General features: G+C 39.8%; 1 protein-coding gene and 1 pseudogene across 1 annotated transcript; one reads left to right on the top strand and one right to left on the bottom strand.

The window, feature by feature from the left end:
- Positions 1-3,644: 3,644 nt before the first annotated feature.
- On the bottom strand, positions 3,645-61,318 carry NEIL3 (nei like DNA glycosylase 3). The gene is made up of 10 exons (XM_075555780.1): positions 61,104-61,318; positions 42,217-42,344; positions 29,521-29,655; positions 29,042-29,255; positions 25,875-25,949; positions 21,533-21,699; positions 13,976-14,142; positions 12,236-12,641; positions 5,804-5,978; positions 3,645-4,203 (listed from the first exon to the last, which is right to left on the bottom strand). The coding sequence occupies exons 1-10, from the start codon at positions 61,251-61,253 to the stop codon at positions 4,021-4,023; spliced, it is 1,800 nt and encodes a 599-aa protein (XP_075411895.1). The 5' UTR covers positions 61,254-61,318; the 3' UTR covers positions 3,645-4,020.
- A 51,097-nt stretch (positions 61,319-112,415) lies between these two features.
- On the top strand, positions 112,416-112,853 carry LOC142454486 (protein S100-A11 pseudogene; annotated as a pseudogene).
- Positions 112,854-144,179: the final 31,326 nt, after the last annotated feature.

The following is a 144,179-nucleotide window of genomic DNA, read 5'->3' on the forward strand; positions in this document are numbered from 1 at the left end:
TTTCCACCTATGTATACTGTGAATCTTTGAAGTGCTTTTCCTATAGATAGAAATAGTTTGGCCATTTTATTTGTACTTTAAAACATTGTTTAACTAGAAGCGATATGAGGCCTTGGTGGCGTAGTGGTTAAACGTTGGGCTGTGATCTGCATGGTCTGTAGTTCTAAACCACCAGCAGCTCCTCGGGGAGTGGGGTGGGGGGGTCAGACTGGGCTTTCTGCTCCTGTAAATGACTGTAGTCTGAGAAACCCGCAGGGCGTGAAAATGAGTCAGCATTGACTCCGTGGCACTGAGTATCTCACAGTTTGATGGTTTGATGCCATCTAGAAGTATCTCAGGAGACAGGCTGAAAACCTTCTCCCGAAAGGTCACAGCCATGATAACACCATGGGACAGTCTTCTTGGTGAAAATGGGGTCATCATGAGAATCAACTCCAGGACAACCAGTCACTTTTTAAGCATACTCATTTGACACATTTCATTTATATGCATTAAACACTCTTTCAGATGATGTTATACTTTTGCTTCAAATTTTTTAAAATGTGACTTAAATTTTTATATGGTAAAGGACAGTCTATTAGTGCTACTTCAATTTTCACCCATCCTGTCGTTCTCTCTGTTCATTTTATTTCAGTTGGGTTTCCTTTAGACACACTACCCTTTAAGAGTACATCTCTTAGCAACAAATTACTTTAATTTCCCTTCACCTGAGAATGTTTTTATTTTTTGTTCCCTAAGTTTCTTGGCTTTTTATTTCAGCACTTAAAAAACACTGTGCCACCCCCTCTGCCTTCCATAGTTCCAGTCCAGAAATTCACTGTCATTTGAATTACCGGTAGTTAGATTATAATGAATGTGGTATTTTTTTCCTTTTTGCTGGACTTTAAAGGTTTTTGTTTGTTTGTTAAACCTCATTTCTTTAGTTTTCAGAAATTTAATTATTGTGTGTTGTTTTAATTAGTGCTATTTTACCTCATTGGGTTCTAATATCCATTACAATGATTACACAGAACTCACCGGCAAAATTATGATTAAAAGGGTTTATTAAGGAAGTTAATAAGTTGTAACACCAGAGAGAAATGCTCAGGCTAGTTATTTAGAAGGACATGTAACAAAGTTCCTTCAGGTCTGCTAATAAATGCTTATAGGGGTATATCACTCCCCTGGAAGCCTCAACCTGAAGGCATTCAGCTCATGTGCCATGGGTCAGCAAACCCAGCCCCCTGTATTAAACACCTAGAGGCAGCCCACTCTTATAAGCCTCAGCCTGAAGAAACTCAGCTCCACTTCCATGGGTCAGCAAGCCCAGTTTGCTAATTAAGTGCCCAGAGAAACCCCACTCCACAAGCCAGCCTCCTGCACAAAAGCACGCGGCTTTACTTGCTCCACCGGTTGGAAAGGCCATACCTCAGGTCCATGCTCTGGTTCCTGGTTCCGTTGCTGTTCCTCTGACATAACAGCTGTCCCCTGGATCCAGGACGCTCACTTTGCAGACATCTCAGGTCCCAAGGACACACACCACCCCTGACTTTTGCTAGTAATGAGATCCCACCTCCTGCTTCTCAGAAGGCTCACTTTATTCCACAGTAGAATGGCATTCCAGGGAATCCTGTTCACAATTACTCACAGACAGAAGCCCATCAACGTCTTCCCCTACCTCTTACCAGACCCATTCAGGAAAACGTTTGGCAGGAATTAGAGACTTTGGCCAGAAGAGCCACATTAATGTCACTGCCCTGCACTATGTCATGACAAAACCGTCTTTGAGCGTATTCTATTCGGGGTTCATTTAGCTTTTTGAACCTGCAGATGTGCCCTACACCACATTTGGAAAGCTTGCATCCTTTACCTTCTTAATACATCTTCACCTTAACACTTTCCTCTCCTTTTGGGACCCCAATGCTAGAACGTTATTGTTCTCCAGATTGCTGATGATCCACTCATTTTCTTTCTTTCTTTTTTTTTTGGTTATTCAATCACTTTATTGGGGGCTCTTACAGCTTTATCACAATACATGAATATATATGTTGTGTCAAACACATTTTTTGCCATCATCATTTTCAAAATGTTTTCTTTATACTTGAGCCCTTGATATCAGCTCCTCTACCCCCCTTTGTCCCCCACAAACCCTTAATAATTTATCATTATTTTTTCATGTCTTGCACTGTCCAATGTCTCCCTTCACCCACTTTTCTGTTGTATGTCCCCCAGGGAGGGGGTTATATATCGATCATTGTGATTGGATCCCCTTTCTCCCCCCACCTTCTCCTTCCCCTCCTGGGATCACTACACTCATTAATGATCCTGAGGTTTTCTTTTCTGCCCTGGATTCCGTGTTCCAGCTCTTATCTGTACTTGTGTACATGCTCTGGTCCAGCTGGATTTGCAATGTAGAATTGGGATCTTGATAGTGGGGCAGGGGTTGGGGGGAGGAGCATTACAGAACTAGAGGAAAGTTGTATGTTTCATCGGTGCTATACTGCCCCTGGCTGGCCTATCTCTTCCTTGTGACCCTTTTGTAAGGGGGTGTCAGATGGGCTTTGGGTCTACACTCCACTCATTTTATTATCCTTTTACCAGTGTAATTTCATCATTATTCAGAAGGAATCAATTTTTGAACGTTTTCACATTGAGTAATTCTGTTTGCCACATCTACACTGCTTTTGAGACACTAGCAAGTTTTTAAATTTAATTTTGGTTATTTTTCAGTTCTATATTTTTCACTCCCTGCCTTTTAAAAAAACCTATGCATTTCTTCACTGAAATTTTCTACAGAGAAGTCATAATTGATCCTTGAACTACTTTATGAGGACAACTTATTAATTACACATAGAGTTGTGAGTTTTATAGTATATGTCAATATACATCCACTGGCAAGTTTGCCATATTTTGTGTGATGTGGTTATAGACCATCATAGATCACACACATATATGTCCACGAAAGTACAGCTCCAGCAGCAAGCTCGCTGCCCTTGAGTCCTTCCCAACTCACAGCAACCCTGAAACACAAGACAGGCCTGCCCCGGTGAGCTCTTGCGATTGTACCTGTTTATAGGAGTAGAAAGCCCTGTCTTTCTCCTGAGGAGTGGTTGGTAGTTTTGAACTGCTGACCTTGGAGTTACCAGGGCAAAGCATAACATTATCCCACCAGAGCAATGTATACAGCAGTTGTTCCTAAATGTTACTTTTAAAGTCTAACTCCCTGTAGCTGGTCACCAGCATGTACTTGACGTTATACAAATGCTCAGCGTGCATGTACCTGCCATTTATCAGGAATTCTTTTAAATGATCTCATTGTTAAAATTTCGTTTAAGAAAATAAGAAATTCCTTTAGTCTTAGCTCAAAAGAAACATGGCATTACTTTAGAAAGGTATACAATTTTTTTTCTTTTGGAAAGGTATACTTATAGACAGAATAATCTTTTGCCATTGGGTTGATTCCAACTCCTGCCCACCCCCATGACAGAGAGACAGCTCCTCAGGGTGCTCTGCAATGGAAGGCCTTACGGAGGCAGCACCCAGGCCTCTTTCTCACCGCACCGCCAGATGTTTCCGAGCTGCCAACCTTTAGGCAAGTGGAGGGGTAGCTGTTTGTACCATTCATGGATCAGACAGACTATGACTTCATTACTTGTTTAATCCTCTATAAAAACCCCACAGACCCCAAAACCAAACAAATGAAAATCCTTCTTTCCCTGAAAACTCTGTGAATAAAAGCATATTAGAAATAACTTTATTGCCATTGTTATAAGCATAAACTATACGTTCTAAGTGGAATATGCTATATAATTGGTGAAACCCACAGTGCATTCACAAGATTAAAAGGATAATGGAGATCAAAACAGAAAAGATGGCAGGCATAAAAATTTTAAGAACGAAAAAGATTCCCAAAGATTGCAGTAACATCACAATCAACTATATATATTCTATAACATGTCTCTCAAACAAAAAGGGACTAAATATTATACACAGCCTAAAAAGATTAAATGCCAGATTTTTATAGAACCAAAATAATATATATCAGCACCCTGGAATAATTTTTATTCCTGGCCCATTTTCTGCCCACTGAAAAAAATTACACTGTTTTTCCTTCCCAAGAGGACACACAAAAAAATTCCTTCCATTATTAGGTCCCATCTTCAGCACTGTTCTCATGATGGACCGCTTGCCGTGGCTGCAGAACGGGAAGGACAAATCTGCCCACTAGGGAGAAAAGCGAGAAGACAAGATGGGTGAGCTTCTGTGCAAGTTAGCATGAGGTGTAACCTGAGCCCAGGTTCTTTTGATTAGTGCCACTGTGTCTCCATTGCTGTGACTATTCATTTGGCATTGTAAAATAGACATAAACATTAGCTGCTGCCCTTAAAAAAAGCGTATATTCTGTAAGCATTCTTTACCAATCTGTTTGAATCACACAGAAAATTACCCTAATTCTGAGCTTCCTTTGGTCTTCCAAGCAGAGGCATACATACAGGTCCTTTCCCTTCACTTAGAATAACGGAAAACTACTGGAAGCCTGATGTACTGCAGTCACTAGAGCCCCTGAGTAGCTATGGTTTAGTTAAAACTGGAAGAACAAAGATGTGCCATGACCTTAATACTAAACTCCCCTCGTCTCTTAGGAAAATGAATAGTCCAATATAGACTTCTCCAGATCAAATTGGGGAGATTCTGTTGCATTAGTCTTATTAATTTGGGCCAGAAGAGGGATCTGTAGAGGCTATGAGTATCAGTAGTGCTCTTAACACAATTTCCATTCCAGCGAAACTGCTCAACGCAGTAGGGTGGATTCACCACTTGTCCAGGGGTTAAGATCTAAAACCATCATCTAATTTTCTCAAGGAAATTCCTTCGAAAAGCACCAGATTAACAAGATGTTATCTCTCAATAAGCCTAACTAGAAAATTTTGCTCCAGCATTGGATCATTGGAGATTATATATATATATATATATATATATATATATATATATATATATATTTTTTTTTTTTTCAGTTAAGCAACAGATGTAACCAGTGGCTAATACTCATTTTTAAACACTGGGATGACATTTCAACTCCGAGAAATACAGGAAGCTGATTAAATGGACCCAAATTCCTTCTCCTGTCCCACATTCATTTTCAAGATTATAACCACATATTGTGAAGGCATAAGGAATTGCCTGTAATGGAATGCTACTGTGCCACTTCTTTATTTATATCAGACACAGGTAATAGGGCTCACTATGTTTATTGTAAGTCTGAGGCGTCAATTATTTTTCTCTTCTATCCAATACATGGATGGAGGACTTGGATGTCGTATTGATACCAGAAAAAAAACAAACAAACCAAGATCTTCTCTGGAATTATTAATCAAATGGATAAGTTGGTTCAGTATCTTGCTAAACCCAGGGTGACACACCTACATTTGTGTAGAAGCATTTTAATTAATTTATTTATTCATTCACTTAGCTGAGTCACTTTGAATTTTAAATTATTCAGGTTTTGGACTAAATATCAAAATATGGGAATTTAAAATTTACAGGTAAAAACTGAAAACAGAACAGCCATATGTTCCATTTTAGCAAAAGAATTCAATGGCATTGTAATAAGGTGGCACATTTGGTTAAGCACGCAGCTGCTAACCAAAAGGTCTTTGGTTCAAACCCACTCACCTGTCCTTCGGAGAAAGAGCTGGCCTCTGATTCTATAAAGATTACAGCCTTGGACACCCTGTGGGCCAGTTTCCTCTCCTCTGTAGTGCTGCTACAAGTCAGAATGTACTAGCAACGGTGAGTTTTTAAGGTTGAAAAATATTATACTTACTTCAAAAAATCCACACTGTGCTTCTCTAGGTAGAGGACATGCGTAAAAGTGCCTGCCCTTGTTTTCTCCATCCTTCCTCACCACGCGGAGAACGCAGAGGCGGCTGTGTTTACTGCAGCGAGGACTGCCAGTGTTTAATACACAAGTACCATCTGTCACATTCATTGGAAGTTCACTGTAATGACAGGTTACAAAATAACTACTGCATAATAGTGCCTCAGGGACCGTTCACACCACCCCACCCCCACACATCAGCATTCTGGTTACACAGAGAGACTGGAGCAAAGAGTGGACCACGGTCAACGTTAGGCAGACACACAAAGCTTTATGGTCTTTGAATTATTTGTTTTGCCCAGGTAATTCTAATTTACTTCCAAGGAATCCTATATGCCTAAAGCACATCATGTAGGAGTGTAAAGAATAAAAACAACTGGGTTGTTGTCCATCCAGTGCATCAAGTGGTTGCCATGACTCTGTTCTTCATTTGAAATTGAGATCGTCGGGTCGTCTTCTGATCAACATCACCCTGTGGTCACTTTTAGTTCTTTTCAAACGTTTTCAAATCCAGCTGCCTCTCCAAATGTGACTACAGCCACAATCTTCTCTAATTATTATCTCACAGGTAGTAAGCGCTCATCAATGGCCCTGACACTTTCTCCTGTCCACTTTAGAGACAATCTTCTATGCTTTTCTTTGATCAAGGCCACTATAATAGTAGCAATCACATTTCAGCCAGATGCAGGCTGGCTGCCAGAGCAGAAATGTGTGTTTTGTACAGCTAGGTGGGAAGCTTTATGCCGGCCCACGACTCGGATCAAGAGGAGCTGGAGGTCACTGCTGTGCACAGTGTGCAAAGGCCAGGCGCCGCTCTTCCGCCACAGCTGTAGAAGCTGGATTTTTTTCTTTGGGGAAAGAAGAAACAAAACAAAATCCTTCTTTGTATATTTAATTTGTAATATTTCATATATTTAAATACCATTACTCGAGCAGTTTATCTTTTAGTGAACTCATGGAAAAGCTGCAAATATTTAAAAAATCACATATCTAATATGCCTATTTTTAAGATTTCAATGATTGAACAAGTTCATCCTTTCTCAATTTGAGGGGGAAATTTCTAAGAAACAAAGTAACATTCTCAAAAAATTAAAAATAGTAAAAAATCACATATTTTCTATTTTTCTTGCTTTCTAAACTAATTTTTCATGTACTTGTTCCCATAACTATGCCTGAGAGCATCATAACCAATTGAAATGTTCAGAATATAAGATTTTTTATTTGTGCTGAATGAGTTTAACAATTCATTAATAGAGCAAAATTTAAATATATGGCTTTCAAAATGATGGATTTAAATATTGTGAGGCCACAGGTAGCCATTTATAAGAAGAAAGCAATGCTAAGGAAATTCTTAATAGTGAAATATACCACCAGCCACTGTTCAGTTGGTCCCCTTTCCCCAGTCAGATGCAGCTGGAGTGGCTATATTTTAAACTGTTAGAAATGTCAAGCCAGAAATAGAGAACCTGAGAGGCAGTGGGCTCTTCTTTTCTAGGACCATCCCTCCCTTTGACAACCTCTCTCCATTCTTCCATAAGACTAACTTCAAGAGGAAACCACCTGTCTGCCAGGGCATTGCACTATGGCAGCTTTACATGTTACTATGAGGGTGGCAGCAACGCCATCAAGGGTCAGCAGGGCCACCCATGGTATGCCAGTTTCAGCAAAGCTCTTGGACTAAGACACGTGAGGCTGAAACGTCTGGTGTTTAATTCCAGGCTGAAAGTCCAGTGCATCACAAGAGAGCGTTATGTCCCACACAGTGAGGAAGGTGATCTGCTGCTGGAAGGCCCACAAACACATTAGCCACCAGGGGCTCGAGCACACCAGTCACCAAGACCATGGCTCTCTCCCTGCCACAGAAAGTAGAAAGCGTCATCTTTCTCCCAAGGAGTGGCTGGGAGGTTTGAACTGCCAACCTTGTGGCTAGTAGCCCAATTTAAAGTAAATCTGTCATTGGCCCAGGACTGGCAATATTCCATCTGCCATACTTGGGTTTGACATTAGATGGAGCCAACTGGATGGCAACTAACCCCAAGGGAACTTAATAGACTGACGACAGGGAAAGATTTCAGCTCACCGGATTTCATTTTATTCAAAAATAGGTTTTAAAGGACATTAACTAAAATGGACACACTTTCTTATTAGCGCCTGCGCACGCACGTGCGTGCACACACACACTCAAGCATGGATTTATGTATATTTTCAGCGGTAGCTGTCATTTTCGAATCCACCTGCTTCAAGATAGAGATTTCCAGGGCTCCACATATCCAGCGAAATTTTTAGCTTCCCTTTCACCTACAGCATCTCTGGCATAGCTTAGGATTCAAGTGGGAAAGAAACGCCCATGCCTTCCTGTTTCGTCATCTTTCCTCCATTCCAGTTCATCCCTGATAAGAACAAAACAAATATCTGAAGGACATACAATAAGCTTGGGGGAAATTTCCACTATCTTTGACTTCTATGTAAAAGATAGAAGCCTTTTTTTGGACTTTAAGCCACCTCGTATATTTTGGTGTGCCATTGAGTCAGTTCTGCCTCAGAGTGACATGTACGTGGACAACAGAGTGGAACCGCCCCGTGGGCTTCCCTTGGCTGCCATCTTTCACCTGCTCTTTTCTCCTGCCAAGGGGTTGGAACTCCATCTTTTGGTTCACACGCCAGTCACTGCCCATCGTGCCGCCCACACTTGCTTTCTCTCTCTTGATAGAGTTACACAAGGGAGCCTTCAGCAAGTTTGTGGGGGGAAACCCCTTCGTCTTCTCCACGTGGCTTTCTTGTATAGACATTGCGATTTCTGGCCACTCTATCTGAGCACCAAGGGTAAGATACTACATCATTAACTTATTATGTTATTTTCCCTTTGACATGCAGAGTGTGATCCACTGACCAGAAACATAAGAATCACCAGGGAACATGTTAGAACTATAGAATTACCCAGCAGATTGCCTACAGAAATAGAATCCGCATGCTAACTAGATTCCCAGATGATTCATATGCACATTAACATTACAAAGCTCCGAGTGGTTAATGTAACCACGATATTGATGCCACCTGTGATCACAGCCTTTCTAAATATGCACAACTAATCTTAATTTTATGATAGAAAACATTAACCAGGATAATTACATGTTCTGATTAATTGAAGATATCTTGGTTCCTCTTTGTTTCAGTCATTACTCAAAAACTCTCGAAAATGTAGCAGAGGATTCTCCTTAAGTGAATTTAGTATACAAAAGAGTTTGAAAGACTGATAGTGATGACCATCCTTTTGAGGATCCTGACATTCTATATAGTGAACTAATACAGGAGGGTTCACCAACTTTTGTCAGAGAGTAAAAGTCTAAACTTGCCAGTACTCTGTTGAAGCATGAAAATAAGCCATAAAAATTCATAAATGAATGAATGGCTATGGATGTGTCAATGAGGCTGGATTTGGTGTGGATTGCTCTAGGTTACTAACCAAGAACCATGCTTGAAGCACAGTAGGTTCTCAATAAATCCTTATAAATTTACGAATTTAAAACAATAAAACAGCGATCAAATAAAATGTATTGTCAGGAAGGAAGACATGACCAAGGGCAGGTTTATATTTTAAAATAAATATTATTTTCCAATGATTATTTTGATTTAATTTATTTGGCAAACAAGATGACTCATTACAATAAAAACTTTGCCTGACAGTTTTGCATCGATTGCTTTTATAGAAAGATTTTTACAGCCCAGCAAAAATTCAGGGGCCAAAATCAACAAAGGTAAATTAATTCATCCTGGATGGTCTCGGGGGATTCTGCCAGATTGACTGAAAATTCAAAGTGGCAATTACAAGGCGTCAAGTGTGACTGTACGTGAACTTTTAGCACCTTCAATGGCCGCTGACCGAAGACAATGTTAGTGAATTTGTTGCTTTCAAATGTATCACTGATATTTGTCCTCAGTGATTGCAGTCATTTTATCAAGGACTTAAAACAGCTTCCAGGACTGTGGTTCTTCACTGCTGAAACATCTGTACAGCGATCCCTCGATAATCCAGTGGCTGCAGAAAGCTCAGGAACCTGAAGACCAGTCGTACAGATGCCTCATCAATACGTAGAAGGGAGGGCTGGCGTATCTTTGGGTGATGTGATCAGTAATTTAGAGAACAAAAGTCAAATCAATTACCATATAATTATTAAAGGAAAAAAATAAACTGGCTATAAATCCCATACATGGAGCACCTGCTATAATGGTATTATGTTGTGAGCTTCTGCTAGGCATCTTGTCCATAAGATGAACTCCATAGCTGCCAGACATGGAGAAAAATGAAATAAATGACAGTAATTTGCAATTTATTCCTTGTAAAGTAGCTGGGTGCAGAAGGGTTGCTGGGTGAATTTATTTCTTCACTTGACATTTATTCTGCTCGTTGATCTTGATTGATTGCAGAGTCTCCATCCTGGTGCGTGTATAGTCCACACACAAACACACACTGCAGCATTTCTAAGCTATGTTGTGCACTGTGATTAATCATATGGTCCATCACTAATGGCTTATGAAGAAATCATTTAAATTGAAGGTTACATTAATGTTTTCTTAAATCCCTAATTCATTAGTTAAATTGTCTGAGATTTTCAACAAAGCACGAAGGAAATAAAAAATATGCTAAGATATTTCATCTGAGTAAAATAAATGCCACAATATTTTTAAATGATCACTTGCAAGCCCGTACACACATGCATGCGCGCACACACGCACACACACACACACACACATGGCTGTTCAAAGCTGATTTTCTACACTAGGCTAGCTTTCAAACTCAACTCTCTTAACTCCTTCAAGAACTTTCATCATGAGGCATTAGGGAAGGTTAGATTCACTTAGTCAATCAAAAGTTTGCCACTAACAGTTTAATTAAACCTCTATCATTTCTGAGTATACACATGATTGTAGATGATCATGACCAAATATATATATATATATTTAAATCGATCAAGGGTAAAAAGTAATCAAGATGAGCAGAGGGGTAATTTAGAGTCAGGATGGGAAATTTGAGATAAATGTCTCCCCTGGGAAGAAACCACCCAGCAGTCAAGGACTAAACTGGAGAAATCCAGAGGTCAGTCAAGGCGCGCACAGGAGCTAGCCTCTCAGTCCACCGCTAGAGGGCGCTTCTCGCTACAGGCAGAGAGAAGCACAGCCCACAGAGGAAGAACAAGCCATTGGATTCCAGGTGAGGTTACAGCAAACACCATTCTTAGTAACGACTTTCCCAAAAAAGATATCCACGCATTGGAAGTAGACTCTTTCTCCACACACTCCGTTATATAGTGGAAGCTGCATACCACTGCCTTTTGAAGGAATGAAAAATCAACTACACAAAAAAAATCTAGTAGCTCAGAAAAGGAAACAGTGGGGAAAGTAGTCTTTCTCCGATGGTATAATATTAAGCTGTGACACTTATGAAGCCAAAATTGTCGCCCAAACAAGTGGGCGAGGGGTGCAGGGAGTGGGTGGTAGAGGAATGTCCACAGATGATTGGTTCGCAGGCTGACAACTGGTCTGTCAGGCACAGAGCAGGGCGTGAAGATCTGTCGTTCCAGCAGCAACCCCTGGAGATCTTCACCTCGACACAGCACTTGACATACCTCATAAAACTGACCTGCTCAGATAGTATTTATTAATTGGGAAGGCGATGTTTTAATTTCACATATGCACACCATGGAAGCTCCGTGCACCTTTCAAGTTGACATAGAAAACACCATTCCCTATGTCATTCGTGTCTAAGGTCATTCAGCTCCCTCTCGATGATAATCAGCTGCCACTGAGTAGATTCTAACTCATGGTGACATGAGTGGGTCACAGCCTCACTGCTCCTTGTGGGTTTAAATAGCTGATTTTTTTTTCCCCAGAAGGAGAACCATGGTTTATCTTCCCTGGTGCCTTCCGATGGACTCAGCACCCGACAGTGTTAATCATGTGCACTATGCTCTTCAGCATAGATGGAGCCTTAGTTATCTTCATAAATGACAGTTGTCCTTTTGGAAGAATAATTTTTAATTGGAAGGAAACAAAACAATCCTCACAGTGGTTATTGATCATTAGTATGCTTACTGGAGATTTAAATTGTATCTTTATACTTTTTTGTACTTTTGCATCATTTCAAAATATTATGTATTGAGCATATACATGGCTATAGTAAGGAAAGAATAGCTTTTTGTAGGTTGCATGGAATTTGTTTTGGGGAAGGGAAGGAGGAAAAGGCACTATAACACTAAGTCTTTTGAAGTTTGATATGCATTATAAAAATCAATTCAAATTCCTAATTAATAACAGGTGATTTTTACCCTCTTCTTAAAATGTCAGGTAAATACCTTAAAGACCGAGGTTAGAGACACATACCTGTTTGACAAGCCAGGCACACAACTTTTGAGATCCGGTGAAGAGTGGGTTGTTTTCAATTTTTTATGCACTGGACTAAATAATTTGGCCTGAGAGCTGCCCACAGGTGATCGGTTTTCTTTGTCCGATGGTTGAGTCATATGGGCTGTGCTCTCCTTGGAGGGGTGCCGGGCACCCCTCAAACAAGCCTGAGAGGGAGAAGAGGGTTGTAATATCTGGTTTCGGCTTTTCTGTCCTTCCAAAGTACTGGATTTATGGCTCAAATCGGTCAAGACCAGGGTGGTAGTCCCAAAGGCAGTTTGCCTATTGAGTTTCACTTCTGTGTTTGGTTTTCCAAAGTTATTACAAGGATACTTCACTAGGCTGTTAAAGGCAATAGAATTTTCTTCATTCTTAGGTACTGAATCTGAAAGGAGAGAAAAGCAATTCTGAACTAGCCTTGTAAATATAATGTATTGGCTGCTTAGAACATCTCTTTATTTAACACATTTATTTCACTTATTATACTATGCCAAGTTAGCTAGGGGAATTCAGAATTAATCACCTTCCCGTAGGAATTTACAGGGATCCAGTGATGGGTTTAATGAAGATTTATATTTGCTTTGTATTATGTCTAAGCATTTAAAGATTATTCCTTTATTGGTTTTGCTAACATAAGACAACATATTAAAACAGTGGTGATTAAGAGATGATACCACAGAAAAACATTTAGGTTGGCAATCAGAGTCCTGTAGCTGCAAAGAGAAATTACAAGGACATTTATTAAATATAATGCTTTAACCAAGTATTATAAAATTTTGGTATCTATTATAAGCTATTCTAATTTATAATTGCAAAGTCATTCATACACAGAAAAATATTATGAACAAAGATCAAATAAGATGTGCAAAGACATTTGAGAGTGTTGAAATTAAGGAGGCAGGCCAAGGTTGTGGTTTCCTTCCAAGAGCTGTCTCTGCTGAAAGATGTCGGAGGAGGAGGGAGAGAATAGCAGGCGCCATCCTTTCGGCTCCCAGCAAAGCGCGCAAGGGGCGATGCCCGCCTCCCTGGCCCAGGGAACAAAACACAAGATGACAGCTCACACAATACATGGGTCCACAAGTCAAGAATGAACTTTCTCATCTCTAATTGAAGAAAGAAAGAACACTTTGAGAATACAATAGAAGCAGCATCAATGCGATGGTTCTTAATCACAGGTTTCCTCTGAGGTTTTACATTCTCTGAACGCATGAAATTGTGAGCTGTAAAGAGTTATTTTGAAGGATTTCAATGAAATCAGTACAATTGTCTGGGTAAAGATTTTAATAACAAGGGGTAGAAAGGATAAAGAAGAGAAACAATTCAGCATTTTTCTATTCCACCTGCAAAGATATTCTTACAGAAAGGCTCCCTTTCAATTTATGAAACACTTGGACTGCATAACAAACTTGAAACTTGCTGAAATCTGCATAAAACAAAGCTTTATTGAATAATTCATTAGAAACAGTAGAGAACAGATGCGATCGTCTCAGTTTTTTGAGATACAAAGGCGCGTTCTGTTTCAGCACACGCATGTTTTCCCTCCCCGGTAAAAAAAGTACTCACCAAGACAGCAGCATGGTTTACATGCAGAGGCTGGCAGTTTCTTCAAAGTAAGTGTGTTACTTCGTTGACTGTCAGGATGGAGCATACAGGTAGCTGGCTTCGTACAGTTAACCCTCTTTGAAATGGAAGGAATTCAAAAACAAAACTCAGTCTTACCATCAGGCCTTGGGGTCAAGCAAGCATCACACGCTTGCGAAGAAGGCTTATTGATTAGCGTGCAGAGCTCACAGGACCACTGCTCTTCCGATTTCCGTGCGACCAAGCCCATCACGTCCGTCCGGCAACGTGTCCAGCTGATGATGGTATTTCTAGTTGGCAGCTTGCTGTACAGGAATTCAACAGCTTTTACTTTCTCAGACTCACACACTTTTTGGTTGTTTTAGAAATGATCACAAGCTACTGATATTCAAATGCTATGCATTCTTTATTGCTTAGAAGTTTTAACTATATATTAGCAGCATAAGAACTTTTCAAAGGGACTGTCCCAAGTGCTAATGAGGTCAGGAATACCGAAAGGTCTATTTTAGAGTTAGAGTTCATGTTTTTTTAAGTCCACTATGAAATATTTTATATAACCCTTAAGAAGCGCATCACAAGTAATCATGTAAGCAAATAATACCTGTCTGAGAGCAAAAACAGGGTATCTTTTTTCAACAGAAAGTAAAAAAAATTAGAAGAAACTCAAGTGGAAATCAGAGCATGGACATTCAACGGTCAGAAATTCTACTTTTGTTTTGTGTGCCCTGAAGGATGATGAACACCAGGATTTCTCAACCATCCCCGGTAAGCGCTCGATCGACTACTTGATCTACAATGATTTAAAGAAAGATAGCCCGGGTTCTTTCCCTCCAGTAATAGAAGCTTCCTATTGAATTGATTAATAAATGAGTTAGAAATCTATTTCGTATTTAACCAAGTAAACAAGCCATAAAGCCACCCGCTTTGGAATCACAAACATAGAGCGTGGTTCTCTCTCTGGAATTCCGAGTTGATCATTAGGATGACACAAAACACCTTGACTGAGTTGTGCTAGAAGCCTGCTCTCTAACGCACAGCTGGTTGGTGTGGGGACCGTGGGGAAGTGTCCAGTCCCTGCTTATGCCAATGACTGATGGCTCCAGCTATTCCTTGACTCGAGGTCCCATCACCTCCTTCTTCGTCTCACCCGGGGCTCACCAACCACGGGACTCTCAGGGATTCCTTTCGTGATTCCAAACATTAATAACGAAAAATGTCTTCCAGACAAAGGCTATGCACCTTACATTGCAGAACATAAGTTCTTTGACTTTCAAAGGTAGTGTTGTCTTTGGTAAGACTTTGCTCCTTAGACGTGATTATCTCCATTCTGAAATGCAAACTTGCCTGGTAAAATAATAAATAGCACATGGAAATCTGAAGGGAAGATACATCCCATTATGATTCTCTTATCTGTGCTTAGCTCGACTTTTAATGCCACTTAGTATTTCTTATTCCTGTAGATCAGACCGTGTTTATCTGACCCAACCCTGCCCTCTACTAACTTACTCTGAAATGCAATATGCATTCATTCATTATTAAATAAACACAATTTAAATGACCTTCAGATTTTCAATTGGCTCTAGTTTTCCACTATTTTCATTTTTTCCTGGTGTTCAGAATTCATTAATCACAAGGGGGAAATTCATTTTTCTATATGGAAGCAGGGTTTTTTTTTCCATTATTGTTCGAATTCTCAATCACCCACAAATAAATCTTATCCAATCTCTACTTAGATATATAGCAGGAATCTCAAAATTAATCTATCTGTGGCAGGCTGAATAGTGGCCAACCTACAGTCACTCTCACTCACTGCCATTGAGTCCGTCGGACTCAGAGACCCTACAGGACAGAGTGGCACTGCCCCTGCGGCTTCTGAAACTGTACCTCCTTATGGGAGTGAAAAACCTCATCTTTCATTGGTGAAGAGGCAGGTAGTTTTGAACTGCTGATATGTGATTAGCAACCCAACATCTATATAACCCAGTACGCAGCCAGGGCTCCTTTTTTCAACCCATGCTAGCAGGCCCCAATGCTGGGAACCTCTAGATGCTATCACTGAGAAGAATCGCCGAGAAGAAGCATCTTTGTAGCAGTAATGAGTGAAGGGTTTTGACTTGTGATGAGTTCTCTGATTATCCAGGTGGCCTCCAATCCAATCATACTTTCCTTTATCAGGAGGAGGCACGGGGACAATTGGCACATGCTGAAGAGAAGTCTGTGTGACAAGGACACTGTGATTGCAGTGAGGAGAGTGTGAGTCAAGGACTAGCTGGAGCCATCAGAAGTCCGAATGAGCGGGGACTGGATTCTTTCCAGTGCAGGGCTGAAGTCCAGTAATGTAGATGTTGAGCTGCTGGCCTCAAAAACAGATAGAATACTTTTATGCTGTTTGAAGCCATCAAGTTTGTGGCAATTTGTTAGGTCAGCCACCGAAAACTAAAAAAAAAAAAAAAAAAGTCACTTTCACATCTCACCCACCTGTATCTCTGCTGCTTTTGTCTCATCTCAAGATAGGGCATCACCACACATTCAATTTGTCAAACCACACACCCAGGAGGTACCTTTTATAGCTCACAGCCTTAAACCTGCACAGCTTGCATCTGATCCTATAACTCCTGCAGAGGAAAATTCACGAGGCCTTTAGTGAAATTTCAGGTGCCCTGGTTGTGGAGTGGCTACACATTGAGCTGTGATCCACATGGTTGGCAGTTCAAAACCCCCAGCAGCCCCAAGGGAGAAAGATTGGGCTTTCTATTCCCGTGAACACTAGAGTCTCAGACACGCACGGGGGTCGCTAGGGGCCAGCATGGAGCCCATGGTAGTGAGTTTGGTTTTGTTTGTTTGTGTCAGTGAAACTTAAGCTGAGACAGGCATCTTCCTTGGCTTGGTGGGCTCCTCTAGGGCTGGGCGCAGCATGGGTCGAATGAAAGCACAGCTCCAGCCACGGCCGCAACCAATCCTGGGGTTTAACAAACCCTGTCGGCTGTCAGCACCAACGCATGTCTGTTTGGTCCCCAGGGGCGATGAGCACCGATGACATCACTGGGCATGTGGGCTCTGTCTTTAACTTCCGGAAGATGATCTGTTTTGTTGTTGTTTGTGTGTGATTTAAGAGTTCGGATGTGTAACACAAAAGGAATCCTGGTGCTGGAGTAGGTTACGTGTTGAACTGGTAACCGCAAGGCCAGAGGTTTGAAACCACCAGCTAGTCCTCAGGAGAAAAATGAAGCTTTTGGCTCCTGGAACGATTTAGAGCCTCGGAAACCGCCACGAGCTAGTCTACCCCTTTCTAAGGGTCACTGAATCAGAATCAGCTCGGTGGTCGTTTCTGAGTTAAGCTACACACTGGATGGCTTGGCTGTAATCGTATTTCCTTTTTATACTGTGAATCGGCCGCAGGCTTACCAAGCAGACTGTTGCATTCCACGACGTACACACGCTATTTCATCCCATTCACTGCGCGCTCCTCGGTGCAGCGCCCCTCCTCCCCTGCGGACCGCCAGGCCCTTTCTTCCACGGAGCCATTGGGTGTGTTTGAACTGATAACGTCTTAGTTGCCAACAGAGCACGTACTCTGTGCCCTTCAGAAATGCGAGAGTAGAGGATGCGAACGAGAGATCTAGCTCCACTCCTTGCTCATAGTGACCCGGCTTGGAGGCCGCTCGAGCCATGCTGCGCCCCACCCTGCAGTCCAGAAACTGTAAAGGTGGGAAGGCAGAGGCAGCTGAGGGAGACAAGAGGGCCGGGCGCTCTCACGCACAGTCACTCACAGGATGGTCCGTGAGATTGAGAGCACCCGGCTGCCAAAAGAACCAAGAAATCTGTCTTGGAATAAGATAACCCAGAATGCTTCTTAGAGGCAGGGGTGGTGAGATTTGGCTCACATACTTTGGACATGACGTCCAGAGACCTGTCCCTAGAGAAGGACAGCATGCTTGGTCGAGGGACAGTGTACGAGAGGAAGGCTCCCAACAAGATGGGTAGACACAGTGGCTGCAACAATGGGCTCAAACATAGTAATTATGAAGATGGATCCGGGCTGGGCAGTGGTTCGTTTTGGTTTATTTATGGTCTCCATGAGTTAGCACGGTCTGGGTGTCACAACAACAAAATACATAGAGGTTCAAGGTAACAAAACAAGCCCAGCTGCCCCAGTGGTTAAGCAGGGGTCCTCAAACTTTTTAAACAGGGGCCAGTTCACTGTCCCACAGAACGTTAGAGGGCCGGACTATAGTTAAAAAAAAAAAAACAACAAAAAACTATGAACACATTCTTATGTACAAATCTTATTTGGAAGTAAAACAACATAAGAGGCAAAAACAGCAGGCGGGCTGGATAAATGTCCTCGGTGGGCCGCATGCGGCCCGCGGGCCACAGTTTGAGGCCCCTGGGTTAAGGCTTAAGGTGAAGCTAATTCCAGCCATATCTTATATGCAAGTATAAGTGGGAAGCCTGAAGAAGTTATGCATTTGATAAAGCCCACATAGAAGAAGCACACCAATCCGTGTGATCACAAGGTATCGATGGGATCAAGTATCAGGCCTCAGAAGACCCCAAACAAATAATCATTTCAATGTGAATGAGAGGGGTCAGAATGGAGACCCAAAGCCCATCTGTAGACAATTGGACATCCCTTCACAGAATGGTCACAAGTAAGGGACGAGCCAGCCAGGGTGCAGGACAGCACAGACAAATCACAAAACATTGCTCTAGTTCTTGAATGCTTCCTCCCCACTACTCTCATGGCTGCAGTTCTATCTTACAAATCCGGCCACACTAGAGCATGTGCACAGTACAGATAAGAGCTCTCCACACATGGAATCCAGGATCCATAAACCCCTCAGGACCAATAATGAGAGTAGTGATACCAGGAGGGAAGGGAGAAGGGATAGAAAGTGGGAACCAACCACAATGATCAATGCACATCCCCTTTCCTCCCCTCCCCCCACCAGGGGGATGAACTACAGAAACGTGGGTGAAGGGAGACATCGGACATGGTAAAATAGGAAAATAAAAATAATTGATAAATTATCAAGGTTTCACGAAGGTGAGGAATGTAGGGGAGAAAAATGGTGCTGGTGACAAGGGCTCAAGTAGAAAGAAAATGTTTTGGAAATGATGATGGCAACATATGTACAAATGTGCTTGACACAATTGATGGATGGATTGTTATAAGAGCTGTAAGAGCCCCCAGTGAAATAGTTTATTAAATTTTTTTAAAAGAATGTATGCATTTGAATTACGGTGTTGCCAAAGAATACTGGCAGCAGCTCGACCCTCCAGCAAAACAAACCAGCGTCTCTTCCGAGAAGCACAGCCAGGACCCTCCTTGGGAAGGAGGATGGACAGACCTCATCTCATGTGGTCCAGAGACCAGTCCCTACGACAGTCCCTACGACATGCTTGGAAAAGGAGCAGGTCAGTGACCAAGAAGAAGCCCTCTGATGAGACGCACTGACACAATGGCTGCACCGTGGCCTAACACGGCGAGTGTGAGGATGGCACCGGACCTGGGAGTGTCTGACCCAAACGTTCACGAGTCAGAACCAACCTGAGGGCCGCAAAACAAACTCCAAGATCATCTTGACGTTCAGTCGTCGAAGAGTTAGCCTCTGCTCAAGCCTAGAGGTGAGGGGTGTGTTGGTGTTTTAATGCTCAGGTTATAATCCATCCTTACCTCACCAGTAAGGGCTTCGCGTTTTCTTTACTTTTCAGCGAGCAAGAATCATTTAACGGCATTTTTTACAGGCTGTTACTAAATACAGATTGAAGAAGTAGGGTGAACACATACAACTCTGATTCACACCTTGCCAGGTTCTAAACCATGTGGCATTCCCTTGTTTGGCTTAAACTATAACCTCCTGGTTGAGGTACTGTGACTTGGGTCAGGCACACCATATACCCCAAAGTGACATCTTAGCTTAACACTATAAAACAATTACGGGTATACTTTAAAAACAAACAAACAGTTTTTTGGGTTTTTTTTTTTTTTGCTTTTTAAACCTATACTTTACAAAATATGCTCCTTAGAGGCAAGGAGGCAAAGATGACAAGGCTTTGTCTCACATCATTTGGGCACATTGTCGGGAGAGGCGAGTCCCTGGAGAAGGACACCATGCTTGGTAAAATAAAGGGCAGTGAACAAGAAGAAGGTCCAGGATGAGATAGATTGACACAGTCGTTAGCTGCAATAAATAGCTCAAACATAAGAACAGCTCTGAGGATGGGGCGGGAGAAGGTCATGCTCTTTTCTATTGTACATACGGTCGCTGGCACCTAACATATCATGAAAAAATAATTCTTATCTATGAGGAATAGAATCACCTTAAAATTGCACAACAGAATTGATGATCTACACATATTTCAGACCTCTGGGAATGAAAGATCAGTGGCTTGAACCAAACAATAGCTTTGTAGAAGAAAAGACCTAGTTATTTCTGCCCTGGATTCCAGCCGACGGAATCCTATGGAAGCGTTTCTGCTGTCCTAGCAGGTTACTATGAGTCGAACAAGCTCACTGACACAGAGTAAAAGTGAGAGCAAAATGGGAGGAAGGAGCTGACAGGAACGGGAGGAAGGATGGCTCACTGAAAAGTAAGTTGTGGCAGTTCCTATCCTGCCTGTAAAACTCTGGTTTACTATTTAACAACTTGAACCTTTCCTGTGGATCAACCAGGTTTATCATCATCCCTCCAACATACCATGTTTACCAATGACTCAAGCCTTGTGTCTAGTGCATTCTTTTCAATTAAATAACAATGCTTTCTATTTAACCAACCTTCTAAAACCCTTCAAAAAGTGCATTTCAAACTTCTCGTGTGCATATGAACTTCCACCATCCCTGAGAGTCCTTGAATGGTGCAGATTTATAGTGTTCATAGCTATTAGCCAAAAGTTCGGAGGTCTGAAGAACAACCTTGTGAACTATCTGAGAAAAGTCAACCACTGAAAACCACGGGAGCACCCTGAACATACTGAGGGAGCTCAGTTCTACTCCAAGTGAGAATCACCTCAACTGCAGGTGGCTTGGTTTAACATCATTGATCTCTCCTAGGATTTGATGTCCTTCATGCCTGTACTGGATATTGTGGTTAATAGTCACATATACTTTATGAGGTTACTTATGTTTTTAATAAGAAATGTGCTGCTTCACCAAAAAGATACACATTCTATAAAATGCTGACATTGATAGTATCGTTTGTAACAATACTTCTGAATGAAGCAAGTTTTTAGAAGATAGTCGTGCTGTTTCAATCTTTAACATGTCTACACCTCCTGAAACATATGCACTTGGTTCTTTGGTGATGGTATTTCTTATTTCTTTCCAAGGGTTCAAATAACTATAGCTATGTTTACTTATTAATAGTTATGTTCACTTATTGCTTGATAGAGAACTTGGGGCAAATAATCCCTCTTAAAACCTGATACATATCCACTTGGTTCTTTGGTGATGTTATTTCTTTCCAAGGGCTCAAACAGTTTTTATAGTTATGTTCACTTATTGATGCTTGATAGAGAACTTGAGGCAAATGATCTCTCTTAAAACCTGATACCAGAAGAAAGGTCTAGTGATTTTCTTCTGAAAAATCACCCGGGAAAGAACTCTAAAACTTAGTTCTATTTTGATGTCCATGGGGGGTCCCCCTGAATTCGATTCAACTAGAGCAAATGGGTCAGGAACAAAAGTGAACTTACCTCACATCAACAAGCTGAGGGTTCTCTTTTTGACACTGAGGGCAGATATATGTCATCCTGTTACTCTCCCCTAAACGACACACAGTGACTTTGCAGCTGCACTGACCACAGTTAAGACGCTTATAAACCTTGTAGTGTTTAGATACAGCAGATCCTGTTTTATTGCACTAAAGCAAGACAAAACAAAACAAAATCTTCAGAAATCAGCATATTATATACTGGACGGTTATTGGTAAGGAGCCAAACATATATTATTGAGAGCCATCTCTGAACGTAATCTGTTAAAAATGTGCATATGTTTGTACTTATGTGCACATAATCTCTTCTTTTAACTGAGAAAATGTATTGATAAGAATCAGCAATCAGCAATACTGGAAAAATAAGATTTGTGTGAAATAATTAACTCATTATTTTATAACTTAACAGTATTTAAAATTGTTCTTTGTATAGCTTTACCCTCTTATCTAAATGTGATATAAAGGTTCTATAATTTAAAATGTCTTTCATGCTTTAAGGTTTTTGTAATTACACATAATTATGTGGTTATAAAAAAGACTAGATTAGCTTTAAATCTAATTATTTTTGAAAACTTAAGCTGCTCATGGTCAATTCTGACTGCCTAAAATTTTATTTCTAAGGACAAAATTTAATAAGATAATCTTCTTTGTTGACCTGACAAAGGACAAGTTTTAATTTTTAATTTTGCAGATTCACTAAAAAAAGAAAATAAGAATTCAAATGCTACTATAGCAGAAAACATGCCACTTTTAATTCAAAAGACATTTTGATATTTCCTGTCAAAGTTTTATTTTACTTGTACATCTTTGAAGCTCTGAATGAAAGGATATTTGGGGTTTGCTTCAGCAACGGGAAAATCTAAAGGCCGAGAAACATGAATCACCTTATATATCCTGAAAATGACAAAAATGACTTCTTTTATTTTAAGTAAAATGTTTAAATGCCTAACCTAATATGGGAAATAACTGGATAGTTGTTCTGAAAGAACAAATGAGCATACAACATCTAAAAGCAGTCCCAGTTACCACATCAGGCATTTAAGGTAGAACTCAACACTATCTACTTTGTAAACATAATAAAACTAAACATGGTGAATATCGAAAATGGACTGAAGAAAAAGAATATTTGAGACTTTGTTAAAAAGATGAAATGCATTTATTGACCTCTCTGTATAAGAATTTTATCAAAATATGATTGAGGAACAGCTGCCTTCTAAAAGTAGAATTGGGCATAAGGACTTGATAAAGCAACACCCTTGGGACCTTCATTTGCGAATGGGTTTGACTCAAAATGAGATAAACTAGGCTGCAAACATCTATTAATAATTGGTATTTGGAATGTATGAGGTTTGAAGCTAAGTAAATTGGAATTCATCAAAAATGAAATGGAACTCGTAAACATAGACATTCTAGGCATCAGTGAGCTGAACTGAGGTGGACATTTTGAATCAGCTAGTCATATGACTTATTATGCCAAGAATGACCACTTCAAGATGAATGGTATCACATTCATCGTCAGACAGGACACTTCAAGATCTATCTTGAAGTGCAATGCTGTGAGAGGATAGTCTCTAGGGACACACAAGAAATCCAGTCAATACAAATATTATTCACATTTTTGCACCCACCACTAAAGCTAGTGAAGAAGAATTTATCCATGTCTTCAGCCTGAAATTGATAAAATATGCAATAAAGTTTCATCCGCATTCTTGGTAACTGGGACGCACAAGTTGGAAACAAAGAGAAAGAAACAGTAGTTGGAAAAAATGGCCTTAGTTGTAGAAAACTGAAGCTAGAGGTTACATGATAGAATTTTTCAAGACGAACAACTTGTTGATAGTAAAACCCTCTTTTCAACAACACAAATGGGTGATTAGACATGTGTACTTTTCTGGATAAACTACACAGAAATCAAATGGACAACATCTGTGGGAAGGGACAATGGAGTAGCTCAATATCAGCAGTTACTACATGACCAGGGGCTGATAGTTTAACAGACCATCAATTGTGCATGTGCAAATTCAGAATGAAGCTCAACAAAATTAAAACAAGTCTACAAGAGCACAAACAGGACTTGAGTCTATCCCACCTGCATTTCCAGAGCGTCTCAAGAACAGATTTGACTCATGGAACGTTAGAGGAGGAGGACCTGGAGAAGCGTGGGATGACATGAGGAACACCATTCTTGAAGAGAGCCAAAGGTTATTATCCAAGAGCTGGAAAGAAAGGACCGATCATGGTGCATGTCAGAAGAGACTGAATCTTTTTCTTAATTGTCAAGTAGCTAAAGCAAATAAAAGAAACAATGAAGTCAAACAGCCAAACCCAGAATTTCATAGGGCAGTTCAAGAAGAAAAATAAAATATTATAACAAGATGTGCAAAAACCTACAGTAAGAAAACAAAAATGGCAGAGCATGCTCAGTGTAGCTAAAGCTGAAAGAACTGAAGAGAAAATGTAAGCTTTGGTTGCAATATTCAGATATTCTATAGACAATATACTGAACTGTGCAGGAAGCATGTAAAGGAGTGGAAAGCATACAGTCACTAAACCAACAAGAACTAGACCATTTCAAGAGTAGCATATGATCAAGAACAAATGACATTGAAAGATAATGCTTATGCTGTAATGCAGGTATTTGATAAAAAAGGCTCCAGGAATTGATGGGATCCCAATTGAAATTTCAACAAGCTGATGAAGCCCTGAGTCATCTATGCCAGGAAATTCCGAAGACAGCTAATGGTTAAGCAACAGGGTGAGATCCATATTTGTACCCATGCCGAAGACAGGTGACCCAACAGAATGCTCATCATAAAACAATATCGCTGATATCACATGCAAGTAAAATTCTGCTGAAGATCATCCAACTTCGGTTGGGCAGTATCTTGAAAGGGAGTTGCCAGCAATTCAGGCTGGATTCAGAAGGGGATATGGAGCATAGGATATCATTGCCGATGTCAGGTAGATCTTGGCTGAAAGCAAATTATCCCAGAAACATGCTTACGTGTGTGCTATTGACAATGCAAAGGCATTCTATTGTGTGGATCTGAACACACTGTGGGACAAACTGAAAGGAATTCCAGACCATCTCATTGAGCTCATGTGGAACCTGTACACGGATCAAGGCAGTTGTGCAAAGAGAAAAAGCGAGTACCACAAGATTAAAATCAAGAAAGGTGATCATCCCACCATATTAATTCAATATATATGCTGGGAAGATAATCAGAGAAGCTGGATTCTATGAAGAACAGCACGGCACCAGGTTGTAGGAAGGCCTCTCAACCTTGAATATGCAGATGACCCAACCTGGAGGAGGACTAGAAACACTTTCTGACGAAGAGCCTGCAATACGGAGTACAACTTAATGCAAAGAAAACAACAATCATCATAAATGGACCAACACATAACATCATGCTAAATGGAAAAAGAACAAAATTGTGAAGGATTTCATTTTGTTTGAATTCAGAATCAATGGAAGCAACAGTTAAGACATCAAAATGCAAGAAGGTTGCTTTGAAGACTAAGGTATTGAATTCTGGTGCCAGCAAAGACTCTTGAAAGTGCCGTAGACTGCCAGAAGAACAAACCGATCTGTCCCGGAAGTACATCCAGGGGACTCCTTAGAAGCCAGGATTGCAAGACTTTGCCTTTTACACCACACTTGAGAGATGGTGACAAAGAGGAAAGTCCTTGACAAGATAGATTGACAGAGTGGCTGCCACCGAGGCTCCGCAGAATGAACGAGCGGAGGCAGAGCCCCCTTCCTGCCACACATTGGGTCACTGTGATTTGGAAGTGACTAGATGGCTCCCCATTGACACCATCACCACCACCCGTATATGCACTGAAACAAAATTTAAAATTCACATTTTAGCATGCACTGACTTGATTCACATCTAGAGAAATATTGCTATCTCACTTTAGAGATGAGGAAACTAAACCTAAGTAAACTGATGCAAACACCAGAAAGCACATAGAAAGTGATGAGCCTGGGCTTACACTAACATTGGGCTTATCTTCGTATTTACCCCCAGTCATGGTTCTATCTCAATACGCTTTCTGTAGAACAAGAGTCTAAGTAAAATACGAATATAATTTCTCCCTAATTCAAGTGAAGATAATTTTTAAAAATTATTGTTAGACTAGTTTAAACTGACCTACAATGTAAAGAATTAGAAGGAGTTCATTATGCCCATACAATGCCATTCTCTTTCATTGTACTTCCAGACTTCTACCAGTAGGTGGCTAGATATAGCATTGACATTTCTGGTGCCGTAAAAGGGTTCTCACTGACACAGTACATAGATGAAGAACTCGGTGCTTACCCTGTAAAACAGAATGCTGAAATCGCGTATCATTTTCACAAGGTGAACGATCTGCTCGTCTGTTAACTGACAAACCTTAAAGTAGGAAAATGAAGGGATTTTCATGAATTGTTCATTACTAAAAACAAAACAAACAAAAGCAAGTAAAGCAAAACAGTTGCCAGTTATGTTCGCAATTGTAGATTTAAAATAACTTTATACCTCCTAGAACTCTATCTCCCATATTTCTATGCAGTGTAATTAAAAATTGTTGTGACAGTAGTACTACAGAAACAAATTATTAATAATTTTAGTTAATTCAAAAATTTATTGAACATCTATTCTGTATAAGGCACCCACATATTTTCACTATTTTCTTTCAGTCGTCTTGAAAACTCAAATTGCAGTAAAAAAATGAGAAATCAAAAAGGAAAGGTATAGAGATAGAGTAAATGGCCAAAAAGGTCACAGTCAAGATTTTTAAATATATGAATTTGTATATATTCATTAATATCAAAGTCTTTGTTAACACATGGAAGAACAGACATTATTGAAGTTTTTTGGGGGGAAGTTAGGAGGAGGAGGTGACTAAAACCTGGCATAAATCTCAATTTTAGTTATCACTGCTAGAGAATTATCATTCGACACACATGCTTCCAACAGCAATTCCATGACATTCTGCCTGTTGCAGTCATATTGTATATGAAAATAAAAGGGTTTCAAAAGATTCATGGGAAAAAATGGAAAATAATGAATTTTTTTCATGAATGGTTTAGAGCCTTCTTGTATGTATCCATAGTGATATATAGTAGAAAATAGTGTATCAGTGATTATAAAAGTGGTTAGGTCTAAGACTGCAATCCGCAAGGTCTGCAGTTCAAAACCACCCGCTGCTCAGTGGGAGAATGACAGGGCTTTCTACTGTGGTAAAGAGTCACACTCTTGTAAATTCACAAGGGCAGTCCCACCCTGTCCTTTACAGTCACTGTGAGTCAGCATTGACTCTATGGCAGTGAGCTTGATTTGTTTTTTTAAATAAGATCCAGAATCATCTAACCAACCTACCCAGTCAAAACACATTATATACATACCTCAGTTATTTACTGTCATATATTAAAATTAAATATAAGCCTAAAACATATACCTCTAAAACACATTTACTTCTTACTGTGTCTTATATGGTACATTAAGTCATACTGTGGAATCTTAAACTGCAGTTTTCAAGAATGTGTGTGCTTTAGGCAATAGTAGCTAACTTTGAGAAATATTACTTTTATACGCGCCAAGCACTCTGGGTGGTGCGAACGTAAGAGCAATAGTGAGAATGGCACCGGGCGGGCAGTGTTTCATTGTCTTGTACATAGGGTTGCTGTGGGTCAGCACTGATCCCACGGCACATAATGCCAACAGAGCACGGTGACTAAACATGGCACACAATGCCAACAGAGCACGGTGACTAAACATGGCACACAATGCCAACAGAGCACGGTAACTAAACATGGCACACAATGCCAACAGGGCACGATGACTAAACACTATTTTGCTGAAGGAGAGTCTACATCGAGAGAAGAAACAGATAAAAGGTAAAGTCAGCTTATCTAACATAAGGAGACTCTCCTATTTTTAAAAGCATTTCCAAAAGCGGATCAAGTGAATTCTTTAAAAATTGCCTCATTATTGCCACATTATAGAAATTTGTAAAAATGTAAAAAGCAGAACTAAAGAGCAAGGAGCCCTAGTAATGAGGTGGGTTATGTGTTGGGCTACTAATCCCAAGGTCAGCAGTTCAAAACCACCAACTGTTCTGTGAGAGAACGAGGAGGCCTTCTACTCCACTAAGGAGCGACCGTCTTGGAAACCACAGGGAGTCTATGGCCTACAGCAGTCAGTAAGGGTCAGAAACACCCCACAACCGTGAGTCTGTTTGTTTTGGTTTTATCTAGAACTAGCATTGACTGTTTTATTTAAATATTCATTTCTACGGACTTAGGTTTTAGGAAGACTACCAATGAAATGTCTTCCTATTGATGAGAGCCTGGCACCGTCCAGTCTCTTATCCCCGAGGTATCCACAGTCAAAGTCAAAGTCAAAGTGATGGCACTAAGGTCAGCATGAGCCAAGATGTGACTTGACGGCAGATTTGTGTTTGTTTGTTTGTGGTTTCTTTTCTTTTCCTTTCTTTTTTCTTTTTTGGTGTTACAACAACCTCAAAGAAGTAGCCATATAGAATAAAGAAGGTGACATTAGATTGATGGGTGGGACAAATTTAGTCAATAGAGGCTATTCAGATCGAGATAAAATCTTGTGTTTATTTATTTTAAGCTAAAATATATGCCTACTCTCTCTTGGCTTCTAAACTCTTGAGCTTCTCGACATGTTTTATCCTAGTAATCATTAGCTTCTTTTCTACAACTTCAAGCTCTTCCTCTCTATCAATTTACTTTCCCTTCACAAAATATAAATAAGTTGAAGCTCCTTCAGTTTAAAAACAAGAAGCTAACATAGAAAACAAAAATCCATTCCTTGTCCTGACATCACCCTCTAGCTGTCTATTATTCTCCTTTCACTCTACTCCAAGCTGTTTGTACAAGTGCACACAATTCTGTTTCTGTCCGCGCTGATCATTTATTTCACATTCCCTGTTACCTGGCTTCTAGTCTTATTGGTCCACTGAAATGGCACTCTGTAATGCCATCAATAGCTGTAACAAGGAAAACATACGTGTTCAGGTATATTCAGTATGCCAGATAGGAAAAGAACATGTGACCTCAGCTCATTTATATGTTCAACAAATACCTATTTCATGCCTACCATGTGCTAGGCATGGTGCTCTACATGCTTGGAATACATCAGTGAGCAAAACAGACAGTGTGAAGATTGCACTGTAGCAGGAAAAAGGTTTCCATGGAGAAGAATGCTTACTGTGCTCTATTTGATGGTGGTAAGTGTTAGAAAGAAAACAAAAGGCAAAGCAGCGTGGGGAAGATTGGGAGCGGGCAGTGGAGGAGGGGTGTACAGCGCAATGTGAAGCAGGGGCTTTAAAGTTGGCATTATTGAGTTGCTGAATCAGTGAAGACTCGCAGTCTCTTTGGGAAGAATGTTTTATTACTATCAACAGATGTAAAAGCTCCATGTTGTTCCCCTCCCTCTATTAATAAAAATAAATCAATAAAACCCGTGGAACCTACTTTCACAGCTGGGTGAAGACCAGAGTCAAAGAGAGCTTCATTCTTGATGATGTTCCCCACCCCGGGCAGCACTCTCTGATCCATCAACGCATCACATAGCATCCGACCTTGTTGCTTTTTAACTTGACTTTGTGCTCTTGAAAAACTAAATTTAGGTGAACATACATCTAATCCCTCCATCATTCTTATTCTCTGTTGGCTCTCCATTGAGTTTCTGTAGAAAGGAACAGAAAGCATGGAAATCCTAACTCTCTCACAAAGTGACATTTAGCTTAATCAGAGCCTGGCATTCTGTAGGCCATAGAAGACCGTAACACATGAGATTATCTGAGGCTTTATTAATTGAGGTCGTATGCCTGTAAGCCACCTTTTTTATTTAGTTAGTTTTTAACATGTGTGGCAAACCAAACCAAGCTGATAGATTCTACCCACTGTTAGAGTTTTGCTGTGGAAGGAATTTTATATTATTTTATTGTTACCTGAGTTCTACAGATGAATCAAAGAAACAAATCAAATCTTTGGTGAGCTGTACTTCAAAAACAAGAGAAAGACCTTTTGTATTTCTGGACCCACGTGGATTAACCATGACAGAGCCTTTCATTCCAAAATGAATTCTGAAAGAAAATCAAACCCATTTAGGGTGGTTAAATTTGGCTTTATTGTGACATTGACAGTGGATATTTAGGATCAAAATTTTGCTCTTTTACATAGATATTTTTAAAAGAAAGTTATTTTAAGCAAACATTAATGAAGAGAGCACCTTTCAACAGAAAAATAATAGTTAATATTATTATATATCTTTCTCTTACAGATTCTGTAGGCTTATGAAACAAGATGATGTGACGATCAGTTTTCCAACCTATAAAAAAAGAAGTCGTAAAGTACTAACAAGGTTCCAACAATAAGCACAAGAGAACACTGCTTTTCTTCTGTCTGTCAGATAAAGCACCTTGTACTCACAGAACAGTCTAGTATCTCTTAGCTTTCTTTGGATTCAAAGGCTGGGGATGAGATTAAGGCTAAATTCAAATTGCCTATAGTTTATGTTTTTTTTATAAATTCAACAGAGCCACTAGGCATTAACATTCTTCATTTCAAGCCACTTTGACTTGAAAAGGTTTACCTATCCTAAAATAATGTCTGCAGTTCAAAGCCCGTACTCTCTTGGGCTAAGGAACACAACTCCTTTCCTTCTGAATCACGCAAATCAAACGGCAGAGAACAAGGCAAAATGCTATTGTCTTCAATTCTTTTCATTTTTGTTTACCTTTATATGTATTGGGAAGAAGGGATTTATAAATATTTACGGCTAACTTTGAGGCCACAATGCAGTGATAAAAAATTCATAACCTTTCAATTTGTGTGGGATTGATTAGCATGTCCAGTAACAACCACCACCACCCAAGTCCAGGGTTCTGTGAGGCATCTGATGATGAAGATCAGAAATGATTTTCAAGATGAAAAACTGTGTTCTGGCTTTTAAATCCTTCGCCTTATAGCTTTGTTGAGTTCATAAATATGGCCCTTTTGGCAGCAAATGCTACTACTCTGCGCTTCTAATTCCAAAGCACCACGCTATAGTATTGTACAAGGTTAACCAGTCTTAACTTTAAAAATGTGGGTTTTAAACTCTATGTGCCCTGCTATCAATCAGAAATGAATTTTACATGCCCCACAGTTCTTGACAGGAAAGCCGTGTGCCTGTAAGAACACCATAATTTAGCTCGCGAAGGGTCAACCCGAGATAGGTGCACACTGTCATGCCCAGGAGCTGTCGCATCTAACATCTTCTCAGCTGCATGGCTCATAAATGGATTCTAAATCACTCTCTATAATGAAATCCCATCCATGTCAAAAATCTCAAAGGTTAAGACCCACTTCAAATGCAAGAGTAGTCCCAATAAAATCCTCAAATCCAATCGAATGCCTATTGTTTGGTTTAAAGTAGATGTTTAATTTAGGAAAAATACACATAAACCAGAAACCCTCCAAACCTGAGTCATAGTGGTAACAACTTTTATTAAATACCCAAATTAACAGGGCTTTGATAAATGATTGAGTCTATATACTTATTGTGAAGTACCTTTTATCTTAAACTAAGAATAATGTAACAGCATCATGAAAATGTTTGATATATTGTACATTCTTGTATCTTAAAGTAAAATCCTATTGATACTATTTTTTTATAGATAGGGCATAGACCTATATTACACTGATATTCAAAAGGACATTTGCAGGGAACTTTGTAAGGCACTTTATATATATATGGCACTTCTGGACATTATCTTAAAATTCCCACAAAATGATTCATTAAGACTGGGTAAATAAGGTGGCAGTAGAGTCCTAGTAGCACAGCAGGGTATACATCCAACTGCTAATCACAAGAACAATGGTTCAAACCTACCAGTCAGTCCAAGCAAGAAAGCTGAGGCTGGATACTTCCTTAAAGATTTAAAGTCTCAGAAAAACCTAAGAAGCAGTTCTATTCTGTCCTTTAGGGTCACTATGAATTGGAATCAACTTGATGGCATTCAGTTGAGGATTAATCAGTTTTGTCATCTTGCTAAGCTTGAAAAGAGCTATCTCACAGTTTGAGGGGTGGAGAGGCCTCCCTAGCCTTAACAAACATCAGGTGTGGAGCTTGTCGATTGGGCCCAGAGTTCCTATGCAGAGAACTCCTTAGATTCCAGAAGGCAGCATGAAAGGACAGAGACAAGGAACCAGCAGAGAGCTGCAGCTGGCTTGTGGACCCATCAATAAGAGCACTGAGTGCCCTTGGTCAGGAGACTTCCTGGTGGAGTAGGAAGTCCACTTACCAGCAAATCTAAGGACCTGTAACACTTGCCCCAGCAGGGCAGAGGCCTGAGTGCTGCATATATTTGGATTCGATGGAGAAGGAGTTAGGAATTCTTGGTTGGAAGCTGTCCTGATTGATGAACTGTAGCCTATCTCTTGAGTAATTCTGATTACTTACAAGTTTATTTCGATCCTGAATTTTAACCTGCTTCTTCCCTAATAGTAAAGCCCCTAAGTGTGAGTATGGTCTGAGTGTGTTGTGTGGCAGTGCATTATCAGAACCAGCAGAGAAGCGTAGAGTGTGCCAAATGGGACAGCTAGTGTCAGATTTGTCTCCGGCTGGAGAATGGAAGTGTATTTTCCTATCGGATCATCTCCTCATAGGAATTGGCATTAGGCTAATCTTGGTCTTTGATGCTACCACATTCACAGTGTCACAATATTTTATTTGGTTTGCATTCCAAGGTTCTTCATTACAATCAACCAGTTTTATCAAAGCTTTTGTAAAACCTTGATTTCTTCTCTTGATCATCTCCAGGTCCCTCCACAACCAATCTAACCAGCCACGTGAAAGCATTCACTCTGCACAACATGACTCTATGCCAGCTTTGTCTTGTGCCAGGGCAGATATTAGGCCCAATGTGCACTAGTCTCCATCCATGTTGCCTTTGACACAGAGATTCAGGAAAGGATACTTGACACAAACTGGATTAATCAGTATTTTGGGAAAATTATCAAAGTTCTCTGCAAAATACATAGGGGGCTTCAAAGAAGTCATGGAAGAACAGAATTAAAAGATACAGAAAAATCAACAAGAAGTTGATGATTTGAAAGGACTAATAAATTTGACAAATTACTGTCAAATTTAAAAAATGAAAATAAAGAAGCAAATATTAAAACAAGAAATAGGCAGTATCACAACAAAACCAAAAGAGATCTACGTAAATGGAAGAATGTTCCATGTTCATGGATTGAAAGATTTACTATTATTAAAAAATGTCAATATTACTTAAAGTAATCAATAAATATAATTCCAAACAAAACTCTAGCACTATTGTGTTAGGCAGGGTTCTGTGGAGAAAGAAGACCAGGACACTTATGAATATATATATATATATATATATATATATATATATATATATATATATATATATATATATATATATATATATATATGTGTGTGTGTGTTTATGCAGCAATAATTAGTCTACAAAGCAGTACAGAGAGCTCAGTTCAACTCACTTTCAGTTAATATACTGAAAGTCTTTCAACTCAAGCAGGCTGCCAGCCTAAGGTCAAATAAGCAGGAAAAGGGAGTCTGCCTGAAACATCAGGGTGGGGGCAGCAGCAATCAGTAGCTTCTGGAGCTTAGCAAAGCAGGTGCCAATGGAGTCTTGAATGCAAGCAATGTACACACAGCAACACGATCGATCCAATAGCTTCAAACTCAAGAGATGTGCTCACCAGGAGTATGGTGAGGCAGGTCCTGAAGCAGCCTTATGGGTTGGCTTGGCCCACAGGCAGTGAAGGACACGTTTGAAGCAAAGATCTAGCTTAAGCTGCAGCACACTGGTCAAATCACCAGGTAGCAAAAGGTTGCTGACCAGGGAAAGTATTTATCTCAGTCACCTTCCAATCCAGCTGCATGCTGATTAAACTCCACCCACATGTTATTATGGAGGTCTAAGTAGAACAATAAACCTAACTATTCTTCAAAGAATAGTTTGATATATATATATATAATAGTTATAACTATTCTTCAAAGAAATGGAAAAATGAATTCCCAACTTTATATTGAAAGGAAAGAAACCTAGCATAAGAAAAGGACTGCTAAAAACAAAAACAAAACCCAACAAAATAAAAGACCTCTCCCTCCCTTATTTTCACCTATTACATATCCAGGGTAACCAAACCAGTTTGGTATTTTTATAATGGTCGATATATAGACCAATGGATCAGAATAGAGAACTCAGAAATAAAACCAAGCACCCACAGAAACCTGGTTTATGATAAAGAACTGAAACACGGTAAATGAAGAAGAGGCAGTCTTTTCAATAAACAGTGCTGGAAAACACATATCAAAAGTGAACTCAAGATGGATTAAAGACATAAATATAAGCCCTGGACATATAAATTGTATCAATGAAAAAGGGCAGGTTGAAGGGCCCTAATACAAGCCATAAACATACCACCAAACATAATGAAGACACAAAATATAGAAGACCAAAAAAAAAAGGAATGGAACTTCCTAAATATATGACATGGATGTGCATCAAAAGACTATCAAATGACTGCAAGAAAAAAATAAAATGTTCTAAAATTGACTGTGGTGTTGATCACACAACTTTTTAATGTGATTAAACCACTGAATTGGATGATATGTAAATTACACAAGGGGGGAATCCCCCCAGAAGGGAATTTTCCCCTAAAGCTATGTATTTAAATATTTTTACAAAGCAACATTATAACCTTCAAAGTACTCTCCATTATACTTAATACATTTATCAAATCTGTGATTCCATTATTGGAAATATTTGTCAAACTTGTCTATTTGGAAGGCTGACAGCACGTCCCTCATTTTTCTTTACCTCCTCTATGTTGTCAAATCGCTGTCCTTTCATGTCCCATTTCATTTGCAGAAACAAAAAGAAGTCGCACGGAGTGAGGTCAGGTGAATCAGGTGTGTGGGGCAAGAGAGGCATGCTGTTTTCTTGCCAAAAACTGGCACTGAGATGGCTGCATGAACAGATGCATTGTCATGGTGGGAAAGCAAGCCCCCCATCTGCCACAAATCAGGTCTTATTTGTCACACTGTTATGCAGTCGTTTCAGATCCTCTAATAGATCCTTAGTCTAATAGACTGCTGAGCTTGATTAAAGGTCTGACCTGGTGGAACAAACTCCAAATGCACTGAGTCAACATTTTCGTCTGTTCAGGAAGTTGATGGAGGTCCAGAATGAGGCTTGTCATCGATGACAAATCACCTTTTTCAAAGGAGAAAACCCTTTGTACACTTGAGTTTTTCTTATATCGCTGTCCTTGTAAGCGGTGTTCAACATCACAACAGTTTCTGTGGCATTTTTCCCTAACAGGAAACAACATTTCACAGCCATTCTTCTGTTAGAGAGAAACTGCTTTTACAAAAAAATCTCACTGTGACTAGAACCTTCCCAGGTGACACCACTAGGTGCACTAATCGGGGTGAGTTGCTCAGTGCTCACCTAGTGGGAAAAATGAGTGCTAGGGAAGCTCCACTCTACCCAGCAACATTCTGTTTGTTTTTGTTTGGTTCTTTTTTTTGGGGGGGTGCCCCTCATATGTTAACAAAACTGTTAACAAAAAGAATAAAATGGGAACTCACAGATAGGGAAAATATTTTTGGCAATGATGTATTAGGTAAAGCGCTAGTTTCAAAAACTATGGAACACTAATACCTCAAGAAGAAAAACACAAATAATTCAATTAAAAAATGGGCAGAAGATACGGAATGTTGTTATATTTGTGCCAATTGTGGCAGGCACTTTGCCAGTTCATTCTGTCACGGGTCTTCCTCTGTTTCTTTGGTCTTTTACTTCACCAAGCATGTGCTATGCTCCAGCAACCAGCTTTTCCCGATAGCACGTCCACAGTAAGTGAGATGAATTCTTGCTACCCTTGCTCCTAAGAAGCACCCTGACTGCACTTTTTCCAAGATTGATTTTTCATTCCTTTGGCAGTGCATGGTACTTTCAATATACTTCATCAGCAATATAATTCAAATGTATCCATTCTTCTATAGTCTTCTTTGTTCAATATCCACATTCACATGCATGTGAGGCAACTGAAAATACCCTGGCTTGGGGCAGACACACCTTGTTCCTCAAAGTGACATCCTTGCTCAACAATATATTAAACAGATCTTGTTTCATCCAGTGAAAGATGTAATCTGATCTCTTTACTGTTGATTCCATGAGCATTGATGGTGGATGCAAACAAGATGAAATCATTGATAACTTTAATCTTTTCTCTATTTACCATGATGTTACCTATTGTTCCAGTTGTGAGCATTTGGGTTTACTTTACGTTGAGTTGCAATCCATACTTAAGGTTACTGTCCTTGATATTCATTAGCAAGTGCTTCAAGTCCTCCTTCTTTTCAGCAAGCAAGGTTGTATCAATTGCACATGGAAGGTTGTGAATAAGCCTTCCTCCAAACCTAATCCTCATTCTTTTTCAGAGTCCAGTTTCTCAGACTTTTGCTCAGCACACAGATTGAATAAGTACAATGCGAGGTTACAAGCCTGCTGCACACCTTTCCTGATTTTAAAGAATTCAGTATTCCCCGGTTTTGTTTCAACAACCACCTTCTCAGTTCTATAGATTCTGCATGAGCACAATGCAGTGGAGTGGAATTCCCATTTTTCTCACTGTTATCCGTAGTTTGTTATGATCCACACAGCTGAATGCCTTTGCAGAATCAATACAACACAAGTAAGCAGCTTTTTTTCCTGGTATTTCCTGCTTTCAGCCAAGATCCCAAGTCGGGAATGCTATCGCTCATTCCCAGTCCTCACACGGTACTGCTACAATCATTGTTGAATGATCTGCAGTGAAATCACTAGCAAGTGCTATTGATGATATTGTTCGATAATTCCCTCATTCAGTGTGGTAATTCTTCTTTGAAATGGGGCCAGATATGGACACCTTCCAGTCATTTGTCCAAGTAGCTGTCTTCTAAATTTCATGGTATATTCGAGTCCTTCCCGGGAGTTATCAGCTTGTGTAAGCATTTACAGTTTGGACTTCTCCCTTCAGTATCATCAATTCTTCATCAGAGTCTAGGTCTTGAATTGGTTAAATGTCTAGCATCATAAAACCAACAGAATCAATAGAGAAATAGTTTTCACACCAACTGAAGTGACTGTGGGGAGAAATGGGGGAGGTAGGAAGGAAAGGAAGAGGGAGGAAAGAGAGGGAGGGTAGGTAGAGAGAGAAAGGCACACACAGAGATGTACTCTTTAGTCATCTCTTCATGAGTTCTACATCATTCAAAATTTATCCATAGAATCTTTTAATATTGCAACCCGAAGCTTGATATTTTCCTATAGTTCTTTTGTATTAAGGTATGCTGAATATGTTCTTAATTTTGGTCTTCTAACTCCAGGTCTTTGCAAACCTCATTATAATACTTTATGTTATCTTCTCCAGCTGCCCTTTGAAACTTTCTGTTCAACTCTTTTACTTCATCATTTCTTCCATTGTTTTAGCTATTCTATGATCAATAATACCAAATCCCAGCATCTTTTCTGACATCCACTTTGATCTTTTCTTTCTCTCGTCTTTTTAATGACTTTTTGCTTTCTTCTGATGTTTTGATGCCATTCCTTATGTCAGCAGGTCTTCTCTTACTACTGTTCAATCCCTCAAATTCGTGCTTGAGATAGTCTTGAAACTCAGGGGCTACACATTCAAAATCATATTTTGGCTCTTGAACTTCAATGTGAGCTTATACAAGAGCTATTGATGGTCTGTTCCACCCTCAGCTTCTGGCCCCCCAGTAGGCTAACTTCCTACTCTCTCTTCCCACAGATTTTGTCAATTTAATTTTTGTGTACTCCATCTGGAAAAGTCTATGTGTACAGTTGTAGTTTGTGTTGTTGGAAAAAGGTGTTTACTGTGAAGACGTCATTAGTATTGTAGATTTCTATCATGCCATCTCCAGCTTTGTTTCTATCCCCAAGGCCGTATTTCCCAACTGCTGTTTCTTTGTCTCCATCTTCCAGAGTCCAATTGCCAAACCCATTCATGTTGGTTGCATATTTGATAAATTTCAAACTGAAGAAGCTAGTAGACTTCTTCCAATTCCTCATCACTAGCATTGGGATGCTAATAGGAAAGCCAGCAGTTTGAGACATCAGTCACCGAGGAAGAAAGACGAGGCTGTCCACTCCTGTAAAGAGTCAGTCTTGGAAATCCACAGGAGGCAGGGCGACTCTGTCCTATTGGGTCACTAGGAGCCAAAATCAACTTAATGACAGTGAGGTACTTTATCTTCTTTTTTTCTTGAGAGCTTTGGTGGTTGGTGTGTAATTTTGCACACTAATTGTACAACCTGGAAGTCTTTGTATGGTACCCCTTTCCTTGAGGGTGCCCAAAGAATAGTGGTCTGGGACTATCCTCTACTTACTATTTTAATGCTCTTGCTGCTTTATTACAACACAAGTTAATCTGACAGGTATGGTTCTGCCATTGTGAATGAATGTGATTGAAAGTTTGCACTGTCACCAACCCCTTGTATTTGTGTAATCAGTGTCTGATTACGTGCGTTTGCTATGGACAAGCCAACAATGCATGCAGTGCAGTTCATACACATCCTAGAGTTGTATATCCACCACTGGATAAATTAATAAACACTCATAATTACCTTATGCCTAAGGAGGATGGAGGATGATTGACAATGCTCTCTACTATGAAATGATAATGAGGTATCTTAAGTAAATCAGAGACACATATAAACCATACGAATGGATATTTGGCCTCACAACACTAGCCCCAATCTGAGAACAATTCATTCTATGACTGACCCTGCTGTGTACTTGCCCTAATGAAGAGATCGCTGAAGAAAGGGTGCTATAGCAAGGTGTGGCAAAGAAACTAGATGGTTCCTGGCTATGAGAAACAAAATAGGGTCTGTGCCCTGAAAGCCTTTTCTTTGAACAAGCAGCCATCTCAGTGCGGTGTCAACGGGGCCCACATAGAAGAAACACAGCAGCCTTGGTGATCCAAGGATGTAAATGATAACCCAAACGAGGAAACGGTATCAGAGCTTAAATTATGAGCACCCAGTTTGCAGAAAGCTATGGCTAACAGCGGGTGCCCAAAATCCATTCACAGGGTCCACACATGGAGGAAATCTCCACTGATTATAGGCCAAGGATGCAAATCCAGAGGCAGTGACTGAACGGATGGTTTCTTATAGGGCATATGGTGGGGGAGGCTGGTGGGAGGCGAGGAGCTGGTGATAGGAGTTCATGGAAGAAGTAAATACTCCAAGATTGTGGAGATGATTGTAGAGTTCTCTTCAATATGACTGATTACTGAATTGTCTGATATGCTAAATATATGCCAGTAAAACTCTTTAAAAAACCAAGCAAAAATACGATTTAAAATCTAATTAATATAATTATCAGTAATAAAATATCATTGATATTAATCTTGATGTATTAATGCATAATTTATCAAAGAATCTAGTAGAAAGGTATATCAACTGATGGAAAATTTCAGGAGAGAAATACAAAGCATGACATCCGAGTTAAATAATTTCTTCAATGAGCATATCAACAGCATATCCATAACAAAAAAAATGAATTTAAACTTGAATATAGGTGAGAAGAAAGTATCCAAACTAAAAAGAAAAAAAATTACAGAGAAAAAAGGTAAAAATGAAAGAGAAGCTTCCAAAGTGTTTGGGGGTCTAGGAATGCTCTTTTTCCCCCTAAATAAATGAATCGTAATTGCCTTTTCATTTTATACCATTTAAGCTCATGAAACGTCTTCAGAGGAATGCTTTGTTTGGGGGCCATGGGGGAAGCTTGCATTGCATTAGTACATCTGCTGTGAAAGAGCTCTTTGAAGTGTTAAAAATCAGAGGTGTCACTTTGAGAGCTATGGTGCACCTGCCCCTAGTGGTGGAACCACTAGTCATTCAGTTGTCAACAGAGAAGTTGGCGGTTTGAACCCACCTCCCATGGCTCCACAGGAGAAAGAAAGTGAGCTGCTTCCACACAGATGAGAGCCGAGGAAACCTGCTGGACGGTTCGGCTGTGGCCTGTGTGGTGACCGGGGATCCAAGTTTACTGGAGGACACCACCAACAACCACATCACTTACAATCACGACCACATTTCAGTTTCTCCTCTCTGGTTATTCAAACGCTTTAGGCCATAAGATTCTTTTAAAATAATAATGATGGATTCCAGAAAAATGTTTTAGCACACGAAAAATTATTTCTCCCTCATCATATTTGTTTAACAGTTCATATTACTTAAACTCCAATACAGTAAACATTTGTTCATGTATACAGAATCTCAAATGGTAAAGCCCCAAACTATTTCTCTTCCCCATGTTACAAAAATTACCAACAATCAGAATCATATAAATTTCAGATTGGAAATAGTTATTCGTAGCTTTTCACTTTAGAAAAAGTAAGAAATAAAGCATTGTCAATATTTTTGTTTTGTTTTATAAATATCATATGAGTGTTTAGAAGTAGTATAGAAATCAATCACATATAACACCAAAAGCTGTATTTCTAAGTAAATGCATATCAAATAATGTTTAATGTACTAACAAGGAATCCTAATGGTGTGGTGGGGTAAGTTATGGATGATTAACTGCAAGGTTTGTAGTTTGAACCCACCAGCCGCTGTGTGGGAGAAAAATGAGGCCTCTGCTTCCAGGAAGACTTGAAGTCTTGAAAACCCATCAGCTTGCTCTGAGTCAGAATCGACTCTGTGGCAGTGGTGGGTATGACACTATTTCATGGCTAAATCCTTTCAGAATTGAAATAGCCCCTGTCTGATTCATACCTTTCTGAAATTTGGGTTCTTCGATGGCAGATTCTCTCAGAAGGATACATCTGCATTTTACTTTCAGAATCAGATGAATCCCAGCTACATTCATTGCTTGTCCTGTGAGATTCACATGCTTTATAACTAAAATCCTGTGGATTTCTGGGCATTAAGGCGAAACTATACACTATCATTAAGCATATGTCCTGATATTTGTTCTCTAAAGTGCAGACCAGGCTGTTGGATAGAAAGCAGGTCAGAAATGAACACTCCACTTTTCTATCCCCTGCTTCCTGCCCTGCAGGCTCATGCTGGATCTCATTGTGTTGACAGGGCCATCCATTATCCTAAGAAGCAGAGATGGCTGGAGCACTTTCAAAGCTTACCAGTATGTTAAATTGTGACAAGGGACACAGTTGATTTGATACGGTTCAGATCAGATTCACAGACCAGACAGAGTTACGAAGGGGAGCAGGCCACTGCTCATCACTCCCGCCCACCCATACACAGTGAGATCTGCTCTCCAGGGATCGCCCTCGTTTGCTTAGTTTGAAGAATAAGATTGTCCTTGTTTAAATCTTCATGGAACACTTACTGACAGCCTTGCACTGAGAAATGATTCCTCCTTATTCGCCTGGTGAAGAGCACTTGATGCACACCACCCTCTCATCCTACAGACATAAATCTGCACCCCACACCAGAGGATCAATAACATGTCAATGATTCCAGCCATCTTACATTAGACAGCATTGTGTACTACTCTGTTCAGCACAAGGCGTTTTCAGTGACATCAATAGACTACAGTCATAATGTAACCTGTCATTCATCATTACTGCAGGAACAGCAGGCATATGCTGATACTATCAATTCCAGAGTCGGGAAAACCACGGGGTGACAATGTTGTCCAAGGTCAGCCGCTGCTGACAGCAAGGAGCGAGCACTTCAAGGAAAAGCAATTACACAAACCCTGACATGTCCCAACTACACGGTGGATGAAATGCAATAAATAACAATCATGTTGTCATTTTAGCTCGTTGTGGCTACTCACCGTCAGTTAGAAGAAGAGGGTGAATTAATAAGACTTAAGTTTCAGGTGAGTGATAAGTGTTTAATATCCTAAAGAAACACTGAGAGAGAAAAAAGATCCTGAGAAACAGCACTAATCTTTAAAGTCTGTCCTAGAATAGGCTAAACTCAGAAAAGACCGTCTGCGATCTGATAAACGCACAAATCCATTTTCCTGAAAAAATTAAACAGGTGGTTGACCAAGCCCTGGAAATTACGTAAGTTTTAACACCCATTTTAACCTTAAGTAGTAGATTGCTCTCCCAGGAATTTCCACAAGAACTGTGAAACAATGGAAGACATGTTTTCCCGTGGAAAGTTTTTGGATTTTTTTTTTATAAATAAGTTTTCAGATTCCATTCATGTCCCAGAGAAAAGAAGAGAGTGAATATATAAAACTCGAGTGATACACTTAAGTCAAACAAAGAGCTGTCACAAAAATAAACTAGTGATGTCGCTGGATGCAATAAACCTTTGATGGAAACTCGACAAGAGAATCGCAGAGCAGGGAGCTGGAGGAATAGCAAAAGAGAGATCCGTTGCTGGTGGGAAGCCCTACTAGCCAATCATTGTTTTCTTTACAGGTAATAAATGGACCAGTACTCTAAGTAATGATGACATCACAATTTATTCTTCTTCTGCTTATTGCTTTCCACAATAGAATTGTTCCACATGATTGACTGTGACACCCTGCAAACTGTAAGAAAAGCCTTCAACACATCCTTAAACACAGAGAGACAAGATGTAGTGAGCAAGTTTATCTTACCGTAAAGCTTTTGGCCCGAAGTACATAAAGAGCTCTTTCCCCAAAGTTTCCACACCACTGTAGGCACATCCATTAAACAGTTGCAAGGCATTCTGGCTGCAATCTTTATTATGCTGTGCAGCAGCAGCCTAGTAGAAAATACATACATACACGTAAACACACACACAAACTCTACAGGTCCTACAAGTTAATTCTTAAATGTATTTATATTACTTCATTACCAGTGCATGCCCATGAGAAGAACAATCTCCAACAAGTCAAATAACGTAATCAGTTGTTTACATACAATTTGCCAAATTACTATTCAGTCATTCAAAAAGAGAGATGCCAAAAGAAAAAAAACAAATGAAGTGCAAAATGTAACTGGCAGGCAATCAAAATTAATTTCTTCCAGGACCATATGCCTATACACACATAGAAAGAGAACAGGGAACTATATGAATGTTTTTAAATTGCAAAATAGAATATAAGGCATTCCATAACTAGAGAGATAGCCATTCAGATAACAACAGCTAAAATGATAGATAAAATATAAAAGATAAATATTTGCAAGTGCATGGATAAAGGTGTAAGCAAGTAAGCACTAATATCCATGGCCATAAAGTTGATTCTAACTCATAGCAACCCATTATAGGGTTTCTGGGGCTATAAATCTTTACAGGAGCAGACAGCCTCGTCTCTCTCCTTCAGAGGGTTGCTGAGTTTAATAAGAGGCAACAATAAGGTAAAAGTAGGAGATAACGCTAAGAGGTGGGCATATCATGGACTGACAGCTTATGGCAGGGCCAGAGAGAAAATCTGGTCCATCTGAGTGAGAGAATCTAATAGACATGTGCCCCCCTCCATACCTCACTCAACAATAACAAAAAATAAGCCCTTTATTCCTTTTTACCATCTGCTGTACAAAATCAAACAAAATACTTACTTTTAGGGTTAAAATACATGAGGTGAACACTATAAAGAAAATCAAGGAAATTATAAACATGAAATAGAAGTTCTTTGGTGAGTTCCAATAGCAGGGAAGTTCTTCTGAAGTCAGGAAGCACGTGTGCTGCTGATGCTTCTTAAATTGTTATTTTCTATCCACTGCCTGTTTTATAAACAATGGAATTTGCAGTAAAATTCAATTAAAAATCTATATCTATAACAGAGTTGTAACTATTATATAAAATTAAGAACGCATTCTAATATCATATTCTCACATATCTCTAACTTAAAAAATTTTTTTTCAAATAGACCTAAGGATCCCGATAAGGTCCTAGAAGAAAAAAGCTCTTGGTGGAAGGATGGCTGTCAAAGGGATAATTAGACATAGAGCCTAGGAGCAAGTCAGACCTTTGTTTGTTTTAAGTATGTTGTTATAAATGTTTATAACAACATTTCTGGTCTGTTCTACTAATGAGCTCTTCTTAAATACAACGGTACTATCTATTTCAAAGGCTTTGTCTGTCCTAGGGAGGTAACAGCACGTTGGGGGTGGCGCTGGAGGTGGACACTGAGACCAATGACTACGCTTCCACTGAGCGCGGTCAGTGCTGAGCCAATGCCAGAAACCTCCAGCTGCCTGAAGATCGGGTCACTGACTTTACATACCTCCCTTGCACAATCACCTCAGGAGAATCAATCATTGGCTTCAAATGGCAGCGGAATTGCACGGGAGTAATTAAAAGCCTCCGGTTCTGCCCAAATCTCAAAGAGAACCCATAGGAACTAGAAATGCACACACCGCCAGGTCGTTAGAACATCTGCTTAAAAAAAAGTTTCATTGCCATGTCATTCGCATGTAATTCAATGATTTAAATGCACGTAAGAGATGTACGACGATCAGCACAATCAACTGGAGAACATTGTCTTCATTTTTGTGCTCATTGTCATGTGCCCCTTCTTTCCCCACCCACCCCGTCATAACCCCAAGGCACATCTGTTTGGGGCTTCTCTTCTAGATCTTGGATGATCTCTCATTCCTGGAATGATTTTCCAACATTGGCCAGGCAAGCGTGGGTACGCAGTGAGGGGAGAACACACTTTTACATTTGTCTTGCTTGGAGGAAATGAATTCATTAGAGCGCCAACTCAGGATGTGCCAAGGGTCCTGATGCTTTCCCACCAAACAAGACTTTAAACCATTTATATAAAAGGACTTCCAAAGGTTTGTGGAAAACTGGAATAGAAGGATTATGGAATTGTTCTACAAGCTTTCTAAAGTCCACTCATATATAATTCAAGCCAAGTGTACATTCAAGTAATAGATTTCAATATAGGTTTCTAGTAGCAACCAATTGGCAGGCAAAGAGTTTCACAAACTAGTCGGGGTTCTTTTCTGATGAGGGCAACCAAGGCACATGGCTTCTTTATTATGAGTGAACTTTGCCTCAAAATTGTTCATGCCTTAGGGTTTTGGAATCTCTGAACAAAGGGTCTAACATTTGTAACCCTAATTTTGAAATTAATTAGCCAGAGTATTGTTTCCCTATCACTCTAATGTTAATAGTCTTTACTGACAATTAGCTTTCTAAGCCTCATGCAAAGTGCCAGAGGAGCCTGGCAGCACAATAGAGATGCTGGATTGCTAAGGGAAAGGTTGGCCTATGGAACCCACCTGGTGGATCTAGGCGAGAACTACCTAAAGGTTGACTCCTGAAGATTACATCCAAGAAAACCTCATGGGAAATAGAGCAAAGAACCAGGAGGCAAAGACATTTATAGAGGCCTAAACACAGACATGTACATATGTACATATGTATATATATATATGTGTGTGTATGTATATATATATACAATGAGAGAGGAATAGCACTATAAACTCATATCTATATGTTAAGAATTAAGGTTGCAGATGGACATTGGGCCTTGACTCAAGTACTCCCTTAACACAAGAACACTTTGTTCTAACAATCTGGCATTCTGTGATGCTCACCTTTCCAACACGATCACTGAAGACAAAATGGGTGCATAAGCAAATGTGATGAAGAAAGCTGATAGTGCTTGACTATCAAAAGATATAGCATCTGGGGTCTTAAAGGCTTGAAGATAAACAAGCAGCCATCTAGCTGAAACGCAACAAAGCCCTCATGGAAGAAGCACACCAGTCTGTGTGATCATGAGGTGTCCATGGGATCAGATATAAGGCATCTAAAACCCAGAATAAAACCATACCCAAGGTGAATGGGGGCGTGGCATGGAGTGGAGACCCAATGCCTATCTGTAGACAATTTGACATCCCCTCACAGAGTGTCACAGGGAAGAGATGAGCCAGTCAGGGTGCAGTATAGCACCGATGAAACACACAACTTTCCTCTAGTTCTTTGGTGCTTCCTTCACCCCACTATCATGACCTCAATTCTACCTTACACATCAGATTAGACCAGAATATATACACTGCTACAGATAAGAGTCTGCAACACAGGGAATCCAGGATAGATAAACCCCTCAGGGCCAATAAGGAGAGTAGAGATACCAGGAGGAATAGGGGAGGGTTAGGGGAGAAAGGGGGAACTGATCACAGGGATAAACCTAGAACCTCCTCCCAAGGGGACAGATAATAGAAAAGTGGGTGAGGAGTGACCGAGGATGATGTAAAATATGGATAAAATAATCTATAACTTTTCAAGGGTTTATGAGGGAGAGTGGGGGGAAGAAATGGGGAGCTGATATTAGGGGCTCAAGTGGCAAGGAAATGCTTTGAAAATGATGATGGCGGCATATGTGCAAATGTGCGTGACACACTGGAGTAACGTATGGATTGTTATAAGAGATGTAAAATCCCTCAATAAAAGTATTTTTTTAAAAAAGAAAGAAAGAAAACCTCATGGGCCAGTTTTGTTTTATCGCGTGGAGTCATAATGAACTTAGACTGTTTCTAAGGCACCTAAGAGTAAATGTAGTTGCCCTTCAGTAAAAAGTATGGAGGGAGGGGTATATCTGGCCTCCTCTAGCTTCCCTAGTGCAATGAGGCAGAGGTCAAAATTGTCTCCCCCACCTATATCCTTCTTTACTTATTCTGACATCAACCATTCCACCCACAGCACTCTACTTCTATGCTTCTATGCTGGGTTCGGTATTTCATTGCAATGGTCACAAAGAAGTCATGGTTCAGGGGGCTTGTTTGGGAATCTAACCGTGAATCAAGCCAGAAGTAGAAGACATTAAAGCTACAAACATGGATTCACAGCAACACCCTCAGACAATATTGAATTCAGACTTTCCATCGTGTGGTTCTTGGGCTATGCCTCCATGGACCATGAAGCCAGCCCACTGCTTTGCCTCACTGTTTTGTCTCAGGGTCTGCCCCTGTTTTGTCTCAGGGTCTCTTTACCAGGGCTCTGGTGTCTCTGGTCTTGGCCTCTGCCAGGTCAGACAGCAGACAAGACAGTCTTGAACCCTCTATGTTGGTGGCTATTCTTCAATGGCCTTGGGATTTCTCTCTCTTCCAGGCAAGATGGCTTATCCTTACAGGGGCTGCAACCAAACAGTCCAATCCCCTCTTTTAAAATATGTTCTGTCAGCTCCCACATCACTATTTTTTACTGTTCAGCCCCATTTCCACAGTCCCAGCCCTAGTCATTTGGTGCGAGTTACAGAAACATAGCTAGAAGAGCCCTGTTAAGAAATCTCACTCCCCAACCCTCACCCCATCCCCACACCCAGCCTAGCTTCCGTTAGTACTTCCTGCAAAGGCCAGGGGACAGATTTTGTCCCCATTCATACAGAAAGCTACATCGCTGTAGCCTCCTCTACTACTTGTTTAGCAGGGTATTGGCTCCTACTACGGTCCCAGGAAGGACTGGTGGGGCAGTAGGCTAAAGATTGTGCTGCGCTCTGGAAGGGCAAAACTTCATCTGTCCCCATAAAGATTTACTACCTCTGAAAGTCTAAAGAATGGTTCTACTTTATCTTATTGGGTCACTATTGGTTGGGCCGGGTCTGGACTAGGCAGCCCCTTTCTCCTTTCTGGCTCCTTTAGGAAGATAGAACTTCAAGACCCCATTTCCAGCCTCTCAGGAGGATAAATGACGGACTGAAGTCTACATCTTCTGCCCCAACCTTCCAAGGAGCTTATCTCTGCAGACCAAGGTTGTACAGTCCCCGTCCCAGCACTTCAGGGAGTAGGTTGGTAAGCGACAAAGGCACTTCCCACGGATCGCATCCTGACTTAAGGTCCTGCAGCTGCAAGCAACAAATCTCCCTTCTTGTTGTCAATGTCTCCCTAGCCCGAGCCCTAGATATCTCCCACTGCCTCACCGACCAGCTGCGATTTCCCTGACCTTACTGAATGGGTCTCGGAACCTCCCAGGAGCTCAAGATGCTCCGGTCCCTTTCTCTGCCCTCCCTTCCCTCCTGGGAGCTCTTTCCCCACCCTAATAAAGCCACTCTTAACCTCACCTTCTTTGTCTCAATCCTATCTCCGTTCGGTGTCTCAGAGTTGACCTCTCAACTGTGAGCTGGGAGTGACCCAGTGGCAGTGCTGAGGAGTCCCCCTCCATGCTGTAATCTCCTTGAATGCCTTCATAACAGCAAGTTAAATCTCAGATTCAATATCTATTAAATATCTGGTTCACTTTTTTTTCCCCTGTCCACTCCTACATCCCTTTTTTTCTGCACTACCATAAATCTAATATCCCTCATCCCTATTTCTCACAATGGGTAACCACGTTTGGGTTTCACTCACTTCATACTTGCCTCTTCCCTGTCCAGACATGCTTTCTATTTCTTGCATCTGACTTTATCATGGTTTATAATGGCTCTTGGCAAAGAAACTGACAAGGTAACCTTGAAGTATACGGTGCTGTCACAACACCTAATAAAACAGTAAATGAGTCCCAGTTGTCTCATGTGAAGTCTGCTCACAGTGTCAAATTAACAGCTTTAACAGGAACTCACACCATTTAGTTAAAATTCTAATAGCTAGCAGCTATAATAATTCATGTTGCTCACTTGGCTTTGTCTACTACTTCGGCATCTTCTGACAACAAAGGTGGTCTAGAAAGGTGTCTAGAAAGACACCTCTCTTTATTCTTCACTCAAAGTGGACCTGTTAGATTCGTTCATTTGAGCAAAGTTTCTCGCTCTTCGATTGTGTGCCAGGTCTCCCTCTCCCTGCTGGGCACGCCTAAATAAACGATCTCAAATGCATGCTGTGCTCCCATGGAGCTGGCCTTCCAGCCAGGGAGGAGGGGTAGCAATAGACATGATCACACAATAGGTTGAACATTTTGCAAAGGGACTGTGGTGCAAACATAGAAATCCAGCACCGGGGAACAGAGCAGTAGATTGGATCTTTTAAAAGGTCAATCATAACCTCATCAGGAAAATGACATCTGAGCCAGGAAGCAGGTGCAGGGAATGGCAGTGCAAAGGTGCTGTGTGCTCGCGGGCAGGCCCACACGGCTGGAGTGCGGCAAGCCAGAGGCAAAAGTAGGAGAAAGATGACAGGTGAGAGAAGTCATGTGGCCCACAAGGCCCACTCTTTCAGCTTTCTTTTGTCTCTGACAAATAATGATCCACATGATTCAATGTATGAATCATCTTGGAAAAAACCTGATCTACATTATTGTTAAAATGGTTGATAGAAAACTGTTGGGTAACGTACTGACTAAACAAGGATTGGGAAGTTACTTAACGCAACAATACTACAATACTCCAATCCAGAGATGAAAGAGGCTTGTATCAAACGGTAGCAGTGGGGTCAGTGAAAGAACATATTTTGACGAGGTGTAACTGATGTAGTCCCTGTGGGGGGGGTGAGTGAGAAAGAGAGGATCCAAGATGATCTCTGGGGTATGAACAGATGGGAAGATAGACGTGTCACTCAACAAGATGAGGAAGAGATGGGTTCTACTGTAGACCTGTTATGGTTGAGTTACCTGTTAGACATGCACCTGAAAAGCTTGAGTAGGCAGGTGGATATATGAGCCTGGGGTCCAAAAAAGAGGTCTGGGTTACATTTGTGTAGTGATCAGTATATAAATGACTTCTAAAGCTATAGAATGAAAACCCTGGCTTTCTCATTCCCCTTTTATTAAAATGTTCAGGATGCTTACTAAGGTGTATTAGAAAGAGTTCCAAAATTTATCTGACTCTGATCTTTATCCTAGCTTTCTCTTCAGAGTTCCTAACTATGGACTAAATGCGCTTATAAGATGTCTCAAAATCATAAGAATCCTACCCTGTGAGGAATGTGGTTCCATATTGTGGTAATTACATAATCTGGTGTCAATTTGGCACCTGATAGGATTAAGAGTGAAAGGGTGGACTCTAGTCTGTCAATCAGATCATAGCCAGTGAGGCCTATGTGTGGGCATGACCTTCTGAGAATTCCTGGATTTCCTCATGGGAGGCGGGAGGCAGGAGACAGTCAGTCTGTCTGTCTGTCTCTCTCTCTCTCTCCCTCCCTCCCTCTCTTCCTTGGAGATTCTCTACTGACAAGACACATGGTGCTATGCCTTGGGAGCTGGAGAAGCCACATGAACTTACCCTGAAGCAACCACATCTCTGGAGGTAGAGAAGCCATGTGGAAACCCCTGCCAGTGCTGGGAAGCTTACAATGCCACTGGATCCACAAGACTTCCAAACCACTGGCCTGTGATCCTCCTGCATTTGGCATCATTGCATGTATTTTGTGAGTCTGAAGAGGATTTTATGGATTAGTATCAGACATATGGGCTAATATTGAAGTTAAGTGCTTGATCTGGATTTGGTTGGGGCATTTTCTCAACATTCAATTGCTCTTGTATACAAACCTCTTTCTTAAACACATATGAGTATCTATGAATTTGTTTCTCTAGTCTACCCAGATTAACACACATATATAATTGTTTATGGGAAGCATACTTGAAATATTCTCTATAGCCAACATTAGATGTTTAAGAAGATGTAATGTCCAGAAGTAGACTAAAGAGGCTACAAAGCTTGCACTGGAGTATAAAATATATGCCCTCAAATCTAATGTCAATGATGAAAAATTATTGAAAATTTCACTATTTAGGCAGGGAAAGCCTTTCCAAAGTTGATGGTTGCTGGGCTACTTATTAACAAGATAAAGTTGAGAAATGTGCTCTTGTAAATAAATCCTCTTGTGTGTAAGATGGTGAATACAAAATACAAAGGTCAATATACTTAAAATGCATGAGAGCATTAGATCTCTTTACACAGCTATCAATGAAAAGTGAAATATGTTGTCCTGCCTGATAGGGCCTATAAGAGCACCACAAAACAAATCCTTAAATGTGTAACACCTGGCTTACTAATTTTTCTGATGTGTCCCTCTTCTCCGTAATTAAAAACAGCAGACAATATACATTAAAAGACAGTAAGTTGAAATTGTTATCAAATGACAGTCTATAAAAATACCATATATACTCGAGTATAAACTGACCTGAATATCAGCCAAGGCACCTTATTTTAGCAACAAAAATTGTATTAAAAATGTGCTGAAAAACTCAGCTTATATGCGAGTATATACTGTGTACAACGATGTTTATGATCTGAGGAATATGAATATGATGGCATGGATATCAGGAGAATTGTCCCAGCTAGAACTATCAAAGTTAGAGAAATATTCTCTTGTGGAAGAAATACTGATTGAAACTGTTCCAACTGTACAGGTTAGGGAATGTTGACTTGAACACAGATAAGAATTGTTGCGATTTTTATACTTGAGCAGGTACTTGGAGCTTTAAGTGAAATATTGGTATAACCTCTTCCTTTCTCACGTGTGTCAGGCCAGGTTGACTAGAGAAACAAATACAGTAAGATTCATCTATGGGTAAGAAAGAGCTTTATAGCAAGAAGAAATTAAACATCAAGAAAACGGCCTAGCCAAATAATATTCAAGTTCCTCTTCAGATTCACAGTGTCACATGCAATGAGGCAGAATGCAGGACTCTCACAAGCTGGTGGGTACAACGTCCTGTGGATACAAAGTCGGTAGAAAACAGGGCTGGGCTCAGGCATCATCCCAGGTCCACAAGCAGGAAGGTCAAGGTAGAGAAAGGGAGGTTGGGTGGGGGGCTCCCTGGGCCCTTGTTGTGAGAAGGCTGCACCCACATGTAGGCACCATTAGGCTGTGACTACCATCCCTACACTCCTATCCTCCAGTTGACATGAAATCATGTAACTACCACATCACATATTAACAAAGAGCCCCTGTGTGGTAGAGTCGACTTGTGCTCAAGAGTTCTTTCAATAGCTGCTTTTCCTAAAGTGAATCACCAGGCCTTTTTTTTCAAAGGCGCTTCAGTGTGAATTCAAACCCATAACCTCCACTCCATCGGTCAGCCTTTCTTTTCCAAAATGGAAAAAACAAACTCGCCATTGCTCTTAATGCCATTAATAGGGGAAAATTCGCTAATCTGTGGTCATTTATTTTCCAGAATGATTGTGTGAGTTCGTCATTGGCATCATGCAGGAGACTCAGGTACTCCTTTTCCCAGCCTAATAATCTACCTCCCAAACTAGTACCATCTCTTTCACAAGTCTTGGCATAGCACTCACCACACGGAATCACTATGTCTTGGAGACAGTGACTACTGAATTTCACCAAGATCCCAGAGAGCACAGAGAAGAAAGAGAATGAAGTTCAGTTTGTGGGATCCCTCAGATCCCTTTTCCTCCACCCTAGAACTGTACCTGGCTCACTAGCTTCCTACCCCCGGCTTCCGTGACCCTTCCTGAGCGTTTTGGACAGAAAGCGTTACCATGTCTTTCACTTCCTCTAGATATTGTTAGCCCCTCGTTCCCTTGTTCTCGATGTCATTAGAAAAGCTTCAAAGGTTAGGGAAAGGAGGTTTCATGGCTTGCGATGGCCTGTGGAAATGTAGATAGTGTGCTTCTTTCTAGAGAAAAAAAAATCCCTCCAGATTCCTTGTCTCTCAAATTTAAATAGTGGTTTGAATGGATTAAAAAAAAGAAAAGAGGAGGAAAAGTAAAATCAAAATGAACTTGGAGTTTTCAGTGACAAACAACAATCTCAAACAAAGGTTTGAAGCTCTCTCGTATTTTCCGAATGGGAGAGAGATTTAAATATGACTACCATAAAGTAAAAGGAATCTAGTTTAGGAAGATTTGCTGTATTTTCAACAATCAGCCCTGAGTGCCCTTGTTTTAGTTGGAGAAATTGATTTAGCATTGAAACACTTGCTTTACATACATCTACTCCAGTACCTCCAGTGGACCCAAAGGGAACAATGCTGAGAGATGTTTCATGTAGTCATCTAGTGCTTGACCCACAACACCTGTGTCCCAGCCCACTATCATTCCTAGATGAATCAGCTCTGGGTAATACACAGAGGAAAACATATCTTAAATTGGTGACTGGCCATCTCAAACATTTGCATAAATTTTTATCTTTTTTAAAAAGCTTAGGGGAAATTTGGTACATCAGAGAAGGCTTGTTCCACTTATTTTAAGAGCTATTGTACAGAACTCAGTACAGCTGTAAAAAGAAACCGAAGAGTGACGTGACTGTCACTTGTTCTCCTGTAGAATCTGGGACCTTTTGCCATAAGCTTTCGCTGCCCAGGCAAATTCAAACATTCATTTCCACAGGCTTATTATCTTTGCTATAACTATACACAATTGCCCAATATACACTTGACTTTCCCGTGTTGACCCTTACAGACCCGGTGCTGTATTATTTGAACATTTCATCCTTTCTGTGCCCCCTGAAATAGAAACAAAAATCTCCTTTGCCACACATTTAAGTATGATTGAGAAAGGTTCACCTTCCCGTTTTCAAGTGACTTAATAATATAAAATCTTCAAAACAACATATATTTTCAGAGACAGCACATGATTTATGGTACTGATTACCATTTATCCTGCTTATCCATGGGTGAACAAGAAAGATGAACTTTTCAGAGCAGAGTAGGACTTCCATAGATAAATGTCTCAACCCCAGTTGAAAAAAAATACCATATTTACTTGTATATTATCTCCTTCTCATTTTTCACATGGCGTTCCCTCTGAATGCAGCATTTTTCGTAATCAGAAGTTATTTCTCTACCAATCTAAACCGTCAAGAAAACAGTAAAGAACCTCATTTTAAAATGATCTCTAGGCATCCAAATAGAGGCCATCAGGCACACGCATCGGAAGGTATGCTACAAGTTTGACAGCGTAGAACCAGCAAGGCTGTCCGAGAGAAGAAATGTTCTGTTACGTTTTGTGAGGGCACCAGGTGATCACAAAGCCTTCTTAAGGGAAGAGGGCGATTGTCAGATAAATCGGTCTGCTAAGAAAACCCTGATCTCGGGAAAAGAAATAAACAAGCCCTGGGATGTGTAGACTTTGTTAGGCACTAAACTAAGACATTTTTGTTTTGTTTTTTAATGTTCTCTAATTTAAGCCTGACTAAATAAACTCAAACGAGAGTATAAGCAACTCCAGATGAGGAAATAACAAAGAGCTAGCCTTCAAAGTCAAGATGATCAAGTGTTATTTTCTCTACAGAACACTGAATCCTTCTGTGTTGGGTGAAAAACAGTAATGGTGGTGACGAATCGCCTCTCTGCATTTTCTCTACACTAAGTAAGAGTAAGGTGGACTAGTTATCTCTGTTACTGCCTGTTCAATGATGCTGCAGAATGCTGGGTGCTGATGACAGTGATCTTGAGTCATTGAGGTAAAATCATCTTCAATTTGAGTGTAAGCAGGTTCAACTTATGTAATTAGTGGTTTATCAAATGTTCATTTTCAAAAAATGAACTTCATTTCCCAGAAAAAGGAATGGTTGTGGATCATTAATTTCTTCAAATGATGGCAATAAAACAGCTATGACTTCTCTTGAGCATTCCTTTTTAAAAGGAGAAAGTTAGAATGGTAACTTTCACCGTGTGGCTCATATATTCTTTTGATTTAAGACTTTCCTTGTAACAAATATAAACTAACCATGCACACAAAGTAACAATGACAAATCCCACAGATACATTGTTGGTAAATCCTAAATAATTCTGCACCATCAACCTACGGTCTTATACACAGGTCAGTGGTACCCTAGCGAGGTGTAACATATCGCTGTCCCCAACCCCAGGTAGCGGGACGAGCGCCCATTATCTCGTAGGTGATTACCATTTCTCCACTGTTCATTCAAAGCCCCGTTTGGTTGTTGTTTTTTTTTTATCCTATTAGAAATGGATACTCTTGAACCAAAACAAAAATGCCAGTCATATGAGGTTGGTTTCAAAATGAAGGTTGTGTCAAGAGCAGAAAAGAGTAATAACAGTATGCCAAATGGGGAATTCTGTGTTGATGAAAAGCAAGTGAGGGAGTAGCAGAAAATGAAGGCTGACTTGGAACAGAGTCCAAAAGCTAAAAAAGCTCATCGTGGTTTAACGTCTTTTTATGGGGCTCTAGAGAGTGAATTGCATAAATGGGTTATGGAGCGTCATCAAAATGGTTACTGTGTAACATGCACGGGAATCCATATATGTGCTCTACAAATGGCTAAGGATGACAAATATAAAACACCAGGCATTGAAAAATTTGCTGCATCAGCAGGATGGTGTACCCGCTTCATGAATAGGTGTGGCCTATGTTTGAGACAAAGAACAAAGATTTCCCAGAAATTGCCACAAGACCTTGAAGAAAAAATTACCGTATGTCATTCCAGTAATTTATTATAAAACAAAGAAGGATTTATAATTATGACCTGGCAGATATTGGGAATATGGATGAAATTGCCTTGACTTTTGATCTTCCAAGCAACAGAACTGTGGCAAGTTTAGGAGGAAAAAATTTTTCTCAAAACCACAGGAAATGAAAAAAAAACCAACACTTTACCGTTGCTCTATCATGTTTGGCTAATGTAACTAAGCTGTGTCCTGTCATTATTTTTAAAAGAAAGACCTTGCCTAAAAAGATTAATTTCCCACCAAGAGTTACTGTGTGTGCACATGTTAAAGGCTGGATGGATGAAGACAGAACAAAAAATGGCTGGAAGAAATTTGGAACTGACGACCAGGAGCAGCCTTAAAGAAAAAGTCATCATTACTTTTTTGGGATATGTTCAGAGCCCACCTATCGGATGACAGAAAAAAAATTGGCAAAATCTAGTAAAGTTACTTTAGCCGTTATTCCAGGTGGGCTTACATCTATACTGCAGCCTCTGGATGTATCTTTGAATAAGCCTTTTAAAGACCGTGTGCGAAGGATGTGGCATCATGAATGGAAGTCATCTGGTCAAGCCCGACTAACAAAAGGAGGAAATCTCATAAAGCCTGGCATAGAGTTCATAGCAAAGTGGGTTCGAGATGCATGGGAAGACATTCCAGAAGACACGGTGTGACGTGCCTTCCAGAAATGTAGTATTAGTAATGCTATGAATGGCAGTGAAGACTGCACTTTCTGTGAAAATGACAGCAGTGATGGTGATGACGGCGATCTCAGTGAGGACAGCGTCTATGATGACCTCACACCAGCTGAAGCTCTGCATTGGGATACTGATGATGATAGGAATCCAGTTTTGAAGGATTTTAACTCTACATTTTAGCTTGGTTGCTGATTGAGCTCAGGGAATATTACTCTTAAGGTATCACTGTTGATACCTTATTGTTTTTGATTGAACCTATTTTCCACTTACTGTGCTGGTTTACTAATTTTAAATGACTTGTCCTTTTATTTAAAATAAATATTTAAATACATTACCCCACTGATGTCTCAATTTTTAGTAATTTTCTTTTCATTTGTTTTGATTATTGAAACTCCCTAATAGCTTCTGCATTTTCCACCCTAGGCTTATACTCGAGTCAATCAGATTTTCTGGTTTCCCAGGTAATAATTAGGTACCTCAGCTTATACTTGGGCTGGTTTATATTCGAGTATATACGGTATTTCCCCTGTCCTATCCACTCATTTAAACTTTTTTTAAAAGTTTAGATTCTGCTTATGACACTGTGGCGCTCTATGAAGGTGAATAAAAGCGACTGGCATATTACATACATGCATCAATCTAATAGGTGAGGGGGCAGTCAGGGGACCATGTTTCAAATGAAATAAAGGCTTGCACATAAACTGTTTCACATCCCATCTTATGAAAGGAGATTGAATTCACATTCAGATTACATACTGACTTCATGAAAATATTGACTCCGCCCAGCAATTAAAATGGGAGGATTGTCTCTTCACAGCTCATTAACCAAACACGTTCATTTATATTCCGATATTGCTTCTTACCATAAGGTTCCACAAGCTCCAGCAGAGTTTTATGCAATGTGCTTACACAGTTGCATAATTTTATGCTGACAAGATAGTGGATCAAAACTCTCAGAAATAATAGTGCATCCATGACTAGCAGAGGCTGGGATCAGCTGTGGCTAGATTTCCTTCAGAACGGAGATGTCAGTTGTCACAAGGAGGCAAACATTAAGGTGGCTTCTATGAACTTTCAACTGGACCAACATGGATTTCTCAGACAAATTGAGTGATTCCTACTGAGATGGGGATTTTTGACTTTTAATAATAATACTAATGACAGTCATTATGGAAGTTTAAGAAATACTTTAATACTAAATCAATGTTTCCATTTTTCTAGCTCTCCTTTGTATTTTGTTAGCACGTTTACAGTACTGCATAGTTCAGGGAACATGGGATTCAAAAGGATACGTCTTTGGAAGCCCCCTTTTCTGTTGTTGAATCGTTGCTCTTTGTTTTGACTGGACAGTTTTTCCTGAAGGTCCTTACTGCTCGGACTCCAAGCAAATAAGACACTGTCCAGCCCTCTACCGCCCACAGGAGGGCTAGCCCCATTCTTGTGACAATCGTGGACTTAATAAAATAAGGGTACACATTATCCTCTTCTCAGGATTGGTTTTTTCCTGACGATATGTCTAAAGTAAGCTAGATGAAGCTTTGTTATCTGTATTGTTTTGCTTTGTTTTTTTCATGCTGTCATATAAGCACCAATCATTTCAATCCAGGAGCAGAAACGTTTAAATAGCTTCAAGGTTCTGGCATGCATGCCCAAGAAACAGAATCTGTCTGTACACTAATGATCTTGTCTGAAGCTTATGGCAACCTACTGTGTTATTGTGCTTTGTTTCTAAACGCTTGTTGTCATTTGAATGAAAGCTTACAAAACAAATTGATTTTCCATTCAACAATTCACACACATTTTTTCTTGTGATAATAATGGCAATTCCCATGATCTCACAGCAGTACTCCCACTTCCTTCTCATGTTTGATCTACTGTCCTATCAACTCCTGCTTTCTAAACTTGATTTTTAGGCCAAGACTGCACTTTTGTTCTCAGATGGTTCCCTTCTGCCAAGAGTGTATAAGCTCAGGGCTTACTACTCACCTGGTCCAAAGGATGAATAGAGAATTTGGGTCTCAGCTTATACAGCCTGGGGCCAGAACAAGATGCTTCCAGACTACCATTGCAGGCCACCCTGAAAGGAATCACTAAAGTACAAGACACAACAGAGAAAGGTGGAATCCTTGAGAGAAGGCCCTTAATTTTTATGCCTAGAGCTGAACTCAACCTCATGGCTTAAACTCTCAATCAAACAACAATTTACCCTGTTTCAATGAAATTCCCCATAGCTCCTACTTACCTCTAAAATATAAAAGACTCTTCATGTTTACAAAAGGTCATGTTTTACCAGACCAAAGGTACAGAAAATGAAGTCATGGCAAAATATACAGGATGTCACCGACAGCTACAGAGATTATGAAATTCCATATTGCTATTTCTAATCCAGTTTCTACCGAACCATATTATTGATCCTAAAACACAAAGACCTACTATAATTTTTAATACTTCTCCTTATCAAGATAGCAAGCATAATACTATATATACTCGAGTATAAGCCTACCCGAATATCAGCCAAGGCACCTGATTTTACCACAAAAACTTCATTTAAAAATGTGCCTCTAATAAAATGTAAAAAAAAAAAAGAAAATGATTAGGGCAAAGAATGTACAGATGTGCTTTATACAATTGATGTATGTATATGTATGGATTGAGATAAGAGCTCTATGAGCCCCTAATAAAATGTTTAAAAAATTCCTCAAAAAATAAATGTGCTGAAAAACTCGGCTTACACCCGAGTATATACAGTACGTTAAGGGTATGACTTTCTATATGAATATAGTTTGGGTATTTTTCCAGTGATGTGAGTAACTGACCAATATAAATGAAGCACTTTATTACTGAACATGAGTGAAGCTACTAGAAGCAAATTAGCAGAAGGTCTAAGAGAATTTGGTCTGACTGTATGGAATAAAACCAAGGCAGTAGCAGAAATAAGAGGTCTCACTTCTCTAGCCAATACAGAATGACTACTACATATCACATGCCTACACTCTGGAAAACAAAACCAGCCCCTTTGACAGAGGGGACTGTAACCTGGGGCTACAGGAGATCATGCCTGCAAAAGGCACTCCCGACGCACCTTATGCTTTGTCAGCAGATAATCACAACACACCGGAAAAGAAATGTCCGTGCTCTTTTGTTGTTGTTGTTCGTGTTATTTTTAACCTAAGTGCCCAAGAAACATAATGTATGTTGTGATAAACTTTTTGCTAGCTCTGCTAGATGAATAAAACAAGGTTCCTAAGGTGAGTGTCCAACCTGATGTCTTAAAGAACTATTATTGTATCAGACAGAACGCATTGTAAAGCCGAGTTTTTCAGCACATTTTTTAATGAAGTTTTTGTGGTAAAATCAGGTGCCTTGGCTGATATTCGGGTATGCTTATCCTCGAGTATATATAGTATTATGCTTGCTATCTTGATAAGCTCTTTAAAACATCAGGTTGGACACTCACCTTAGGAACCTTGTTTTATTTATCTAGCAGAGCTAGCAGAAAGTTTATCACAACATACATTATTTTTGAAAGATGTAATTTATTATAGCTATAGATATAATCATCTCAAAGTCCTTGCCAAGACCTGGTGCCTTCACTTTCTAAAGTGATTCTTCATCTCTTCATCTCCATCACTAACTCTAACCCAAGCTCTAGTGACTCCCCACTTAGATTATTGAGACAGTCCCCTAAGTGAGAGAGTAACCTGGACTCTCTTTCACCCAGTCTTTTCATGTAAAGTGTTCATTTGAAAGAGTAAATGGATCTCATCACACTCGAAAGACCTCCATTATTTCTAGGATAAACACTAAAGTCCCTGAACTGGTTTACATTGTTCTTCATCTGCTGGACCCTCCCCACTAGGCTTATTTCAAATACCCTGCCCTCCCATGTCAGAGTCTTTGGGGTGGGGGAGGCACAAATGGATAACTCACAGCTCTGTTAAACTAAACACTGGTGGTTTGGGTCCAGAGAGAGAGGCACCTTAAGCAGAAATGCCTGGTCATCTACTTCTGAAAATCTGCTATTGAAAAAATCCTATAGAGCATCTGTCATAATTGACTTTACAAAGCGTTCTGTCTGATAACAAGTCTATTCACATCGCTCAACTATGAGCAGAGGGGATGCACGAAAAGCTTAATCCGTGTGTGGACTCTGCAGATGGACTTTGGGTCTCCACCGTCATCCACAGTCTTCTGCAACCAGGTGTTACCAATTTAAACTCTGAGATACAATTTCCTCCTTCTGATTTGGATTTTTTTTCAGCCTCTCCCATATGCTTAGCACTCTTCTTTTGCTACTTTTCTGGCTGCTAACTTTTGGCCCAGATTCTGCATATCTCCTACCCATTTTCCAGGACTAAATTCAATGATCACTTTCCAGAGAAATCATCTTTGTCCTTCTTTAAATTTCTTACTATGCATGCCATGTACCTTTCCCCCAGAGTACATATATTTCTTTAGGCTATTATTTTATGAATGTATGTATCGCTCCCCAATTAAAGTATAATGAAGAGCAAGTATTGGTTTTTACATCTCATGTGTTCCCTGGGTACCTTAATTATTAAAAATATTGCCAAATGATTTTCTATAAGCTTAATGTTCTTCAAAGATTATCTCTGTTGGGTCCTGAGACAACTCTGAGAAACACTACTTACTACAACCTGTGGGCATGAAACAAAAGGGTAATCGGTAGGAGATGCAAAACTTACTCCCATTTGTTTTCTAAGTTTGAAGAAGTATTTTTTTATACTTAGAGTCTCATTTTTTTCAAGTTGTAAGGATATGATAATTTCATAGCAGGTTACTTTTCTTCCAGGACCAAAGGCTATGAAGAAGCTTTGGAGTAAAAAATTAAGTACTGTACAATATTGCATGTGTCCATGAAATACAATCACCCGCCCATCTAAAGGGCTTTTAAAGCAAGATGGCTTTATCGGAATAGTTATAGCACAAGTGCTGCGTTCTTACCAAATGAATACCACACCATCTGCAGTGAATGCCTGAGTGGCAAGAAGCTGTGCTGCAATTTATTTTAAAGAGAAATAAATTCGCTTAAGGGAACCAGAACTGGGTCTCACTACCCTTTCATTAAATGGCAATATTAAGCTGAGTGGGAAGGTCCGAGCTAAATTTTCTATGTTCAGTTTCAGAATTATATATTAGCTGTGAAATACTTATCAATTGCAGACTATTGAGCAAGCAAGAAGCTAGAATTTTATGTTAAGAGGCGATCTTCTTTAAAATGTAAAGGGCAGTGAGAAAGGGGGAAAACGCATGCTAAGCGGTTGTCAAGATCTGGTAATATTAACAGTAGAAATTGCAGCAGCCTACACAGGGTTATAAACGAGTTAGGCAAATTGAAGTGGCTTCTCGCCCTGCCCAAGCCAGCTCAGCCCAGCACTGGGTCTACGCAGGCGCAGTGGGACTGCCTTCTCTGTAAGAAGCCAGAGCCTCTTTGGGAAACGCGAGGTGCTGAACACCTAGGCCACACCAGAGAGATGGCACTTCAGAGTCTGGAAAGCTGAGGAGCCTTGGTTTCATTTGTGTCTACCGGCTTCGCAGCAGGTTAACAGGGGCACCTCACCTGGGCACAGTCCTCCCCGCCAGGGGCTTCCAACCCCTGGGCGTGCAGGCTCCGCAGGGCGCTTCCCCGGACTTCAGTCACCGTCTGGCCCGGCAGCACTTGCGCCCGAATTTTCTCTCCATTTAAAGTACAACCTGGTCCTTCCACCATGTCTGGAATCGGCACTGGGACCCACCATTTGCTGGGCCCAGAAAAGGAAACTGTGGGTCCTAGACTCAGTGAGAGGAAGTTCAAATCTCCCGCCCGCCTGGCCCCGCCCAGCGCCCGCCCAGGCCCCGCCCCCGGCCCAGGTCAGCCTCCTGGCAGTGCTGCCAGAGCCCTGTGTCCTGTGCTGCATTCGCCCTGCAGGATCCCAATGTTACTGGCCACTGGCACAAACTGAGCCTGCGGAGCCAGCCGGCCCGATGAATCAGAACTGTGTAGAAAGGAACAGACGAAATTGATAACCTCCAAGCCTATTTTCAACTTTAGATTTTCGCCTTTTTCCCTGAGTTACTCAATATTAGGGAGCATCACGGACACATTGCGGAATCTTCTCATTCCCTTTTACCAGGCACTTTTAGAAGTCTTTTTGTAACCCTATTTACAGACCTGACCTGACCTTTGCTTCCGTCCTACTTCCAAGATTGCCACAGAGAGCCTGGCAGGGTCTATTTTTGTGTAGTCTCTTTCTGATGTGGATTGGAGAGAAGGGTCTGCGAAGAGGCTTGTTAGAACATGCAGCTTTAATATATTTAGCATGTACTGAGAAAAAATGCCTTTGCATGCCAAATATCTACTAGTGCTTATATTTAAAAACATCTTCATTTTTAGAGAGCTAAGTGGAATGATCTGCCAAAATCTATGCAATGGATTTATTATGAGATAGCTCCAAATGAGTGTTATTTTAAATTGCTTTGTAGTGTTTTATATGAATTTAAGCAGACTTATCAACAAACCCACACAAAGCATACAAAATCATATGTACAAATATAGAGAATTAATTACTTTCTTTTTGAAAATTGAACTATGGCACCTTAAAATAATATCCATTTGTTTTTAAAAGCATATAATTGTGCTAAATTTAAGCCTGAAGAAGATACAGGTGTTCAACAAGTTTGTTTAAAAAATAGAATTGGAAGACAATGGAATTTTTCAACAAACTTTGTGATGCTACCATGTACATTGCTATATCCAGGATCCCTGCTGGCTTTGTGGAGTAAACATTCTTAAGTGAAAGGTCGAGAGTTCAAACCCAACCAACACTCCATAGACGGAAGAGCTGGCTTTCTATACCTAACCTGCCTTGCACGTTCCGTGTAGCGTCACTGTGAATTGAAGTAAGTGTATCTGTGGAAAGATAGATGACAGATTGATAGATATAAATATAGATGCTAGAGAGTTTATTTTTAATATATCAATTATGTATGTTTGAGAAGTATTAAATCTTCATCTGGTGAGAGATCAGTGGCCCAAAGTCATCTGGGTGCAGTTCTGGATGACTGTGTGCCTCAATCCCTTATTACTAGATCATTTTATGAAATACTGAAGAAATAATCTCACACTCTCCAATTTAATTTCAGTCACAGTCTCTGCTGTTGTTGAACAAAAGCCCTGTGCATCCTCACACTCACCTTTAACTACAACGTAATGAATAGGCTACTTGTTACTTCCAACTTTCTGTGAATGAGCGTTCTGCAATGCTCTAGCTGGGTGGTTTTGACTCAGTGCCCCTCGAGAGTTGTCCAGGCTGCAGTCATCTACATATCCATTTCCAAGGTCCTCTCAGTCATCGGAATATCAACTTCTACAACACAAACTCACCTGTGTTGAAATGGGCAGGAAACTTCCCCATCTCATCGCCTAGGTCTTTCCCCAGAGCTGTTCTCACAGGGGGGCCGCTGACTTCCCCTGAAGCAGTGGTTCTCAACCTTCCTAATGCCGTGACCATTTCAGACAGGCTCTCCTGTGGTGGTGACCCTCCCCCGCCCAACCATAAAATTATTTTTGTTGCTACTGCATCACTGTCATTTTGCTACTGTTATGAATCAGGAAACCCCTGTGAAAGGGTTTTTGACTCCCATAGGAGCTATGACCACATGTTGAGAACTGCTGTCCTACAGTATGTGATGAGAGATCAACCTAGCCTTTTCCCTAGTGACACTCTAACATGTAATATTTATTCTTGTCATTTCAATGAAATCATTAAGTTCAGCCCATAGTCACCAAAACCAAAACCCATCAAACCAAACCAAACCCAGCCCATTGTCCTGGAGTCCATGCTGACTGTCATGATCCAAGAAGACAGGACAGAACTGTCCCTGTGGATTTCTGAGACTATAACTTTTGACAGGAGTAGAAAGCCCTGTATTTCTCCTCTGAAACTTATAAAGCAATCTTTGAATTAAAATTTCCATGAATTCTTGAGTGAATCAAAGTGTTTCTTTAAAATACCTTTTTTGAGCTGGGTGGGAAAAAAAGAAGTCTGAAGGGGCCAGATCTGAAGTACAGTGTGAATGAAGTGAGATTTTCCAACAAGATTCTTATAGGGCACCCGTCATGTCCTTGAAGAGTGAGCAGGACACTGGTGTGATGGAAACACAAAAAAGAAAGGAACGAACTACATTTCCCATACAGCTTTCCCAGCCTTTTTCACCAATGCAGCCTTCAATTTTCTTTAAATGTCTTCTTAGTTAGCCCTTGTGAATATTCCAAACCTTTTGAGAAAATCTGTCAAGATGTCAATAACATCTTTGGAATAAAACTTAATAATAATAAAAACTGTCGTCATAATCTTCTGAGCTGACCACTCTACCTTAAATTTAATTGGCCCACAAAAACCCTTCCGAAGCCATTGCTTTGATTGGACTGTAGTCTCAAAGGCACCATACATAGATGAGGACAAGTATATTACTGACCAGGCCACTTTGCGGTCATCCACTGATTGTAGAGAAATGTTCAAGAAGGCTTTGTTTGGACTTAATCCATGCATTTATGAAATTGGACCCTAGTAAAAATACTTTTTGACTTACTGAGAGCAGATATCAGAATTTTGTAAATTGTTTCATAAAATTAACAAACCCACATGGGCAGTGAGAATCACCAGACCCAATGACTGCTGTTTGACTGTGGGAATGAATGTGTCCTTTAAACTTGTGTGATGTGACCTGCCTTCCCACAGTAGGATCAGGAAGAAGGCAGAGTTGCCAGACAGTCAGAAGGACAATGTCTTTTTAACCACTAAGAAGCAGCTCCAGATGACAGAGGTCTGAGAAAAAATTCTCCTTGGTTGGCTGGTGGTGAGGATAGAAAAATGGAAAGATGGAAAGGTGAAGATAGCCAATTACTGTTTTACTTTGGGTTGACTAGAGAAACAAATTCATAGACACTTACATGGGTGTAAGAGAGAACTTTATAACAATGAGGGATTATACATTAAGAAAACATCCCAGCCCAGTCCAGTTTAAGTCCATAAATCTGATAGTAGTCCACATGTCCGTTACCTGTCTATAAATTCTTCTTCAGACTCATGCAGTATATGCAATGACACCAAATATAGGAGGAAAGATCACAGGCCAGTGGTTGGAAATGCTTGTGGATCTAGGGGAGGTGGAGGCATCTCAGCACTGGTGCGGGTCTCCATGTGGCTTCTCTAGCTTCAAGGGGTCTTCATGTGGCTTGTCAGCAGGAAGACAAGCCAAGTAGCTATGTGTATCTGGCCTCCAGTCAGCTATTTATTTCCTTCACACCTCCACAGGAGGTCAGCAAGCTGTGACCTGATTGACAGGCTAGAATCTACCCCTTCACAAGTTGACAGATGATGTAACTGCCACAGAGCACTCCTTGTCAACTTGACATTTTTTTTTAAAAATTCTTTATCTACATGTAGGTATTTAAACAAAAGAATAAAATCATATCTGCACCTAACAGGGTAAAACTAAAATGCAAAATGTACCAAAGCCTCATATAAACATAATATCCTATAAGTGAACAACACAACAATATTCTATGCCTAATAATCGCAGTTAAATAACACCTGCACCATAATCCTTTAATCCTATGATATACCCCCACCTATGAAAGTTAGCAAACCACCCATTTCGTGCCTTTATTCCCCCAATTTTAGGTATCTTATTTCCATTCTTCCCACTTGCATTGACTCAGTGCTCTGAGGAGACAATCATATTCTTTGATGTGAAGAAACTTCATTCCAGTTGGAACCTTGTGAGTCTGCATCCATAAGCAAAGTCAAATCAGGACAGGATGTCCACAAAGTCAGCAGCAATATGCACCAGTTCACAAGCTCAAAAATCTTCTCTTCATCTGGTTGGCTTCTGGTCAACTCAATGTGGGCTGCCTCCCTTAGCATCACAAGGGTGCCATTGGCTGCCTTGCCTTTAGACCATGGGCCCAATCATAAATTCCCAACAACCCTACCCACCCCTAACTTGTGCAAGGTCATTAACTTTAAACCAGTCAACTCACTCGCATTTTCTTCTCGAGTCCCTGTGAACCAGGTCCACAGGTGTCAGTGACCAGACTCAACTTGTCTCTTTATTGCTGTGTTTCTCTCACTTCCACTCAACAAGTAGATCCAGGTGGTCACCTAACATGCATTTCAGTCTGCCCACAGGCTTCCTTTAATGTTCAGTCCTAGAGAGGAGTTTTCTTCATAGTTCCAGGGTTTTTCCAGTTGGGTACAACCCATTAGTTCAAAATTTAAAAATCCAAAGAGCACCTTTTTTTTGTTTAATCTGTCAACAGCCCCCTAGGCAAGTCTCTTTATCTTCAAATGTCCTGAGTACTCCATACACTGGGTGGGGCTTAGTTTTGCAGAGCCTTCTTTGCAGGCATGTCCTAAACCCATTTAAAAATCAAATTTTAATGGCTCAAGCTCTCTATTTTCATACTTCCTGATAATTGTTTCTATCAATAATTATATCAACAATATTAAGCAGAAGAAATCAATATCTTAAAACAGTCAAGTTCAATCCTATCTAACTTATTTTAATCTTTATTGAGACTATTCCATTGACACAAAACATGACCTTAAGCCTCTGGTTGCATTAAGTCAGAGCCAGGCTTTCTGCCAGTCGTTTTGACTTTGTGTCAGCCATTTTCATTAAGCAGCATGGTCTCTGCGAAATTCAAATGGCAATTTCTAGCCTTGAGCTCAAAATATACATTAATCACATTAATTTTTGCCATTTTAAACAGGAAAACCAAAGACAACAACCAAACAAAATACTGTATATATTCGAGTATAAGTTGAGTTTTTCAGCACATATTTAATGCAGTTTGGTGGTAAAATTAGGTGCCTCCGTGGATATTCAGGTTGGCCAAATCAAAAAGTTAACTTCCCATCTTCTTTCCAGAAAACAACTCAGGAAAATGCATGGACATATCTGACCTCTGGCTAGCCAAAGAAGAAAAACTATCACAAGTCAGGAATAAAACAAGAATCCACTCTCCATCTTTATGATTTGTTTCTCTAGTACCCCAACCCCACTCCTAAGATACCATAATGAGTTAGTCTGAGTTGACTAGAGAAACAAATTCATAGATACAAATATGTGTGCAAGAGAGAACTTTTATGTCGAAGAGCAATTGTACATTAAGAAAACATCCCAGCCCAGTCCAGGTTAAGTCCATAAATCTAATCTAAATCCATATGTCCATTATCAGTCTATGAATTATTCTTCAGACTCACACAGCACATGCAATGATGCCAAATTCAGGAGAAAAGATCACAAGTAAGCAGGTGGAAATTCCTGTGGATGCAGCCGTGGAAGCATCTCTGTGCTGGCATGTGTCTCCATGGGGCTCCTCCAGCTACAGGGCTCTGATTCCATAAGGGGACTCCATGTGGTTTGTCAGCAGGAAGACAAGCTGAGTGTCTGTGTGTATCTGGCCTCCAGTCAGCTATTTATCTCCATTGCACCTCCAAATTGGGTCATCAAGCTGCGACCTGATTGACAGGCCACACTCCACCTCTTTGCAAGTTGGCAGAAGATTATGTAACTGCCACACTTACCAAGCCGTTAGCAATGGGGGTGGGATTTCCCCAGCCTTTCCCTTGCTCCATGTAGTTGCATTCCTGAGAAATAAGACCAACGGGAGCAATGTGATTCAGAGCCCAAGGAAGAGTTAGCATGGCCCATGACCCAGTTTGGTCTTCTAGTGTCCCGAGCTCTGAGACAATAAATGCATATTCATCTGAGCCACCAACTTTGTGGTACTGTCATTTCAGCCCCAGCAAATAAAATCATGAAGTCATTTATGGACATTGATTTGTATTCTCTTATCTTCACAACAAGAGAGCGAATAACAGTGCTAATTCACAGATAAAGGAACTGAGTTTCAGCTGTCTTGCTATTTCGCAGGATCACATATGGAAACCAATAAAGAAATTGATATGAAATACAAACTGGCTCCTTGACAGGGTTTTAATGTTTTCTTTTTTGTTGCCTTTTGTTTTACAGTCATAAATCAGGTAGTAGTGAAGCAAATGGTAAAAGGCTGTAAGAGATCATAAAATGGGGGTAAATGAGAGCCATTTTTCTTACCTCTAAAAGTTTTCATGAATAAGATCATATTTAACACTTTCTCTGTGTGAGGCACACAGAGCAGGGGAAACAGTAAGAGAAAGGAGCCTTTGTACACGAGGAATTCATGATGTAGCCGGAGATAAGGACATTAAACATGCCATAAAAGGAAAGGAGAGCTCATTCTAAGAAAAAACCATGTAGGTTCTAGGGGACAGATCAGTCACGGGAGATACTGTCTGTGACAAGCTCAGAGGTGACAGGAACCCTGAGTGAATACTCTAAGAACAGAGATCATTACAAATAGAAAGGCTAAGTCATGGATTTCTACGCAAGATAAATGAGAGAAGGTGTGAGATGCATTTAAGAACAGAAAGATACATTGTATATTGGAGTCTCCATTATTAAAGCAGAGGAGTAGAAAACAATAACGTAGGAGAGATTTCTAGGTACCATGTTATGTATCACCTAAAAGAAAGCAAAATAGAATTCATGCTCCTGAGACAGCCCAACCAGGAGCCTTGGTAGAGTCATGGGTTATTAAGACTGCTAACCATTAGGTCAATAGTTTGAATGCACCTGTCTCTCTGAACATGAAAAATGAAGCTTTTTACTCCCACAAAGAGTTACAATCTCAGAGACACGCAGAGGCAGTTCTACTCTGTCTTTCAGGGCAGCTATGAGTTGGAATCCAATCGGTGGCAGTGGGTGAATGAGATAACCTCACAAACAAACGCTGTGCTTCTGGGTGAATTCGGACTTACAGTGAACCTATATGACAGAGCAGAACTGCCCCATATATTTATTTTTCAAGACTGTAAATTTCTACAGAAGCACACGACCACATCTTTTTCCTGCAAAACACCTGCGTGGGTTCCAACCTCAAGCTTTCAATTAGCATCTGATCACTTTAACCACGGGACTCCCGTACTGCTTTCCTGGAAAGGGCAGCTGATAAAAGTTGTGGGCATGTCTTGGTAAGGAGTCTCTGGGTGGTGTGAATGGTTACTGAGTTAGGCTGATAACTGTGTTTGAAGGTTCTAATCTATAAAGAGGGGCCTTGGGAGAAATGCCTGAAAATCCGTTGCTGGCAACCCAGTGGAGCCCCGTTCTGCCCTGATGCTCACAGGGCCGCTGTGGGTTCGAATGGACTCAGCTGTGGCTGGTTTTGAACAGCCAAACCTGTCTCTGCAAGCAGATTTCAAATCACAGGGAGAGAACGGAATTCTCCCCATAGCTTCCCAGGCTGTGATCTTTAGGAAAGCTTACCGTGACATCTTTTTTTCTCATGGAATGGCTGGTATGTTTGAAACTCTGATTGACCTTCTGGTTAGCTGTTGAGTGCTCCATCACTGTGCCATCCTGGCTCCTTGTGTTTCCCCAAATCCATGATTTCATATTTAGATTTGAGTATCGTTCATTGGATCATACTTGTTGATAGGACGTGAGTAGATTTTCGTAGCACCTTAGTTCAGAGTGGATCTGTTCCCACTGAAAGTAGGACCAAATACTTATTTAGTGTTCTTATGTATTCTGGGAGAGGAGACTCAATCACATGGTGGTTAAGTGATTGGCTCCTAACAGAAAGAAAGATTTTTGGTTAGAACCCACCAGCGGCTCAGAGCGGGGAAGATGTGCCAGTCTGCTTCCTAAAACTTTATAGCCTTAGAAATGTGGAGGGTTTATGAGTTGGAATCTATTTGATGGTAATTTAGGGCTTCACATGTGATTTGCAACATTTGAGGCATTTTATAAATATTAACTCATAATCCTCATAATAATCCCTGAGGAAAGTGATATTCTTGCCATCTTCTTTTTTTTTACAAGTGTAAGTAACTAAGGCACAGAGAGAAAATAACTTATTCAAGGTCACAGAATCAGGGGCCAACCGCCCAAGCCCAGAGCTTAGCCAGATATTTTCAACAGCATCAATTATGTTCCACTGGCTGCCAACTAAATATTTTTAGCAGCAACTTAAGAAACGATGGCTTAGAGGGAAAGTAACCTTTTAGACAAGCACTGCATGTGAAGTCAAGACATTCTACAGCCCGTCATTAAGCACACTGAGTTCATTATATTTGGGATAATGAATTTTGTTTGTATCCTCACATACAAAGTTTGTGAGCAGAGCCAGAGTGATAAAAAGGTAGCATAGGGACATTTTCTATAATTTCTGTGTTTTGCATCAATTACCTGAGTATATTTAAGAAGTGGAGGAATAGCATTCCTCCCCTCTCATTACCTCTTTAATTTGCGCTTGGAATCGAGGACACCATCATTAGTGAGCATTATGCGCAGGTGTTTTGGGTGGTATTTGGGTATTTGCTAAGGAGCCTCTAGTTCCTACACATTAAGAGAAACGTTGAACATTCGAACACCAAAAGAATAATAAAATGCTCAGCAAAAGAAACATTTGACACTCTTATGGCTTGAAATATAGACCAAATATTGGGATTTTGCAAATCCGTTGATTTTGTTCCGTTGTGAATTCTATGAGCGCACAGTGACACTTTTCTACCTACAAAGTCCAGGTTGAAATGACAAAACCAGCCATGTCCTCCTGGACAACAACAGGAACTGTCCTGGGGGGTGGAGGGAAGTCTTTGTCATGGTGCTGTGAAATCTATCACAGTGATTTTTAATTCCAGTTTTCTCTTACCAGTTTCTCTATGGAGGAAATTGTTCCAATTTATTTTTTAAATGTCAACAATATGAAGTAAGTAACAATAGTTTCTGACCATGAAACTCAATGTTGGGGAAAATGAACAGATAGTGATTATGCACTCTCAAATGAAGTGAAATTACCTCTGGGGAAAGAGTCCTCTCCGTGGGAGAGGGTTGGAGGAATTCTTTTATCTGTTATTTTAAAATAGGAAAGCAAGCTATCTCTGTGAATACATATCTTGGAGTAACAGGCTCAACTCAATTCTGGCCAAAAGAAATTCTAGAAGAGCAAATGCATTCTAGGAACAGTGCTAGACCCATATCTACAGGAAAAGACAGAAGGTTGGAAACTCACAGCCTAGCACAGCAAAAGGAGGAAATAAATACTCGCCTTCTGGCAGAGGTAGCTCTTAGGGCTGCAAGGATCCCTAGGAAGGGATCAGGACTCTCATGCACCTAAACTGAATTTTGAAGGAGCTGTAAGAGTTTACTAAACTGAGAATATAGAAGGAACTTTCTAGGCAAATGGAAGACACGCCATAAAAGGTTGCAATACCAAGAAGTTTGAGATATTTTCATATTTTAGATAACTGGAAGAATGTCTAGATAACAGGGAGATGGAAAGAGAGCGCAGATGGAATTAAGAATAAGCAAAGCTAGATTATGAAAAACCTAGTATGATGTATTAAGGAGCCCTGGTGGCTTAGTCGGTTTAGTCATTGGACTATTAACCCAAGGTCAGCAGTTTGAAACCACCAGGTAGTCCACAGAAGGAGAGGCTTTCGATTGCGTGGAAAGATTTAACCTCGACAAGCCATTGGGCAGTTTTATTCTTTCCTTCAGTGCCACTCAGTCAGGACCTATGTGATGGTTGTGAGTTGTTTATTAGTGTTTTTTATGATATGCTAAGCATGGATATTCTTTTACAAGCAATTAGACCTGATCTGTTGCAGGCCTTTTAAAAACAATCACCGGAATATACAGCTTGGACCAGAGTTGCTCAACCAGGAACTATTTCCTCCCTGTGGTTACGTTTGGTTAAAATTAGGGGAGGGGGAAGGAGCTACCGACATCTAGTGGACATAGAACAGATATGCAGCTAAATATCCCAATGCACAGGGCAATTCAACACCAGAGTTAGCAGGCAGAATGTCCAAATTGCCAAATTTGAGAAACACTGTGTATAGGGGGCTGAACAATGCCACTCCCCCTAAAAAACAACAACAGAAAAGGATCCCCGGCGGTACAGTGGGGTAAACATGGGACCACTAGCCCCTCCTTAGCAGTTCAAATGCATCAGTCAGAGGCCAGGTTGCATGTGGTTATGCATTGGTCTGAGATGGAAAAGGTCAACAGTGGAAACTACGGCCCGCTCCTCTGGCACCGTCCTCCCCTTGGGAGACAGACCTTGTAAGAGGGCTTACAATCTTGGAACCCCACAGGGACGTTCTGCCCGTCCGATAGGACTTGATGGCAGTGCGAGAGAAAAATGAGGCTGTCTGCTCTCTGCCTTAAAGAATTGACAGTCTTGGAAAAGAAAAGAAGTTCTCCCGTCACCTTGCGTTGACAGACTTGATCGCAGTGGGTTGAGTTAATCGCACATTAAGGACAAAAGGAACACGATGATATGATTAAATGAGAGTTTAAAGAGGAGAAGATTGTCCTGGTGCATCTAATATCAGCAGAAGGGCTCTTAGGAGGAGACAGGATCTTTAAAAGCAGAGAAGGCAATGTAGACGCAGAAGCAGGACCGTGAAGGAGAGGTTACAACAGTCTGCTGATGCCTTGAAGACAGGGAACAGGGCAATGAGTAAAGGGAGTTGGGTGGCATTCAGAAGCTACCACCTCACCTGGAGTCCACCGTGATGCCAGGTTACTGACTGATAGAGCAGTTAGATAATAGAGCAGGCGTGTTGCCAAGCCCCTAAATGTGTGGGCATTTGTCACAGCAGCTAGAGAAAATTCACGCACGTGCTCTGGGGTGCCTGAGTGGACAGCAAAGCCCCCGACAGCTTTGTGACAGAGTAGACCTGGCTCAGGTCGTAATCTCTATGAAAGCAAATCGCCAGGTCTTTCCTACAAAGCCACTGGGTGGATTTCAGCCTAGCTCCCTTGTGGTTAGCAGTTGAGTGATTAATGGTTTCAAACCAATGCCCTTGTGGTTAGCAGTTAAGTGATTAATTAATGGTTGTGCCACCAGGACAATTTGGCTAAATAGTAAAGAGGTATTAATATGATCCAACAATATTTTCCATGTTAATGCATGTTACTGAGATACAGTTGGAGATCCAGGCTCACTTGAAGGTTATAATGTAGTGGCCTGTGCAAATTCCTTGTTGTTCAAAAAAAAATCCTTTACACAAAGCTAATTCATTGAAAAAAACAAAGCTAATTCATTTTTGTAGTTTATCATATATTTACTAACATTTTCTATCATAAAATTTTTACTTTTGATTTATTACATTTATCAATATTTTATATTTCCCTTTCCTCATATCACTAGCATAAAAATACATGCTATCTTTTGAAAATTAACTTTGTAGTTTTGTGATGATAATTGATTGTTGATCCCAATTAGCCACTTGCCTCTTGCAGTGATGTCACTTTGTCTCGCTGGAGGGGAATTAGAGGTCTCAGGCCCTTGTTACACCTGGTTAGTTGACTACTCTCCTTCAGCTGAATGTTCCTTTTCTTTCCTAACCACAGACTTCTAAGGGAGAGAGAACTTGTTGTTTTTATCTGAAGCTCCTGAGATTTTGGCCTGTTTTGTTAAGCAGAATTAACTGAGCAATGTGACACTTATGTGATGAGTAGCCTTTTTTATCCGTGAACCCTCTTTGTTGCAAGGGAGAGTTTGTTAAATGCCTTTTCCCCATGTCAGGCGCCCTGGTGTTGCAGCGATTGCATGTTGGACTGCAACTGAGCAAAACCATCAGAGATCCATGGGAGAAGGATGGACTTTCTACTCCCGTGAAGAGGTGAGCACTCTCAGAAGCTCACAGACACCTCTATTCTATCTCATAGGATCACCAGGAGTAGAGATCGGCTTGATGGCAATGAGGTATCTTTTTGAGCCCCCCCCCCATGTCTATTAAGATCAATACTTTTCCCTTCAGCCCACCATGATGGTTAATGACAGCAGTAGAGTTTTCTCTTTTTTAAAAAAATTGTGGCAAAATGTATCCAACATAAAATGCAACATTTTAGCCATTTTGAAGCGTGTAATCTAAGGCATTACACACACTCTGAATGTTGTGTAACTATCACCTTTGTTTCCAAAACGTTTTATCACTTCAAACTAGAGCTCTATACCTGCTGAAGAGTAACTCCCCATTCCTTCATCTCTTAGCCCACCTCATTGCCACTGAGTCAATTCTGATTTCATGGCCCCTGTAGGATAGGGTAGAATTGCCCTTATGAGTTTCCAAGACTGTAACTCTTTACCAGAGTAGAAGGCTTCACCTTTCTACTACTGCATGGCTGGGGTTCTGAACAGGTAACCTTGTGGTTAGCAGACCAACGTATAACTGTTATGCCACTAACACATGGTAACCTTTAATCACCATATGCATTGGTCTGTTTCATATAAATGAGATCAGATAATATTTGTCCTTTTGCATCTGGCTTATTTCATGTTTTCACAATTTATCCATGGTGTTGCATATATTAGAAGTCATTCATATTTATAATGGATTCATATTTCATTGTACATGTATACTATGATGTTAGGCCAGGTTGACTACAGAAACAAATTCAGAGACACTCATATATGTGTAAGAGGACTTTATATCAAGAAGTTATTATATTTCAAGAAAACATTGCAGCCCAGACCAACTCACGTCCATAAGTCTGATAATAGTCCAGTCCCTCTTCAGATTCTCGCAGCCACATGCAATGATGCGGAAAGCAGGCCTATCACACGCTGGTCGGTGCAAAGTCATGTGGATCCAATGGTGATGGAAGTATCGCAGGGCTCTGGAAGCACCTTGGGTCAGCCAGCAGGAAGTTAAAGGCATAGAGAAAGGGGGGTGGGTTCCCAGGGTCCTCCTGATGTGAAGGCCACACCTACAAGGAGGCACCTTGAGCCTGTGACCTGATGGGCAGATCGAATATATTTTCATATATATTCATGTTGACATGAACTTATATAACTGCCACAACCACATTTTGTTTATCCATTGCTCCGTTGATGGACACGTGGGTTGTCGGGTTGTTTTCACCGTGCAAATATTGCAATAGTGCGACAGTGAACATTAGGGGAAACACTTCTGGTTGTTAGGTGCTGTCAGTTGGTCTGACTCATAGCAACCCTGTGCACGACAGCCCCAAACCCTGCCTGGTTCCTCTCTTCAGGGACACTGGCTCGTGCATTGGGCAGGCTCTGAGTCACCATGTCAGTAATTAGAATCCAACAGCTGCTCTGTGGGAGAAAGATGAGGCACTTGTAACGATTTACAGCCTCAGAAATCCACAGGGGTAGTTCTCTGTCAATGTAAGTCATAATTGGTTGGATGGCAGTCAGGGAGAGTCTGGGCGCAGTGGCCTACACTGTGAATTGCACTGTCAGAGACTCAAACCCACCAGTGGCTCAGTAGCTCCCTTAATGAGTTAATGTCTCCGAAACCCAAAGGGAAGTTCTTTTAGTGCAATGGACTTGATGGCAGTGGGCTTCGGGTACAGTTGCTCTGTGTAGAGTCTTCTGAGGACCAGCAAACTGTTGTCCTGCAGCGGCTCTACCAGCCAAGTTCTCACAGCTTGTGGTGATGATGAAGGATTCCGCATTATCCATACCCTCAGCAAACCTCTTTTGTTTTGTTTTTCATAATCCTCATCACAGGGAGTGTGATCCTACCCAGATGTCCCTCAGGAAAATGGCCTTAGCTTTGAATAATAACGTGAATAATGAATAGGTTTGCATTCCCCTAAAAATCAATGATGTTCATCCTCATTTCATGTACTTATTGGCCATTTGTATTTCTTCTTTCTAGAAAGCTCTTAACTTTATCCAATTTCCATTGGATTCTTGCTTGGTTGTTGAACATTAGCAGAGTTTTGATCAGGAAGTCATTCTTAAATTACTGAGATATGCCTCAGCCAATCGCATTATATTCTTAATATACTTTTCATTTAGTTGGCTAATATTTTATTTAGTGTTTCCTCAGTTGTGCTTAAAAGTGAACTAAAGATTTTTTCTTTTCTTCCATATTGTCTTTATTCAACTTTTGTGTCAAGGTTTTACCATTAGATTCATCTAATGACTTAGGCTGATCTGCCCTCTTTGGATTTTTTTTTATATTGATGATGATAAAGAAAACCTGATTTTTTAAAGGTTTCCATTTCAATTAAGTATGAAGGAAGAAAAAGAGGAATACTAACATTGTTTGAGGATATTTTCCCCCAAACTTTATTTATTTTATTTTTTAAAATCATTTTATTTTGGGCTCATAAAATTTTTATAATAATCCACACATGCATCCATTGTGTCAAGCACATTTGTACATTTGTTGCTATTGTCATTCTCAAAACATTTGCCTTCAACTTGAACACATAGTATCAGCTCCTCAATTTTCCCCCTCCCTCACGAACCCTTGAAAATTTATAAATTATTATTCTCTTGTCATGTGTTACATTGTCTGATGTCTCCCTTCACCCACTTTTCTGTTATCCATCCCCCAGGGAGGAGGTTATATGTAGATCCTTTTAATCGGTTCCCCCTTTCTACTCCACCTTCCCTCCACCCTCCAGGTACCACCAATCTCAGCATTGGTCCTGAAGGGATCATCTGCCCTGGATTCCCTGTGTTTCCAGTTCTTATCTGTACCATTGTACATCCTCTGGTCTAGCCAGATTTTTAAGGTAGAATTGGGATCATAATAGTGGGGGGAGGAAGCATTTAAGAAGTAGAGGAAAGTTATATGTTTCATTGTTGATGCCAAGCAACCTGAATGGCTCATCTCCTCCCTGCGACCCTTCAGTAAGGGGGTGTCCAGTTGCCTACAGATGGGCTTTGGGTCTTCACTCTGCACTCACCCTCATTTACAATGATATGATTTTTGTTCTTTGATGCCTGATATATGATCCCTTTGATACCTCATGATCACACAGGCTGGTGTGTTTGCTCCATGTGGGCTTTGTTGCTTCTGAGCTAGATGGCCACTTGTTTATCTCCAAGCCTTTAAAACCCCAGATGCTATATCTTTTGATAACCAAGCACCATCAGCTTTCTTCACCACATTTGCTTATGCACACATTTGACTTCAGTGATCATATCTAGAAGGTGGGCACCCATGGATATGATATTTTGTTCTTTGATGTCTGATACCTGGTCCCTTCTACACCTCATGGTCACACAGGCTGGTGTGTTTCTTCCATTTGGGCTTTGATGCTTCTGAGCTAGATGGCTGCTTGTTTATCTTCAATCCTTTAAGACCCCAGATATTGTATCTTTTGATAGCCGGGGAACCATCAGCTTTCTTCACCACATTTGCTATGCACGCATTTGTCTTTAGTGATCATGTTGGGAAGGGATGCATCATGGAATGCAAATTTAATAGAACAAAGTGTTCTTGCATTAAGTAAGTGCTTGAGTGGAGGGCAAATGTCCATCTGCTGCCTTAATACTAGACCTATAAATATATGCATGTAGATCTATTTCTCCACCATCCTGTATAAAAATATTTACATATGTACATGCCTGTATTTAGACCTCTATAAGTACCCTTTGTCTCCTAGTTCTTTCCTCTATTTCCTTTTGCTTTCTTATTGTCTCTCTATCATTCTCAGCCTTTATTTGGGTTTCAGTAATTTCGCTTGGTTACATTGCCCTTACCAGGTCTTGTTTGAGGATATTTTTACAAAGATGATTTATAGCCAGTTAGAATTCTTATAGTAATTCATTATAAGTGAACATTAAAGATTTTTAGCAGCCCTAATAAATTCTTAATATTTGATGATTTTGGAAAGAAGTTAAAAAAACTTTTTTTTGCATTTGCTACATTTGCTATTATCATGTTAGCTGCCAACCATTTAAAATTTCAGATTCCGTAATTCCTATCACATTATTACTACTGTTATTTACAGAATATTGTAAACCTTTATTAAACAAAACTATCAGAATGTGAAGCTATTGTTGTCATACCTTTTATTAGGTACACACCTTCTGAAGGTGGGGTTTATACATTCTTTGATTTATCTATGGCGTACCAAACATCAGGTAGCATCCTGTTCCTTTGAAAGGTTCTTTGAGTTTGGGGAGCAAAAAAAGTCTGATGGGGCAAAATGAAGCCCCAAGGGAGGATGTCCTGTCACATTATTCATGCAAACAAAAATGCTTAATGTTCATATCAGCTACGCTTTAGTGGGCTAAATGAAATACAAAGAGGACTACATCCCCAGAAGGCAACTACTATAAAAGTGAAACATTTGGTGGAAATCACCTTTTAATGAGGAAATATTTTATGGCAATCATCATTCAAGAATGCATAGTTCCCGCTTTAGGTAGAAGTGCAATTCGTATCTGCTTTGATTGGGTCTGGATATGAGGAAAGAATTTAGCGATAAATTCAGTCTAAGAAATGAAACTTAGCTTAGATAACTTGCTAGGTTTCAGATGCAGTTTCAAGAATGTAAGGGTTTGAAAGGTTTGACCCGTAGAGCTGCCTTTTCTGTTTTTAATGCTTACAAGTTTCACATAAGAGATCACTGGAAAACTCTCAAGACATAAACAATTTTAATTCTGAGGTTGTTTTTAAGGTCAGTTAGTTCATTCAGCTTGATGGCAGTGAGTTTTATTTTTTAGGAAGCATTTGAAAAAGAGCCCTGTTGGTGTAATAGGTTGCACAGTAAAGTGGCATTTCAAGGTCAACAGTTCAAACCCACAAGCAGCTCTGATGGCAAAAACTGAGGCCATCTGCGCTCGCAAAGATTTAAAACCTCAGAGACATAAAAAGGCAATGGTAGTCTGTATTATAAAGTCTCTCTGGGTGGAATTGACAAGGTGGCAGCAGGTTGAAGACATTTGGAAAAGTAGAAGCGAGAGACAGAGTTGGGGGAGGGAGATGACAAGACGAGCAGATATTAAGCGAGATTGTTTTGGTAGCAACAAAGAATAAAAGAATCCTGACTCTGAGCATGGGCCTGAAGTTTTAAATGAAATCTTGAATTATGTCATTGTTTCATGATATCTACTGCGTGGACATCCCAAGCTAAGCGTGATTGTGTTAAGACATGATTTGAAGCCAGGCACCACTGAAATTGAGAGCTGTGGAATGACAGCAAGAGATGGACTTGGCTAGCATGAAGCAATCAAAGTTGTGCAAAATTTAAGCCAAAAGACTCAATCCTGAACTTGACAGAGCATACAAAAGCACGGTATATCATTACGTAAAGGTTGGATGTCAATATAGTGAGAATTCTTGAGACAGTTGAGCAAAGTCTTGCCTTCTCAACCACCTGTGTGCTCCTGCGAGATGAATTGTCAGTTGTATGTGCATCCAGCTCTACTTATTACATAAGAGAAAAAGCCTAAATCTCAAGAGGTGATGAAGTTTAATTTATCATGTTCTATTGTTCCTGCTATCTGAATGAGAATATGGTGGTTAAAATATAGGGAAATCAGTTAATATCCATAGCAGGAAACAAAGATCAGTTGAAGTGGCTAAACAAAAAATTATCACTTCTTGACAAAAGTTTTAACATATAATTTTAATTTTCTATTGGAGTTAACAGGACAAGTCATTTATAATGGATAGATAGCTTAAAACCCATTAAATATAGCAAGAATATTTGGGAAATTTTCATCTTATGCAGACAGGGTTCAGAATTTATATAAGTATCAGCAAGATTTTTTCACCTTTCTGATGTAATTAATATTGGCTTGGACCCAATATAAACTAGTGATTAAGCCCTAATAGGCTCAAATTTTCATTATTATTCTCTTGTACTTGAAAGGTTTATCAAACTTCAACCTATTAGACATTTTAAAATATGTACTTTGTGCTTATGAGCTAAATACTGATACATGGGCATCTTTATTCTGCTGCTTTAATTTGGGAAACAATTGGGAACATTTAAGATGCGTGGTGTGTGCAGTACATGTGCATGCATGCCGTTTATAGTCTTTTAGTGATAAGCATTCACCTTTACAAAATAGTATAGTTTAGATTATCACACCTGAGAAACACTGTGTTTTATTCATGTATTAACTCTCAATTAGGGAACCCACAGCCCTGTCCTAAATTCTGACTAGAATTATTGTTTATATTTGATGTAGAAGTTTGTCTCAGTAGGCATGTATGTTTTGACTGTAAATGTATTTGATTAATTTCTCAACACATGCATGTTAGATCTTGCTGATGAAGTCGAGTGCTAATGGGAAAGGGATTTAGCACTGATCACTGGGGATTCAATATTCCCCCAAAGAAAAGGGTTAAGCTTAACATCGACGCAGATAGAAAGGCCAAGGCAGTTACGGAAACCCATTTGCAGAGGTTTCAGAGATGAAAATAATTTTGTACAAATTTCACCTTGGTAATGCCTTTCAAACTATGTAGGACACCGAATTGTTTCACAGAAGGGCGGTCAACAATCTTCCTCGGTATAGCCTGGACTTAATGTTTCATTTCAGAAAAAGTAGCGATATTTTAAAGAGCGCAAACTCTGCTTGGAGGAATTCTGATTACCACAATGATGCATAATGGGCAAGAGTCCACACATTTCTTTGTATGATAACATAGAAAGTTTTAAGGCTGATTCTTTTATAGAAACCGCTCTAGGATTGAAGGAAAATGTGAAAGTTTGACTCTCAGCAAAAAGTCAGAATTTGGCTCCTGAGAGAATCATGACCTTCTGAAGACTAACTGTTTTCGTTTTAGTTAGTGATTATGTTCGATAGCACATAGCAGAAACATGTAGTGGCTTAGCTGGATGGGAACTTTCCCTCAGAAAATAGTAATTCTGGGGAGAGGAGTCTCAGGGCTGGGTGTAGTAGCCTTACAATATGATCAACATCCTGAATTTCTTTTGTCTTTCATAGTTAGAAAAATAATGTTCCCCACCGCTAGTGTTTGCTTGTCGAGTCCAGGCAGGCAGAAGCAAACCTGTTCAGGTGGGTTGAGCTCATCTTATGGAGAAAACATGTTATTAAAGGACCTGTCTTTGTCACAGGAGCTGTTTTGCATCAGCGGGCATGGCCAGAATACACAAAACAAAGCAGAACACAAAGCACAACAGGCTCTTTTAGTCAAAACACAAGCAAGTATGGATCTCGCGGAGGCAACCAGCAAGGGGTTGCTTCAAGATATTGGCCATGCCTATTATAATTTTAAAGGACTCCTAGACCTGAAATGGTCAAGCTTTTAACTGCTAACAGAAAGGTCAAACTCACTGAGGGAGAAAAGATAAGGTAATCTCTAGGGCGGGTTCCTGAAGGGGCAGCGAATGATTCAATATGACTCTTCTAGCCTCCGTCTCTAACACCCAACCAACAACCTTTTAGTTCACTGGTTCGTTAAGAAGGGAGATGCCGAACAGGCAAGATATGGCAAAATAATAATTTATAAATTATCAAGGGCTCATGAGGGAGAGGGGAGCAGGGAGGGAGGGGAAAAAGAGGACTTCATGCAAAGGGCTTAAGTGGAGAGCAAATGCTTTAAAAATGATGAAGCCAATGAATGTACAGATGTGCTTTATACAATTGATGTATGTATGGATTGGGATTAGAATTGTATGAGTCCCTAATAAAGTGTGTTTTAAAAAAAAAAGGTGGGGGAAGATACTGATGGGATTCTTCCTTGAGGAATTGTGACCAGGGCTCGTTGTGATGCCATGTTGTCGCATCGAAAATGAGTCTTAGGAGAAGCAAGAGGAGGGATTTTACTACCAGCAAGTGCCAGGAGTGGAGTGAGTTCTTTGGAACTCAACCAACATCCCTGAACAGTGAACCTTCTGGACCTAGAAGACAGCTGTTAAAATTGTAGCAGCAGCAGCAACAGAACCAGAGTCAGAGCAAAGATGAGCGTCTCTACTGGCAGCATGTCCAAAGTACGAAAGAAAAGTCTTGCCATCCTTGCCTGTAAGGAGCACCCTGGCCATATTCCTTGCCTGTAAGGAGCACCCTGGCCATATTCCTTGCCTGTAAGGAGCACCCTGGCCATATTTCTCCCAAGACGGATCTGTTTGTCCTTTTAGTAGTCTGTGGTACTTCAATATTCTTCTCCAGCACTATATTTTAAGTTAAACTTCTTCAGTCTAACTTTCATACACATATGGTGCAATGGAAAATTCCATGCCTCCATGGGGAGGATTGATCATGTGTTTTTTATCCTAAAATGATAATAATAAGCCTAAAGAAACCCATAGTCATATATAACCCTTGGACAAGCAGATGGATTCTGGACTCCCACTTAATTCTAGTCCCCATCCAAGAATAATTAGTTCTTAAGACGTGACCCTGACTGATAATCACCTTCATTAAGTGATCACTGAAGATATAGGTGCTACAGCAAAGTGTGGGGAAGAAAGAAGATGGTGCCCAGCTATCAATTGAGGTCTTAAAGACGTGTGTTCAAACCAACAGCCATCTAAGTGCATCATCAACTAAGTCCACATGGAAGAAACACACCAGTCTGTGTGGTCCAAAGGTGACAAAAACCCCATCCAAATATTATGAAGGGAAAAGTACTGAGGCTTAACTTATGAGCATCCAATCCGTGGAAGTCTCTGGTGACTGGGTGGAAAGATTGGAAAGCTCACACACAGCAGGCGGGCTGGAACCCTGCACAGCGACTTTTAAAAGCCGTGTGGCGTTTTCTCAAACAAGTGGGAGTAGTACCAGTCAGCAATCCTTTTACTGGGTGTATGTCCTACAGAAATAAGAGCCATAGCATGAAAAGATACATGACCATTCTTGTTCACCTCAGCCCTACAAACAATAGAACGAAGATAAAAAGACCTTAAATGACCATCAGTGACAGAGGAATGAGGAACGCAAACATGCAGTGGAATCCTGCACATCCCGAAGAATCACGGTGAAATTGTGAAAGACCACATGGCGCGGATGGATTTAGAAGAATACACTGAGTGAAGCTAAACCCAAAAGTCACTGCCATCGAGTTGAAGCTAACTCATAGTGACCACATAGGACAAGGCAGAACCACCCCTGTGATTTCTGAGACTGGAACTGTTCACAGGAGTAAAAAGCTGTGCTTTCTCCTGCCGAGCAACTGGTGGGTTCAAATTGCTGACCTTGTGGATCGCAGCCCACTATGTAATCACTCACAAAAGGAAACTCTTGTCTGAGACCATTGTTATAAAATTTTTAAAAAGTTCATACCCCCAAAAAACAGAGTTTGATGGTTACTAGAGGTGGGAGGCTAGTAGAGGCCAGGAGAAAACGCAATAGGCTAGAGGGTAGATAGGTCATAACTAAGGCGAAGAGGCTTATAATCTTCTATGAGAGGGAAAAGAGACGAAAAGAAAAGAAGGGAAGTACATGCTATTGGGAGGCGTTATCTCTTGTTTAAATTGTTGAAAATGAAAATTATGTAAAACATAAACCCCCACTTACTACACGTTAAAAAGGTTAAAAAAGATAAAGAGAATGTGGAGCAAGATTTATCATTGCTTATGTAATATGAATTATGTTAAATTATTTTATTGGGGGCTTTTACAGTTCTTATCACAATCCATACTTCCATCCGTCGTGTCAAGCACTTTTGTACATATGTTACCATCATCATTTTCAAAATATTTTCTTTCTAATTGAGCCCTTGGTATCAGCTCATCTTTTTTCCCCTCCCTCCCTCATGAGCGTTTGATAAAATTTAAATTATTTTATTTTCATATCTTACATCATCTGCTGTCTCGTTTCACCCACTTTTCTGTTTGTCCCCCTGGGGGGTGTTTATATGTTGATCATTGTGATCAGTTACCCCTTTCTCCCCCCACCTTCCCTCTACCCTGTGGTATCACTATTGAATTCTTATTGTAAACAGAGAACACCAGAAAGATTCAAAGTTGTGTCATATTGACTATGCAAAAGCACTCAACGATGTGGAACATAACAAATTCAAATTACAGGAATTCCAGGAAACGTAATGGTGCTTACATTCTGAATTGACTTGATGGCAATGGGTTTAGTTTGGCTTTGGAAACTGCACAGAGACCAAGAGGTAGTTGTTAGACCAAAATAAGGAAATGTGAGCGTAAAGCCAGGACAGGTAGTCGGGTTTGCATCCTTTTGCCATGTTTATGCAATCTGTATGCTAAGCAAGTAATCTGAGAGTGAAGACCCAAAACAAAAACAAAAAAATCATACTGTTGAGAATGAGGGGGGTTGGAACAGAGACCCCAAACCCATCTGTAGACAATAGGACACAACCTCACAGAAGGGTCCCAAGAAGGATGAGTTGGCCAGGGCACAGTTTTGCACTGATGAAACACACAGTATTCCTCTGGTTCTTTGAGGCTTCCTCACCCCCCACTATCATGACCCCAGTCCTTCCTTTCACCATGGGATAACCAAGAGCATGCTCCTGCCACATGGAATCCAGGTCAGATAAACCCCTCAGGTACAGAAATGGGAGTAGCGATACCAGGAGGGTAGTGGGGAAGTGAGGGACGAAGAGGAGGAAATGGGGAACAGATCACAACTATCAGTGCATGAGCCACCTCCTCACCCCCAGGGGGATGAACAACAGAAACGTGGTGAAGAGAAACAGCAGTTGGTGTGAGATATGACGAAAACAATAATTTATCAAGTGGTCACAAGGGTGAGCAAGAGGGAGGTAGGGAAACGAGAAGAGCTGATAGCAAGGGCTCAAATAGAAAGTAATTGTTTCCAAAATCATGATGGCAACTGTATACAAATATGCTTCATACAATTGATGTATGGAATATTGTAAGAGTTGTAAGAGCCCCCAATAAAAATTTTTTAAATCTGAGATGCTGGACTATATGAATAAGAATTCTGTATCAGCTCATTAACAACCTGCAATATTTAGCCTTATTCCTCAGATCAGCATTGTTCAAATTGTGTTATACCAGTTATGATTTGAAAAAAATTCCAAGAAAATTTGAGTTTTAGGTTACATAAAGTTTAAAGATTTCTTTTGTGAAGACTCTGTATTGCTTAAATAAGATATTTTGCATTCTGAATATCCAAAGTGGAAGAATGAAACACTGAGTCCCAAGTCAACTTGACCATTAAAATATGTCCTAATAAACACAATTTTGAAATACTACTTTAGGTTATTTAGAAGTAAATCTGTGCTTATTTTAAGAAGTTTGCAGAAAGTCTGCCTAATCAAGATAAAGCTCTTAAGATGTCCTTTACCCATATCTATCAAACAGGAGAGATTTGATGAATTGGCTTCCCCATATTTTATTTTCCATCTTCCTTGTTAGAAGTCCATATTTTTTGGAGGTGGTTATCTATGTTCCTAAAAATTCAGAGTTTTAGATATTCCCAATTTCTCCAAATCTTTAACAATTAGAGAAGGTGGATCACCTATTCTACCCAGTAAGATAAAAGCAGACAGTTCTTGGGCAGTATCCCTTCCTAAGGGTCACACAATACCTGGAGGACAAGACTTCTGGAACTTTCTCTTTGTCCTACCTGGAGTGAGAAGGTGATGCCTCCAGAGGGCAGCAACTGTCTTTGCGAACATGAGAATCAAGGCCTAACAGTGAGATCAGCTGCATATGAAAATAGAAGTCTGATACTTGGATAATCTTCTAGAGTTTCACTGATAAAAGCCTAAAATCATCAATCTTCACACTTTCTTTTACATGAGTAAAATAATCTCTTCGTGGCTAAGCTACTATCAATAGGGTTTTCTATAGCTCGAAGTCAAACTTGCAGTTGTTTAAAACCAATTGCCATTGAGTGGATTCCAACTCATGGTGTCTCCCTGAGTTTTGTGGAGTAGATGTGTCCTATAGAATTTTCTATTTCTCTATAAAAATTTTTATTTTATGGTAGGTGTTGAGAATATCCACAAGCAAGCATGCATCAATTCCACACATTCTACACATGCTATATAGTGTCATTGATTATATTCTTTAAGTTGTACTGCATCCTCACCTTCTTTTCTGAGTTACTCCTCCCTCATTAACACGAAATCATTACCCAGAAGGTTCTTATCTAACCTTTCGAGTTGCTGAGGTCAACTCAATCCCATAGTGACAGTTTTTAAAGAACACAATGCTGAAGGCATACTTTTTCTATTAGGTAAGTAAATTCATTGTCCAGTTTTACCATCATTTCAGAACCGTGTTTGGGTGAAGTTTTTAAGATTATCCCAGAGCAATTACAGGGCCTCATAAACCCTTGATGACTCCAAAATTTCTGGGGTCCATGAGATTTGAAGTTCTCTTTGGTTTCCCCTTTTAATCAAAGTTCATCTCTGGGCTCATGTCAAAGGCCATGGAAGTGAACATCGCTGACCTCCTCTGGCTTCCCCAGGGCCAGGAGACCGGTCTGACGTGCTTCACCAATCCTCCCTCCTTTATCCCATCTGACATCGCCCATTCCTCTCACACCACTCTACATATATGCTAGCTTTGATAATTCATTTCAATGCCCACAATGACCTCACAGACAATATTCATCATTAAAGAGATTATTAGGGAACTCCACAGGTGACCAGAAGTTGGGATCGCCAACAGTAAGGATACAGTCTCAGTCAACAGTCAACTCTCTTTCTGATCCCCAGGCTCTCAGGCATTTGATCCCTTGCCTTTTGCCTCCATTGACTTGGAAGTAAGCCCACCTGTCACTGTGTCCCACAGTTTCATCATCTCAAACCAGAAGAGCAGAAGGTACCCCAGAGCTTCCACTTCAAGCCAGAGTCTCTGATGCATCTCTGTAGCCTCCCCACCACTTCAGACCAAGATCTAGAACGTGTTTTCCCAAAGCTCTTGGGTTTCTCCCTCTGCTTCAAAGATGGCTCATGCTTGTCGCCAGGCAGGTGGTTATAAAAACTGACCAACCCCTCTGTTAGTGCTGCCCACACCCTGTTTGCATAGCCCCACTCAATCATTTGGCGGGAGTAAAAGGGACTGGGTAGAGTAACCATATGAAGAAATTTCACTCCACCAAAGGAACCTACCATGCAAGTCCTCTGGGTTCACGAAAAATTGAGAATGCCAGCAGAGATTAGCCACATGCTCCACAGCCGCCTCCTACCCTGAACTCTGTCTTCCACCAATTCTCCAGGAACATATAAGACAATTGTTGAAACTTGGAAGGTCGCTTGCAAGATTCTTAGGTGTCAGGGAGTACCCAATGAGAAGGGGGTTAGCACAGGAGCACTGACCATACTGTGAGGCCACTCAACCGAACTGTCCCGTGAAACGATGGCTCGAAACCGTAAAATCAAGGATCCGAATCCCATGAGGAATTTGTGTGTACAGAGAAGTAACCTCAATAGCTGCTTTTGAATCGTCATTGCAGGAAACTATATCTATCACACATTTTTTGCTGGTTCAACAATTGACTGCAATTATAATAACCAACTGTGGCATCTGACCCTTAATCAGTGAGATTTTTCCAGAAGGTTCCCGATGACTGTGGTCTCCAAGAAGTCGGTCTCTAGATCTTTCTTCAAAGCACCGTTGGGTAGACTTAGACCACCAACTTTTGGATTAGCAGAAGTGTGCTTATCATCTGTGCCACCCAGAGAGTTCAGTGTGATCCAGAGCGTGGGCTTATTAGTCAGTTTACTATCCAAGCAGCTGAGAAACCTAACGGGATTGGATACCTGTTTGGGGAGCCGTTTCTTTGGTCAAGCTTCTAGGAAAAGGAGACTGTTCAGAGGAGACAGGTGATTGAACATAAAATTAAGCCACCCCAGGATTCAACCCTTATTTTTCTTCAGGTGACTTGATCTTAGTCTAAAATCCATCGAAAAGATATACCGTTGCCCTGACAGACAAATATCCTTGAAAATTACTGTGTTTAAAACCAAAAGAGCCCACCATAGCCTAATTAAAGACAGAAATCTGAGATGGGAAAGGTGTTTCTGCTTGGTTTATAATATCAGGCCTAGTACTAAGACTTGGGTTCAACCTTACAGTGGACTATTAAGGCTTGGCTCTGGCATCGTGGTCGCAAGTTGTGTTGCTAGCCACGGGTGAGCAGTTTGAAATCAGCCACCGCTCCATCCGAGAAAGACCATGCTTTCCACTCCCCCAAAATAGTCGAAATCTTGGTGACCCACAGGGGCAGCTCCATCCTGTCCTGAAGGGTCGCTGTGGGTCAGACTAGACTCACAGCAATGAAGTTTGGTTTGTAATTCTTGTTCTGATTTCCTTAAGCCTCATCTCTGATTTCTCTGCTCACCTTTCCTTGATTTTGTTCCTGGAGAAATTTGTGTTCACTGTTGGAGTTTATCACTAGGCTCCCTTCTGCCGATTTTTTTTGACATGTCCATGTATCTGCCTGCTCAACACCTTGCCTAATTAAACCTAGCAGTGCTCACATTACCTGTTGCTCTTCTCAAGCCCCCAACAATTTGGTCTACTGCTCTTTTACACACACAGTTAATTAGTGGTAAATGATCAGTGTTGCCCGTCACATGCTCATGATACAAAATTAGAAGGTACACTGAAGGCTTTCTCCATTATTTTTGTTCCATTTATTTGTTTTTTCATTTATTTTATGACAAAGCATTCCATTTTTCCTTTTTCCCTGGTCTTGCTTGTCAATAGAGACAACCTTGGTGTTACTTTAGATATTTGAGAAATTTCCAGACTATTTCTTTAACTGTCTACTTTTATGTTACAAAATAGGTAGATAACACTTTATTTCCCGGGGGAGATTTATTGTCCCTAAGATAGAAATTTTAGGGGGAAAACATGTAAATAAGTTTTCAGGGCAGAAATTGAAAATGTTTTCATGACAGACTGTCAGCATTTTATGTGGGTCACAAAACAGGCCATTTCCTGTATTCTTTCAGCCCTACACTTTTCAAATCACTGCCCTCTAACCCAGTGCGGGAATGCGCTCCGCTCGCGCCATGGGCACAGCAGCTGCTCCCTCCTCAGAGCGTGGCTTCTCGTTAATGGCTCTAGACACTGATTGCAGGGCCCGCTCCTGCTTGTCATTGTCATAATCACCATGGATTATATTTTTGAGTGCTCACAGGGGGCATGGCACTTTACTGTGTATAATGTTTACTGTCCTATTTCTGCTTCAGAATTGTCAGATGTTTATGTTCTCACTGAGCTTATGTCTGATTGCAAACGACACTGCTCACTGCTGTCAGCTACCTAAAGTGACAGCTTTCCATGTGGTGGACATTCCCTGAAGGAATCTGAAGAAAAGGTTATACTAACACTCTTCAGCTACGTTGTTTTTTATTATTATTATTATTACTAATGGATGTATAATATGACTCGGAGTCGAAACTATTTTCTTCATTATGGAGTGCAGCAATGAGAACACCGCGTTCATGGTTTCCCAGGATGCGCAGGAAGCAGAGAGGGCAGCCATGGAGCGTATTGGGGAACGTAGTAAGTGATTCATAGTGGAAACTTAAGTTATCCTTGTGAAGCTATAATTAACACATGCATTTTGTAGATGTAGCAGTTGAGGATACAAGTATTTCGATATCACACAGCTGGTAAAACTGAACTTAAAGTTGAACTTTTCTTCACTCATCTCTCAGTTACTTGCACATTGTACAAGTGTGGTCACATTTCTCTACGAGGTCACAAAACCCAAGCCTCATTGGTGAGCTCAGTTAAACAGGACGTCTCCTAAAAGTCCCACATCTCATATTGACATTAATTGTTACTCTCTTTCACAAGAAAATGCTTACTTTCACAAGGCAAATAAAGGTGCTTAACAAATTGAACAAAATTCAGGAACGAGGCATATTATTTTCTTCATGCTATATTATGTGTTATGATTTTTAATGCACTGCAACTAAAATTGCACCAGATTCATGTTTCCTATGGCTTATTTCTCCTGTACATTCAGTTCGCATCTATATTGTGCTCGCTCGCTTTATAAGCGTGTCCTCCACCCGAATGCTCGTTTCTCTAATAGTTCGCCTTTGCGCTCCACTCGTCCTTGCTTTCGCAGCGGTTTCTAGTGTGAGGCTGAAGTTGACAGGTGCGTTCTGACTTTTGTTCAAGAGCTTTCATCGTTTTCATAGTCACTCACACGAGCCACGTTCTTCTTGCATTGTTCCTGAGTGGTATTAACTGCACATTTATTTCTTGAGTGTGTCTTAGAATTCTCCCTCTTTCACAATTGCAGATGGAATTTCTGGAGCATTCTTATTTTCTCAAAGTTTGTACGTGTCTAAGCTTGATCCTCTCACTCCCAAAAAGTTCCACTAAGGATCTAAGCATTTGTAGATTGTTATTGTGATTGAGTATTACTGTGCCTTCTATTTCATAGGTACCACAACTTACTTTTAATAATTCCCTCTGTAATCATTTTAAACCTCATTATGACTTGAAACAGAAATATAAAAGCCCTTTAGTGTATGCGCTCTTTCTTTAAAATATTTGGTGTAAGGGAGCTACTATTTTCCGTAACCGTTTTCATAATGAGAACTGTTTATATTAGGAAGGAAATATGTTGCATTGATCTGTCCTGCTGCTTATCCCATAGTCTGTTTTCAACCCAGTCTCCTACCAACTGACACATGATGCACATGTTTATAGATTTTTCTAAGATATTTTAATCAACTTTATGCTGTCTAAATAGGCATTATTTCAATGGCAAATAATTAGTAATGAAATATGCTGGCAATACAAGTTTTCAAAATTATGTGTTTGGTAGAAAAATATATCCATCAGATAATATCATGTAGTGATAAATCAAATATAACACCAAGTCTAAAAATAAATAGACCAAGTTGAGATAAACAGGCTTAATTTGGGGAAAAATGGATTCAAATATAAAGAAATACTACAATATGAGGGTAAATTAAAAACATTCAAATTATGAAACCATTGATTTGACTAAAATACCAAAATGGCAAGCTATGTTTCTCCACCTATGATTTATCTAATTCTGCACCCTTCTGAAGACATGGTTTCTCTTTCTCATACGGCCCTAAAGAAATCTGCACATAAGATTTACACAACTAAACTGCAATTGTTTTGCACCTTTGATGGCCTTAAATTATGTTCCTTAAAAGAATCCTTGAGTTTGGAGAACAAAATAGAAAGCTGATGGGCCCAGACCAGTCTGCAGGTCAGAGCGCAAGGTTGTCCGATGATCATTTGTGTGGTACAACCCTTCTTGCCCTCAAAGAATAAGCAGGTATGTTGTTCGAATGCAACGTATATGTCTACACACCCACATGTTTTGGCACTGTGTTTCCTTTTTGTTTTTTCCTTCAACAAGGCAGTTTTTCAAATTTCTTAAAACCTATCAAGGTGAAAACTTGCTGGAGCCAAAGTGTTTGCTTAAGATTTAAACAGCTGGACTATTTGATAACCCACCTTTATTGACTTTCACAATGGAATTTCTGCGGTAGTCTTCTACTAGTTTATAGACTTTAGTCAACTTCTTCATTTGATGAGCTTGAACATTTCCCCTATTGGCTCACTTTTGAAGCCACTCCTACTTTCCTTAAAAATGTTAATCCATCAACAAACTGTTGTTTTCATAGTGCCTAGCTATCAGAAACACAAATGGTGTCTGCTGCCTTAAGGCTGGTCTTCAAACAAGCAGCCATCGAAGTGAGTGCCTGCTTAGTCTATACCAAAGGAGCACACCAAGGATTATAAATAATAAAATTCAAGATCAGAGGAGATAATTGTATCACAGCTAAATTCTTAGCTTTGCAGAAGACTATGGATGACAAAGAAACCCCAAATCCATTTTCAGAGTCCCCACTCAGACGAAAACTTCATCAAGCTCACTCAGGTCAGAGACTAGAGATGTGAGTCATCTTGCCCTCAGACAGAGTGTATTGGTATACTGCAGATATAGTTGGCTAAAATTTAATGTATATCATTTGTTTTCCCTTTTGACTCATTTTAATTTTTCTCTAGTTTCTATTTACTTCTACTTTATTTGAATGGATGTTTTCCTGTGTTTTATTTTGTTGTCATTTTATTTCGGTTGGTGTCAGAATAAGTACACTAGAATGCTACTTGGATGCCAGGATGAGACAACGTCTTATGTGCTCTGGCAATGTTCTCAAGATGGGCTAGTTCCTGAAGAAGGGTGGAGGGCTACTGAAAAAGAGAAAGACCCTCAGTGATAGAGATTGACAGCGTGGCTGCAATAACGGACTAAATCGTAGCCACAAGTGTGGTTGGTGCAGGACTAAGCAGTAGTTCATTCTATTGTGCACACTGTGCACTACCAACAACCATATGTGCTCAGTGGCTACTGTATTGGATGGAACAAAAAGTTATTCCAAGTTAAAATGCGGAAAAAAGATTCTTTGGAATCTTCTTGGAATCAAAGCCATTCTTTGTACTGTCTGGTTCTATGCCGCCTTTAACCCAAACCAAACTCATTGCCAACCAGTCTACTCCCACTCACAGCTACTCCTTAGGCTACAGGAGAACTGCCCTGCAGATTTCCAAAGATTGTAACTCTTTATAGGATGGAAACTCTAGCCTTTCTCCTGGGCCACCTTTAATGTGCTCAATAATGACATGAACATAATGGCCATTTACTGCTACCGATAAGGAGTCTATTATCAATGCTGAATGTGCTGACATAGTATCCTGCTGCTTCTTTGCTTCTCACCATGGAGGACTGGATGTTCCCGAACTGGAGAATGAAACATGAATTCAAGAGTATGAAAAGTCCCAGGGAGTCTCCGGATAGGGCAAGATATGACAAAATAACAATCTACAAATTATCAAGGGCTCATGAGGGAGAGGGGAGCGGGGAGGGAGGGGAAAAAAAGAGGACCTGATGCAAAGGGCTTAAGTGGAGAGCAAATGCTTTGAAAATAATTAGGGCAAAGAAGGTACGGATGTGCTTTACACAATTGATGTATGTATATGTATGGGTTGTGATAAGAGTTGTATGAGCCCCTAATAAAATATTTTAAAAAAAGAAAAGAAAAGTCTCAGGGAAACACAAATCTTCTTGATTCGTAGTCCGAAAGGTGAGATTTCGGATTGAATCTGGCTCAAGGGACTTGCCTCTCAGTTCAGGAAGAGCCGAGATTGTTCTCAAGGAACCCTTTGCTTCCTCATGGACCACAGTCACAAGGACTGAGCCAAGATCCTAAACAAGAAGCAGTGACATGGGGGCTGCAGCAGTGGGCGCAACCATCAGAACAGGTGTGAAGAAGGCGCAGGACCACGCAGGGGTTTGCTCTGTTGTTTGTAAGGTCCCTAAGAACCTTCTCGGTGGCGCCTAACAACATCGACGCTGTGAGCACTCTTAGGCTCAACGCTCACTACTTGGGAGCTCGGTGTTGAATGCAGCAATGCTAGTGTGATTCTGGCTTGAATTACATGCGAAGTAAAACTCAGAATACAATTTAAAGTCTTGAATTATATGCTAAGTAAAACTCAGAATACAATTTAAAGTGTAAATCTTAGTTGACTTTATTACTTTTAACAACACTACAAAAGTCACTTGTAATGCCTTAGATTTTTTGAACAAAGAAATCCAAATTAACATGTGACATTAAAAAACAGCAAAATCCCTTTTATTAAGTGCAATTAAAATATCTAATTCATATACCAATAGGGGGTTACAGAGAATATAATCATGTTAGACTGGGGTTTCTATAGAAGAAAAGTCAGTGACATATATATCTATATTACATGTAAATTTATATCAATAAATTGGCCACACAGTTGTGGAAGTTTATTTGTTTGAATCTCTCCAAAAAATGTATAGTTTCCCAAGTCCTATGAAGCGGTTGACTTTGTCCTAGCTATGAGTCAGACTGTACTCCATTGGTGGTCAGGAAATAGAACAGAACTGAATTGCTCACAGACTGGCAAAAGCAGCAAGGTTAGTATATCCATCACCTTTTGGAATTATGACTTACGTGGTACCTCACATATTAAAACCGGCTCAATGCGGAGTACCCATTTTTATCCGTATTGTTTGCTTTATGTCAGCAGAACTGGGACTAGTTGCTGTACAGTCCACAGTATGTTCTTCTGAACGACAGTCATGGGGCGTGTTGATTATTTCACAGGCTTTTCTACTTTCCTAAACGAGCCCTGATGGTGCTGCTGGCCAGGGAACTGCTGGCTTCTCAGCGCCAAGTTGGTGACCCAAGCAACCTACCAGCCCCTCTCTGGGAAGCTCTCTACTCCCGTTATGATTTTGAGTTTCGCACACCCTATTTAGGGTTGCTGGAGGTCAAAACCACCTTGATGACAGTGGTCCAGGGTCTCTCCTTTCTTAAGGCGGGGCCATGACTGCCTTCGTATTGTCTCACCAGCATCTAGTTTCGATCTGGACACAGTGCCTGACTCGATAAAAATCTATACACTTAAAGAATTATTTCAATTGATGCTCACAGCATTATCCCAATTAAATGAAAAAGTAAGAATCAGATCAATTAGGGACTACTTTTCCAGGTAATAAAAACGATGCAACATAACTAGGAATAGAATCCAGTCTTTTGATTTGAGAGCCATTATACTTGTAAATACTCTGGCTGTTGGTGCTGGCGCATTAATGTACGTGTACAAATGTCAGAGCTGATCTTTCAAATCATATTCCTATAGAAGATGTATTAAGCCAATATAATTACGTTACACATTGTTTCTCGCACTGTTGTAGTACTTTGAACCATTAAAGAGCCTTGAACTTCCTTGGCACAAAAGAACCATCCAAGCCTAGTGAGAAGTATGCTATGAGCTTTTAATGAGCGTCTGCAGAGGATTAGGGGCCCCGTAAATATTCTCGGGCACTCCCCAAGGTGTTTGCAGAGCTTTCTGTACACCCAAGTCGTTCAGGGGTTCCACCGAGTCAGGAGCATTTTTGTGCTGCTGAGGCAAGTATGTGATTCACAGGCTTTCATTTCTGAAGTCCAAGGAAAGAACATGTTGGTGATGGAAACATTCTCTGGGGGCTTGTCTGTAGAAAGAAAGCTCACTTATCACAAACAAACCATTTCTAAGAGAGCAACAATTTTGTTGCCTACATTTAAAGGCAGAAACACACAGTTCCCAAATGCAATTTCAGTTTTCCAAAAGACAGCTTTATTCTTTTTCAGAAATGCCTTGGTGATTATTTTTTGTTGTTTTGTTTTGCTTTGTTTAGGAGGACTGCTTAGTGTGCCTCTTTAGTCAACAGAAAAAAGACAGAAAAACACAAGCAACAGAATGATCCTACAATGGCCTCCAGGCAGTGGATTGAAGAGGTCTCTTAAGTACATACAGGTACTCTAGGTAATTCGGGTAAAGACTTTTAAATCAGACCAAAATACTCTTCAAACACTGGCCCAGTTGGATTTCTTCAGATTAAATACATTCTTTTTTTCTTTCTTTCCCAGAGACCATCTCTCCTCCATAAAGGTACTAAAATCACAATTTAATATGTGAATCTCATATTATGAATTGGATTAACATATTTGTATAACAGACAATCTTATATTTTGTTGTATTCAGTAGGAACTTGTGCTGTCAGGCCTTAGATGTATATAACAAGATATAATATTTTAGGGCATTTGTATATTGTTTTGGTTATATTTCATCTTTCATACATTGATAGAAATGAAGGAGACAGTTGCATGTAAGTCTTCAGAAATTGTGTGCTTTCCCCCCAAATAAATTAATACAGTTATAAATAACTTCATGAAATTTTGTCTATGTCCATAAAGGTTCATATATGAAAATTGCAGAAGAATTTTGGTATATTTCCCATGTCTTCATTGCCTATTGTTTCTGCAACACAAATACAACACAGAGTGGCTTAAAAACCCCAACAAGCATTTCTATTTTCCCCTTGAAGTCTGGGACTGGCTACAGGGAGAGACTCTTGTCTCTTCCACCTCCTGTAGGCCTGGCTTTCCTTTGTTACTTGGCAATGCACGTGTGGCACCCGGCATCCCATATTTTGTGCTTGCTTGCCTTTGTGGCTGTTGTTGCTTTTACACCTCCTAAGTGATGAGGTTAAAGACACATTCAACAAGGTTCAGGGTTGTTGGCATTCCTGAACACTCAACAATGGTTCGTGATGGTTGGCATCCCTGAATCTATGAATCAGCATCAGTTCATCTATTGAGAGTTCTCTTTCTCGGTTGGCACTCTAGTTTACCAAATACAATTTCCTTTCTCAAGATTGCCCTCTCCTGGGGATGTGACCAAAGAAGCAAGCCAAAATGTTGCCATCCTCACAGCTATTGAACATTCTGGTTGTATCTAGCCTAAGAGTGATTTGTATATGATACGTTTACTGTTCTTTGACAACATGCGCTTGGAGGCCTCAATTCATCTTTAGCCTTCCTCCTTCATTGGCCAACTTTACCGTGCCTAGGAGATGATTGAAATATTATGACTTGGGTTAGGCACACTTTAGCCATCCAAATGGCTCCTTAACTTTTTTTTCACTTGTGTTTTGTTTTTGTAGAGAATACAAACATAAGGATATATACCAATTCAACTTGTGCAATTCAATAATATCCATTACATTCTTTATGCTTCTTTCTGCGTTGTCCCTCCTCCATTCACATAAACTCAGTGTTGCCTAAAGGTCCTATGTAAGCTTTCACATTGCTGTCATCATTTTGATCACAGACAGATACACTTTAAGGGTATTCTTGACTTAAGTTTTAAAAACTCTCTAAAGGAAGTAGGTCCAGTGGTCCATCTAGCCACCATGGCCCCAGAAAAGTCTTGATTCCAGGATATTTCATAATTTCAAATTATGATCTACAATTCCCTCTTCTGATCAGGATTCTTCTACAGAATCGTTGATAAAAATGTTCAGTAATGGCAGTCAGGCATCATTAGCTCTTCGGTTTTGTCTTAAAGGGGGCAGTGATCATAGAGGAAATTCACCACGCATCCTAAATCCTTTTTCTGTTTTTGGCTCTCCATCTTCTGCTGTTGCTGCTGGTGAATAATTATCATGTCTCAGATGGTCAGTTGCAAGTTTTCAGGACTCCAGATATCATATGACGTTCTCTCTAGTTATTGACGTTCTCTCTAGTTAGTTTCCTGTTGATATGATCAAAGTAAGGGGCACCAAGTTCTTCCCATTCTTGCCGCTATAGAACATTCTTGTTGCACTTACTCTAAGGCTGATTTGTTTGTTCTGGAAGTCTGTGATATGTTTATAGCTAATTAGGAAGTAGAATAGAAGCAATGAACATGGTATTAGGCCAATTATCTAGGATGCCCCATAAATCCGTGCTCCTAATCCTCCAAACCAAGGAATCAAATCAGTGAAATGTTTGGTTGTACAGAAGCAGTTTTCAGCAAGTATTCTCTTTATTTCTCTCTCTCTCTCTCTCTCCCCCCCCCCTTTGGTCATTGTTATAAAGACAGCTATCCCATAAATTTTTCAAATTCAACTGTTTACAGTTATACAACTTACTGACAGCAATAAGAATAATTGACTCTGCAGCCCTGTACTTAATCAACGTGACTCTTTTTCTGACTGGTAACTCCCTCTCCCACCCTCTCTGCCCTGAGAACCACAAATAAACTTTGTTATTTCCACATTTTCCTTTGACAACTCAACAACACAAAGACAAATAATCAAATGAGAAAAGACTAGATAATTCACTAAAGAGAATATTTAAATGGCCACCAAACACATGAAAATATGCTCAGCATCATTAACTGCCAGAAAAGGCAAACGAAAGCACAATGGAAATATAATTTATCTCTCACTAGGATGTCTAAGATAAAAAAACCTAAAAACCAAAACACCCAGAACATAACAAATAATGGTGAGGATGTGGAGGCATTGGAGTCCTTCTCTATTTTTAATGGGAACACAAAATGGTGTAGCCATTGTGGGAAATGTTACGGTGGTTCTACAGACACAATAATAATGGTACTGTAAGAATCATCAGTTCTACTCCTAGGTATTTCCAAAAGACTTGAAATTAGACACAAACATCCTTGTTCATTCACACTCATCACAATAGCTAAATGGTGGAAATAAGCTAAATGTGAATAAGTAGATGAATGCATAATCAAAATGTTGTATGTACTGGCAATGGGATACAACAGAAGAAATGAAGTCTTGGTTGCTGTGGGTCATTGTTAGATGACATCTAGTAGGCTTCTACTCAGGGCGACTCTGTGAACAACAGAACAAAGCACTGCTCGGTCATATGGCATCTTCCCAGTTGTTTTTATGCTCGAACTCAGTGTTGCAGTCACTGTATCGGACATCTCACCGAGGACTGTTCTTTTTTCACCGATCCTTTCCTTTACCAGGCATGATGGTGTGCTCCAGGGAAGGAGCCCTCCTCCTTACGACATGTCTAAAGTGTGTGATACACAATCTTGCCAGTCTCAGTTTTAAGAATCATTCTGACTGTACTTCTTCCAAGATAGATTGTTATGTTCTTCTGACAGTCCATGATATATTCAATATTTTTCACTACCAACCATAATTCAAAGGCATCCATTCTTTCTGGCCTTCTGTGTGCATTATTCAGCTTTCACATGCATATGAGGCAACTGAAAAATCCTTGGCTAGGTCTGGCACACCTAATCCTAGAAATGACTTATGATCATTTTCAATATATTTGTCCAATGCAGTATATTGTTATACATGCTACAATATGGATGGAGCTTGAAGACATTATACTGAGTGAAAGTCTATCATGAAACATATGACTTCACTTATATAAAAACACAGAAGAGACACCGTTACTTTACTTACTTTACAAATCTTTTGCAGCAGACTTATCAACTACAGTACATTAATGTCTTTAATTACTGCTCTTGTGATGATTAATTCTTGATTCAAGTAGAATGAAATCATTGACAGCTGTGATTTCATCACCTTTTGTCATAAAGGTGTTTACTGGACCGATTGTGGGGATTTCCACTTTTTTAATGTTCAGGGGAATACACACCGGAGGCTATAGTTTTTGACATTCATGAAGCACAGGTCGCCTTCATTTTCAGCTGACAAAGTTGTGTCAGTTTTGTCATCAGTTGTCACTAAGTCTTCCTGCTGTGGAGTCCTCCTTCCTGTAGGCTAACTTCCTGGGATGTTGCTCATCAAAAATATTAAATAAGTAAGGTGAAATAACACAACGTTTCCACATGCCTTTTCCAATTTTAAACCATCCAGTGAGATAGAGCCTATCAATTGCTTATTCAGAGTTATCTTTATTTTCTCTTTTGTTATCAGGCCCATACTGTTGTTTGATTTACAATATCTCTATGTCTAGAAGGTGCCAGCCAATGGCACCTTAAAACAGCATCTGCAAAGGAAGGAAATGTGATCTGTTAAAGCTAAATGAATAATGAAACACAAAGGAAAATATCCTGGGAAAGTTCTGGATTTCATTATGAAACCTGTAGAAAAGAACTTCCGTGTTTGCTCTCGCATATACGGACTGTTATGCGTACCTGTGATAGCAATGTTTGGGCCCATGTTTGGGCCATGAAGGAGCCATATTTTGGGCCACTAATGAAAATTATGTGGCTGCTGAGCTAACATCCAACGTTGTGCTTGAGGACTCATCTGGGAACCACTTCCCTTCTACTGTTTTGTAATATGATAAGACATCACATTGCTATTTCTTAAGCCACCAAGCAATATATATTCTGACATTTGCTGCTGAAATACCCTAATTGACTTATTTATGTATTAAATGTGTTGTACTAATGGATCACATGATCAAACTTTTAGTTGGAGTTAGGAGTTCATCTCACTGACTTGGAATCACGAATGGAGGTATAGTATTATCCAGACAGGGATTCATGTAAACTGATATTGAGGAGGCCTGGTGGTATAGTGGTTAGACCATGGGCTGCTAACTGCAAGGTCAACAGTTTGAAACCACTATCCACTCTGTGGGAGAAAGATGAGGCTTTCTATTTATGTACAGCTACAGTTTGGAAACCCACAGGGACAGTTCTACCCAGTCCTACAGGGTCTCTATAAGTCATCATTGGCTCGACGGCAGTGAGTCTTGAGATAAAGTATAGTATTAAAAATAGTTATTTAGATTTGAATTTGTTTGATCCATGAAATCACTTGGATAGCAGTGTGGATTCTAGTATGAAAAGCCAAATCAATTAAAATGTAAAAGCTCTGGATTTTCCCTCCCCAGTCCTATGGTAAGTGACATTATTTCTTAGGGAGGAGAATGAAAGGAAATTTTCATAATGCCACCACATCTTACCTTAAGGAATGTACTCTATTCTTTACTTGGTCGTGGAAACCGGCTTGTGTCTGAGCATTGTCAAGGGGTCTCATATTTTATTACAGATTGAATAGTGCTCCCCACAACAATATGCTGAATTTGAATCATCAATACTTGTGAATGTGACCTTGATGGAAAACAGTTTACAAAGAGGTTATTAAGTAACAGAAGATGATTTGCAAGTGGGGCGGGTCCTAATTCAAGCTGAGTGCAGTCATGATTAAGGAGGAGAGGCTTAGGGGGCGAGAGAGGAAGATGAGGAGATCCTGGAGGCAAGTGCAGCTTGCAAACCAAGGGACACCGAGACCTGCTGGGAGCCACCTGAGAGTTAGAAAGAGGCATGGAAGAACTTTTCTCCGAAAATCCTAAAATGGAATTGATATGTCTGATAGTCTGCTTTGGCCTCCTACTTCTCAGTATGGCGAAAGAATGCATTTCTATTCATATAAGACACCTCCTTTACTACATTCTCTTGCAGCAGCCCCAGGGAACAAAGACAGGCTCCTACAGTGCCCTGTAATTCAGCCTCTGTGACACTCAAAGGCTTTGTTGGCTTATTCAGATCAAATGAGTGGGTCTGCCTGCCTAACTAGTTTAGTTCCAGAGACACCCTGGCTAGTTAACAATGACCAAAGCTCCTTCTAGGATAAAGGATTCTGATGTTCTTTTTTTTTGGTTCTTGATGCCTGACTTTGTGAGCTTGCGCATCTTGTTTCTAGCAGTTCGGCTTTGCTATTTGGTCCTTTCTACTCTGGCATCCAACCAGGCTGCCGGAAATCAGAGAGCCCCTTTCAAGAGCAGCATTGCTACCTTTGTACCTGGTCTTCCAGTGACAGCCATTGCAGCACCTTACACGCTGCTGTCGTATATATGCGTATGTGTGTGTATACATATATGTACACATATATAACAGATGTGTCATATATAAACATATATTTATTTGGAAATCATCTCAAACCTATAGGAATGGTGAAAAAGAACATATACAAAGAAAAAACATATCTTTAAATTTGTTAATATGTTGCACTATTTACTTTATCACTGGGATTCTCTACATTTGAGAGTAGGTTCATACATCTTGGTCCTCTATCCCTACGTTTTTATTTCTAGAAAAAAGATATAAATGTAACAATGTAGTTATCATCTTTAGTAAATGTAGCATTTATTTAATACTGTCATCTAATCTACTTTCTATATTGAAATTTCCAGATACTACTGCCTTTAAAGATAGTTTTACTGGCCCATGAGACACATGTGGTGCATTCAGTAGCTGAGTCACCCTTGGAGAAGTTGTGCAATCGCCAGTACCATCCATGTTAGACCATGTTCTTCTTTCTCAGACTCATCATTATTAGCCTTCCATTCCCCGCCTCCCTGCCTTAACCCAAGGTAATAGCTATCCAGTTACTGAGTCTACAGCTTCACCTACTCTGTGTTTTATATACAGAAAATCATACAAAAATAGTCTGACAACAGCAAAACAAAACAACAGTGACAACTCAGAGAAAACCCTTAACTGGAAAGAAAGCAGAAAATGTTAAAAATGGAAACTACTTTCAAATGGGTCAAAAGGGAGACAGAGGGGATAGGGGTTGTGCTGATGCTTGATAGGGTTGCACATTCCCAGCTAGATCATTACGTAAGGGGGAATGTGATTTTCTTGGAATATGAAATCCAGAAGTAAAAGGTGTTCATTTACATCTTCATTATCAAGTTAACATTTGTCTAATTGCTCCAACATATAATTACAATTTTTTTCTATCAAGTAATGTAAATATTTCTGAATTCATGGAAGTCTATCCTTTGAATTGTTAACTTTATAAATTTTTGCTTTAATCATTTTGAAATAATGATTTTTTTTCAAATTTTAATACTGTATTTACCAGTCAACAATTGGCATCATCTCCCTACCATTTGTTTATTTAGTTAGTGATTAGTCTTAAGGGATCATATACTTTTTCATTTTCCCTCAGTTGTTTATAATTATTTCTGTCTCTATTTTGTTTATTTATTTATTTCTAAAGTAGATGTGAAAACATAAAAATGGATGGAAAAATATATAAATAAATGTAGTAAGGTATCTTCTGGACCACCTAAAAAGAAATTCTAACAGAATATACAAATAAAGTGATATCCATAAATCTACTTCATATTTCCCTGTATAAATTTTACAGTTCTTTCTTCCATATTACACTAAATAACTTCAAGTATCTCACCTTCATTTTCTGGTAGCCACAATTAAACCCAGATTGCAGTCAACCAGCGAAGGCAATATTTACTTATATCAAAAGAACTTGCACACTGAATATACAAGGGGACTTCAGAAAGTTTGTGGAAAATTGTACTACCTTTAATTTCAGTTTCCACAAACATTTTGAAGTGACTCATGGCAGGCCCAAATCAAACTAAACCAAACGCACTGTTATCAAGTTGATGCCAGCTCATAGCAAACATTTATCAAAGGGTATAAATGCTGTACCTATACCTGTTTAGGGAACAGAACGTCCCATTTTTCTCCTGCAGAGAGCGGCTGGTGATTTTGAACTGTTAACCTTGAGAATCACAGCCAACATGTAAACCACTATGCCACCACATGATTTCAGGTATGTGTGCCCACATTGATACATTTAGCCTATTCTACAGCCAATTTTCTTTGTGTGTGTATGTAGACTTTGTAGAACCTAGTCTGATACAAGCTCAAATTTTCTGCTAATAGGTGTTAGTTAATTTAAAAACAATTTTAATATGTAACATCCCTCTTTCCATGTTAGGTACTGTATCTGTCTCCCTTGGCAAGCTGGGATCCACCTGTTGTCATCAGTCTAATGTCTATGAGGTCCAGTGGAAGTGAAGTTAGTTGGGTAGAGGAGTACAGCTACTTTTATGGGTATTGCAAGGCTCCCCAAATAAATTAGGGGTTGTTTAATAAAAAAGGTGGTATTTTTGTTTGTTCATTTGCTTTTTGCTATCTCTGCTAGCCAACAAAATAGCTATTGTTTTGAAGGATTTCAGACTCGTCAGAGTCATTTAAGTAAGTCAAAATACCCCAGGAAGGACCCCATTTTCTCTTAAATGCCTCATCTTCCACACAAGTTGTATATCAAGGTTTTGCATTTAATTTATAGTATCATTTAGCAAAGACAACCAATATGAACTAAACTAGTTGCTTTCAAGTTATTTCTAACTTCTGACAAACCCATATGCTTCAGAGTAAAGGTGGGCTATGCCGGGTTTACAAGGGCTGTGGTCTTTCAGAAGCGGATGGTCAGTTCTTTCTTCTGAGGAACTCGCTTTGTGTCTGACTTCTGGCTCCATCAGACTTGTGGCGGCGTGAGATCATGATTTAAAAACAATGTTTCCATTGTGTTATTGAGTTGATTCCCACTCCTGGTAATCTAATCGTGTCTTCAGCTGAGACTTAATTCTGGTTGTAGTCTTTTTGTCATTCCATTCACAAGAAGCTATCATTACATTCATTCAAGTCACCAAAACATTGCCCTCGGTAGACTCTATTTCAGTGAATAACGATGTGTCATAGGTTGTGAGTGCTGTATTTTTTAATTATTTTGGGATAATTCATTTTTTACACTAAACCAGTTATTGTAAGCACTCCCAAATTCCCATTTTTAAAATTGATTGTCTGCAGCTAGGTCTATACTAGATGCGCTATCCATCTGAGCTCAATGCAAAACAATCTATTCTAGCTTTTTAAAGAGAAAAGAATTAAACGCAGAAAAATTTATGTTGATTAAACCATTAAGAAAGATGAGAAGAGCAAGTTCAAGCTGTGGTCCCACAAGAGGAATGATTTACAGGAAGAATCAAGAACAGAACTACAGAAAACTCACTGGAATAGAAAGAGCTACAGGTATCAGGACTCTAGCATCCACAGATTGGTGCCATTACTGCCCCGAATACAACTTTATCACAACCTTAGAGGCCGGACAAAAAGACAAGCAATGAAGCAGAAAATCTTCACGCTTCCACGGTTTTGCTGGAAAGGAGAGATGAGACAAAGGTCTCTGTCTTATTGTCAAGTTGCACCCGCGGGCATTGCACGGAGGAGTCTCGAGCCCAGGTTGCAATGCGCAAATGCTGCTTTCTGTTTTCTTGACTTCCAGTTAGAAACAGGGTGGAACCCAGGTTGAACAAACCAATCCAATCATCCCACCATGAGAACTGCCATCCTTAGTTTCAAGAACAATCAAACCCACGAATCTGATTTTGGTAATGTTTATAAGCAATACATATTTAGTTCAATTCTCATAGTGCACACTTAGAACCTTGCCTCATAAAATGTATAAAGCAGACATTTCCATCTCCTCTAGATGGGTATATATGACCGCCTTTTACCTTCTTCCATTCAATATTCCTGAACCATGAAAATAACTGGCAGCCAGCTCATTCCTAAGGTAGTTTTGAGATTTAGTTTGGATATTTCAGACAAGATTGTAGCTGTCAAGGATTTCATTTTACTTTGATCCACAATCAATGCCTATGGAAGCAATAGTTAAGAAATCAAATAATATGGCTCACTGATAAGTCTGCTCAAAAGAGCTCCTTAATGTGTTCAAAGGCCAGGATTAAGGTATGCAAGACCCAACCCATGGTATTTTCAATCACATCATATGCATGCAAAAGCTAAATAAAGCAGACTAAAGAAAAGTTAATGCACTTGAATTACAGTGTTGGCAAAAAATATTTAAAATGCTGTGGATTTCTTGAGAACAAATAAAGCTGTCTTTGAAAAATCACAGCCAGGATGCTCCTTAGCAAGGATGCTCCTTAGCAAAGACTTGGACTCATGTCCTTTGGCTGTGCAATCTGGAAAGAACAGTCCCTGGAGAAGGACATCATGCAGGGTAAAGCAGAGGACCGGGGAAAAGAGAAAGTCTGTGAATGGCATGGATTGACATTGTGACTGCAACAATGCGCTCTAATACAGCAACAGTTGTGCAGATGGTGCAGGACTGGGCAGTGCTGTGTTCTGAGATACACGGGGTCGCTGTGCATAGGAGCTGACTTACTAGTACTGAGTGACAGCAACATCAGTTTTAGACTTAGAGTTAACACAGATGTATTTCCCACTAAAGCCTTGGTAAACTGAAGTCTAGTTATGAATGTATTTACATCATAGACATAGCAAGACTGAGGTGTTTTTTTTTAACAATATGGTATGGGTGATCTTCCATTCCAAGGAAGATAGATACTTATATTTTCATGACATTGACCCAAATAAAGGGACTTGACTTTTTGACATATTCTTGACTGACAACTAACAGGACAACTAAAGTGATATATTTGTTTCTATGAGGTCTGATATAAAGACATTTCTTTCTTTCATCTTTTATTGCAGCTGCACACCCTTTTAAACTAAAGTAGACGCCTACAAGGGAAGAATGAAAAATGTAACTGTACATTAATTGGCTTTGAGGCTTTAGAGGATTCCTTTTATTATAGAAGATGAAAAGGAAAGTTAAATGCACATACACAGCATGAAAAGTATGGCCCACACAGAAACCACGGGAAGAAGCTCAATTGGCTTGAAATGCTGCTATCTAATCCACAAGTGCATATATATCAGCTCACTTTCACTGTGCTTGTTTCGCCGAACTCGTTGATCTCTCCTGAGCATGCACTTACTCAATATTGGAAAAGGAATTCAATGGAAATGGAAAAAGACCAGGCTAAAAGAAGAAACTTTTTAAACAATAGTATTTATCTAACAGTTGATTTTTAAAAACAAATATCCCATTTGGTAAATACTTGTTGACTGATTTTGATGAATAAATCATGTTGTGAAACCCCTTAGTCTGTACTTTTAAAATTTTATCTTTCAACAGATTTAGCTCTTTGATTCTGGTCTAAAGAGATTTATTTTCTAAGCATTTATTAAGATTCAAGTTCTTGAGTGAGGTAGATACTCTGGGATGTGAACTGAGGGATGGAAAGTTGGAGTCCGCTATGAGCTCCATGGAAGAAAGGGCTGGCAATCCACATTTGACAGACCCACCGCTGAGAGCCCTGTGCAGCACAGCTCTACTGGAGACAGTCACGGTTGGAAGCAACTGATTAAGCACTGATGAGAGACGAATCTCTAGTAGGGGCATCATGAAAATAAGGTGTTTACATATCAGAATCAACTTTAAATGCATTGTCTGTCTTTTCATGTAGACAGAGTTGACCCTGGTTTTTATAAACTCTTGCTGAGGTTTCAAGTAGCAGCCGTCAGACAGGATAAGCAAACACACAAAACAAACCACTTCTTCAAGTCTGATAGTGACTAGAAGATTCCCTCTGTTCTTCAAATGTCTATGAAAGACTTAGATTGATCTTGGAAAGAAATATATTATTATATTACGATACCAAGTTTGAAACTTCATCTATTTTGATATTTTCTAAGTTATGGAAATAATGGATTTCTAATGACATCAGAAATAGTTGAGACACAGGGCACAAAGTGCAAGAACACTCATTAACTACAGAAAACTCTGTCTTCAGAACTAAGACATGCCCTAAAAACTAAGAAAATATGAAGGTGACAAATATGCGGTAGCCTTGAGTTGTCTATTATTGGGCACCCTCAAAAGCAAGAGGTCTGAAGTGAATTCAAATTCCTTCCAAATCCAGGACCTTGGGCAACAGCCCTCCCTTTTCTTCCCAAGGGATTCCAGGTTTAAGTCTGAAGAAGTGTGTCAGTTCCTTTCATCAGAAACAAGTGTGCTTGCAGAGCGGTACAGCTCACTTAGTGGGTTTCATGACTAGTGTCCTTCTGCTATGGCTTATGTAGCATTCTGTACATCTGGCAAAGACAAAAGTTTAAATCGTGTGGGATTAGGTCGCAAAGGGCTGCCAAGAGACTTGGTTAAAAATGCATGGTTAGCATGTAACCGGACGTTCTCCCCTTGAAGGGCCATCTAAGTAATGTCAAGCACTGTCCACAAGGGCAGCTCATTAACCCCCAATCCCTGCTCTGCCCACCAATAGAAGTGCAGTCATCTTCTTACAGAGAGATACACCCCCTCAATCTCCACCTAATGTGCCAAAAATAACAACGTGGGAGTGTCCACCCAATTAGGGTGACCATAAGGCATTGCCGGATGGGATGGGTTAATCTGTCCTCTTCTGTCTCCCAAATGAGAAACTGTTCCCAGCTGAGTTGGGTCCTACCCTGGAGAAGCGGTCTTTATGATGTCTAAATTGGGGAGTGATAATGGGGGGCATACTTTAGACAGTCATACTCCTCCATTGCTGGGAAGTCAATCGAATAACTGCATGACCTGAGAGCCACCGCCTGTCTTTGTCTGGGTGTTTATCCTTAGAGCAGTGGTCCTGTACATTAGTCTTGTTGTGATTGACCAACTTTGCTCTGCATAATGCTCTCTGGGTCCAACCATGTTGTGAGGTGTTTCTTAGTATGGTCATTATTTCAGCAATGTCTTGTATTCCATTGTGTGTATGTATCTAAGTTTCTATTTCTTCTTCCACTGGTGGGCTTTTGGACTGGTTCCATCTTCTTGCTATTGTGAAGAGTGCAGGACGCGAGCCAGGATTCATAAGCATCTATGTATGTTATATCTCTTCACATCCAACAGGTCTCACTGGAAACATTAGAGCTTTTGCAGTAAGGCTATCAGCCTGTGCTACAATAGCTTTATGGATCATATGCAATTATACATCACCTTCAGTGCCACCGTGATTACCTGGGTCGGCAGGGATACTCCTGTCACTGTAGCGCACCTCCACACTCCTTCTGCAGCACGCAGACATCGTGGGCTCTTCTCTACCTGCTCGTCTTCCAGTGTGGATTTGGCCTTTCAGCCAGGCATTAATTCTGAAGTTGCCATAATGAACTACATTGATATTTTTAACGTGTAAATATGATGTTTTGGTGAATTTCAATTAACGCCACGATCTGAGCTACAGAAATTAATTGAGGGAATAATGACTGTCTTGACTAAGTAGGAGGCATATACCATGAACAATAGCGGTGAAATTAAAATACGGAATACTTAACCATGTGCCAAGTTCTGTAGCAAACACTTAAAAAAATCTGTTGATTCACTTAGTACTAATTATGTGAGACAATTATTATTATCTCTATTTTGCAGATACAGAAACTGAAGCATAAAAAGGTTTAGTAACTTATCCAAACACACACAGGTAGGAAAAAGTAGAAGTAGTTTTAACAAATATCCGGTAGGTCCTGAATAAAGATTGAGTTTCAATCTGAAATTAGTCTGTAAGTCAAATTTTTTATATAAATAAGTTAGAGACAGTTTTATTTAAAATGATTATTCAAATATCTCTTCATTTACAATATATAGTGTACCTTTTTATATGGAAGAAACATTTAAGAAACACTTGTAGATGCATTAAAATATCCTTGATATGGTAATAAAGCATTAACCATATTTTAATGAGCCTTACAAAGTTATGCCTATTTGTTATATGTACCTCAAATGTTTATTGCAATAGGCTTCATGGGGATTTGTTTGAAACTACCAGTCAGATGTAACAGGGAATTTCATAACTGAGGGATTATTGCCTGTATTAGTGAGAAGGTCATGGAGTCAGCATGAAGAAAAAACAGAGCAAGACAAGACCAGAAAAGCTACGACTCTAAGCCAAAACAATTTCTGACCATTGTCCTGGATACATATTTGACCATAGACATTTGCATTTCTAAGAACATGCCTTTCAACAATGTAAACTTTGATACATGGGTCATTGATTCAGTCATGTAAGACTGTCTCTGTGTTTCCCCTGCTGCCTCAGGTCTGAGGTCCACTCTTAGGCATGCTGAGTAAATATTTCTGAACCTTCCCAGCAAGTTTAAGACATTACATGACATTTGCTTTAGAAATCCACACAGAGTTGCGGACTGGCCCCAAAGTTTCACATTTACTTTTGACAATAGCGGAGGCATGTTCCACAAGGCAGAATTTTTGTTGTTGCTTGCCTCCAAGCCTTCACAGAATCATGCCTAGAACATAGCTGGTTCTTAAGAATACTTGATCAGTGGATGAATTTATTAGCACCATGTTTCCTAGATTTATTTGCAGTCCTTCAATATGAACAAAGAACATGGCAAAATAACGTCTGAGCTGCCAGAGGTCCCCTCCCATATCTCTGTACTCCTTGGGTCTCCCCTACCTTTATGATGAGAAAAACCTGTAGTCGGCGGGGCTGGGATCGTGATTCTTAGTAGTCAACACTTAGAAGTCATGCTCTCAACTAGTAAGTCATGGTGTAGACTCCAACTTTAGCGGGGATGAACATACATCATCAAACAAATGCCAACTGAAAATTGCGGAGGGCAAGTGCCATGACAGAACAACTGAAGGTGTTACAAGAAGGTACAGTGGGGAGGAGGGAGTCAGGGCAGGACTCTGAGAATGTGGCCTTCAAACTGAAATGGACAAGTAGAGTAGCAGCTGGCCAAATAAGTTCTGTGAAAGGCATTGAAGGCAAGGAAATCATGGGCCAGGACTCCTTAGTAGAGCAGGCATGTTTTATTTGTGTTTATGGAATGGACAGAAATGCACTGTGACCTTTGGAGGTCGGTGGGGGAGAAGAGGTGAGGTATAGAGCATGTAGGGTCAGGGGGAGCCTTGTAGGCAGTGTACAAGTTTTGCGATCCATTTTTATCTCATATTGGAAGGCTTTGTCAAAGCTGTTAGTAGGATTCTTAGACACGATCATCTTTCTATTTTCTAGAGATCACTCATACTCCTTTTAGTAATTTCATAGCAATAAGTAAGCACAATAAAAGCAGCATATTTTTGAAAGGAATAGCTATTTCTTTTACCCAAAGTTTTCTTCATTATTTCAACATGTTCACAGGTCTCATAGGTACCATATGGAAAATACTATTCAACATAGAAAACCATACTTTCATTTAAAAATCTTTCTGAATATGATGACTTATATGGTTATAACAGATTACATAGAACAACACAATATTTTAAAAATCTTTAAAGTTACAATCTTAGAAACTTGATGGAGCAATTCTACTGCATCCTGAGGTCACTGTAAGTCATAATTGAATCTATGGTAATGTGTTTTGCCTTGATGGATTTACATGTTGCTAAGAAATAATATACATGATAAGATATGTGATGGAATCACATACATGTCAAAGTTAATAAAAGCAGTATTTCTAAAGCTAGGAAATGGTCAATAGGTAGCCCTAATATGATTATAGATTGAGATTGAATTTTTCTATAAGGCCTACTGATACAAGGGTTCATAAAATATGAACTCATAGTTATCAATGCATAGAATTTAAAAAAGAATACATTTATGATTTCACCCATATTTTACTCATGACTAATTAAAAGGCCCAAATACCAACATTTTAGTGATGCTAGGGAGAAAGGCGACTTGTGCTCTTCTGTACACAGCAGTGCTGCTAAAATGAAGCACTTACACTACTCGTGATGTTTGTTCTCTGCAAGGTTATGGGGGCAAAACTCCCCAAACCTAGCAGGTCCTTTCCGGATGCTTGATGCTTCTTTCTTATTCAAATAAATAAGTAGTCTAGGGAATTAGAAGTAAAATCTAGGACCGATAGCACTGGTAAAAGCAAGCACTGTGCTCTAACAAAGAATCTTTTTCATCTGGGCTGGTTGGAGATTGGCAGTTTACGCAGCTCAAGCCATACGGAGCGAGCTCACGGTCCAGCAGCGCTCCCAGGAGGGCGAAGGAAAAATAGCAGTCTGTCAGGCAGCTGGAGGAAGCAAGTTCCATGGAAATGCAATTCTGTGAGGGGGTCGCCATGGCAAGGGCAGACCACAGAGAAGTGACAGCAAAAGAAATGGCATAATGCCCACTCAGTTAATGATCCCAGCAACTCTCAGCAGCTGAGAGTGTTACAGTCGGTAAGGGAAGGTGGGGCATGTGACTTATCTCCTGCTAACGTTCAGGGAATTCCTTCAAAGATTTGGATATTCTTGGTTATCAGGACCCAGTGAAATATTTGGATTCTGTGATAATAAAGGATGAATGCCAGTTTTTTAAGGTTATATTACTGAATTTGTGACCTGTCAGATTTCAGAATATACATGAAAAGAAATCTCTGAATGCACCTAGTATTTGTGCTGATGAGGATGTGTTGTTATGGGGAAGGACTGACTGTCCTGTGAGCTAATTTATCAATCACACATTTTGATAAAGCCACATTGCCATTAGGTTTTCATTAAATTGTGCAGGAAATTTTCATTCATATTTGAATGTGATATAGAAATTCAAAATACTTAAAATATAAGTGGAAGATATGATGGGCTAGATACCTGCTCATTTTAATTATGCACAGAGATGATTCTTTTGATTGGAATTTGATAAGAACTTCTCTTTAAGCACTGAAACTCCTGGGAGTGTAAACTAAGACTAGGGAGGAGATTGGAAGTTTTTTTGTTTGTTTTGTTTTTAGCAATAAGAGGCATTAGTAGCAATAAATGTAATCAGACCAAAGTACAAAAAGTGTGCAGAATCCTCCTCCTCTGCTCAGGATTGTGGTGAGTCCTGGGTGTCTGTTGGTCCCTGTGTTCGAGCACCTTGATTAGCACACTTAGATTTGTGCACCTAACACGTCCTCTAGCTTCCGCTCAAAACCTGCTGTGGAAAGGGTGAGCTGTGTCACATCAGTCCTAATGGAAAGCCCAAATCAGGTCCTAATGGAAAGTCCTAATGGAAAGCCCAAGTCAGTTCTGCAAAATAACAAAATAACAGAGCCAGTTTGCATTTGCACCCTAGATCCAAACCACAGCCCCCATAGTGAATTATTTTCAGTTGTGCTGTTGAAAAGTCACACATAATACGGTGTATATTTAATAGCTCTACAAGATAATGTCTTATCTCTCTGCCAGACAAAAGAGAGGCATTATGTTGATAAAGCAGACACAGCTCCCTTCTATAGAGTTGAGAGAATAATTGACCTTAAAGCAATCTTTGATTTGGTAACTTATATATTGTCTTATTTAAAAAAAAGGTTTTTTTAGAGTGTTCAAAAACGTTGGGCTTAGAGAATGAAACACCTGCACTTTATTTTAGGCAATTACAGACCAATGGGTCTATGAGTCAATAACTGTGATCCCTACTAATAACTACCATTTAGTTGTCAGTTGCTCACACTGTAGTGGCTTGTGTGTTACTGTGATGTTGGAAGTTATGCCATTGCTATTTTCAATAGGGTGACTTTTGGTGGACAATTTCAGTGGAGTTCTCAGACTAAGACAGACTAGGAAATATAGCCTGATGAGTTATTTCTGAAAATCTTGTCCAGTGAAAACTTTATGAATGCAATGGAGCATTGGCTAATAGACAGGGCCAGACGTTGAGTGCATCAGCCTGCACAATGTTCAACATCTTATTGTAGAAGTGCTGCTACCTTCAACGAGAGTTGAATGTAATGCTATAGATGGGGGAAAACAGTAGATGAAATCATTGGCTTATGTGGCGCAACTCAAAATGAGAGGGACGTAATTACAAATGTCTGAGGTATGCTGCCACATGAAGTCCGATTCCAGGAAATTCTGGAGTCATCAGAAATTAAATGGAACACAGAAAGATCAATATCATAGGCATGAAATTGAAATGGATTGGAATTGTCTATTTGAATCAAACAATCACGTGACTTACTATGCTGGGACTGATAAATTAAAAAGGAATATTCCAAGATATATTCTGAAGTACAATGCCCTCAGTCATAGGATAAAATCTATATGCCTACATTGGAGACCAATCAATATGATTACGATTAAAATTTTCACACTAACAGCTAAAGCCAAAGATGAAGAAACTGAGCACTTGCAGGACCGCTTGCCCCACCACTCTCCTCTGCTCAGTCCCCGCCGGTGCCTCTCTCTTCTACTCCAGCATGGCCAAAGTGTCTAGCCCCATAGAGACGGAGCGGTGCATTGAGTCCCTGATCGCCGTGTTCCAGAAGTATGCTGGGCAGGATGGTCACGGCCTCACGCTGTCCAAGAGGGAATTCCTGAACTTCATGAACACAGAACTGAGCGCCTTCACAAAGCACCAGAAGGACCCCGGTGTCCTTGACCGCATGAAGAAGAAACTGGACCTGAACTCAGACGGGCAGCTCGATTTCCAGGAATTTCTTAACCTGGTGGGCGGCCTTGCTCAGGCTTGCCACGACTCCTTCATGAAACGTGCCCACTAGCAAACCTAGGAGCCCTGCAGCCTGACCTCCTCGCCCAGCCCCCACACACCCTGAGCCAAGCACCCCCACCACCCTGCAGGCAGGCCACTCCGACTCTAAATAAACTGTATGGTTTTTTAAACAACCCACCCCCCCCAAAAAAGATGAAGAAACTAAGAATTTGTACCAACTTCTTCAGTCTAAAACTGATCAAGCACGCTAACAAGAAACATTGATAATTAATGATGAGTGGAATCCCAAAGTTGGAAACAAGAGCATTAGTTGGAAAATATGGCATTGGTGAAAGAAACATTGCTAGAGATTGCATGATAGAATTTTATAAGACCAATGCTGCTTCATTGAACATCTGACCTTTCCAACAATGTAAATGGAGACTATGCATGTGGACCTCATTGGGTGGAATGCATATCAAAACGCAAACTCACTGCCTTTGAATCATTGCTGCTTCATAGAGAACCCCTGTGAGTTTTTGAAACTATTTAACAGAGTGGAGTCCAGTCTTTCTCCCACAGTGCTGCTGATGATTTAGAAATGCTGACCATGCACGGAATACATAGGAATCAAATTACCATATCTATGGAAAGATATAGTGGTAAGCTCAAGATCATCAATCACAATAAGGCCAAGGTTCAACTATGGAACCTCAATTGCTCCTACATAAGTACAATTTGCAGTTGAAGAAAAATAACCGCAAGCCCTACAGAGTCAAAATATGACCATGAGCATATCCCATATGAATTTAGAGACCATCTCAGAATATATTTGAACACTAATGATGGAAGACCAGGTGAGTTATAGGATGACATCAAAGATATCAGATATGAAGAAAGTAAAAGGCCAACGTAAAGGGGAAAAAAATAAGGTTAAGATGGATGTCAGAAGAAATTCTGAAATTTATTCTGGGATGTTGATGAGGGAAATCTCAAAAAATGTAGGAACGGACACAGTCATTGCACCTGAAAAAAAAGTCATTTTTAGAGGTAATGCATTATTAAGAACCAATGGAACTACAGGAAGATGTATAAGCTGTACTGAAAGCATTTGTGAAAACCCAGGACCCAGGAATTGACAGGCGGCCCACTGAGATGTTTCCACAAATGGATGCAATGCTAAAGCTCAGTGGAGAAAACAGGTGGTGCCTGGCTATCAGAAGGGATAGCATCTGGGTTCTTAAAGGTTTGTCTTAAAACAAACAGTCATCTACATGAGATATTAATCAAATCTACACAGAAGAAGCACACAAACCTGTGTAATTTTGTAAATAACAAAATCAAAATCCCCAAGAGGGAGTGGTAGCAGGACTTAAATTGTGAACACCTGGTTTGCCGAAAGCTCGGGTTGGATAAACCTCGGGTGAGTCCCCTCTGACCGTAGTTGAGGGATGTGAATTGCCTTGCTATCAGACAGAGTACTGAAAGCCGACTGTGGCCGACATTAGGCTGAAATGCAATATCTCATCACTTGATTTCCCTTTTGACTCATTTTAAAGTTATTTCTGTTTTTAATATTTTATCCTTGCTTTTTGGAATGAGGTTTTTCTAGATTTTTGTCTAGTCATTGTTGTTGAGTTTTTGTTTGTTTATTTGCTTCCAGTTTATATTTCATATGATTATCTACATCTGAAGCCAAGAATAAGTAGTTCCATAAGTCAGTAACTGGATTGGCAATCACATAGGGGCACTGCAGGGGAAATGGGGAAATGGGGAGCTCACAACAATGCAGACAGGAAGAGAATTTTCTCAAGTTGATTGTTGGGATCAATGCAAAACTTTTCTTAATTTAATTGAATGATTACAATGTAGAATATATGAAGTGTATACCAATAAAATATAATTTTTTAAATAGATGCATCTTTGCCAAGACATTTAGAAGATGCCAGCTTGGCCACTCACCTAGAACAGACCGTCATTTTGTAACATTCTAAAGGTGACCCAAACATTTGCATAATATAGGGAGCTATATCAGTAATATCACACACCTGTAAAATTTGCTTGAAAATCAGTGAAATATGGTCACTAGCAACAGTCACTGACAGGGAACAGCCAGAAATTCCAGTTTGATTCAGAAAAAGATGTGGAACAAAGGATATCATTGCTGCTATCGGATAAATTTTGGCTGAAAGTAGTGAATGTCACAAAGATGTTTAGATGTATTTTCTTAAGTATGCAAATACATTTGATTGTGTGGACAATACAAGATGATAAATAACTTGGCACAGAATCAGAATTCTAGAATGTTTAATTTTGATTATGTGAAGCCTTTACATCGACCAAGAAACAGCCATTTAATGTGAAAAGGACATACGGCATGGCTTAGCCTCAGAAAGGAAATGCATTAGAATTGTATTATTTATTCAATCAGTGTATTGATCAAATAACCCGAGAAGCTGGATCACATGAAGAACTAGGCACATATGTTTTCAGCTTCTTTAACAACCTGGGTTAAGCAGATAACAACATATTGCTTTCTGAAACCAAAGAGGGCTTGAGGTACTTGCCAATAAAGATTAAAAAAAAACAATCGCGGTGTGGAAACAGAAAAAAAGTCTAATAGTTTGAAAATCAAACAGCATCATAAGGTGCAGAAAATATGGAAAGGTCATGGTAGTTTTCAATCACCTCATATGGTATGGAAGTTAGGAAATGAATAGGAAGACCATGGAAAAATTAATACATTTAATTTCTTGTGTTGAAGTAGAATATTGAATATATCACGAAATGGCAGAAAAATCACAGTCTAAGAAAGAAATAAATGCATCATTTAACACCCAGGACACATTTTGTGAAATAAAACATCATTTTATCTGAACATTATCTTAGGCTGGGTTCTCTAGAGATGCAAACCCAGTAGATGCACTCAGTCTGGTTTATTTTTGATATCTAGTTAATTCTGCCCCACAGTGACCCCTTAGGACAGGCTAGGACTTGCCCTGTATGTTTCCAAGATTATAATTCTTTACAGGAGTAAAAAGGCTAGTGGATAACAGCTCGATGCATATCCACTATGCCATCAGAGCTAGCGCTCTCTCTCTCTCTCTCTCTCTCTCTCTCTCTCTCTCTCTCTCTCTCTCTCTCTCTCTCTCTCAGTGATTGTGGATCCAAGAAAGCAGAGAAATTTGACCACTTCAATCTCTTCCTCATGACCCAGTTGTGAGGATTTTTTTACATTGAGCTGTAGTCCATAAGGAAGCCTGCAGTCTGATTTTCATCAGAAAAAGCTTCAGGTCCTGCTCATTTTCAATAAGCAAGATTGTGTCATTTTGTTTTCACAGGCTGTTAGCATTCCTAATTCTATATTCTTCTTCATATAATCCAACTTCTCTGATTAGCATACGAATTTGGTGAGAGATGGATCTCGGACACACCCCTTTCCTCATTTCAAACAATGCAGCCTCCCCTTGTTCTGTTTGCCGAGTCCTCTCTTGATCTTATACAGACTCCATATGGCATTTGAAATACTGGTGACTTAGCTTCCAGCATCACACCAACATATTAGCCGCCATAATACGGCAAACTGACAGACAGTGATGGCAAGTTCTATATCTGTGGGTCAGATATATTAAGCTATATGAAGTTTACAGGGATTTATACACCAAAGATTAACAGGGGCATCACAAGTTTCAAGGTAGATGCATCCAAGGTCAGCAGTTAGACTCATTACAGAAGAGGTGAAAGAATCTTAAGTTGGCAGTTCACATGGCAGGCCACTTTTACTCCCAGGGCTGGCAGGCAGTAGGGCAGGCAGTTGTTCCATTCAAAAAACCAGAGATCAATGGGCCTGAGGCAAGATCCAGACCCAGAGAAAAGCTAGAAAGCTTTCTCAAAGTATCCCACAGCTCCAAGGAAACTTAATTGCATCAGGTCTATGACTTGAGGTCAAGGGTTGCATTTCATGGGAACCTTAGAACTGCTTGGCTGCTCATTGTAGATCCCATTATGGAGTTGACTACATTGTATTAGGTAACACCATGAGGGATTCTTAGGCCCTAATGGCCAAACCACTGATAATCCTAGCCCCCTCAAATTGACACAAAATCTAGCAATCATAGACCAGGCTATTGTATACAAGTGCCCCTGGATTATGAAAAAAAAATCTTCTTTTAAGTCTTCATTTTTGTCAGGTTTGTATGTAACTGGAAAGAGTTAAGCCATGTTTCATCTCTAATGTCATGCATTCACATGTTTATCTGGCAGGTGCTAGAAAGTTGGTTAGCATTCATGATTATGTGCTCTATCTCCATACAGCTGCGGAGCATTGCCCTACCCGGGCCATGCACATAATTATTGTTAGGTTCGAGCCCATTGTTGCAGCCACTGGATCACTCCGCATCACTGAATAAAGCTATTCTTAGTTTGTGGACCATCTACTTCACCAGTCCAGATATCGTACTCCAGACACTGGTCCCTCTAGATACTAGGTCTGAAAAAAGTGTCACCAGCAGTATTCTGGTTATATATTTGTTAATTCTCTGGCAGTCCAGGACTAAGTCAATATTCTTCACTAACACCATAATTACATGTGTCAGCCTTTCTCTATTCCTCTTTATTCATTGTCCAACTTTCACAAGTATTTAAGGTGATTGAAAGCTCAATGAACTTGTGTCAGACCCACCCCACCCCCACGCAGACAAAACATAAGGCTATTTTCCCTGAAAAGATTTATAGCCTCAGAAATCCTGTACGGTGTATCATGAGTTAGAATGAACTCATTGGCAGAGAGTGTTTGTGTTTGGCACACTTTAATCCTCAAAGTCACATCTTTGATCTCTAACATTTCCAGGAAATCTTTTGCAACATATTTTCCTAACACGATAGGTTATTTATCTAATTTCTGACTGTTTCTTCCATCAGTATTGATTGTGGATCCCAGTGAAATAAAATCCATGACAAGGTCACTATTTTCTATTATGATGTTGCTTATTGGTCCAGTTGTTAAAAAATTGTTTTTGTATTTTTATGGTGAGGTGTACTCTCTAATGTATATTGCAATCTTTGATCTTTATTAGTAAGTGCATTAAATTCTCTTCAGTTTCTGCAAGCAAGGCTGTGTCATCTGCATATCACAGGTTTTCAATGAGTCCTCTCATCCTGGTGCCATGCTCGAATTCATATAGTTCAGCTTCTGCAGGTGTTTGTCCAGCCTACAGATGGAATACCTGTGCTTGTAGGGCACAGTCGGGACACTCAGACTTCCTGATTTTAAGCCATGCGGTATCTTTTGTTTGGATTTAATGATCGCCTCCTAGTCTCTATGCAATGTCCTTTGAAATGTTCTAGTATTTAAAGTCTTGGCAGTGTTATCCATAGTTTGTTATATTTGCTTTAGTATATTGAATATAGTGTACTTTTCGATGGATAAAGAAATTAAAGAACCGTTTTCAAATGCACTAAAGTATTTTGAACTTAATAATACAGGAAAACAATCTTTTCATGTGCTCAACAAATTAGTACTCGCTTGTTTTGTGCCATTGTATACACCTTGAATTTTAATATGATAGGTTATATGAGGGTTAGGACCTAGAATGTAAATGCAATTGAACATTCTCTAATGGTCATTAAGAAGCACATGACTATGGATATTTTATCAGAAGGAATCAGACTGTGGAAAAGGAAATGATGCTTGTTAAAGTGAGGAGTTGGTGAAAAGTGGATTAAAAAGGAGATAAGTTGATACTTTGGCTACCATGAGCTCAGACATTAAAACCATCCTAAGTATGACACAAGGCCAGCAGAGTGTTGTTCTATTGTGCATACAGTTGCTTTGAATTGGAACCAACTCAATGACAACCACAGCATCAGGCAAAGTTGGAGATGGTGTGCACCGTTTTATGTGCCGTTGACAGTGCTCACCTCTGTGCAAGTATTATCCTCTTTAATCCTCATAGGTGTGGCCTCTTGAAATTAGTGTTCTTATTATCCCCTCCCAGTGGTCAAGACATTTGGAGTTAGGCTGCAACTGAATACATCGCCTCAAGTATGTGCATTCTCAGATGTGTGCTCAACTAATTTCACAACCAGTAAACTCGAATAAAAAAAAGAAAAAAAAAACAAACAAAAAAACCCAGAAAACTCAAAGAAAGAAACCATTAATGCTATCACAGTTTGGGCAAACCCACCTGAACATTAGTAATACCACAGAGATGGCAGCAATAGACATTAGAGTAGATTGAATGATGGTGACCCTCACGACTCTGTGTGTTTTGTTTTATTGCTAGTAAAACCACAAGTGTCTTCCTGCTAACATTCATTTCAGAAAGAAGCCTTCGAAATAATATATGATTAGACTTGAACCTGACAGGTTAAGCTGTCTGTCAGGAGCAATCTCCTTGGTTTCAAAAAGTGATCTTTGAACTCTTTGATTACAAATCATTCAGTTAAGCGTAAGGCATCCGTTATTCTTAGCAGGAAGCAAGGAGAAGGTCAGAATACATTATTGTAGTCAGTGGACACTAAAAGAAGGCAGCTTATAAATAGAAAAAACACAACAAAGCTTTGCATCCTCTTGTTCATAATAAAATGCTGACAACACCTTAATTATAGTATAATACACAGTGCTGTTGGACCGCTGCCTCGCCATATGGGACGGAGGACCATAAATACTACATATATTGGCTTTAGGAAAGGAAAATTTAGAATATACTCTTTGTAAGAATCATATTTTTATGAGGCCGCTGAAGAGTAGCTGAGTGTTGAATCAAATCACGAATTCTCCAGACCATCATAATCAGAGTAGGCAAAGTATATATTTGCTCAGGGAAACATCTGTTAAGGAATTTCTCCCGAGTCTCATCAGGAGTTGGCAAGCTTTACAGCTTTAACTATGTTTTCATTATTGGCTTGTCTGAAAAATAGTTTACATTGGTTATCCTTCTATCATTAATTCACTAGGAAGAAAATAACCTTTTTAATGGCTTGCCTTTGTTGATAATGTTCACAACAAAATTTAAATAAAAATGTCACTCTTGGATTTGTATTTTATTCAATTGTGTTCTCCAATTTTTATGTTCTTGTAAAGAGCTCTGAAAGGAATAAAAATAGAAGGTTATGAAATAAGTGTGAATCAACCATAGTGTTTGCATTAACAGTTCAATTGCTTTCAGAACAGCACAAAGCTTGATTTTAACTTTAAAATTCCTTGTTCCTAGTGGTCATGCCATTCATTGTTTTTAATACTTCAAAGTCAAATGATTGAATTTTAACAAATCATATGCTTAGAAAAATTATTTTGAGACAAATGGAGATGCCTTTATGCACAGTATATTTCATTCAATTTATCAAATTCATAATACACAAGAACCCATGATCTAGTAAAAGTAATAGACAACCAGAAAGTTATCTTTCTTTTGGAAAAAATTAATGTTGACAACGGACCAACATCCTGTTCTTTTTAGATTTTGAATTGATTCTTCATACATATTATGCATAATATACATGTCTCTTATGTATTAAATATGTCTTGTAGACCAGCTGCTCCACAGGAGAAAGGTGGATCTTTCTACTCCCTTACAGAGTTAGAGTCACCGAAGCCACAAGGGCTGTTCTACCCTGTCCTATATGGCCACTATGAGTTGACATCTACTTGGTGGCAGTGAGGATTTTTTTTTAATATACATAGGAAGCATTGCATCAAAATCTAGAAGGGCATGATATTGGTCAGTTTGTATTAATGTTAATTTTTCACAAAAATTCATAGTAGATTTTATTTATGTTGCCTATAACTTCTATCTGTGACATGACTGCGTCAAGGAGGAGGATTTGATAAAAGAGCCCTGGAGGAGCAGTGAGATAAGTGTCGGCTGCTCACTGCAGGACTGGGGATTCCATCTGCAGGTGAACAAGGAGGCTGTGTGTGCCTGCAGAGATTTACAAGTTTGGAAACCCTATGGAGCATTTATACTCTGTCCTATACAACTGCTATGAGTTAGAATAGAGTCGATGATCGTGGATTTGGTTTTGTTTTAGTATCTTATATAACAGTACAATGATTTCTTAATAAACCAGTTAATAAGTCGTTACTTAATTTTGATGATTATTTTAGAAGGAAAGTATTGAAATGGTATCCTGATTCATCTACCCTTTAGGATCATTAATATTGAATATTATGAGGGTTTAGTTTTTAAATCATATAGATATAACTTGGACAACAATAAGCATGTACCCAAATGAAAGCAATATTTCTATTGTGTGCAAACGTCAGCCTGCAGTTGCTGATGCTATTATTAAGTTTCCGTAATTGTTTAGTTCATCAATCTCTGACAAGAGTCTTTCAGAGTGCTTGATGATATCGCAAGAATCAAGCTGTGCTGCATTAAAAAATGATGAATCTCTGTCCAGGTAAAGCTCTGCCCTTTGGCTATGATAATGTATCACCATTTTGTTTACAAATGGGTATTCACTATACTAAATGGCAAGAGGGTGCATGAGAGCTTATAAATAGATGAACTGTTGGCACTAGCTAATATTGGGACTTAAGTAGTTGAAAGTACATTAGGAAGTCTCAGGAAATTAATCAGTTATCTGAAAAATAACTGATTTTGATCAATTGAAATAATTGTTAACCAACTATTAAAATAATTAGAAATATTTATTAAAGACATTATGTTCTAAATAGAATAACCCACATTTAACCCCCAATGTTCACTCTTTAAAACTAAGTTTGTCTGTTACTCAAACATAACTTTACATCATTCAATTTACATAAAATTTTGTAATTTCAAACTTTTAAAGGAGTTTGTTGCTGACCTTAATCATCATTATCTTTATGTTTTGGTTGAGATATTTGTTTTACATAAAAATAGACTACATATAAATTTATCCTATCTTTTGCTGCTTGGCTTATCATGCTGTCTGTACTTCACTCTTAAGTATTAGTCCCTATTAGTCAAAGTACCACGTTACAGTACATATTTGGGAGTACTTATTTGCTTTTTATATTTTTCATCCAAGTGCTTTGTCCTGAGTATGTGTTTTCAAAGATAGTTACATATGTTCTGGCTCAATTATCACGGTCTAGTCAGTAAACGTAAGGCATTGATCCATTCAGTGGTAGACGTCTCACCCATGATGAAGGATCCCCTGGCTCAATTCCTGGCCAAAGCACGTCATCTCAGCCACCACCCATCCATTTGCTGACATGCTGATATGCTACAAAATATTTCCCAGCATCTTCCAGGCTAAGGCAGACTAAGATGAAAGGACTGGAGATCTACGTAATTCCAAAATAAATAAGCCTATAAAAACCCTACAGATCACAAGGGAGTCCAATTTGCAATAGATCATGTCGATGGCACGGAACGCTGGAGTATCTTCTGGTCTTTGATTGTAGGAAATACTCCAAAAAAAAAATAAGGGAGCATGTTGAAACAACTCAGGTGCCAACCCCAAAACTCCCAACAGTCAAAGCTGAAATAATTTGATAAACAAAATAAATAATTATATATTGACTTTAACCCATGTATTAAGGCCCTGTTATATCAGCACTGGACTGTTGACCTCAAAGTCTTTGTTCTGACCTACCAGTGTCTCCACGGTGGTTGGTGACTAGCTTCATTACCTGGTGTGGCACAGAGGAGAACTGCTCCCTGGGGCTTCTGAAGTTGTAAATCTTGATGGAAACACACTGACTGATCTCTCACAAGTGGAGCATCTGGTGGTTATAAAGTGCTTATCTATCATGGCTCCTTCACTCCCTGCCACCGCATCAAGACAGCACAAGGATTAACTTGCCACTGCACTGGAACACGGGGAAATTCCTTTTGGGAGCGGGGAGGGGAGGGCTAAGTCATGACTTGTCCAGGGTGCAGTCTCTACCTGGGACTCTTGTCTCTCTTATGACAGTCCTACACAAGTACCAGTGACCAGGTTAAACCTCGTATCCCTCGTTTATTACCCATCTCTCTTCATGGAATGACAAAAATTCTGTGTAACCTAAGCTCTTCAAATAACAGATGGGGGAAACGAGACCTTGACAGTTTAATTGGTATGATTAATTAATGAATGATGTGTTGATTAAAGATTAGAATTATTTTTTATAGAGACTTTAAAAAACTAGTATACTACTCTATACGCCTGAAAGGAAGTACTGAAATGTGTCATAAAGTTGGTAGTAATAAATCCCATCAGTGAATAGACATCATTGTCAAAATAATTTTTAAGTATAAAAGGTGTTAGAAGATGTTTTATGTCTGGATTTGCATTGTTTTAGTTTTATGGAGTAATTTGATATAAAATGATGTAACATAAAATTTAAGGGACAAAAGAAGAGATAAAATGCATTTCAATTCTAACGATTTAGTTTATATTACTCACCAGTAGGCTGACTAAAGTAATAAATAAAATACGTAACATAAATATATTTTTACAAAGACTAAAATATTAAAATACCCTAAAAATTAAATTTGTATATGAATTCTACAGGAATGTATGCAGGTTTCTTATAAGGATCTTATATGCTGACCAGAAAACATTTTTTCCAGAAAAAAGTGGAATGGTAAATTTTTACTTAAAAAATGAGTAAGGGCCTAAAAAACTTTAAATATCATCAGACTTGAATATAATTGTTGAGAGAAAGGAACCTTCAAAAGCAGTTCACAAGTAAAAATTCTAAGGAAGTAATGAACTTTTCTTAGAAAATACAGCCCATTAGGCAGTATTCGCAGCGGAACCAGGGCTTCACTGCCCTGAGAAAAGTGCTTTCACCTGAAGCGGGCTAAGCTGTGGACGTTATGCTTTCTGAGAATGTATTTTATCAACTAGGCAAGGACTACTCTTGCTAAAGAACTCATTCTACAGCAAAGTGCACAGATCTTTTGCTGAATTTGTGGGCTAGATTGGAAAATGTATCATTTCTACATCACCATTTCTAAGAATCTATGATTTTTTTTCCTGGTTACTTCTTAAAGGTAAAAGGATGAAGTATTGTTTATCCTTAACTCAAAATACTTTTATTTCAGCTCTGTCCCCCCTCGCCTCTCAACTTTTCTTTCCATGCCAGATTGTGCATAGCTTTTGTTCCTATGGATGTTTGCTCATTCACGATCATTTTATTAAGCATCTACTATAGACCTACACTTTGCATGTGCTATCTGGAGAGACTAGTCTTTGGACAAGGACATCATGCTTGGAAAATAGAGGGTTAGTGAAAATGGGGAAGATATTAAATGAGATAAATTGATGCAGTATCTACAAGAATGGACTCAAACTTGCCAATAGTGATAAAGATGGCAAAATACCAGGCATGATCTTATTCTGTCGCACATAGTGACACTGAGTTATTGACAGGAGGAATGCATGTGGATGTTCAAGTTTACCCAAGATAGCTTCCATGAAAGTCCTGCTCATCTGTTTCTCAACAAACAAGCCCTAGAAAACTCTATGAAGCCCTGTTCTACTCTAACACATAAGGGGCTTCCATGGGTGAGATTGACGTGCCTGGAACAGATTTTTTATGTCAGGCACGGAGGGAGCAATCAAACAACATCTAGAACCAGGACCTGCTTGTAGAAAGCACCTTGAAGGAAAAGCAAGCACTACATATTCCTTAAAAGATCTTTTCAGCAACTCACCCGTTAAGAACCCAAGATGGTCCTATGCTCAAAAGGCACAAAGAGCTTACGTGATGTAAGAGCAGTAAATATTAAATGATTGGTCTAAACTAAAACTATCCATCATTCAGGGAAGGCAGTGAAAATCTGGAGTAACTGCAGAGATACCTGACCTGGCAGCATTGGATGCAAAGCTGATGATGGACGTTGACATTGGAAAGGAGTTGAGAGGCCTCGTTGAAGAAGAGAAGCGGGGAAGAACAGCACTGAGAAAGACTGTGCTCTGGCTTCTGAAGAGGAAGTCATTTGGAGTGTAGATTTCAGAGGCAAAATAGAGTTCAAGGATAGCATTTTACTTATATATCAGTTGTTTATTTTTTCAAAATTATTTTATTGGGAGCTAGTGAAGATATCATACCATTCCATAGTTCAATCACTCCAGGCAGTATAGCACAGTTGCTCCCTCAGTCCCTCAGTCAGTTTCTTTCTTCTTGTCTTCCTTGATATCAGCCCCACTTTAGCGCCACTGTGTCCCCCCAGGAACCTTTATTCTAGCTCGTGTTTAAGAACAATTGGTTCCTACAACTTGGTCCTGTGTGGTTGATACTTACCTTCATGAAGGAAACAATGGAAGATATGGGTACTCCACATTTTTGGTCTTCTTATTCTTTATTCTCTTTTTAATAACCTTTCGTTTTCTTCATTTACGGTATCCTTGGTGTCATGCAACTCTTTCTTTGTGCTTCAGTTATTAGTATTCAAATTGTCAAGTATATTCTTTATAGAGTCTCTATACTCAAGCATTTTGTTAAAAGTGCACTGGTGGTACGGTGTTTTAAGCACTCAGCTGACTCAACTTTCTCCCGGTTGGTGGGAGGAAGGTATCATAGCATGCTTCTGAGAGAGGCTGTGGGGAAGTAGGGCATGTCGGGGGGTGTTACGAGACAGTCTCCTCAAGAGTAGGGGTTTCATTTGGACTTGCAACTTTCTTCAGTTTCGTCTTGAACTTGCAAATGAACGAGTGGGGGTTTTATCTGCTGTCTGGCACTGACCCTTTTCTGACTGATAATAGTGCGTTTCTCCATGATCTCTTCCCATGCTGTTGTTGTTAGGTGCTATCCAGTTGGCTCTGAGCCAGAGCGACCCTACGAACGATGTAAGGAAACATTGCACTGCCCAGTCCTTCGGCTGTTCTCACAAATATTGCAGCCACGGTGTCCATCCTTCTGGTTGCAGGCCTTGCTCTTCTGCGCTGTGCGTCTACTTTACCAAGCATGACGCCTTTCGCTAGGGGCTCATCTCTGAATGGAATGACAACATGTGCAAAGTATGTGCGATGATGCCTTGCTTCTAGGGAGCACTCTAGCTGTCCTTTTCCCAAGATCGACTTGTTTCTTTCTAGCAAACCCATGGTACTTTCAGTATTCTTCCGCGGCACCACAGTTCAAGCGCCGCTGTTCTGCTCCAGTCTCCCTTAGTCAATGTTCAGTGATCACGGGCACATGAGATGATTGGAAAGACTAAGGCTTAGGTTGGGCACATTAAAGAGTCTGTGCAGCGGATCTGCCCAGTGAATATGTCTTTTGAACTCTTGACTGCTACATCCAGGATCATTGATTGGCGATCCTAGCAAGATGAAATCCTTGAAAAACATCAATCCCCTATTTATTGACCTATTGGTCAAGTTGAGGGTTTCTGTCTCCTTTACATTTAGTTGTTGTCCATATTGAAGGTTTATTGTTTTGTTTTTATAAATCATTTTATTGGGGCTCATATAACTCTTATCACAATCCATACATACTTCAATTGTGTAAAGCACCCTTATACATTCATTGCCCTCGTCATTCTCAAAATTGGCCTTCCACTTGGGTTCCTGGAATCAGCTTATTTTTCCCTCCCCCTCCCTCCCTGCTCTCCCCTCCCTCATGAACCTTAATAATTTATAAATTATTATTTTATCTTATCTTACACTGCCAGGCGTCTCCCTTTACCCACCCTCCTGTTGCCCAGCCCCCAGAGAGGAGGTTATATGTAGATCCCCAAGATCAGTTCCCCCTCTCTATCCCAACTTCCTTCCCAGTAGTGCCACTTCCACCGTTGGTCCTGAGGGGTTCATCTGTCCTAGATCCCCTGTGTTTCCAGATCCGAAGTGTACCACTGTGCATCCTCTGGTCTAACCAGGTTTGTAAGGTAGACTTGGGATCATGATAATTGAGGGGGAGTAAGCATTTAAGAGCTAGAGGAAGGATTTGAATTTCATTGTTGCTACACTGAACCCTGAGTGACTCATCTCCTCCCCACTACCCCTCTGCAAGGGATGTCCAGTTGTCTACAGATGGGCATTGGTTCCCCATCATCCACTCCCCTCATTCACGATGATCTGATCTTTTTCAAGTGTATTTTTTACGTTCAATAAGTAGAGTTGTGTCATCTGCAGATTGTAGGTTGTGAATATGCTTTCTTCCTATCCTAGTGCTGCATTCTTCTTCATATGATCCAGCTCCTCGGATGATTTGCTTAGAGTGCAGATGGAAGAAGTGTGGAGAGAGGAGACAGCCTACACTTTTCCTGCTTTACCATGCATTATTTCCTTGCTCTGTTCCCACAGCTGTCTCTTGATCCATGCATATGTTTCCACATGAGCACAATGAAGCATTCCTCAATTGCCATTTTTCTCCAGGATATCCACAGTTTGTTATGAGCCACATAGTTGAATGCCTTTGCATAGTCAATAGAACACAAGTAAACATCTTTCTGGTATACTTTGTGTGTTAGTCCGGGTAGACTAGAGAAACAAATCCATAGAAACTCATATGTGTAAAAGCGAGAGTTTTATATAAAGGGTAATTGTGCATTAAGAAAGCATCCCAACCCAGTCCAGTCCAAGCCCATATGTCTGATACCAGTCTTTAAAATCCTCTTCAGACTCATGAAACACATGCCATGATGCGGACTGCAGGATGATCACAGGCCAGTGGGTAGAAAGTCTTTGGATCCAGTGATGTTGTAAGCATCTCAGCTTTGGCAGAGGTCTCCACGTGGCTCCTGCAGTTCCCAGAAGTCTGATTATATCAGGGGAGATCCATGTGGCTTTTCCAGCTCCCAGGGAGTATCGCCATGTGTCTTGCCAGTAGAACATGTCTCAGGGAGTGAGCAGTGAGAGAGATAGTGTCTCCAATCTCCAAGAAGGAATACCGGATTTCCCAGAATTCTCAGAAGAAGACCATGCCCACACAGAGGCCTCATTGAGAGACTAGATTCCACTCCTTCACTCATAATCCTCTCAAATTGACACCAGATTATGTAGCTACCACACTTTGCTTCCATCTGACCTCAATAATATCCCTTGTTAACATCCTCTTCTGAATTAGACCTGAACACCTGGAATCTCCCTGGCAATGTACTGCTGCAACTGTTGTTAAATGATCTTCAATACAATTTTACTTGCAGGTGATTATTAATAATATTGTTTTACAATTTGAACATTCTGTTGGGTCACATTTCTTTGGAATGGGTACAAATATGGATCTCTTCCAGTCAGTTGGCCAAATTATACGTTTCCCAAATTTCCTGTCTAGATGAGTAAGTGTTTCCTGTACCTCATCCACTTGTTGAAACATTTCAATTGGTGTTCTATTAATTCCTGTAACCTTCTATGTTCTGACTATTAATGCATATTTGTAGATGTTTCTGCTAATGGAAAGTCATGCTCATCAACACATGAATATCCAGACAGCTATGCTCCACCCACATCTTTAGGGTCTATTACACTTTGAGGGGGCAGCTTCCCCCCAGTCGTATTTTTAATGACTTCCTACCCACAGCACTCTTCTTCTAACACCAGACCAGACAAATTGATGCTGCTATTCATATTACCCAATAGTTTTAAAAGTAGTTCTCCATGAAGCACGCCTACCATGGGTGACTGATATCAGATGTAGTCAGCCTCATATTCTAGTGATCTAGTTCTGATATTAAGGAAGATTTCATTTTATAAATATAATAAAACTTAAAAGACAAAAGTAATTTACAGACAGTTATGCAGAGGGAGCCCCTGTGTCATATTTGCAAAGCTGTAGAGATAGCATATGTATTGACTTGTAACTGGAACATATTTCAGTTGCATAAAAGTCATGTGTTTGTACATGTAAAGCTATTTTATATCAAAATAGAGGTTGCTGCCTCTCATTATAGGTTTACAATTTACTTGAAAAAAAAGTTAATTCAAGAACTCTAATCACAGAAGTGTTGAATATACAGACCTTTAATGCGTCAGAGATAGAATGTCAGATTGCTTTTGGAGCTGGTCACTCATGCTTTGGGTGTGCAGGTACATACATAGAAGAAGTAGTGAGAGGACTTGTAGACATGTCCACCTCATCAGCTCTAGATTCAGAAACTATAGGCAGTGTTTACACAATAAGTACTTTTACACAATAGCCACCCTTTGATTTTACATGTGTCTTTAAAAAATATATTGATTTCAAAGTTCATGAAACCAGAGTACTTTTTAAACCTACCCTTTGAATAGTGCATCATAAACTTAACATATTTAAACAAAAAGAAAAAGTGAAGTTTTTAATTAGGACATTATATTATGAAAATAAAAACCAATAACCACTGTTCAAAGAAAGGTGGATTGTAAAGCTCTTTTCAGTGACTCTGCAGGGAATTCTCTCCCATCATCCTTTCTCACTCTCAGCCTGTTTAGCCCCCACCTGCCAGCGGCTCAAATGTGTGCAGCGAAAGAAATGAAGAAACAAGTCAAACAAACACGTTTTGATCAATTGGGTCTTTCTCCTTTACCATAGCACTTGGATTACATTAAGTATACCAACTTTTGTTTGATACATTTTTATAGTGCCATTCGTGAGTTAGCATTGAGATATCTTCAACGTATTCAGAAAGTCCTATGTGCTGTGTTGATTACAAACCTGGTGGCCCACTGGAGAAGCGCATCAAGTACCTTTCCAACCTTCCTTTGTGATTCCCTCTCATCCATCAAGTGAATGACTAAATTACCAGATAAATACATTAAGTAAATGACTGCCTCTCTGCCTCTAGTCACCAGAGGCAAATGCTAATGAATGACTAATCCATGCTCAGAAGTTTCTTATCCCTTGGATAATGTGACTCTCCACATTCAAATAAAACTCAATTGCTTTGCGAGAGCATGTTTTCCCTGTTTTATTCATAAAATGTATTTGTGGTTAGATAAACAGATGTAGATGAGCGCATTGAAGTCGTAAGGACCTGACTGCAATTTCTCTTCAGGTAGAGCGTAGCCTTTGTGAGCACTCGCTTCCTTTGCGTCTGTGCATTTGGAGACAGCCGGTGTGCTCTGTCATTTCTCTTCCTTAATAAGCGTACTGTGAGCATTGCAACATTTTCTCATCAAGCAAGTGTAAATGTTAAGAGCAACGCTGCTGCTTCAAAGCACCGCTGAGTGCCTATGGGTTATAAGATTTACCTGGGGAGAAATAGCGTGGGGATGCATGCTAGTTGTTGATAATTCCACAAATGTATTCCTTCAAAAAATATTCAAAGTCAGTGGCACACGTTCCAGTATTTGATTGACTTGTGTTTCAAAGTTATCTGCCAACAATAACCATCTAATTTTACTTGCTGCTTACTTTTGCCACTGCCAGATCTCGATTAAACATTAGTTTCCATGATCATTTTACAGAGATAAGGATCTTTGAAAGATCCCGTGTTATTTGCTGGAATCACCAATGAATTGAGATATATTCATTGACTATGAATTGATCAAATCCATTTTGGTCTTCTAAAACGGACATGTGTCATGCATTATAATTGTCCATTTCTTTTTCATTGTCTTCTCATTTTTTTGTGTACATGGAAAATAATGAGTCTGTTGAGGTGGAGATGCTGCATTGGTTTATATAACAATGATAGCACACACAATGACTTTAAAAGGCAGTCATAAATTTATTTAGGTTATGAATAAAAAATTTGCAGAAGTCTCTACAAATATTGCTGGAGGTAGCAGTCAAAGTGGTCCTTTACGAGGCATTTTGGTATAGCTATATATGGAATAACTCAATCTAGTTCACATAGCAGTCAGGAATGTTAACATTGTCAGTGACAAAATTCAACTTCAATTGCTTAATCAAAGATGGAAAATGAATTTCTCCTGCACGGTCCAGCTGCAGAGAAGCCTTAGTTATACTATGCCACTGGAGATCAAGCATGGCTATTTTCTGTCCATCTCCAGTCTTCCTTTTCTTGTGTTGGTCGCTCCCATAAGCTCTGCACCATGATTCCTCAGCACCCTTATTGCTCGCATCCCATCTGAAATGAGCTCTCTTTTCTCAATGTCCCATTTAATCGCCTTAGCCTGATATTTATTGGCAAGACTCGGGTGATAGCTCATTCTTGAAATCAACATCATCATCATCATTGAATGGGGGATGGAATACATTTAAGTCTGGGTTACAGAGCTGGAGCCAGGAGTTGGATAAATTGAGTAAGTCTTACCTGAACCACATGGATTGGGTGGGGTCAAAGGTGAACTCCACAACAAATCAAAAGCCAATTCCACATAAGGATGAATGACTTCTGGGGAAATCTCTAAATCACAAAAGCTAATGTCAGTTTAGAGCCACAATTCAATTTAGAGAGTATTATTTTACCTGGCTCTCCTGGTCTGAAGAAAGGAGAAAACATCTCTCTAGAGTATTGGGTGTATTGAGGAGCAGCACAACTTGAACTTACAAACCTCTACCAGATGGCGAAGGACAGGATTTAGTGTCAAAAAGCAGTGCTGACATGTCTAGTTGGGAAAGCACTGCCATCTATATCTTTCTTTGAAAATTAATCATTCTGATGAGTATTTTAAAGCTCTGGAAAAGCCTGCACTGACATCATCTGTTCTATATTTTGTATCAAGAGTTTCTCATACATATTTGACACAAAATGTATTTGCTTCTCATCTATAAGGGAACTTCAAAAAAGTTGCTGGGAATATGGAAAGAGAATGGAATTTTGCCACAAATTTTTGAAGCCCCTCTTATTAATATTGAAAGACACTTATCTACTGCTAAATAATTTTGGGAAACACTGATATGTTCCATAATTAAGATGTGTTACATTTCCATAATTTTCTTAGAATGTCCTAGGAATATAAAAAATGTGTATCATCTTACATAACAGGGCAGCACAGTGCATTGTATAACCTTTGTTAATTATTGAGTGGTCAGTCTGTCCTTGATGGAAGCCGTCTGTACATGATGGAAGACTAGAGAGAGATAACAAAACCTAAGCCGGCAACTTCAGTCAAATGTCAGTTTCCTTTATTTGAAGTCAGTTTTTCTTCCATAGCATTATTTAGGAATACTAATTAAGGCCATATGTAACCACAAAAATTAAAGTAATCATATCTTTTCTGTCATAAAGCTTTTGAGAAAAGTGATATGAGTTTCCAAATTTCTGTTTAAAACTATCAACCTATTGCAAAGAACTAATAATTTAAATGCTAATAGGGTTCTGTTTGAATAACTGCTGATATACAATAAAATAATAATCTTCCAAGATATGTCTTTTGTGGCTGCTTCATCTCGTCTCCTGAAAGAATACATGATCAAATAATGAATGCAAGTTCTGAGAAATGGCTCATATACATTTTATGCACACTCCTGGTTAGGTGAGGAGGAGTCTTGGTGGCACTGTTGGGTAAGTTTTGGAATGGTAACTACAATGGAGCTGGTTCAAACCTACCCACCCCCTCCCCTATAGGAGAAAGATGCCTTTCTCTGTGCCCAGACAGACTTACACTATATGAGATGTCAACCAAGACCCCGTGGAAGAAGCTCACAACATTTGTCATCGAAAGATGCATCATTCAGGAACTCCTGATGACCATGTAACTATACTGAGTAGGCTACCTTTCTTGTCTTGACTACACACGATGTAATTCTGTACAATTTTTTAGGTGTTTACCACCAGAAGGATGTGATTAGCTGCCAGTGAGGGGAATAACATTTTTCTGACATCAAAAACTACCAGAAATACCAATGTAATTACTGTTGTTTTGGGCACAGTGTGACCCTAAATACATAAAACAGCCAATTTTCAAGTCTCAAAGAAATCACAAATAGTTTAACTATTAAAAATAAAATCACTTAGATGGAAATGATACTAATTTTATGCTTAAGCATAATATTCTGATAAAAACAGAACAATGTGTGTGATTCAGAGATATTTTATACTGGATATTAAAATATACTAAATTGCTGAAAGTTACCTTTATAAATTTTTTAATATTTTTAGAAAATGTTTTTGAAACTTCTGTGGTCCCACATTGATAAGTTAGGTATAGTTACAAATTAAACAGCATAAAAACATATTGAATTTCACTGGGTTTTGCTGATGGTGCTTTTTAAAAAAATAACAAAAAAGAAGACACATTGGAGGTGGTGGCAATCTTGCACGGAGCAAGTCCACTGCTTCCAGTTCCCACAACATATCACCTCACTTCACATCCCTGTGTCACAAGTTACACCACATTTCCACCTTTGTCATCATTCTATCGTACACTCAGCCGACTTCAGTATTCTATAAACCTCCCTTTTGCGAGCACTCGGGAACCCGAAGAAGTGGATGACACCATTTATTGTGATACTTGCTTTGTTATAGTGCTCAGGAGCAGAGACGGCTCAGGGGGATGTTTGTGTGTACAAAGGTATGTGCCCTAGCTCCTTAAGATGCCCTGGTGGTGTAGTAGTTACACGTTGGGAAGTGATCTGTACGGCCGGCAGTTCAATACTACTAGCATCTCCACAGGGGAATAGATGGATTTTGACTCCCTTAAACAGTTACACTTTTGGGAACTGACAAGGGGTCACTATGAGTCGGCATTGACTACATGGCAATGAGGTATTTTTCTTTTTAAATTATTTCTCTTGTAGAGGGAGGGTAGGTTGGAAAGGGGGAACCCATTACAAGAATCTATATGTGACTTCCTCCCAGAAAAGTGGGTGAAGGGGGACATCGGACAGGGAAAGATATGACAAAATAATAATTTATAAATTATCAAGGCTTTGTGAGGGAGGGGGCAGCAGGGAGTGAGGGGAAAAAATGAGGACCTGACGCCAGCGGCTTAAGTAGAGAGCAAATGTTTTGAGAATGATGAGGGCAATGATGTCCAAATGTGCTTTACACAATTGATGTATGTATGGATTGTGGTAAGAGTTGTATGAGCCCCTAATTAAACGATTAAGAAATATTTCTCTTTGGAATAGTTTACTTTTTGAGGTCAGGCCCTCTTGAAATACAAATACTTGATTAATTCTGGATATACAATTTCAGATGATGCTGGTAAACTGTGTGAGTTGCATCTGCGGGTATCTGTGTGTGTATAGAGTTCTCACTCCTAGTAACCAAAGGAAGCACGGGTCAGACATCGTCACTAGGTAGTGCTTCTCTTTACACGAATCACGGTTGTAAAAAGCGAATGGTTTGTGCACTCTTTGTTGGTTGTCTTTCCTCGAGACAGTTGTTGGTAAGGCAATGGTGATGGAGTCCGCCATGTACCACAAATCGACATTTACATTGATTTTGGTGCTTCTGTCTCTTTCTCATCAGTATCCACCAACATAATACCAGATAATATTTCTACTTTGTGATCTTTAACTCAATCACATCTGCAAAATCATTTTTAAAGTTTAAAGTTTATTGACATTATTAACATACATACAAGACCACATATTCATATTTAAAAAGGTGACGCCTAACAATTCTGCAGGACAGAATAAAAGTGCCCCTCGGATTCTCCAGGCTATCGACCTCTTCCGGAGCAGAAAGTCCCATCTTTCTCCTGTGCAGCTGGAAATCATTCTCGTATATTAATTATTTAGGTTTAACATAAAAATAATTTTATGAACTTATTTTTCTACTTCAGGTTAATTTGTCTTTTATCACAAATTTTGTAGGAGTCTCAGAAATAATATCAATTCAAGATTTGTACAGAAAATGCCCAACCTTGTCTACTAAAGTGACAAGAACTTGAAGTACTTAATGATGAAAAGAAAAGACCACACCCTTCAGTATGGATTATACCTCAATTTACGGGGAAAAAAATCGTCCCAACTGGACCAATAAGCAACATCATAATAAACTGCACATGGTTTGAAAGGATCAATGATTTCATTTTACTTAGACCCACAATCAATGTGTATTGAAGCAATAGTCAAGAAATCTGCTGCAATTGCATTGAAAATCTGCCACAAAAGATCTCGTTAAATTTTGTCAAAAAGCTAAGGCAGTATTTTGAAGACTAAGGTGCATTGAACCCAGGCCATGGTATTTTCAATGACTTCATATGCATGTGAAAGTTGGACCAAGAGTACAGATGACAACAGAAGAATTCATGCGTTTGCATAATAGTGAAGAATATTTAATAGCCTATCAAGTGCCTGAAGAATAAATAACTATGTCTTAGAAGACGTGTTTTATTTTTTCAAACCAATGCGAACAGTTAATTCAAGTGAAATTGAAATTACATGTCTACTTATGTTTCTAGGGAGTGCTGGTCACGTAGTAGGTTAAGCCTGGGGTGGCTAACCGCAAGGTCAGCAGTTGGAAACAACCATCTGCACCACCAGGGAAAGATGAGGCTTTTAATTCCTGTAAAGAGATGCAGTCTTGGACCCCCACATAGGCAGTTATGCCCTGTCCTATAGGGTAACTATGAGGTGGACTTGCCTCAAAGGCAGTGAGCACTGATGTTTCTGTTCAGACAAGTTTTTGAAATTATTATTACAGGATTTAAAAAATAATTTTATTAGGGGCTCATCCAACTCTTATCACAATCCATACATACATCAATTGTGTAAAGCACATTTGGACATTCATTGCCCTCATCATTCTCAAAACATTTGCTCTCCACCTAAGCCCCAGGCATCAGCTCCCCAATTTTTCCCCTCCCTCCCTGTTCCCCACTCCCTCATGAACCTGTGATAATTTATAAATTATTATTTTGTCATATTTTGCACCATCTTCCCTCACCCACTCTTCCTTGTCCGTCCCCCAAGGAAGAGGTTATATGTAGGTCCTTGTAATCAGTTCCCCCTTTCCAATCCACCCTCCCTCCATCCTCCCAGTATCACCACTCCCACCACTGGTCCTGAAGGGATCATCTGCTCTGGATTCCCTGCGTTTCCAGTTCCTATCTGTACCAGTGTACATCCTCTGGTCTAGCCAGATTTGTAAGGTAGAATTGGGATCATGATGGTGAGAGGCGGGTGGGGGAGAGGCAGGAAGCATTTAGGAACTAGAGGAACGTTGTATGTTTCATTGTTGCTACACTGCACCCTGACTGGCTCACCTCCTCCCTGAGATCCTTCTGTAAGAGGATGTCCAGTGGCCTACAGATGGGATTTGGGTCTCCACTCCACACTCCTCCCCTCATTGACAATGATATGTTTTTTTGTTCTGATGATGCCCGATACCTGATCCCTTCGACACCTCATGATCACACAGGCTGGTGTGCTTCATCTGTGTGGGCTTTGTTGCTTTTGAGCTAGATGGCTGCTTGTTTATCTTCAAGGCTTTAAGACCCCAGACGCTATATCTTTTGATAGCTGGGCACCATCAGCTTTCTTCACCACATTTGCTTATGCACCCATTTGAGAAGGCGTACATTCAGAATATTCTTTAGAACTGAGGATGGTGAGAATTCATCTCACAAACTTTGAGCATGTTCATTGGGAGCAACCATTCCCTGAAGGACATCACAGCGGATAAAGTAGAAGATCAGCACAAAAGAAGTCCTTCCAGGAAATAGAGCAACACAGTAGCTGCAAGAATGCTGTCAACTGTAGTAGTTGTGGAGCTGGTGAAAGACTGCACAATTATTTGCTCTGTTGTACAAAGGTTTGCTGTGAGTTGCAATGAACTTGATGGAACTTTACAACAGCAGCAATAGCGTGTGAATGTGTGATGGGTGTGTACAATAATCCTCATTTTCAATCCATATCAATTTCCACTAAGATTTACCTTATTTGTATTTGATAGTTAAAGTTACTTGGAGACAGCAGGTTACCTAAGTGCTCTTTATTTTTATTTATGTGTGTAGCATTTGATTGATATCCATTGAGCAATTATTTGTGCTGGCCTCTGTACCCTTGGAATTCAAATCATGGATGAGGCATTGTGAGAGTTTTGTGTCTACTAGGCCAGGCCAGGATTCTCAGTGATTTTGCAGCATGATGTCACTTGACATCATGTAATCAACTTCACAAAGGGATGTGCTGTGAACCACCAAATGGTCGTGAGAAGATTTGTGTAAAGAAACCCCCCTTACTGAAGCCATAGCCCTGAGACAATTTAAAGGATGTTTCCTCACGGTGATAGCCTACTTCCTATTTAAGATGACACGGTGGGCAAGCTTGCCTTCTCTTTTCTTGGTCTGGATCCACATCTGGTTCATATGTCTGATTATCTGGACTTGAGTCAATGGCTTAGTAGGCTGTCTGCCTCTCTTGGGAGCCATCCGTGGTCTGCCATCTCATCTGCTAACCGTGGGTTCATTGCCTCTCCGGGAACACATTCCAACTGCTGCTGCTGGTGACCCATTCATTAAGGCAGCCCGAGACCAGCTTGTGGTGTCATTGACCATCAAGTTTACCGGACTCCAGTGAATCAGGAAAAACTTCTGGCTCCACAGGTGACCCATGGCACCTGGACGGGATGTGCCTGCTTCCACGCCACTGTGTACCATTTTTTTAATCTTCCTTTCTTGTGATACTGTTTATACACATCACTGGTTTTTCCTCTCTAGAAAACTTAGCCTAACACAGATATCATCTCTACTTTCATCTCTACAGCGACTCTTGTGAGAGAGAGAGATTTATAAATATATTGCAATGATAGAAGTGTGTGAGACAGATTTCCCCAGCCAGAGAGACCAAATGCACTTTGGAAATAGCAAAAGTGCCTAGAGTGGCTGAGGAGTGAGTATATACTTAAAACATTAAGTTAAAAAAAGAGTTAACAAGGAGTATACAGTAATTATAAATTTCAAACCTTGGAAATATTTCGATGACTATAAATATAGTTTCAATTTGACCCAACAAGACTCCCTGAACTGTGATCCATGCTAAGAAGTACAGTGACATCTGTGAAGGCTTGATCCCTCTACTTTCTCTGTCAAAGGGATTAGGAAAGCTTCTCTGAGAACATTACAGACATGAAACAGGTAATTGTGTTAAGGAGAGATGCCATGGCGACGATGCAGGGAAAAATAATTTAACCGAGTCCAGAGAGGCAGTGACAGGCACATAAAAAAACTGATGCTAAATTGAGACCTGAGTGAGAAAAAGAGATTAGCAAAGAAAGAAAGGGGAAAAAGCAATAGTGTCGTCAGGGCAGAATAACCAATAGAGAGGGGCACCTGAATGCAAAAGGCATGAAAGGCGAGGTGGGTGCAAGGCTTGAGAGATAAAAGAATCAGATTTGTATTGGTCATTTCATCCAAGGCCCATTGCTGATGCTTTGCTAAATTTCAAGATGGGAAACCACATGATTGGTTTCACATTCGGAAGAAATCCCACTGGCCATAGTAGGTAGGGTTTAAACTCTAAGTGTGTAGTGCAGTGAAGTTCTTGGAGCACACAGAGATACACCCATGGTTTCGGCTAGTCGTGTCAGTATGCAGGGAGTGCAGGGGTCTGTGCCCTTTATTTTTAAAATCAATTTATTTTGATTTTTTAAATGTAATGGTGAAAATGTAATATTGATAAAGTAATAAAGGGTATGTGAAAACCAGCGAGTCAAGCCTAGCAGAGGTATAAGAATGGTGAATAAGAACTGAAAATAAAACCATTCCAGAGATATTATACGAGAAATAATTTATGTGTTGAAAGCATTCTTCTACATGCTAGAGGTGCTAGAATGAATATCACAAGGCCTGGCACACAGATGCTGAACAGGTTATTTTTAACTGATTTATGTTTGAGACACAGAGTAGCAGAAGCCAATGCATGGACCAGACTGTGCAAATTTTATATGCCATGAGGCAAGTCAGTGTTTTAAATAAGAGAATCTCATATTGTCACATTTGTACTGTATTCACGTTGTCGCTTAGTTGATGACATGGCAGGTCGAACTGAGAGCAAGAGGAGTGTAATAATGGAAGTAAAGAGACCAGTGAAGTATTCATGCTCAAGGGGAAGTTATATAACCGTAGTGGCACAGAGCTGAGAGAATCAGAGAGGAGGAAACAGATATGAAAAGTCGTCATGGGGGATTCAGCATCAACGATCAAATGACATTGAGAGAGAGAGAGAAAGAAAACAATGAAGACCTAAAGATGACTTCCTTTTTCTAATATCGAAATGAAAACAACACTCACGGCCAACAAGTCGATCCTGTCTCCCGGTGACCTTCCAGGACAGGGTCAAAATGTCCCTGGGGATTTCAGACTATGACCCTTTACCAGAGTAGAATGCCCCATCTTTCTCCCACGAGTGCCTAACGGCAGCCTGGGAATCCATGCAAACCGCAATTGAGAGGCAGCCAGAAAGTAAATCTCATCCCACCATTGGTTCTAAGCGACCTCGTGGCTACTTCTCAGATTGGCTTCTCTTCTCAGATTCTCTTAGCTCTGTACTATTTCAGGTTCTATTATTTCCCCCCTGAAGCATGAGTACCTCAGTGGTCTCTTGTATTACTATACTCTTTGACTAATTGATGCCTTGTATATAACGACATGTTGGAAAATCTTTGGTTTTAGACTCAAGTGTAATCTGAACCCAACTTTTAATTTTTATTTAAATCATTAATAAAAATTGATTATGTGTCAGTTTTTAAAAAATGCATTTATTTAATGACTTATTCTGGAGAGACAATTTCGTGTATGAAAATTTGTTATTAGTTCTTCCATATTTTTTCAGTTGTTACATTTTTCTCCTCGCTATAAATTGTGCGCTTCTTGAGCACTGGAAGCAATTGTTTGTTTTTGTATGAATAACGTTCAGACACGCCGCCTATTGATATTGATCAAATTACAATGAAAACTGCACTAGAAGTTCTCCCGCCATGTCATTGTTCTCACGTGGTCTCCACTGAAGCAAAATTACTTTCTGGGTAAAAGAGAAGAAATGCGTGAAGCATACACTCCTGAGACCAACCACAAATAATTACAAAATAACTTCCAAATCCCAGATTCAATGCCGTATAATGCAATTCACATCCTTGGGGGGTTTCAGCCCTTTGTTGGTCATTGATGAATGCATCTTGTCACATATCCCTGACACATCGGAACTGGAGGTCACAATTTTTACTTTATTTTATAAAAGAGGTACGTTTAATTTCATAATGATATAATTGATATTGTCAGCATTCACATTAACAAAGAACTACAAACAGAAAACTCCATAAAAAGAAATGCCTTTCATAGAAGTACTTCCTGTTCTTGTTTTCCACTTGATTCCCTCAAAAAACCATATTCATTTTTCAGTTCTTGTTCACCATTTCCATAATTTTTGTTAGGCATGACCCACTGTTCTTCTTATATCTTCTATTCTGTATTATGATCACATTTTTACCTTTCATTAATTTATAAAATAGGTTAGTAACTAACAATTTTAAAATGCAGAATTTAAAAATATATATAAACATTTACTATTGATAGAAAAATTGTGAGAAAAATTGTTTTTAGACATTTTTAAAGCACAAAATTCTGAACATTTTGGACCAAACTAGTCTTGTCAGCCAAAATGACTTGCTTTGAGTGACCGATCATCCCTGTGGTCTAATTCCAGTAGCCCTTGAACTTGGTTAGGCAACAGTATCAGAACCCCAGATGGTTAAGTGAGGAGAGGAGGGTGTGCTAGGACTCTGACTTGCTCTCTTTAATGTAGAATTTAAAAGTAATATTAAAGGAACCATTATACTAAACCAAAGCCTTTCATGTTTATAGACTACTGGGAATAGCTGTTTCCTCATGAGCTTTTAATGACAAATAAAAGTTCTAACTCTCAGAATGTCTGGTACATTGCACAGCAATGACGCTATCAGAACTGTAGGTCTTTCCTTTTTTACCATTAAAAAAAATCAGGTTCAAGTTAGAGTTTGTGATGTGAGAGAATAGACAGGTACCCTGACTCCAAAGAAACTTTTCTTTTTGCAATGATGACAAGACAGCATACATGCAATGTGCCACTTATGGTGAGATTAATAGTCTCTTAAGAGATTCATAAAACAAAATAATAAGAAAAATATATGCCTCATTGCAGTTGCCCCTGTTACGGTTTCCAGGACCGCTGGGTCTGAAGTGCCCTCCGTGGCAAAAAATACCTAGGTTCCAGCAGCCTGGTGGAACTTCGACTGCAGACCCAGCTTTGAGTGCTCAGCTGGGGAAGAATAACGTCCTCTTTTCCTGGTGTGAACATTCAGGTGTTGTCCCCGCATGGCAGAGAGCCTAGGCTTTCTCAATTTGAGTTGCTTTTGAACCCACTTGTTTTCTGTCGTTCAAAATCTGTGCTCAGAATTCTAGTTGGGTACCAAGGTCAACTGCTTCAACAACCCAGATAGATAGTTCTCTGCAGCCACCCGATCTCAGGTTCAGCTTCAAGTGTCATCTCTCTCGTCCCCCTTTTTTGTTTCTCACAGGAATATGACTCTGAAAGCCGTGTTGCTCTTCATTGTCCTGGATGGTCATCGATGCATCTCTTACTCAGGGTTTTTCCTGTTCATCCAAATGAGTTTAAAAAATTCAGTTTGAGAGAGGACCCGGAGATATTATTCAAATCTAACCATTCTTTCTCTTTTATATTTCACGTTGTATCCATTAATGCTTTATTTGAAGTAAAGAAAAAACCCACCTCTGTCTTAACATGCACAGGATTCCAAGTTTATAGGTACATGTTGTGGAGATTCCCTTTTGGGCGTCTGCACTTGTAACATATCGATGTGCTTAGCCTATTCCTATCTCTCATTTCATCTCTCTCTCAAAATCTCCCCCATTGATCTTCCCTTCCGGCTATGTAACCTACCTTTTTCTCCTCTGAGCTTCGACAGTTAAACTTTTCAAGTGGTTTTCCATGTAACCAGACACTCCCTGGTGATCAGGTTTTGGTTTTATATGGACTTAAATAATGCTATCATGGGGAAAGACTACCAGGCTTGTTAACTGGTCACACCATGTTGAGGAAAGGTAGACCTACCAGGTGATGCCTTTTCTAACCACTTGGTGGATTTGGAGAGACTATCATTTGATACATCAAAAGACGCAAGTTACTTTCCAGGAGAAATCTTAAATTTGGTTTTAGATTTATTGAGTTTGAGAGTGCTTTTAGATATCCAAGTAGGCATGGTCATCCATACAGAGAATTTCTGGAACTTCAGTGTGGTTTGCTCACTGGCAGTCTCTCTCTCTCTCTCTCTCAGTGTTAGTATATAGTGGAACCAGTCGCTGATACTGGCATGATTTAGTGAAATCCTACCTGCTATCAAAGCAGAGTGTTTATGGAGTCAAGGTTATCTTCTGCCAGGAGCACATGTAGCAGTTACAGGCGCCCGGACAATGAAAGCGCCAAAGGTAACTGGCACTTAGGAATGGTCAAGTAAGCTGTTTCAGAAACGTCTCAATATTATATATTATAGATGTATTTTAAGGAATATATATTTCAATTGCGGACATGCTTTCTCATATTTGAAAATCTTTACCTGCTGTGAACGATATTTATCAAATACCTTTACATTCCTCACCCAAGTGAATAAAGTAGGAAGGGGAACATTGCTCAGGAGGATACAAAAGTAAATCTAGTATGTGCTGCGTCAAACTCTGTTCTCCTTTGAATACATACTTTTTAAATTTAAGGAACAGTTCTCTGCAGTCATATATTTGTGTTTTCACACTCGATTGGGATGGAGGATTGGCAAAATAATGAAGATGGACAGAGAAAAAAAGGCAACAAATTTCACACAAGCACTCCAAAAAATCAAGCTCTCTGCCATCGAGGCCACGCTGAGGGATGGACTAGTTAGGTGAAGTTCTATGAGCATACGAGATGAAGGTACACAGTCCTTTGTGATTCATTAAAGTGTCTCTCTCCCTCTCTGTGCCTTTCTCCATGTGAGTCTGTTAATTATGTAATTTGTACTCAGAATATTTTTATGAGAATTAGCATTATTTTATTGATTTTTTTACATCTGAAGCTAAAGAAAAATCTAGCTGTCAAAATGACCCACCCCTTTTTATTTTCAGCTTTTCTATTTTTCAATATTTATTGATGTTAGTGACCCAGTGGCCATAATTTTTAACTTATTTGTAGGATTCTTTTTTAGCTACAGCAGGTTAAAAAAACACAAAGATGTATTCTAAAATTATAAAACTCTAAAGACAAATTCCCATATATTCTAAAATGTCAAGATGTATTTCCTATAATAAGAAATTTTAACACGATCAATGAAGACAAAATGGGTACATATAAGTAAAGGTGGTGAAGCAAGCTGATGGTGCCCGCCTATCAAAAAACATAGCATCTTGAGTCTTAAAGACTTGAAGATAAACAAGCTGCCATCTAGCTCAGAAGCAAGGAAGCTCACATGGAAGAAACACTCCAGCCAGTGTAATCATGAGGGGTCGGTGGGATCAGGTATCAGGCATCAAAGACCCAGAACAAAAAATCATATCAATGTGAATGAGGGGGAGCACAGAATGGAGACCCAAAGCCCATTTGTAGACAATTGGACATCCCCTTACAGAAGGATCACAAGGAAGAGGCAAGTCAGTCAGGGTGAAATATAGCACCGATGGAACACACAACTTTCCTCTAGTTCTTTAAAGCTTCCTCCCCCGACTGTCATGACCTCAATTCTACCTTACAAATCTGGCTAGACCAGCACATGTACACTGGTACAGATAAGAGCTTGCAATGTGGGGAATCCAGGACAGATAAACCCCTCAGGACCATTAATGAGAGTAGTGACAGCAGGATGGTAAGGGGAAGGTGAGGGGAGAAAGGGGTAACAGGGGGACGGACAAAAGAAAAGTGGGTGAAGGGAGACAGCGTTCAGTGTTTCAGTGTTAGACATGAACATTTTTTGGTAAATTATCAAGTGTTCATGAGGAAGGGAGGGCCAGGAAGATGGAAAATGAGGAGGTGATATCAAGGGCTCAAGTAGAAAGAAAATGTTTTGAAAGTGATTAAGGCATCATGTACAAATGTGCTTGACATGATGACGTGTGGATTATGATAGCTGTGAGACGCCACAATAAAATGATTTTTTTCTAAGAAAGAAATTTTAATCTGAATAGTTATGTCAGAACCAAAATGTGTTAGGATTTTTTTTTCCAATTTACAGATAGGAAGCCAGAGGCCTAAGTAGTTAAATGACTTGCCTGGAGCCAGCCAACTAATTAGCAATGAATTCAGATTCTTGAATCTCAGGGGACATAATCTTTAGGACTGATGGAATAAATTTGAAGGAAATATTCTGTTATCAAGTTAATTCAGCCCTCTGTTCTTCATATATCATACTTCCTATGAAAAGGAAATGACACAATGAATGTATTTATTTCCATGGCTCTTAAAATATTTAATCTCTATTACATGTCCAAACTCAAAAAAAGTTGCAATGTTTCTTTGAAGTCCACACAAGGTTATTATAATGGCTAGAAATTATCTGTTATGTAAAATTTTGGCAGAAACTTCTAGGAAAAAAGATGCTAGCTAGCCAGGATGAACCCTCATCTCCCTACTCCTCAATGAGAGCTTGAAATAGTGGGACTACTGAGGAATGAACATTTGGCGCTGTAGTCTTATGATTACTCCAGGCTGGCTGTCACCACTAGGCACTGCATATCTTTGAAGTCAGCTCTTTAAGATTTTCTAG

Source organism: Tenrec ecaudatus, chromosome 8 (assembly GCF_050624435.1).
Source record: "Tenrec ecaudatus isolate mTenEca1 chromosome 8, mTenEca1.hap1, whole genome shotgun sequence".
Classification (NCBI taxonomy): Eukaryota; Metazoa; Chordata; class Mammalia; order Afrosoricida; family Tenrecidae; genus Tenrec; species Tenrec ecaudatus.

Bases quoted from the DNA above. Each gene is read 5' to 3' on its own strand.
- NEIL3 (XM_075555780.1), bottom strand. From the start codon at position 61,253: ATGGTGGAAGGACCAGGTTGTACTTTAAATGGAGAGAAAATTCGGGCG. The intron at 21,700-25,874 runs GTAAGCACCGAG...GTCTTGCTTTAG, and splicing joins TCAGCATTCTGTTTTACAGG to TGCAATAAAACAGGATCTGC. The intron at 14,143-21,532 runs GTAAGTTCACTT...ATTCCTGTACAG, and splicing joins CCTCAGCTTGTTGATGTGAG to CAAGCTGCCAACTAGAAATA.